The sequence below is a fragment of the Chlamydotis macqueenii genome, chromosome 5 (genome assembly GCF_036417535.1).
Source record: "Chlamydotis macqueenii isolate bChlMac1 chromosome 5, bChlMac1.mat, whole genome shotgun sequence".
Taxonomy (NCBI): domain Eukaryota; kingdom Metazoa; phylum Chordata; class Aves; order Otidiformes; family Otididae; genus Chlamydotis; species Chlamydotis macqueenii.
The window spans coordinates 25,435,392-25,579,570 of NC_141560.1; the positions used below are offsets into that span (position 1 = coordinate 25,435,392).

At 44.5% G+C, this 144,179-nt stretch overlaps 1 protein-coding gene across 2 annotated transcripts; it reads right to left on the bottom strand.

Annotated features, from left to right (window-relative positions):
• Positions 1-10,285: 10,285 nt before the first annotated feature.
• ESRRB (estrogen related receptor beta) lies at positions 10,286-112,580 on the bottom strand. 2 transcript variants are annotated; one of them, XM_086748736.1, is made up of 7 exons: positions 112,534-112,580; positions 51,992-52,401; positions 41,110-41,226; positions 23,983-24,093; positions 23,165-23,326; positions 16,956-17,225; positions 10,286-10,530 (listed from the first exon to the last, which is right to left on the bottom strand). In XM_086748736.1, the coding sequence occupies exons 2-7, from the start codon at positions 52,386-52,388 to the stop codon at positions 10,286-10,288; spliced, it is 1,302 nt and encodes a 433-aa protein (XP_086604862.1). In that variant the 5' UTR covers positions 52,389-52,401; positions 112,534-112,580. The 2 variants fall into 2 exon arrangements, with proteins under 2 accessions (XP_086604862.1, XP_086604861.1); XM_086748735.1 differs by lacking the exon at positions 112,534-112,580 and adding an exon at positions 95,863-95,913.
• Between the last annotated feature and the right edge of the window lie 31,599 nt (positions 112,581-144,179).

Genomic DNA, 144,179 nt, shown 5'->3' on the forward strand with positions numbered 1-144,179 from the left:
GGTACTTTTATGGACATATTTATTTGCAAGCAACATGCACTGGGGAAGAAGAGGTGAGCCAGAGGCCTGCTTTATGTTCACTGGGCAGCCAGGGAACAAAAAGGGGACTCCTGCCTGAAATGCCTGCAGTAGGCAATGGGTGGCAGAAGGAAGTGCAGAGCTGGTACAGCTCAGCGTGCTGGGCCGCGGGTTTATCCAGCTGTGGGCTCTCTCACAGAATTCAGAATACACTCAGGGTATGAAGCCTTTCCTCTCACAAAGTTTTACTCTGCCTACATCACAGGGTGGCAGGCTCAGGGAAATCTGCAAAATGGAGTCACATTTGCCTTTTTATCAATTAAATTTTTATGTAAGATTTTCACAGTTATGTTAATAATCTTATCATTTTTGTAAACCCCAAACATTTTGTTTGCCTGTCTGCTGAGGTTTTGTTTATCCCTTACTCATTTAGAGCTGGCAAACTACACAGATTCTAAGGTAGTTTCTTGTTCGTTTTCTCTTTTTCATTTTATTTTTCTTTTGAAAAGGCAAGGTGGCCTATTGATTCAAGAAAGTTGACACACAGAGCTCAGTGTATCTCCAGGCTTCGTTCTCTGTTTTTGACAGCTTGTTTCTCTCACAATTACATTCCTAGGCACGTTTAGATGTGTTTATAATTTATTTGTAAAATGTTGTTGTTTTCAGTGATCACTGAGTGTGAATGTGGTGGTGTTTATATGATTACTGGAACTCCGTTTGGGTTAATAACTCTTTTGCCAAGTGAACCCAGCATCACGGGAACACAGCTTTTCTAGTTCAGCATTGGCAACACCACGCGTTGCTCGGTACTGCCATGCTGCATGGCCTTGCTGGCTTGCGCAGGCAGGATTTTGAGGTTCTTTGGAGTTGCGCAGCGGAGCTTGAGGTGAGCGTGGTACTTCACTGGTTTGGCTAATTAACTAGAGCTGCCACAGAAGCTGCTGTGATCTAGTCTGACTGTGCGCTGGGTCTCAGGCCTGTACTGCATTCCTGTCTGAAAATACAAGCTTGCGAATGAATGGGAAGGATAACCTGGGCCAAATGGCTGCAACGGTGACATTTTGCAAATGCCATCCTGTAGCCTTCCGCTCGGTTTGGAGAGCATCACTTTGGTGGCATTGCATTCCTTGCAGGGCTGGAAAGCCAGGACATCTTAGCAGAGCCACAGCAATGGGAAACAATAAACGTTGTTATCTGGGGTGATGCTCCTTCCAAGTGGAAGGTATCCAGAACAGTGAGCTGGCTGCTCGCCATGAGGGCCTGAGTTTTAAGGGGACTGGAACAGTCTATCCCACATGGAGCCTGGAGCAGCTCAGTCTGTTGGCTGCCACAGGGAACTGTGTATTCACTGGTGGCCTCCCCACCCACATCGACAGTGTGCCAGAAACAGGACAGGGGGAGGGAGGCAGGAGAAAGAGAGAGACTATCACAGTAGTGAGGAAATAAAAGCATATCAAAGATCAGCCAGGGAAACAGGCTGGATTGTAGCATGTGCTGCATCAGGATAAATCACAGAGTTGCGGTGGAAAGAAGAAATGCACAGAAGCAGCAGTAGCGATTTAGGATTGTCTGCAGCTAGAAAAAGTGAGTTTGAGTTAGAAGTGCTTAAGGCAGCGGCAAGGCTTTTCAGATAGCAACCGAAAAAGCTGAGGCTGATGCCAGTGCTGTTCCCATAACCATCATTGCCTTAGGACACTGCTGAATTTTTATGATGTGATGACAAAAACAACGGGGGAAATGACAAAAACAATGGGGGAAATAAGTGATTCTCCCAGGCTTGGTTACAAAGGTTCATTAGATTGAAAAACTACCTGATGAAATTGCACTTCCTTAGACTGACTCAAAGGATCATTGATTTGTAATAGCATTAACTACTGACAAATATATAAACAAGAGTTTGGTTAATGTGTTTGAGTTTAATAATGTAAATGATAATAGAAAATTACTTGCAGCATTGACTGCTTTCAGTGTTGCAATGGAAAAGAATTTACAATGCTGGAAATGTAATTATTGAAGGTGATCATAATTTTGGCTTCAGTTAAATTGTTTTCCTTCCAAATATAACACTCTTCACTCCAAAGAGATTATTCATAACTTTTGTATTGCACTTGACTTAATTGGCATATGGTGTAAACTAACCCTCTCAAAAATATGATTTATGTGCTTTGTTTTAACTGATCTATTAAATGCAGCCTTGTTTTGTGTTGATTCTTGCCAATTTAGGCAACGGTATTTCAGTTTGCTCTGTCCTGGCTTCTCCTTATCTGATCACTGCCCTGCCTTTTATTATTCAACAATTGCAGTTACATCGGGGATGTGTGATAAAGCTTATTGAAAATGTAATGCCCGTTTCTTGAAATCAGAGAACAAAATGTATAATAATTTCATTCGTCAGAAAAATAATACACTTGATTCCGAGACTTTTTATAGAATGGTCAGTGTGCTGATTTTAAGCATGTAGAAAAGCAAGAGTTTGGTATTTCTGAATTAAGCAAGCTGGGATTTCTAAACAGAAATCAGCTTCTTATTGTGCAATAGGAAGGAATACATTAAAAAATTCTCTCATTCAGTACATCAAGGAATGCCTTAAAATCTTCTGGTTTTAGAACACTCGTGTTGCAATGAAAGGATTAGATCAGAGAAAGGCCAAGGTGCCTTTTTAGTTTCCTCTGTTGTTTCAGATGGATGAAAAAGAGAAAAAAGGTCTATTGGGGAAAAGGCCACATCCATGTAAAGGAGGAAGGATTCTGGTCTGTTATTGTTATTATTGTTAGGAAAATATGGTCTAAATAGGCTAATCTTGTTTCTAAGCTATTTGGAAGGTAAATGTGAACTCCAGCAGTGCTGCAAATGAAAGCATAACTAAGAGGTGCAATGAGTGTGTATGTTTGTGTGTGGATAGCTACAGAAAGAGAGGGCTGTATCTGTCTTTGTATCTCAGGTAGGGATTGGATTTTTGTACTTGTCTTTAAAGCATCAAGATCAAGTGGTGGAAGGCAGCCATTTGCCTTTCTCATTATCACATTTTCCTAAGTTAATTGACACAGTGTGTACCCAGTGAAGGGGTAAGGCTGGCAGCTCTACTTCCTCCCTGGAAAGAAATGACTGTGGGTGAAATGGAGAGACCTAGAAGATTGTGAAGGGTAGGGAAAAGTGAGCAGGGGACTGTTTGTTTTGTCTTCTAATACAAGATATAGGAACACGAAATAATAGTATGAGCTGATGGCATGTTTAGAACAGGCAGTGAGGATACTTCTTTGAGCACTGGTCCATGGAACTCATTGCTGCGGGGGCTGAACACTCGTTGTGGTTGAAAAATAGGACCGGAGAAATTAATGTAAGAAAAAATCATTGGGGAAGTGTTAAATGCAAAGATCTCATCTCTAGCTCAGGTAGTCCTTGATCCTTAAGTCACTGGGAGACTTAGTTATACCTCCTTGCCATGTTTTTATGTTCTTCTCTAGTCATCTGCTGCTGGCCACTTTAGCAGAGAGGGGGCACTGGCCTAAATGGGCCTGTGGTCTGAACCAATACAGCTGTTTCTGCATGTGCTGTGCCTGCTGCCGAGAGATGGCTGCAGTCAGTGTGTGACTGGTCAGATTTATGAAGGGCTCAGTGAAGCACTAAAGTCTTTAGCAAATCTGTGGTGCGTCAGTGGTAGCTGTTGTCTACCTTCTCAGTTTTTCTTACAAAAGATGCTTTGAGTCTTTGGCCAGTTCTGATCTTTCCTGTGACTTCACTCCTCCTTGTAATTATTTAGATGCTACTACTCCCAGATCTGAAGACTTTTCTAGCCTCATGCAGGCCCTATGGAAGGAAGCACACAAAGACTGGGAGCATGACGGGCCTCTCAAAGCTGATTAGCATTAATGTAGTGCAGCTCGCCGGCTGCAGTTCCTGTGGAGCAAGGCTGATGGTTTTGGCTGGCTGGCACCAGTGTTTTGGATCAGGGCTGCTCTGTTTTGCTGAACCATCCTTGTGCTTTCTAAATCCAATTCTCATTACTCACTTACTGGCCTCTGTCTCTTCCAGCCACCCCAGCACACTGCTAGGCTATTCCTCCTGCTCCCCAGGCCCAGCTGTTCTGGTTTTGCCATGGTGTCATTTCAAATTGGTTGCAGTGGGAGAGAATGTCTTTGTAAAGAAAGCCAGCCACACAGCACAACCTCTCCAGCTTTCCCTTACTGCAAGGTTGAACACTGACATTTTCTGTGCATCTGCTAATGTTTGCTTTGATTCCCTGTGTGATACCTTAGCCTGAAAGAGAAAAATCTTGTTGGTTTTCATTTTATTTTGTGTGCAGGTAGCCACAAACAACTACTGCAATCATGTTTTAAGCATTCGGAGCTTAAGAGCATATGCCAGCAGTTAAACATGCCCTTCACTTGGGGGGGAGAAATGTGTTTGGAGAACTCAGCGTTGATTAGTGAAGAAACCTCCATACCTCCCCAGCTAATCAGAGAAAATGGAATATTTTTTTTTCTAATATTTTCTGTGAAGCTTTTCTGTAAGAAGAAATTTCAGGGGTTTTTTTTCCTCAGTTTCTCCCAATGCTCAGAGTGCTAACTATAAAGCCACCTCACCCCCTTTTAAAAAAAAAAAATTCCAATGTGATTGAACACTAGTAAGGAAAGCCTCGCTAAAAAACTAGACAAAGCAGAAGAGTGCCCAGGGAATGTACGGAAGGCAGCTGCCACTTTAGAGGCAAGAGACTGAGAAAAATTGTGTCCCTTGGTTTGAAGAGACCAGTGGGGCCCAGGGTCTCCATAGTCCTCTGGCTGCCCTTGCTGATCTCCTGACACTGGCAGCTCCAGCACCACATAAACTCTTCAGCACCCCAAAACTGATGCCTTTCACAAAGCCACAGATTGACCATCCCTGTGCTTTATTTGACCCAAAGTAAAGTCAGTTTTAAAAGTCCTACTGTGGTGGCGAAATCCAAACCTTCTGTGAATGGGTACAACAGTCAGAGGGCCTAAGCACTTGATGCAGGTGGGCTATGGGGGAGATGGTGAAGTGCCAATGTGAACTTGGGAAGGGATTGTGTTGGTTCAAAGACTGAGCCTGTCACAGTCAGAGTGGTTGTGACTGTAGGGCCGGGGGTAGCTATTGTGCAGAAAAACCTTGTCATGTTTCACCTCCCTCTCCAGCTCTGTGCTTGCCTTGTTTTTTCAAATTCATTTCTAGCCCATGACCTTTCCTACTGGCCACCACTAATTTAGCCACCTCCTCCTCCTCCCAAGGTCACGCTTAGAGGCCTCTTGGCTGCCTGGTTTAGACACATCATCCCAGCGAATGCCAATGGCCCCAAGAAGGGCCTTAGCAGTGTTGGCTAAGTGAGGCATGCGGAGATGGCAGTGCTTACGCACGGTGTGATGCTGTCTGTGCTTAATAGAGTCAGGTACAATAAAAACCTGAGGTCCTTGTTTCTCACGTCTCTGCCCTGCTTACCACATTGTGTTTCATTCTGCTTTCTAAAGCAGACATGAGCTTGCCCTCCTGCACTGCCTGACCACCAGATCAATGCAAATGCCATGACTTCAGCACTTGCACCAACTTTATAAGCACTGCACAGCTGCTGTAATGCTTGCAACACTCATGATGTCACTGTTGAGTTTCAGCCAGTGGTCTATTTTATGATTAGAGATTTTGGTTTCACTGGAACAACTTCAAGGCTTTTTCATCGCTAGCTCATGTTTATTCCTTGCACCAATGAAGTGCAGAATGCGGGAAGAAAATGGGCGAGTGAAAGAACCAGTCCATGGCAGAGACTGACAACAGTGCTTGTCTAACCAATCCTCAGCAAAAAGTCAGTCTCACAAAACCTCAGAGGCTTGCTGAGATTTTTTTTTTTTCTGGATATGGAAAGACACCAAATGAGGATTTCTAAGTGAGAGGGCTGGGGCTCTCCTCCCCTTCCGCAGCATGCACAAATCGTGTTCTCCCACCCAAGCCTCTTCCGTGGGGCTATGTGCATCCTGAGGGACATAACAGAGCAGCTCCTAAGAACAATAAACATTACTCTGTCTGGGTTAGATTTTACATTTCTGTGTTTTATTTCTTGTTTTGCTTGAAATGACCTGTACCACAAGAATACAATTTATTTAACAGTTTTTTCCTTTCTTTTTTTTTTTTTTTTTTTTTAGGAGCAGATAATAGTTAAGTAGATACTGTTTATTTCACTGACTGTCTATAACTCCCTGCATCATTCTCACAGCCTCTGTCTCTCTGGCTTCTCCATATAACCCAGCCACAAGAACAACAGTGTGCCCTTTGGCCATATGATTGATTATAGCTTGTGGATACAAAGTGGAAGCTCTTTTCTCAACTCTGATTGGTAATAAAAGCTCAACAAGTTACATTCCAGGGTCTTTCTCAATCACTTTCCCCTCTAATAGCTGCTTATACGTTTCTGGCATAGCATGTTTTATTTTATATATTTGTAACAGTTTAAAAAAAAAAAAAGGATGACTTAGCTTACAAAGAGAAAAATAATGCCCCCTTAGCACGAGCAACGCTGCAAGGTTCCGATTATTGTAGGGGAGTTTCTTATCGCTTCACAGTTTTGCTGCAAGGTGTAATGCCCAAGTTTCCCCAGAAACATAATTCTGTGTGGTATTTTACTTTTTCTTTTAATTGATCCCCATGAAATTTGTTTTGCATTACAGGCCAGACATCGCTGTTCCCAGAGAAAAATGTACCCCAAAACAGAAGAGCTGGTCACTTGGGAAGAATTGCCTTTTGTAGTAGCCAATGGGTACGTGGTTTCTGTTATGCGCACATGCAAATAAGGGGCTGGAGCTGCTTTTACCATAGTGCTAGATGTGGGGTTCACGCTTGATCTCTGTCACTGATACACTTACCTCTACCACTTTGCTTTGTCATGCAGCCTATATTTGTGCCAAGGCTCAAGCTCCATCATCTTTTGCCCCATGTAGAAGGACAGCTGTATGGTGCTCTGTGACTCCTGTTACAAATAAACAGCATAACGAGCACTGACCCTGAACCCATTTCCTAGTTCATGTCTCAACCTCCACATCCCCAAATCTTTGTGTAAGAGACTGTGAACATTCAGAGACCTAAGCAGTTGCTGAAGCCCCATTTACTACTTTAAAGTTCACTGAGAGGACTACACTAAGATGTTACCCTTCTCTGCAAGTCCAGCTCATTGTGTAGCTGGACATGCTCCTCAGTTGTGGCAGCATGACAGTACCAATAATGCATTGCAGATCAGAATAACTGGAAGAGATGGGTGTGATTCCCGCACTGGCCTGAAGGGCCCAAGAGACCTAATCTGGTTCCCAATATAAGATGGTACAAGCCCTTTAAGGGTTAAATGTAGACAGGTGTTTCTGTCCCAGTTCCTGGGGAACAGTTTGCATTCCTTGCTTAAAGAGATTAATATATGCTAATTACTGTTCAGTTCCCATCCTATTTCAGAAGCAACGCAAACATTTCCAGACATATCTTTAAGCAATGGGGGATATCCAGATCTGCTCCAAGGTTATGCAACTGTAATGGAGAAAGAAGGTCCTGGAAAAAAAATGCATTTAGTATCTTTATATTGTTCTGCCAAGGCAGGAGTTGCCTCCATACCGTAGTCCTACTCTAAATAGCCAGCACTCTCTGTGGGCTGTAAGTTAACTCGGTAACTGTCCATAATCATGGTTTAGTAGATAGTTCTCCCTCCCTGTTCTGGAAAGCAGGCCTGAGTCCAAATACAACAAAGCTGGAAGAGTTATTTTGGTGTTTTGAGTTTTTTTGGTTCCGCTCCCCCCCCCCCCCCCCCCCCTAAGTGACCTTTCCAGCCAGGGCCCAACAGAGTAAGAATTGCTTCTTAGGATCTTTTAAGCCCATTTTGGGACAGCTACCTTCACGCAGCATGTCAGGACACAATGTGCCATGGCTTAGCTGGGTGGGACTCAGCAGGAAAGCAACAGTGATCAAGTTAGTCAAACTTAGAGGTGACAGTGCAACCCAGCACATTTGTGAGAACACTTATGCCACGGCCAGAAAGAGCTGCCAGGGTGCAGCACATGGCAAGCTGGCTCTATAGCGGTGGTGTGCATTTCACTTTGGTCCTTCTCAGTCACAGATGGGTACAAGGATCATAAGCACAACCAAAAGCCTCTCATTTTCTCCCCAGCTGCCCCTGGGAGGGAGCTGGGGAGAGAAGCACACATATCTGTTCAAAGCACAAGGCCATTGTGTAATTGCTACTGCTGTAGGCATGGAAGCAGTCCCAGCTCCCATGTGCCTTCTGCCCCTTTACCGATGTGCCTAAAGCAAGACTGAACTCCTTTATCAAGTGAGTACAAAATGAGCGAGATTAGCTATGACTGCGTAGTGTAGGGAAAACTCAAAGCAGATGGAACTGAACTAACTCAAGTACCAGGAGGAGGCTGGCTACAAGAGCTGAGAAGTCAGGACTAGCTAGCACCCCCAGCCTCTCAGCTAGCCTGGGTATTGTTCTGCAGCACTGATGGCCCCGCTGTGACACATTCTGCTCCAGTAGAAAACACACAGTATCTTCCTGATCACACACCTCAACCCTGGTATAGAAGGCTTCCTGATAGGGGCAAATTACTCCTCTGCCACACCACCTTTCTCCTGGGCTAGCCAGGAAGTGATGGAAGCTTGAGAGGAACAGCAGCAGTAGAGCCAGTGGTGTCTCAAATGTAGATCAGGGGCTTTTCCTCACTACTACTGCTGACCACAAAACAGGCAATACATTCAGTTTTCATCAGCTCAGGCTGGTTTAGAACTAAGTGACCTAGAAAATACAATCTCAAAGAATGTCAACAGCCAGTTTTGTCAGTCACCCACAGTCCCCTCTGACTACTGGGAATGCAGCAGTTGTGGCTTAGGCAGCAGATGTAAACCAGGGCATGGAGACAGCAGGAACTTGGTTACATGAGAGGAGTGAATAAACATTCCTCGACTTCTTCTCTTACCACCTCAAGGTCAGATATTTGCTTTCCCATCAGTGAGAGAACCTCTTACCAGGCCCAGGGATAATCTATGCTAGCTCTTTTGCTGCTGAGGGGCTAATGGGATGAGGCAGGGGAAGACAGTAGTTGGGATATCAGGGGTGTCATGCCACCCTCTAATTTATTTCCCTAGGCTGCCACAAAAAAGCAATCTCTTGGGCTCAAGAGCTGCCTCCTCCAAAAAGCAGTGCCCTTGATTCCTAACTAGCATTTGGCAATAAGCCTAAGTCTCTGTGGAGGCAAAGAGCTATCACTCTAATGAAGTCTAGGAAACCCCTAGTTTGGGGTGTGTTTATACTTGGGCAGTAACCATGCAGACAAAGCCTTGTGTTCTCTGCCACAAGGAACAAGTGGGGAATGGCACTCAGCTGAGCTGAAGAGGCAGGTTTGATACACTACGGGGTGAAAAGTGTGGAAGAATTGTAGTTAGCACCACATAGGAGAGGATGCAGAGATTATCAAGTCAAGTCAACCCAGCACTGAAGCATAACATTGGGTTCTTTTCTCTTTTTCTTGCCATCTGGGAAAGGAGACTTGCATTCTCTCAGGGACATACACTCTACCTCTTCAGGGGCCTGCGGGGATTGTACATGGGAGGGACTAGCCAGGCGTAATGACACACTGTACAAGGTCGCAGAATATCTTACACAGTTAGCAGCATCTTTCCCAGTAAGAAGTGGGGCCTGTATGTACAAGTGTTAGCTGTCGCTAGAGGAGCCTGGGAGGCAGCTGTTTTGATCAGGAGAGGTCCAGCAGCACTCTTCTCCAAAGGAGCATCAGCTCTATGCTTAGAGCCAAAAAGATGACAAAAAGAAGGACCCTGACTGCTTCCCTTTCCATCTGACCCCTCACAACACTAGCAGATAAAGTTTATTTTGACTCTATTCTTCCTCTCTTCCTGCTTCTGTCCCCACTCTCCCTCCAGCACTGACAGAGGGAGCTGGGGAGCAGGTGGCCTCGGCAGCACTGAGAGCATCACTGTTCAGAGGGGCTGAGCCCCAATGACCACCTCAACAAGTGCAAGAGCATATTCTGGTATTTCCCACAGAGAAAACAAATGAAAAAAAGAGAAACAGGTGACTGATTAAAAGAGTTTCCCCCCTCCTGTACACGAGATTCTGCAGTCACGCCGACAGATAGACATTAAATAATTCTTCCATAATAAATGATTGGAGATAAAAGCCGGCGGTGGCTGCTGCTGCTGTTTCGATTGCTCCATTGTCTGCATCTTTGTTTCTAGTTTATTCTCCGGCCACTGTCAGCTGGCGATGGGGCTGTCAGACCTTTGCCTCTAGCATTTCTAGGAAGAGTTTATGCATGGGAACCTTGCCCTGCAGTTTGATGCTGTAGAAGTGCTGCACAGCTTTGGCGGCTGTCTGCCGCAGGAGGGGCAAGGTCAGGAGCAGCTTGCCTGCTCGCCGGGGCTCCTCATTGCGCTGACTCAGCTCGTAGTCCTGCAGGGCTTCGTGGAGAAGGTCCTGGAGTTTCTGCACTGCATCCATGTCCTCTATGTGCATGGAGTCTGGGGGGGAGGGAGAAAAGACAGCAAACAGACAAGTCAGACACGAGGAAGGAAATCCTTTATGGTCCTAAAGCTAAAAACATTTTCTTTCCTTTTCTTTCTTTTCTGCTTTTTTTTTTTTTGGGAGGTGGGGGGGAGGCTTTGTTATTGTTGCTGTTTTGTTTCTCAAGGAAAAAAACCCACCGTGCTGGCAGGTGTTGGTAGCTGCTGTGAAGTTCAGCGTCAGCCCATTGAGTTGGCCCTAGCAGTGCAGGGACAGTAAGGTGGCCAGGAGTAGGTGACACATTGTGCTCTGTGTGCTGCCCATTTTGCCAGCCACCCCGAGGCTGTGCAGGGGTCACTCGGGGACCTTTGTGACTTGCACATTCACTTGCCCTCCATGCTCCTTCTGGGGAGAGTCACCCTGCAAGGGGCAGCAGCTGCTGTGCTGCCGCTTGGGAGCAATCTCATTAAGAATAATTAACACTGCTATAGCGCTTCATCTGTCTAAACTGCCTGATTGCCGTGCAGCTGCTCAGGGTGTCAGCAAGACAGAAAAGCCCCAGTAGGTCACAACCAGTGTGCCCAGGGGTGTTGCCAGCCCCACCTTTCTGCATATGCCCCTGTTTTCAGAGACTGCCAGCAGCTGCTCAGGGAGCTTCCTGCTGCAGTTAAGGAAACCCGCACCTCCTGAAGGCGGGAAAACCTCTTCCCTCAGGCTGCCAGCTAGATTTCTACAAGCTGCCAGAGGGGCTAGCAGGGGTTGTGAGGCTAGCACAGCTCCTTGGTGCCAGGTAGTGACCAGTTCTCCAGCTGGTAGTGACCCAGTCCAGGGTCAAGCTGGAGAATCCGAGTTGAATGCAGGCTGCTAAACTTGTGGTTAAGTCACAGTGACAGAGGGCAGCACCAAAGAGCAGAGAGGTTAGATTACAGAAGCTAACCAGGCACAGCATCACTGAAGGTTTTTCTCCTTTTCATCCTGCTGGAACTTGCTTATTTTTTATAACTGTGACAGAGCTGGAGACACAGTTGCCTTGTCTTCATTGTTCAGAGACTTCTTTTAATTAATACTGAACCCTTTGATAAAGATTCCTGCCACAGGACAATGAATCCAGAAGCAGCAGCAAAGGGCACGACAGCAAGCACACATGTAGTTGGACTGTCTGCCACTGCACCTGAGCTTTGCAGAGTGGCAGTGCTCTGGCTCAGCACACACACACACCACAAATGTGAGGACATGGGCTCCTCAGTGTGACAGCAGTGAAGGAGGAAAGCTGGCTGAAGTGTGAAAATCTCTCTAGAAATATGTGTCATCTCTATGGAGAGTGCCACACAAATTAGAAACTGTGAATTTCCTAAGATACATGTACAGTAAATGCTATTTATGATGCATGATCTACAAAGTAGTACAACAGTTGGGAAAATATTATGTCTAGCAAGAAAGTTGTTTAAGAAGCTGTTTAGAAGGAATGCGCTAATTAGAGGATATTAAAGGATTGTACTTCCACGAAGCCTACGGAAGAAGGATTGGTTTTGCTGCATTTGCTTTTTGTATCCAAGAGACCAAGCAAAGAAGCTCAGAGAAGGGCTGGTATGTCATCACAGTGACCTGAGCTAGCCATAGAGGTTGATTCTGAAAAGAAGGGAGGGAGAATCCTGTTGACAAGTCAGTCTGGCAACTTCTCCCAGCCAGGTAGCACCTCTGGAAAATTTGCATTCACCATCCAGGAGAAGTGAGTGGGATCTGTTTCCTGCCAAGTTGCAGAGGTCATTTTGGAGACCGGAAGTATCAAGAGCTGGAGCTTGGAGACGAATGTCCTCCAGCCTTTCTGTTTAATGTCCTTCTTGCTAGAGGAGAAGGGACCACAGCCCATCAGAGTCTGCAGATCCCAGCGGGTGCTACAAGAACCAGGCAATGAGCTATGCTTCAGGTCAAAGTAGGTGCTCTGGTTTTGGGTATTGATGCTGCTGTAGAGTAGACAGAATCCTGAAACTGCACTTCTGCCACCTGACTTCTGTAAGGTGACGAGAGGAATTGGGGAAATGAAGATAAAAACATGCCCCCCCCCCGCCCTTTGCTGAAAGAAGCTCAAAATTGGCAGCTGACTGCAAAAAATAAAATAACATTGCAGGATTAATTTCCTTGCAATCCATCAGTGAGCTGGTGTCGATGGCATTGATAAACTGTTAATTACAAAATCAATAGCTATGAATTTTTACAGCTGTCGGAGCACTGAGGTGGAGGGAGGCTGCCTGACCATGTCCCTGAGGGTCAGCTGGCCTAGAAGTCAGGCTTCATGTCAGAAGCCCTTCTCCAGTGCTGCTGGCATGGGGTACAGGGCACGTGTGAGAATGGACAAGCCTCACTGCCTCCTCACCGAATTCTTTTTTTGCAGCTTCTGGCAGGAGGAGCAGGGACCTCATAGGACCCATTAGTACAGAATTTGCTACACATCCCCTTGCTAGATGCAGACCTTGTTCACTCCATCTCAGCACTAAAATGCATTGGGAAAAAAAGGGGGAAATAAGGTTTGGCCAGTCTGGGATGTCCTTAACTGAACATGTGCTGTATGCTAACCTGGAGGGCTCTTCCCTATACAGGTTGATCAATTTGTATTCCTGAGGAAAGAGGACCTAGGAATGCCTAAGAAGGGACTGCTGGCTCTGAAGACAACAAGTCTACAGCACCCCTACTCTGTAAAAAATGGATGATCATATTGCTAGGATTTGCCTGCTGCTCTGGGCATTAAGAATTCACTTCTCAGCTCTCTAAAATGCACTTGCTAAAGACAGAGTTTGCTTGAATTATCTTTGCCCGTCCCAGCAGGTGTGTCCTTGGCGCGTTACACTGAGGACTCGGAGATCAGCCACAGCTCTGGCAAGGTTGGCCTATTGTCAGCTTCTCCTCTAGTGAAGAGCGAGTGACCTCCTGCTTCTGTTTTCATTCATTTTAATTCCTAGAAATAAAGGGTCAATATACACAGGGCTGCATGGAAGGGAGGAGAGTCCTCAGGAGCTGGGTTGCATGAGCAGTTTCGCCCAGCAGGAATACGGGAAATTCAGGAATTTATCTACATGGGAGGCAAGGCAGAAAGCAGGTCTGGGCAGCACAGGTGCTGATCTAAGAGCTCAGCTTTAAACCCTGTCTCTGACCCAAGGCAGCTGAGGCCTGGCCCAACGGCAGTCTTCACTCTTGCTATTTTAGGAATCAGCTGTTTGCATGCAAGCACTTACATGCAGGCTCGGCAAGTTTACTCCATGTCAAAAATACATTAAGAAAATAACTTGTATTAAAAGAATATGAAGGTTGAATGTGAAGGTTACATTAGAAAAGTACACTTGCCCTATTCTAGCTTCCTTAGGTGTGTGTTGTGAGAGGCTTTAGTTACATGAAAAATGAGATCTCGTGCTTTACTTTCACATGTTTCAATAGAAATAACAAAGCAGGATTTTGGCCGATTATGCTCCTACATACCTGCACTCCTAGCTGCACTAGGAGAGAACAGTGAAGTCAGAATGGCTTTTCCCATCCAGCTGAGAACGTGCTTTGTCCTGTGCCTCCTGCCCTGTACCCTGGTTTCTTTACTCCACAGCGTGGGAAGCAGAACCCCAAAGCAGCTGATGAGTGCTGGTTTTTCTGCTCTTTGCTCAGTGTTTTCCATTCCTGATGGAGACTGTCCCGTAAGGCTTACCCTGGGCTTAGTCCTGAAAGCACAGTGAGCAACATCAGCAGAGCACTTCTGCTGCACCGTGAAGAACTTGACAGCACCAAGGCCCAGGTCCTGCAGTGTCTCTGCTCATAGCATGGGCCAAATAAATGTCCTGGTGTGGCACTTACCCTGTCACCCTATCACAACCACTGCATTAGCACTTCAGCCTCTCTGAGGAGCCCTTCTCCCTGTTTAATCCTGTGACCTTCCTGGTAGGCAGAAGGCAGGTTCTTTAACAAGAGTTGATTACATTCCCAAAAGCCACTGTCCCACGATTGAAAGAGGCCAGCCTTGGCCATCTGCCCATCCTGGTTCAGTGGCAAAGTGAAGGCAGCAATTAGAGCTAAAAAAGCAATATATGAGAAATTGAAAAAGGGAACTAGATAGCAATTTATATGAATCAGAAGTTATGAAGTGTAGAAAATCGATAAGGGAAGTGAAGGACATTGGAGGAAAATCCATGGCTGGAAGGGCTAAGGACAATAAAGAAGTTTTATAAATATTTAAGAAATAGAAGAAAAATGACCATTTTTAGGAGGGCTCTTTTCACCTGGAGATGATTAAACTGTTAATAGCAGTGCAGAGGAGACGAAATTCTCAGCGGGTATTTCTGTTCTGTTTAGAAAAGAGAAGCATTATATACCTGTGTTCTATGAAGATGATGAAGACTTCTTAGTCTGTTGTTTATGCAAGAAGATGTTAGACATCCATTAGGGACAAACTTCAAATAAATCAGCAGAGCTGCATAATTCGACTTTAAAAGTTCTAAAATTGCTGGTTGAGGCCCATCTAAGGCAGATTAACGACTAACAAGTCTTGGTATTTTTGAGAAATTAAAGATGACTGGAAAAGTTCTAATAATGCATATATTTTCCTAGGTTTTATCTGATAATTTCCATGCTATCCTGAGGTGAACCAGGGCGAAATAAAGGAAAAAAAATGTGATGTTCAATTAAGACTTATAAGATGGTATTCAAAAGACGTGTAGATGCGGCACTTCGGGAAAGGGTTTAGTGGTGGACTTGGCAGTGTTAGGTTAGCAGTTGAACACAATGATCTTAAAGGTCTTTTCCAGAATAAATGATTCTGTGATTTTACTACCAGTCAACACAATACTTTGCAATAGAGGTCTTGTCAAACAAACCTGATTTCATTCTCTGATGAGATTATAAGTTTAGTTGATAAAGTTAACTGCATAGATATAATAGACTTAGGCTTTTATAAGGCACTTGGCTTAGCACCACAGCACATTCTCATTAAAAAATTAGCACTATGCAATATCAATAAAGCACACTTTCAATTGATTAGTAACTGGCTAGATGACAAATCTCAAAGTAACTATCAGTGGTGAATCATCCCCGAAGGAGGAGTTTTCTAGCAGAAATCCACAGGGATCAGTAAAAAAACAGATGCCACTCAACATTTTTATCAATGAGCTGTAAGTAATTTCTTTCTTTTTTTTTCTTTTAAATTGCTGCTGCTATGAAGTATGGATGGCAAAGAGCAATAGCATAGTGTAAAATGGTGAGGATAGGGCAGCCTCACAGCATTCTGGCCCACTTGCTTACACTTGAAGTAATATATCTATAGTCAATGAACGCAACTGTGGAACAGGAAGTTTATTGTGTCAAGCTGTCAGGTGTAAAAAGACCTGGAGCCATAGGACACAGCTGAACAAAGACCAGTATCTGGAGGCTAAACTCAGGCAAACTGGCATTAAAGATATGGTGCCTTTCCTTTTTTTTTTTTTTTTAAACTGAGAGAACGATTGATTATTAGAGTCAGCTACCATGAAACATACAGATTCCTCCTCTTTTAATCTCTTCTGCTTTACATGAGATATCTTTCTGGAAGGTAGCTTTAGCCAAACACAGATACTGGTTTCACTACTGGACTGCAAGGTGAATTCTGTGACCTGCATGATGCACATCACCAAGGAGATCCGATGTGAGACAATGAGACTCAAGGGATGTAGAGGGAGCCCTCGTCACACAGTAGCTTTAGCAGTTTCATTTTCAGAAGGGACTCCTGAGCAAATACTTGTCTGGCTTTTGTGCAACATCAGTGCAGGACACAGCACCTCCTGTCTCCCACAGCCTGCTGGATTGAGGGCTGCAGCCCTCCCCAGACTAAGATGGAAGGCACTGGGCTGAGGGCCCTGGCCTTCCTCGTCCTCTTCACAAGAAGAAACAGAACAGGCAACATCAGGCTTCTGCCAGCATGTCTTACCCTCTACCATCCAGATCCATGCTGTCTCCCAGTTAAAGGGGGATTCAGTGTCTGTGGTCACTGAACATCTCCAGGACAGAATGAGGCAGCTCCAATCCCACAGCTTTTTGTGGGATTTGAAATTGGGACAAGGGTTTCCCTGCTTGCTATAACTGACCAACACTGTGGAAGTGAATGTAGGCATGGCCCACATCCCCTTTGCTGAACTCACAGCACTGGAGTCAGCTTGCTAGTGGAGAAGGGCTCCAGAGTCTTTTTTTACTGCTGGAAACCAGCAGCCAGCCCATGCCTGCTTGGTTACACTCCCTAGTACAGGACCAGAGCATAGCTGGGGCTTCAGCAGCAGCAAACCTCTTTTCTCAGCTTAGGTCCTGCTCTGTAGACAGAGAGGAGCTTTGAGGATGTTGCAAGACAGTCTTGGGCAGTAGGCTCTGGTTTCCTCCAAGGCCAGATAACAGCCTGGGCCTTGACTCCCTAACTGTGAGGCTGGCTGGACTAGGGCCGTACCTGAGTTGGCGAGGGCCAGAGCTTTGAGTGTGACAAACTCCTCCTTTTCCACCTTGAGCTTCTTGTAGCGGCGCACCAGTTGTAGGATGGCCAGGTAGAGCTCCAGCAGCCCTGTCAGACGAGAATGCTCTTCATCCATGATGTAGTCCTCAGCATAGACGAGCTTGTCCTCATACGGCAGGGAGCGGTACACAATGCCCAGAATGAGGATTTCCATCCAGGCACTCTGGAGGAGGCTCATCTGGTCCCCAAGGGAGAGGTTAGAGAACCCTGACAGGGCAAAAGATAAGCAGAGTCAAATGGGTGTGCAGCAAAACTTTAGTTTCCCTGGGATTCACCCCAAATACTTTCCCTCATTGGCCTGCTGCTTTTGAAAAAAAAAAAAAAAAAATTTAGTAAAGTGACCCTGTCTCTATGGCAATCAGCACACATGGACCTTACCCTTCTCTTTGCTCCCATGCCCACCCACGGTCTCAAACAGGAGCTCTGATGCTCTGGCTGCATTTTTGGCAACCCAAGGTTAACGATAACCTCTTTTCAATGATCTGTTTCTTCTATAGTAGCAACTGTTTTGTACAACATCGTTCTGCTCACTGTTCCTCTGTAGTTTTGTACTGCAGCCTACTGCAGTCTGCCGCAGTTGACCAAAGAGCAGAGAAGAGCTCCAGATAGCAGAAAAGAGGGCTTCTGATGGGATAGGAGGGAATGATACAGGCTTGAATTACAAGCATACCACATTCTCTCATTTTGGGCAACATAAGAAAAGGTACTGCCACAATAGAGCCAGAGCACTGTAATGTATTCAAAAGCTGAATACATTTGGAAATGGAATCCTTTTCTAGTTGTCATCACTCCCAGAGCTACACAGCAACAGCTCTCTGCACCTCACAGCCAACAACTCTACCCAGTGTCAAAAATACCTTTATGGTGCCATACAAGTACCCAAATCGCAGTCAAACCCAGGAGCAACAGAATCAGCACCCAGCAGTGAACCAAGTCACTCTCCTCAAATACAAAAAGAGCAATCTCACCATCTGAGATAGACCCTGACAGCCCCTGAGCCCACTTGAGAAAGTGGAGAGGCTGAAACACAGAGGCACTGTCTGCCTCGAGAGGGAAAAAAAAAAGTGCATGGGAAAGAAAGCAGTGTCTGTTATGTCCCCTGCACCAGGTACCCTTGAAGGCCAGACCATGAAAGATCCTGGGAGGCGGGCACTGTGCAACAGACATTACACACAGGGACACCAAGCACACTGGGTTGGTCCCATCTAGGCAGCTCCTGCCCACCACTGACAGGCAGGGACTCTGTTTTTTTGGCAGCTCCTTGTGTCTAAAGGTTCCCAGGGCTGTGAGAGAATGGGACACTCGGGCATCCCTCAGCTCAGGGGGAGCAGGGGGTAATGTTCCACCAGCCTCCCCTGCAAGTTTTCTCCTCAGATGCTTATGAAGCCTTGGGGCTCACCAAGAGAGGCCTTTAAGCTCATTAGCTTCTGTGCAGGCGCCTCCCAGCTCCACCGGCTGTGCGCTGGGCCCAGCAGGACTCCTTTATCCCATAACCCTTTCTGCTCACAGTTCTTGGCCCTGCATCAGGGCCTAGGTAGCCAGCCACCATGATGATCATTTGATTTCTCTTGTTATCAAGCTGGCAATTAACAAAAGAGCTGATGATTGCTATATTGACTGACTGTAGGTTCTCTTTTTCTATCTGTACTATCTCAGCTGGGGAAGGGAAGGCAGAAGGGTGGGTTAGTGGTATTTATTTATCACTACGCCATGTTTTGTGTTTGTGTTGCCAGGGGAAGCAAAGGGTGATAATGGCCTGGCAGCCCTTGGACATCCAATTTCCCTTATCAGGCCACTGAATAGAAAAGAGGCCCCAGGCCACATTAATTAACAGATACCAATCAGCTGTCACATGTTGTGTGTGCAAGGTCTGAGGGGAGCAGTGGGTGGGAGGGAAGAATCAATAAACCATTGGGGAGGAGTGCCAGAGGGAACAGCTAAAGAGGAGTCCAGGCTACTGGGGAGAAGAGCTGCAAATCCAGCTCCATGACTGAGAGATTGATTCCTGTACAGCACAGCCTGTGCTCCATGTAGTCCTGCACCTGGTGAATCCCACCCTTGCTCAGGCTGTGCGTACTCCAGGAGTGCCTCGTCCTTTGCCTCACCCTTCTGCCCCTTACCTCGTGCAGCCCTCCTGACTGAGTCCAAGTGCAGGCTGATGCAGCTCAAAGGCTTGGGATCCTGTCTCCCCAGGTCTGTTGCTGCACAGGAAACTGATGAGATTAGCCCTGAGATGCGGTAATGGTGTTGTGCACAGCCACTGTCACAGTATTTAGCACCTGGAAGCTCTCCTTTGCTCACCCCTCTCCTAGCTCTCACCATGGGGAACAGCCCAGCATTTAGGCTGCTGCCTTAAGTCCAGTTTCTGGGTCAATCACGTGGCCCTTCTGCATCTTCATTCCCCATCTGGATTACAAAAGGGGTTATGCCATCACCTCACTGCAGTCTGCCAATGAAATTTGTTAAAGATAGAGAAACAGTCATGTAGTAGAGCAAGAGGATCCAGGACAGACACGGCTCTCACACTTCTGCTAGAGAATAAAGTAGAAAAATTGACTTAACCCTAGCAGCATCTCTGTTGATCATTCCTTCCCAGAGGCAGTTAGGGCAGGTGGGAATTGCACAGGAGAGACCGTGCTTTATCCTGTGCCAAGGAGAACAGAAGAGCCAGCTGCAACTGCCCTACCACCTGGGAAAGGCCCTTGCCAGAAGTGCTCCCAGATGGACAGTAACTCCAGCTCCAGCAGGCGGGTGTGAAGGAGGGAGTGCTGTGGTGCCAAGCCTGGACTTGAAACGTCTGACAGAATTGGGACCCTTTTCCTCAATGTTTACCTGTGTAGAATGCAAGGGCTGGAGGACTGTGCCTGTATCATTGTGGTCTGAACAGACACGGGAGGATCATATAACCTGGGGTCTCCCATGCTATAAAAGTTGAAATCAGGAAAGGTAAATGCTAATTTCACCTGTCCAAAATCACAGGCTTGCTATTATAGGTTTAGTCTAGTCGTGAAATTCAACTGCCTCACCATCTTACAGCTCCCAGAAATTGCTACAATCCAGCCCTCTTGCATTCCTGAGCTGTTCGATAGCACAGCATCCAGAAAGTGCCCTTAGTGATCTGTTTCTTTGCTGCTTTTCTCAGGTCTGATCCTGAAAGGTGTTGAATGCTCCACTGCCATCCCTAGGCTCCCAAAAGGGGAGCCTCTGTCTCTAGCACAGAGCTTTATGCATGTTTCCCTCCTTCCCAGGTGCAGGCTGAGAAAAGCTGCTTTATTTGCAATAGCTGATGTGACATTCAGGTTTTTTATTTTTTGTGATCTTTAAAAAATTTATTTCAGTGGATTGGCAGTGGGAGCTCCTAGAATTTAAAAAAAAAAAAGTCACATAATTTGTGGCAAGTGGAGTTCATAATCTGTTAATTTATTATCATTTCTGTCATCCTGGAGGGCCATTAGCAGAGGTAATAAAGGGAGATGTAATTATAGGATCTGAGGCCACTCCAGACACAGCTGCTGTCACTCCACTTGCCATATTTCATTCTGTGCTAGTACTATCGTCTTCAGCACAACAGCTACCCTGGGAGAGCCTTCATCATCACCCCTCAGGAGAAGTCTTGTCTCCCTGAATCAAGGCATGCAGAAAAGGTAGATGTTGTTCAAAGACAATTAGCACCAGAGGGGGAGGGTGAGTAGTGGGGAGGGGGCCTCATACAGAAGGGGACAACTCCACATCGGCCAAGCATGGCTTTTGAGCTAATGGCTAATAAGGCTATTGAGCTAATAACATTTGCTAAACACCATTAAATCATGCTTTCTTGTTATCACAGGACAGTGTCTTTAAGCTTAACTGATTTTATTTGCTAACACTGTGGGGTAGAAGTTTGTGCTGACACCTGGGATCCTGAAGGGTTGGTATGACTTTAACATCACACTGTTCTTTACTAATTCCAGTGCGAACACAAGGCAGAAATACGTGACTTTTGTTCCTTCTCCATCCCTCTCTGTCCACGAGTTCATGCACACAGGAGGCAATGTCCTGTTTTGCTCAAAACCTTGGCAGGCAGAAATACGGGGCATGGCTAATCCAGACACCTGGCAGCCTCCTGGCCCTGCCCTGCTCTGCCCCCTTGCTGCCTAACTCAGTATGTTTCATACTTGTTTCAGAACTGTAGGGTATTTTGTTCCATTTTTATGAATTGTCTTTTATTACGTTTGTTTCTCAGTACTGCTCCCTTGTGTAACAATCCCTCAGCTCTTTCCTGTGCACGTAGTCCTGTTATAAAACTGCTGCTGGTCTGAACTGCACCAGGCTGACGGCTGTTACTGTGTTGCAGGACCTTTGATAGGAAAGGAAAATACACAGAGAACATTGAGATGAAGGCAAGTATCTCCTGCCTTTCAGAAAGGAGAGGAAGAGCTCCTTTCACAGCACAGGAGTAATCTCTTCTATACTCATCTCTTCTATACTCCTGTTCTGGGATAATAATATCACCATGGCAGGCTGGAAAACTCTGTCAGAACTCAGAGCTGAGCATCCCATGCTCATCCCACAGCTGCGAGCTAGGGAACTACAGCAGGGCACCCTGTCTGAACAGAAATAGCCAAAATTAGAAGAACACACAACAGCACCTCACTAGAAAGCCATAGCAGCTAACTGCATTACATTAAAATCATTCCTGTTAACACCCCAAGTACTGGGTTAGTAGAGCAATCCAGGCTGAGTTCCCTAATCACCAGTGTAGCCCCACTTGTGATGAATCAGCTGCAGATGGATTCCAGCACTAGTGTCAGGTGTAATCCCTGCAGATACTGCAGATCTCATGTAAGAAGGGCACCACTGAGATTAACCTCTATTCAGAAACACTGTCCTGAAAAAGTTTCTCCAGACTTCATAGTTCCACCACGTAGCAGTCCGTATTCCATACAGCCCAGGAAACCACTAACTGCTGAGTCATAGGAGAAATACCCTCTCTGAAAAAAGAGAAGCAGCCACCAAAAAGCCAAAAGAGGAGCTACACAGTGAAACAAAATACATGGGAGAACTAAACTGTCTGATCACTCATGCTAAGATGCCTCACCAGAGAAGGACGAACTTAAAGACAAGAAGCAAAGCAAGAGAATACAGACCCATGCAGTGGAAGACACAGACAATGTGCAGTATGTGCTGAATCCTGTGATCCTGTGGCTGAGCCTCAGATATACTCCTGACACAAGGAAGGGGGACAGAAGGCAGGAGATAGCTGTAGTGAGCTGTTCATAGTGAGCATCTGAGGCAGTCTTTGGAAAGCAGCCATATAAACCGCAAGGACATCCCCTAAGTTCCCTGGCCAACCTTCTCCACACCCAGATCCAACCTACCATTTTTTTCTGGTAGGGGCAAGGGGGAAATAGAGAGAGGGGGCATTTTCCCTTCTTAGTCCAAATCTTTGTCCCTAGAACCCCCTTGAGGGCTACGTCTGCTCCTTCAGCCTGGGTCCATCCTACCTGCAGGTGTGAGACACTTGCTGTGTTACTCAATTGTACAGGCACTCATTGGATACAGTCAGTGAGCCTTCCGAGGCCAGTCACATTGCCAGTAAGTTGTCAGCATAGAAGTCTGGAGATTCACTGGCCATAGAGAGTATATACCTCCATCCCCTTGGGACTCATTCTGTGAAGAATCCAGTATGACAAAAGCTTTCCTGAGTCTGGGCAAGAATGCCCACTACAGACAGGGTGGGTACTTGCCTTGTCATTAGCAGTAAAGGCCAGTCACTGCTGTAACGTTTATTCATCTATAAACACAGGTCATGTTGATGCACTGCAAAATCACTGAAGTCCACTGTACCATCCCATGGGCTGTTTCCCAAGCGCTTTCTCTGTGCCACTCTATGCTAAGTACAACTAAGAAATTTATGATATAATCTCAGAGCCTTCTGCATAATCCCAGGGCACATGCACATACAGTCATCAATTTCTGCACCTACACCGTAGGCTATATTGGAGTTTGTTACCAATGAGAGCCCACCACAAGCCGTTTTCTGTGACAGTAGTTTCCACCCATCACTATATGTAAAAATCCTAGTTGGAGACACACCTGCTAAGCACAGTGATAAATAATAGCTCCCTTTGCTGTTCATGCTTACATCCTTGTAATTCCCCATTTACCTGGGATGTGCTTTGCCCAGCCAATGATCACCACCAGTTCCCTGTCTGCCAGGTCACAGAGGGTTGTCAGGGCTTTGATGTCACTCTCCGGCATGGTTGGGTCAGGCATGGCATAAATCTTCTCTGGCTCAGCCACCAGCAAGTGGGAGACGATCTTAGTCACTGCACATTTCAAAGGAGAAGCTGTTGTTGTATCTCTCACGACATAACGTGTCATAACAGCCCTTTCTAGAAGGACCTTCCTGGGATAAGACATGACTATAAGAGCCCATAGGACCTCAGAACTGGTTTTAGTCACAACAGGAGAAGACTACACTGCAGCTTCACAAGCTGTACTGATCTGTCTATGCCAAACCAGCTCTGTACAGGGATGACAAAAGTAAGAAGCTACTGTAGGTTGTCAGCCACTGTCTTGGAGAGGTTCAACAAGGGGAGGAGGAGGCATGAATAATGAGTTGATGGGATGTGGAAAAGTTTAGAGAACTATGGGTAGTACAGAAGAGGGAAATCAGCATGGGACCAGTTTTGTTAACATAGTTTGGATACAGGAAAAGATCAGAATATCACTAAATAGATTTGCATAATCTCCTAGGAAAGGTCTGGTATTTAAACTTAGGTGCAATGAATACAGCACCTGGGCTGTAACTTAGGCTAAGTAACTAATCTACCTCTGCACTATGATCATAAGAAAAAAATCCTAGTGCTGGTGACTGATACGGGAATCAGAAGTGACAACTGCTCCATTGTAACTTTTGAGAGACCAATAAAAAGAAACTTAGTGGTTGCTCAGAGGACCACAATTTAAGACCAATACGTACGTGGCTTTTTAGCTGGGGGAGGGATCTGTAAGCTTAGGTAAGTGCTACTCTCAGAATCCAGTCGCCTCTTGTATTTCTGACGGCCTCCACGGACTCGATCCAGACGCACACCTGCAAGTAAAACAAGATAAATCCTCATGATTCCTTAGTGGCACAAGGAACCTTGCCATGCAGATGCTAAAATGTGCTAAGTAAGATATTCCCCACACTCCAGGGAGCTTCCCTCTCCCAGACACTTAAGATCTCAGCTGAACCCAGCAATCCCAATAATACCAGCTAGACTGCTTCCAGCTCTAACCATGCTGCTGCGAGCTTCACTTCTATTCAAAACATTAATGAAGACAGAAATTAACCCATTCAAACTCTTGAATCACCATCAATCTGATGGGCAAATGAAAAGCTTCAGACCTCAGTGCCATCCAGATGATCTTGCTTTTAAAAAGAAAGACTTTGCATGTCAATCAAATCTGCAGTTATAAAAATAACCATTTAGATTGTTCTTAAAATGAGAAGTTAAATGTTCTGTGACCTCTCACTTTTTATATTTGAAAGAAGTGACCTATAGCAAATAGATTATAAACTATGATTTCAACAAAGATGTTTCAGCCTTGATCAAGTAAGGCAACTGTAATAAAAGTAGAACACAAATAAACAGAAACAACCTCTACTACAATCAAGGAATGATAAAGCTGAAGTAAGGAAACACTGAGGAATTTGTTGCAGCTCTTTCAAAATACAGTGAATCGAACTGCAAATAGCACGCTGAAAACAGTTCCCAGTGGCTGGGAAGCACCAGTGACGGTCACCATGAAAAAAAACCATAGCAGCATCAATAGACCAGGAACAGCAGCTGAACTGCTGTATTAGTACAAAACACAATGTTAAAAAAAAATAGTGAAAAAAGCCATAGATATTTGTCCAGTTGTCAGTTATTTCTGGCCAGTCATATGGTCTCTCGTAATCAGTTCTTGTGAACTTGGCGTAACTCGGTCTTGCTGGGAGAAACAGCTGTTGCAAAAAAAAAATTTTTTAAAAAAGTCTTTCAAGGTAAATGTAGGAGCATTCAAATAGAATAAAAATTTGAATTTACACTATACAAGCACTTCCTTAGAAACACACATGAGTTTATCTAGTCTGATCACAGGAACCAATTATGTGATACACTTACTAATCACACTGAGCCATTAATATTTTGCAATCAATCCACTCCATAAACACAAACAACTAAAAGCAAACACTCCAAAACAGTTTTGAAGTGATGCTTCTTGAACAACCTGAAAAAACCTGCAGTCTGCTGGCAAATATTCTACTCTCTAAAGAGGCACATATCTGTCACTCATGCTGTGCACTTCAATCTCTCACTTGTTTACTATGTCATGGAAAATAAAAAGCTTTTGCTGTAATGTTCACACCAGCCCCACTTGCACCACAGGAAAGTGTTACTTGCCACAACATCTACATCCTGATACTCTTCATGGCTGGGGCATCCAAACCAGTTTGACTGACAGACAGTACCAACAGCCCCACCACAGCAAGAGTAACCAACACCAATCAGGCCAACAGCACTCAGTTATACAGTCTGACAGCAAAATCTCTCTGCCAGTAGCAACACGCACATGGAGTGTAGGTGGTGATATCTGAAGCCATGGCGTGTGGGGATAAAGGCTCGTAGGCATGATGTTCTTAATGCTACATAGCTGCTTGCTTTTAAGTGTCCTGCTGCTCCCATTGAGCAGGAGAAGCAGGAATGAGCAGACCTGGAGCTCTCCAGAGCAAAAGAACGGCTGCTGCAAGTGACTGCTATGGGAGGACGGCAGATATTGAAGGTGAAGAGAAAGACATGAAGCCGAACAGGTGAACTTAAATCAAAATGGGTAGTTTCCTTCCCCTGCCCCATTTTCTGTTTCTGACTCTGTATGGAGAATTCACTGACATTCCTAAGCATAGGTACCACCTTTCTCCTCCATTACATGGTAGTGTTTCTGAGAATGTTGCCCATTGCTCCATTCCCAGCAGCAGGTAGCCTGTGGGCAAGATTCCTTCCTGGGAGCCCTAACACGTTCCAGAGAGGGATTTCAGAAAGGGCAGCCAGGGATTCCCAAACCTGAGATTTTCTAGGGAGGAACAGCACTAATAAAGCCCTGGATGAAGGAGGAAACTTTCATTTCTGACCATGATTTCCTTCCCTGTATAAATGTGCCCTGGCTTCCTAAGAAAGAAAACCTCTATCCCATGCTCTGCTGAATGAATGGCACCTACCTATAAGCCAGGAGAGGAGGGACAGACACAAATTTCAGAAACTGCCAGTAAACCAAGTGTAAAAATTAAAAGGGTCAGGAATACAGTGTTCAAAGGTTATGGAGGAACCAGAATAGGACTTCAGGCCTGAATCACAGCTTGCCAGGACCCTTGCAGAAGAAGGGTCACAGAGAAGTCCATTCCCTAATGCCAGTGGGTAGGATGTCATTGGTGTAGGGAGACACCATTTTCAGCCCAGGAGAAACCCACACACAGCCCTTCAGGATGTTTTTGCCATGCAACTTGATAGACAGTGGGGAGGGGGGAACTGGGAAGGGTAAGGGGGAAATGAAGGAAGGAGCTCATTTCCTTCTCCCAAGGAGAAGCATGCCATCCTCTAGTGTTTGGCACAGGGATGGCTACACAGGTTGTAGCAGTATTAGGGATCCTCAATCAGATTATAAGGACACAAAGGACTTAAGTGCATTAAAAAAAGATAAGAGAGATGCAGAGAGATTTACCCTCCATCCCTCCTTCCCTCACTGCGTAGATAGAGGTCTGTTTGCCCAAGGACTTTGCCTTGTTAATTTTGAACAAGTGTTTGTCCTCCTCTTGTTCCCCATCCTGTGCGACACTCCTTGAGGCAAACGTTTTCAATCAGCATTTGCAGAGCCACTATTCTGCCCTGTTGTCATTGCTCCAGCCATAGAGCTGGTGAACAGGCTGAGCCCTACGTAGCGCATCCCAGCGCCAGCTGCTGAGTGCAGCGACCTGCAGATGCTACAGCAAACAAAAGCATTTCAACCCCCGAGTCCCTGACTGTGACACTCCAGACACAAGCATCACGGCAAAATCCCTTCCCCAAAGATCTGGCAGCCTAATGGGTCATATCTAAATGGAAGGAAAGGGCATGGCCAAAAATCAGGACCTCGTACTGAGCTGTGGTATTCAGGTGGCTTGTTAATGCCTGCTGTTCTACTTTGGTTTCCTCAGTCACTGATTTTAAGATAGGCAGGCTGGTTACCATGCAGCTCTGAGAGGGACACTGAAGGACATTAAACTGGAGTGGGCAGGTGCAGTGGGGGAGCTCAGAGAAGCAGCATGAAGGAAAGCAGTGAGCAGAGAAGAAATGGAGGGGGATGTAAACTGAGATATGAATGGAAGTGAGAGAGTGTAAGGAGAAGGGAGATGAGGGGGAGAGGGCTGGAGCAAGGCTGAGTGGCACACACACTGTACAGGTGGATTTCACACCAGACATGCAGCCACCTGAGCTTTAACTGGAAGGTGCAGTGGCCACTTACAAGATGCAGCTGGTCCATACTGAGGACTCTTACACAGGATTTGGTGCTACAGCCTGACAAGAAGACAGCAGCAACAGAAAGCAGTTGCCTTCCAGCTCCTGCATAAACTCATTTCTCACATGGATCCCAACTGGCCAGATCCCAGGAGAGAAGGCACTCCTACAAAACTGTCACCACCATAGGCACTTTTGGACCCCTATTCTTGACAGTATGAGCAAGGAGGGGCTGCTAGAGCAGCAAAGAAGGGAGGGCTTACATACAGAATGTGAGATGCAACAGTACAGAGGAAAGTTTGGGAAGTATCACCTCTTGATAACCTACCCTTCTGGCACCCGCTTCCTCACAAATGAAGGCGATCTGTGCTGGAAACATCTCCTCTCCTCCCACCCCCTTGTGTTGCAAGGAAGCGCTGCTGTTCATTGAATCTTATTACATTTTGAGGGACCCTGCATAAGAGCCCTGCCACCCCATTTGACCCGGGTGTGGAGCTGAGCCCGGTGTCTGCCACAGAGACCGAGTCCCAGCTGACTGGGCGCAGCCAGGCTCTCGGCTCCCCAGCCCACCCAAGCCCCCTCTGACCCAGCAGGGAGGAGAGCCGGGCCAGGACTTGCGCAGGACTTCGCAGCTGCCTGGGGTAGGAATGTCAGTTTACTAAGTGTCCTGTGGGTGCCACTCGTGTTCCAAGTGCTCTTGCAGAGAGGTCTGTGCCAGCACCAAGCCTCTGCAGTGGGAGAGCGGATCTGCTGATCTGTTCGAGCTCCCTGCATTTCTCTGACATGCCCCTTGGAGAGAGGTCTGCCTGACAACTTTGGGATCAGATGTCCCCTTGCTGACTTGATAACATCGGGCTTTGGGGTTTTTTTCTTAATGGAAGTAAAATAATTCCAGCTTTTTTTAAAAGCTGGACCCAGGCCGAGTCTGTCGGAAGTAAAAATAGTCGAGTATGCAGAGGCGACAGCACACAGAGTCAGGTTTAGTTTCTCTTTTATTTTCTGGGGACTAAAAATACTCTTAAAAGCTCTGTTCAGCTAAGCCCTGGCCAGTGGGAAATGCAGTCTAGGCCCAATATCAGCTGTCGAGTCAAATTACTAGCCTCACCTCATTTTCCATCGGGTCCTATCACATGCTCATGAATTGATAGGAACAGAAAGATCTATCGTGCCAAAAGAGCTAACGGAGGAGCCAAGCCACAGGGTTTGCACGGTACAATATGTGTCTAGACCAAGAAGGACACAACCAAAGAGAACATAGGGCAAGTGCTGGCCAGGGAGCAATGCCCATGGGGCTGCTTCTGCTGAGCTTCCCCGATACACCACACTAGCCAGGTCCTGCACCCACCACCCACCCTTCAGCTGCAGTTTCTGCATCAACGCAGCCTGCTTGCTCTCCCAGGGTCTGAGCTGGGGTGGTGCTCTGCAGCTAACAGAGATGCCCATGTTCCCGGGAGCTGCAGTCTAAAGCACACGGATCGGCACTGCCCAAGGAAGCCGGAAGGCGTAGGCTAAGAGCAGAGAAGAAAGGAAGGGAGTAAGGTTGTGCCCAAGATGTCTCATACAGAATTTCCCTCTCCCTTTTTGCTCTATACTTGAGGAGAGACAACAGGATGAGCAAGCCAGGAGGTTTCCTATCAAGGAAACAGAGCAATGATGACCATAGAAGACAGGCTTGCCAAGATGGGAAAGAAATAAGACTATAGGGAAAGGCACCTCTGTCTAATGAATGGAGAGGCTGCAACCTGACTGGGCTCTCTGTGACAGAGATCCACAGAGGTGAGGGAGTCAGACCCACCAACACAGCTTGCCGCTGCTTTGGCTAGCCTCTTGGAGCAGCTCTGCTTGGGCCTTGCAGCCTTGACGTCTCTCCTGAAGTCCTCACTTCAGCAGTGGCTTTTCCAACACTAAGAACTAGTGCACACTTATTATTTAATTCTTAAATTAGAACAGCTGTGCCAGGCAATTCTCAGTAAAGACCCTCTCAGGGTACCCTGCAGCCCAAGGGCTGGCACAGTCTTTGAAGGTGAGTCAGGGGAAGGGATTGAAAATCTCGGCAGAGCTGAGTCACTGGTGAAGGTAGGTCACACTGATGCACATGACATAAATTACTGTAGAGCAGTGGGACATACATTAAGTCCCACCCCACTCTTGCTCACCTCAGAGGATCTTACCTCTGTTGTCTTGTCAAAACTGCCTAAAAGCTTGTAGTACAATTGCTGGGGTCTAAACATTCCTGGATGGCTGCAGCTTTTATCAGCTTCCTCTTTTCTGTGCATGTTATAAGAGCACTAAGCACAATTTCTGGTGACAGAATGCACAGTGTTTATCATAAACCTGTGTAGAGGTGATGCCTCTATGAATCCACACAGATGTACATCGATACATCCTGGACTTCATGTTTGATATAATGGAGATTTAGTTAGGTACGGCAAGAACCTCAGTAGATTAATAATTCAAAATGAATGGGAGGAACCAAACTAAACAGATTCATAATCCATTGGATATTGCAGAAGGTGTGGGGAAGGTCTTGGATGCACCAGTCTTACGGCCAGAAAACAGATAGCAAATGCCATCAGCGCAATGTGCACTTTCTGGACAGCCCATCCACAGGAAGCCTCTTCTTTGGAGAATTAGCATCGCCTTGCCAAAAGCAGCACATGTTCTTTGTCACGCCATCATCCAGCTCAGTTCCAGCCATGTCGCAAATGCTCAATTCATGCCTTGCAAAATAGTTGGGTGTGGACAATATAGACACCAAGATGCCACTCACTGCACCTGGAGATCCTGTTTCAAAGGAGAGGGGGTTGCCTGTCTGTTTTTAAACACAGGGATATTTTAGAGAAAGAAAAATATTTTTTTCTCTCTTTTTTCATTTGGATGCCTCCAATAGCGATATTTCTGGCACCGGCTGGAGGCAGAATACTCTATAAATACAAAGCCATTAAATCGCACGCAGCAGCAACCTGATCGGGGCTGCCTTTTAATTTCCTGACATGAGCTGGCCACTAACCCAATTACCCAGAGTCCCCGGAGGAGCCCTCATCCTTCCCAGGAAGCACAAAGCAAGAACCTGAGCATATTGCAAGGATGTCAGCTGAGCTTTCACTGAAATCAAATATCTTTTTGAGAACGCATGGTCTGGAAGCAGGGACAGGGGCAGGAGGAAGAGGGGAGAGGTTGCTGGAAACACTTTGCTCCATTGAGACATTCTTTCACTTGAAAACAGAAATGAAATATCCTTCATTCAGTTAGGTTGCTAAAAAGGAGCCCTGCCGTTGATTCTGGATCTTAGTGCAGGATGAAGGCAAAGTTACTAAGTGGAAGTAGTTTGAGATTGCCAGTGCCTGGAATCCCTTGTTTAGATACTAGATGACTGCATGCAACGTATAACATCCCAGAGCCAGGCCTGCTCAGGGTGACAGATTTGTTTCCTTGGGAAACATTTACAACATCAGCCACTGGCTGTGGCTGGTAAGGGAAACAGCAGAGTTAGGAGTAAACACTAGGAAAGTTCCACTGGCTATGGGGTTTCCTAATCAGTCAGGGTCTTGACAGGAAGAGCATGGATTTAAGAGACAGCCACTTCTAAAATCTGGAGGTTACAGGCTCACCATCTCTGAAGCGGGAACCATCTCCCAGCATTCGCAGAGATGCAGGCACTTAGGCAGCACACGGGTTATCAGGTTGTTGCAAGTTCCTGGGAGGCACGGTATTCCCAAAGACACCGGAGACAGGAGAGAAAGGGGAACAATTAATAGGAAGATGAGCTGAATGAACTTTGTGGCTCTCCTGTGTTCACTTCTCATTCATATTTCACTACTTGGCCCTGCAGTGTCAGTATCCACACATTCCAGCAATTACTACATCAGAAATTAGATTAGACAGATAGGAGTCCAACAGCTTAGGGGATTTGTAACAAAGAATTGGGGTACTCTGTTGAATTTTAACACGTTCTCTAGCATTTCTTCTGGAAATGCACTAGGAGCAAAGCCTGGGAAAGGAATGGTTGTACTTGGGATTGGTACACCACAGCAGATACATTTCTGGGAAGAAACAGAGTCATGGAGATAAAAGAAATCATATGGCTTTCCTGGATAATTGCCTAACCTCTCTCTTGCTCCCTTTTCTGCATCCAGATCAAGACTATCTTCCTCCACCTTCCTTCCTTGCATTTGTAGACTGTACCCTCACCACACAAGAAATAGCTGCTGGGTGACTCATAGAATCATAGAATGGTTAGGGTTGGAAGGGACCTTCAAAGGTCATCTAGTCCAACCCCCCTGCAAGGAGCAGGGACATCCCTGACTAGGTCAGGTTGCTCAGAGCCTCATCCAGCCTGGCCTTGAATGCTTCCAGAGATGGGGCCTCCACCACCTTTCTGGGCAACCTGTTCCAGTGTTCTATAACCCGCATCGTAAAAAATTTTTTCCTAATTTCTAATCTAAATCTACCCCCCTCTATTTTAAAACCATTACCTCTCGTCCTATCGCAATAGGCCCTACTAAACAGCCTTTCCCCATCTTTCTTGTAGGCCCCCTTGAGGTACTGGAAGACCGCTATCAGGTCTCCCCGGAGCCTCCTCTTCTCCAGGCTGAACAGCCCCAACTGTCTCAGCCTGTCCTCATAAGAGAGGTGCTCCAGACCTTTTATCATCTTCGTGGCCCTCCTCTGGACCTTCTCCAACTGGTCCATGTCCTTCTTGTGCTGGGGGCTCCAGAACTGGACACAGTACTCCAGGTGGGGTCTCACCAGGGCAGAGTAGAGGGGGAGAATCACCTCCCTCGACCTGCTGGCCACGCTTCTCTTGATGCAGCCCAGGATGCGGTTGGCCTTCTGGGCCGCAAGGGCGCATTGCCTGCTCATGTTGAGCTTCTCATCCACCAGCACTCCCAAGTCCTTCTCCTCAGGGCTGCTCTCAATCCATTCCCCGGCCAGCCTGTATTTGTGCCTGGGATTGCCATGACCCAGGTGCAGGACCTTGCACTTGGCCTGGTTGAACTTCATGAGGTTGGCACGGGCCCACCTCTCCAGCCTGTCAAGGTCCCTCTGGATGGCATCCCTCCCTTCCAGCGTGTCGACGGCACCACACAACTTGGTGTCGTCGGCGAACTTGCTGAGGGTGCACTGTATCCCACTGTCCATGTTGCCGACAAAGATGTTGAACAGGGCCGGGCCCAGCACGGACCCCTGAGGGACGCCACTCGTGACCGGTCTCCACATGGACATCGAGCTGTTGACCACCACTCTCTGAGTGCGGCCATCCAGCCAACTCCTTATCCACCGAGTGGTCCGTCCATCAAACCCATGTCTCTCTAGTTTAGAGAGAAGGATGTCATGCGGGACAGTGTCAAAAGCTTTGCACAAGTCCAGGTAGATGATGTCAGTTGCTCGTCCCTTGTCCACCGATGCCGTCACCCCGTCATAGAAGGCCACCAAATTGGTCAGGCACGATCTGCCCTTGGTGAAGCCATGTTGGCTGTCACCAACCACCTCCTTGCTCTCCATGTGCCTTAGCATGGTTTCCAGGAGAATCTGCTCCATGACCTTGCCAGGCACAGAGGTGAGGCTGACCGGCCTGTAGTTACCTGGGTCTTCCTTATTCCCCTTTTTAAAAATTGGGGTTATGTTCCCTCTCTTCCAGTCATCGGGGACCTCACCAGACCACCACGACTTCTCAAATATGATGGCCAGTGGCTTGGCAACTTCATCCGCCAGTTCCCTCAGGACCCACGGATGGATCCCATCAAGACCCATGGACTTGTGCACCTTCAGGTTCCTTAGATGATCCCGAACCTGCTCTTCGAGTACAATGGGCAGTTCTTCATTCTCGCAGTCCCTGCTTGCACCTTCTACAGTTTGGGCGGTGGGACAGGAACTCTTGTCGGTGAAGACTGAGGCAAAAAAGTCATTGAGAACCTCAGCCTTCTCCATGTCCTGGGTAACCAGGACACCAGTTCCCTTCTGGAGGGGGCCTACATTTACCCTGGACTTTCTTTTGTCCCCTACGTACCTATAAAAGCTCTTCCTGTTACATTTTATATCCCTGGCCAGATTCAGTTCTGCCAGGGCTTTGGCCTTTCTCACCTGATCCCTGGCCACTCGCGCAGCCTCTTTGTAGTCCTCCCAGGCTACCTGTCCCCACTTCCACCCTCTATAGGCTTCCTTTTTCACTTTCAGTTGGTCCAGGAGCAACTTGCTCATCCACGCCAGCCTCCTGGCCTTTTTGCCCGACTTGTTTTTCATCGGGATGCACCTCTGCTGAGCTTGGAGGAGGTGCTCCTTGAATATGGACCAACTTTCCTGGGCCCCTCTTCCCTCCAGGGCCGCCTCCCATGGCACTTGGCCCAGCAGGTCCCTGAAGAGGCCGAAGTCCGCCTTCCTGAAGTCTAGGGCAGAGAGCTTGCCGTGTATTTTCCTTGCTGCCCCGTGGATCTTGAACTCCACCATGTCATGGTCGCTGCAGCCAAGGCTGTCCTTCAATTTCACATCCCCCACCAGTCCCTCCCTGTTGGTGAGCACAAGGTCGAGCATGGCACCCCTCCTTGTCGGCTCCTCTATCGCCTGCAGGAGGAAGTTGTCATCCACGCATTCCAGGAACCTCCTGGACTGCCTGTGCCCTGCCATGTTGTCTCTCCAACAGATGTCAGGGTGGTTGAAGTCCCCCATGAGGACCAGGGCCTGTGACCGTGAGGCTGCTCCTATCTGCCTATAGAGCACTTCATCTGCTCTATCCTCCTGGCCAGGCGGCCTGTAACAGACCCCTACCGTGACGTCCCCTGTCCGTCCCCATCCTCTAATCTTGACCCATAAGCTCTCTGTCAGCTCCTCCTCCATCCCCAGGCGGAGCTCCACACACTCCAGCCGGTTGCTGATGTAGAGAGCGACACCCCCTCCTCATCTCCCCTTCCTGTCTTTTCTAAAAAGCCTATACCCCTCCATGTTGACGCTCCAGTCGTATGTGTCATCCCACCACGTCTCCGTGATGCCAATGAGGTCGTAGCCCTGCTCGTGTGCAAGCATCTCCAGCTCTTCCTGTTTATTCCCCATGCCGCGTGCATTGGGATAAAGACACTTCAGCTGGGCCCCCGACAAAGCCGACTTGCTGGCTGGAGCGATGGGGTGCTATTGCACCGCAGTTCAGGTTCATTTGCACTTATCTGTGATCCTTCCTCAGCTTCTGGACCCTTGGTGCTGGCACTGGCGCCATGCTGACAGCAATGGGCTGAACTGTGCTCCCCCTCCCCCAGCAACACTCCTCAGAGCCAGGAGGCTACGCCAGAATTGGGCAAAGCACCTCCTAAAGGGCATGCCTTCCTATCCTGGGAATTCCCACTCCTGCTTTTATCACAAGAAATGCATGCAGATCTGGGGGACTCCAGAAATATCTTCTGCTTTCTGAAATAAGGTGTACCTGGCCCACCACAAGACACTTCCTCAGGGCTCTTTCAGTCTTTGCCCTTTTTCTTGGAAGGTAACCAGTGACATCTGCAAGAAACTGGACAGAAGCCACTCACACATCTCAGAAAGTTACTCTTAGGCCTCAGCCATCAGCAGGATTCCGAGGAGACAATTCTCAGCACTTGCAGGGAGCATAAGACAACTGATCTTCAGCAACATAATATACATTACTCCTGTTAAGAAGGAAAACAAGACTCAACCGCTAATGGAATAACAGATAACATCTCAATGCCCGGACGAGATTTTTTAGGCAGTTCTTTTCTTTGCTGTTTGATTTGTCACTGTCTGATGTGACACATGATTGCACACACATGCACTTCATGAAAGCATTAGTGACCCAGCTTTGCTTCCTTTTCAGAACTGTTTATGCTCCATCTGGGTCTCTGCAGATGTGCCAGCACAGAACAGGGAACAACATAGCTTTAGAAACAATAAAAGTGGGAATCCATTGAATAAAAAAAATTCTGCAGAGCTTCCACAACAGTAAAGGACCAAATGCCCAGACAACAGCCAGTCTGCCCCATTTGGTATGGTATGGTTTGGTGTGTCCAATATTTTCTTTCCTCTGCTCGCCTGTCTGTCATTGCTACCCAAAGTCAAGTTCTGTAATAAGAGGCTGTGATGTCCCATTGCACCTGACCTGTTATCCCCATCCCTCTCCCCATGATCTCAGAACATTTCCCTTTCATGAACTGACTGTACTGGGTTTACGTGGCAAGGTTTTGGTAGCGGGGAGCTGCAGGACTGGCTTCTGTGAGAAGACACCAGAAGCTGCCCCTGTGTCAGACTGAGCCAACTTCAGACAGCTCCAAAATGGACCCACCACTGGCCAAAGCTGAGCCCATCAGCAACAGTGGTGGCATCTCTGTGATAACATATTTAAGAAAGGGTAAAAAAACTCTGCAAAGCAGCTGTGAAAGAGGAGTGAGAAAATGCAAGAGAAATAGCCCTGCAGATACTAAGGCCAGAGAAGGAGGGGAGGAGGTGCTCCAGTCACCATGACAGACATTCCCCTGCAGCCTGTGGAGAAGACCATGGCGAAGCAAGTTGTCCCCCTCCAGCCCATGAAGGAACACAGTAGTGCAGACATCCACCCTACAGGCCGTGGAGGACCACTGGAGCAGGTGGACATGCCCTGAAGGAAGCTGCAGCCTATAGAGAGCCCAGGCCAGAGTAGGTTTTCTGGCAGGAACTGTGGCCTGCAAGGGACCCACACTGGAGCAGTTCGTTTCTGAAGGACTGTAGCCCACGGAAAGGACCCATGCCGGAGCAGTTCTTGAAGAACTGCAGTCTATGGGAAGGACGCACATCAGAGAAGTTCGTGAAGGACTGTATCCCATGGCAGGGATCCCACACTAGAGCAGGGGAACAGTGTGAGGAGGAAAGAGCAGCAAAGTGTTATGAACCGACCACAAACCCCAGTCCCTACCCACCTGCACCGCTTGGAGGGGGAGGAGGTAGGCATCATGAGTGAGTTGAGCCTGGGAAGAAGCAGAAGTGGGAGGACCCTTTGAAGGTCCCTTCCAACCCTAACCATTCTATGATTCTATGATTCTATGATTCTATGACTGTGTTTTCAGTTTTGTTTTTATTTCTCAATATCCTATGCTCTTATTAACAGGCAATAAATGAAAGAATTTTTCCCCAAGTTGAGTTTTGCCCATGATAGTAATTGCTGAGTGATCTCCCTGTCATTATCTTGGCCCACAAGTTTTTTCATCGTATTTTTCCCCCTGTCCTGCTGAGGAAGGGGAGTGAGAGAGCAATTTGGTGGGCATCTGGTGGCCAGCCAAGGTCAACCTACCACACTAGCACAGAGAAGGACTGACATCAACTGTCCTTGTCGTGGTGCTGTTCTGCAAGGTGACACACAGGACTGTGACTTTAGAGAGACAGCAGAGGTGTAGAGGGCAAGGCTGTGAGGTCATGTTTAACCAGCCAATGTCCAAAATCAAACCTCTGAGCCCACTTACATAAGCTATGTGTCATCTGAAATTACATCTACCTCTTGAAGACAAACAAACTGCTGCAGAACAGAAAGGCCATGGATAGCTAGAGTGTGAATAGCAAGGCTATATTCTCCCCAAAACTGAAAAGGTATATTGAGGTTTTAAAAGAGACCTGCCAAACTGCTGAATTTTCTCTATGCATTGTTCTAGATAGCCAGGGAAATCTAGATCTACTTTGTAGAGCCTAGAGTTGAAGAGCTACGCTTTGGTCATTGTGGGTACAAGACAGACAGTGCTGGGAGCAAAGAGAGGCAAGGAGGTAGCCAAAGATGGATGCCTCTCCTCTGCAAGTTGCAGGGCACGCTTTGCTTCACTGGCCATCACCACTAGCCAGGCATGTATGTAGATATCATCTTCTCCATCTGGGGACAGCAGTATCACAGGTTGCTCAGGTTTCCCTGATTTTTGCAGAGCAGGAAGGCATGCACTTCTACTGGATGAAGCTGTGAAGATGCCCCATCTCCTGCTGCCTGCAGGCTGATGGAGCAAGGCCAAGAGAACAGCAGAGGGCAGGTTTTCCAGGGACAGGCCCTCTCCACAGGGGCACTGGGACTGGAGTCTGCTGGAATCCTGGACTCTAGGTTCAGCAGCTTCCTATCTGTGCCTGCTAGTGAGGGGCTAATTAATGCTCTCTGGGGGAGCACTCCAGATGGAAGGGGAAAGTGAGACACAGGCAGCCAGACAGGCCAACACTTCAGACATCTGAGCCAGTTGGGCTCTGTGAGCAGAGCTTTCCGCCTGCTGCTTTCCCCAGCGAGTCTCGCCTGCCCTGCAGCATCACGCCAGGAGAACCTGAGACAGCAAAGCTCTGGTGTCCATGCAGTTCCCTCGTTGCAATGCATTGATCGGAGCTCTCTTAAAGAAAGTGGCCTGGATATCTGAGACACCTATTGATTGCTCTATCGGCTCTCTTCCTGCCCTGATCCTCATTCACTTGGCATTGCCTGAATAACCTGCACTTCTGTGTTAGGGGCAGTCTCCCCAGATCTTAAAGGGCTATCACAGCTTTTCACCCAGCTGCAGCCTGTGTTGGGAGGAGAGAAGATGCCTGGTGACCCTCATACGCACTCCCTACTCTCTTCTGCAGCATCAAGTTGAGGATTTCAAGCATAAGGCAGAAGCTTGAAGTCACGCTTACCTGTTTTTGCCATCTTTGAATACTGGTGCCTTCTGCCTGAAAAACAGGCTCATGCCACATGCCCAGCAGGTAGGAGGTGGTATGTACATCATGTATGACAACAATAACCAGGAAGATCTTTCCTTGTTTAATAATAAAAAACCATGAAGCCCTTAATTAGGTACTAATGGAATACCATACTACTCTTCTTCAGAGGAAGGACAGTTTCTTTACCGAGAAATGGTCCTGCTAAGTTACCAGCCCAGTGCCAAGGACATCAAGAAGAAACCTGTCAAGAGAAGACCTGGTTTCTAGATCTCACCTTTAACCACAAGACCATTTTTCCCCAAATTCTTGGTAATCAAGCAGGACAAAGAACCTTGCTTAGCAACCTTCTGCCATGGATGAACCCACGGAAGAAGAGAGAGGTACACTGAACCAAAGTAGGAAGGGGAACTATTGAAAGGAAAAAAAAAAAAACAGCTCAAGCATCAAGACATATCTTGTCCTAATGAATGCTTGGAGATTGCAAAATAGGCTCTCTGAAGAAACCAAGACATCAGAGATTTTTAAAACCAGTTAAACTACTAGAAATGCACAGCTGGGAACACTGCTGCCCTGGCAGAGAAAAGGGATGGATGAGCTCACAGGATGACAGATCAGAGATGGAAAAGACCAATGAACCTTTTATAATCCAAAATCCCTTGTCAATTCTGCATTTTTGAGCAAGTCAAACAATTATGGATTTGTTCTTTCCAGAAACTCCTGGCTCTGTGGAGACCAAAGACTGTAAAACCATTTTTCTCCCTTTTTTGCTTTTAAAAATGTGTATTGATTGAATTCTGTATACTAATACTTTGTGCTTCCACCAGGCTTCACATAAAGTTAACTAATCAGTCCTCACAATCCTTTTCCAAAGCAAAGCAGTATGAGCCTTATTTCTCAACTTGGGAAATTGAGCAAAAGAAAGAGAAAAAGAAGGTGCCTGCCCAACATCACTTGACCACTCTGTGTTAGGGCACAGGAGTCCTATTTGCAGATTGCTAGTGTAGTCTCCTCTGCCCCTCTTGATATTGTCATGTGTTCTTGCATCCCTCTACTATCAATAAATCTTTATGCTGTATATTCCACAGCTCTAAATATTATGGGCAGGATCACAGATACACTAACATCAATAGCAAACCACCCTTCCCCAGTGGCTTTAATGATGCTGAATCAATCCCTATATGAATAACTAAACACAATTCAGCACAAAAGCAGCCTTAGAGCCAAATTTCAGTTTGCCATGAGTAGTATCCCATGGGGTTCAGGAGTTCAAGTACAGCACGGTGTGAGTGAACCTACATTGCTTTCCAGCCTAACTTTGGTCTGGAAGAAGTTCTCTCTTTTCACACAACTTGGAGGCTAAGCCACAAAACCCTTCACAGGACCCTGCTCCAGACTGTGTCGAATGCCAGGATTTGGAAGCAGAGGATGCCCTGGACACACAGTCAGACATGCCAGTGCTGGCTCCTGTGACTCTGCTCCCCCAGCTTCCAGCTCCGAGAGGCTCATCTGCTTGGATGCAGGGCGGCACAGACACAGCCAGCCATCGAGCCTGGACCCGCGCTGCTGCTCTGCAGAGTGACTGGAGCCACATCAGGCCTTTAAAGTTGTTTTATGGGATTCGTATGAGCAGACTAGAGCACATTACCAATCCACGCTCCCACTAAAGCCAGTGTCACCAGCATGGAGTGGTGTGTGGGCAAGGGGATATATCCCCTCCTCAAACTACCATAAGCAGAGAAGCAGGTTTCCACTGGTTGCTCTCTGACTCGAAAAGTAGATACCTCCCTCCCTGCATTGAATCAATATTGTCTGAGACTACCACCTCTACACCCAGGTCAGGGAGGGCCAGACTACATAGGTCTGCATCTCCTCCCCTTGATAACTGGTGTGCTCTATAGCAGGAAAATATTTAACCACAGAAACTACACATCCATCATAGAATAGAATAGAGTTTAACATTTAATCTACATTCTTAACAACACTGGCTACCATCAACTTGCCTCTCAAGAAATGAGAGAGCCCTAGGGCAACGCATTACACACTCAAGCGATATTGTACAATTCAACACCTGTTGCTATAATGGTATGACCTGGAAGCAAGCTGCGTGCTGGCATCTTGGCTCCAGCATACAAGACTTGTGCAGACCATAGCCAGCTGCTGTTCCTTGTGGTTAAACTGAGGGGATGATGCTCTGCCAGGTACAGCAATGCAGAGGGTTACAGGCAATGCCTCTCCTTCCTTCCCCCTCCTCCCCTTGATGCCTCTCCCAGAGGGACCCAAGGGAAACAAATCTTTAAAGTCAATCCATAAGAATGTGTTTAATTGCCACTGAATTCCCTGTGGTTCACCTTGAATGGACAAGGATCCGGGAGGAGGGTAGGGGGGAGGAAAAGCAGCACAGGAGAGAAGCTGAACACTGCTCAGAGTGCTGAACAGATCAATAGGCTGAGCACAACACAGGTTGAGCATGCAAGGCAGGGGACCCACAGCTCCCAGACAAATCTGTGCTACCCACCATCTTCAGAAAGTCTCCTGAGTGGGAATATGGGCAGACCTTCACTTTACACTGTGACATAGCTCTGCATTAACTCCATCCTTCCCTTATGAAACCCAGCCAATCCAGTAATGATCATGCAAGAGCCTCTATAAAATGACCTAAGAGGTAAGAGCAACACCCTCCAGCCTGGGATTCCATTGGGAAAGGAAATAGTCTGATGCAGCCAGTTTCCAGTTATTTGTCAAATTTGCAAGTGCTAGAATTAATATCCTAGCATGAGGGTGCTGACCAGAACCACTCTCCTCTCTGGTCACTGCAAATTCTGACCCTTTTATAAAGCCTGTAGAAAGATACCTTCGTAAAGCCAGAGAGGGCATGTGTGTAGTTAGCGTAAGAGATCTTGCAAGGCCTGGAGTCCCAGGGGCTGTTGGGACAGAGAACAATTCTCAGTCTGACTCTGTCTTACCTTCTTTTAGCATCCCCACTTTGAGGCATTTCATGAAGCGACAGGCCTGACAGGACTTGCGCCTTCGTTTCGTGATCTCACATTCATTGGTGGCTGGGCAGCTGTATTCAATATTCCCTGCAATCAAACACAGAGATGGTCACCCAGGAACCACGTTCTCCCCACTCATCCAGGGACATGCTGTAGTGCCTAGATACTCCCACCACCATCAATCTCTATATGCTCTATGTTTGCTCACTTGTTTGCACACACACATACTCTGAGACCACAGCTGGCTCACGATGGCTCTTTAAGAGCCCAGCACTAATTATTAGAACATATTTCAGGAAAAAAAAAAAAGCAGTACTGCTCTAAGTATTGGGAGAAACCTGTCCATTCAAGGGGCTGACTACAATGCTGGCCTTTCACACACAATGTGTCCTCCAGGCATGTCATCACCCCTTGTCCTGCAGCCCTTATAACCTAGCCTGTTCCCTGAAGTCCAGGGCTGAGAGCGGGAGCAGTTCAGACATCGGTAGCATTCCCCTCGCTGCCAATCTTGCTCCATGTCTGTGGGATGGATGTCACCTGTCCTTTCTTGCCTTGCTTAGGGGACAAATGAGTTCAGAAATGGCATTTCCTCCTTTGCCTCCTCCTGCCAGCTGGCATACTACAGGCAGCAGGGAAGCAGTAGTCTGGATTAAAAAAGATGGGTAAGATGTCCTGTAAAATGAACACAGGCTTTCCATGCAAATCTTTCCAGTTTCACTTTATTAGTCTTTGTGCACTTGCTTCTCATCCCTCTGTACAGAGCATCACCATTTCTTTCCTTATTCCCTTTCATTTATGATCACCTCTAAACACCTCGCAACACTGCCTCCAAGACAAAATAAGGAAAGAAGCATCCCAAATTTATTTCTAGTCACACTGTATTTTATCATAAGCCAAGAATGTAACTGAAACACGGACGTGAAGGTCTGATAGGAGGATGTAAGTAGAATTATTCTGGATATATGTAATGCAACAATTATTTAATTCTAGAAGACAATAAACAGAAACAGCTGTTTCCATCCTGCCATTCATTTTGGAGGTGATGTTTCTGAAGAGGGCTATTCAGTGTTTGCTGTGGAGCCACCTAAGCCTAACAGTGACGCATTGACGACGACAATATATGTAAATCAGGGCAAATCCGGCAGCTCCAAAAAGGATTTCTAAGCTCTAGAGCTAGTTCAGAAGAATGGAAAAGTTGGTTTAATGGTTTAGAGCAAGAAACTGAGATTCAAGAGTTCAATCAGAGCTGTAGGGAGGAGTGTAGGAAAGAGCAGAGCGAACACACAGTACACTTTGTATACCATGAGATTAGAACTAGAGCTTACAATATAGTAGCACTAAGACAAGACTTGATTTTTTTTTGTTCCTACTTCTGCAATGGATTTCTACGTTACTGTGCAAGACCCTTCCTTTCTCTAAATCCCATACATACTAATCTCTGGGGGTGGTGATTAGACCTTGGAGCTCACCAAGCTATTGGAAAGCCCACTGGGAATCTGAGTGGAAAGAGAGCACAGATTAAAAAGGAAGAAAGCAACATTTGATTTATCTCACTATGCTTGGCCCATGCTGGGTGAAACCTCAGGAGCACAGAACCCCCAAAGTCTGCAGGTGATCTGCCTGCTAGTTATAAACCTTCTACTTCTTGCCTATTCTGCCACAAGACTTGCAACTTGCCCCTGAGTTCCAGCCCAGCCATTCCATTCCTCATCATTGCTCATCTGCCCCTAAAATGCAGTTTGTCTGCAGGAGCAGAGTGTGCTGCACAAGTTGCTTCCACTCAGACTGTATTTTGTCATTGTGCAGCACCGGAATTTCAATAATCAGCAATGTATCAAGGTTCTCAGAGAGCTGGAAATTGAGATTCAGGCTTGATCTCAAGGTAATAAATAAACTCCTGCTCCAGACATAGAGCTCCGGCACATGACAGACCCATGAGTACGGAGGCCCTGACCTCATGATCAGATACTTGCTGTGCCCCACGCAGGAAGGAACACAGCAGGAACCAACCTGAGATAAAACTCAAATGCAGTCTCACTTTGGAAGGTTTTGCCTTAGTTTCAATGCTCACCTTTCTCACCAAAGCCAGGATCAAAGCTCTGGAGAGATGTAAGATTTCATGTTTTGTGGTCCCAAGGCCAAAAGTTTGCCCCCTAACACAGAGACACTACACCAAAGGCACGGAGCCCGTATAGCAGCGACAGCCCTCATCCGGCAGCTCAAGGTCCCTCTACACTGTGGCAAGCAGATCCCCCAGCCTCCCCATGCCTCCAGCCCATGGACTCCTTTACAAGCAAAGTACCGGAAGTGGTCTACAAAACCTACATCACAGCTAAATGCGATAGTATCAGAGTAGGTACTGGTTGCCATATACACACTGTACATACAGCTTGAATAAGTAGTTCTCAAGGGCACTTCTGTACTGGGATCACAACTGCCAAAGGAGCAGAGCCAGAGGAGGGTGGGCACTCGGCAAGCTCCCCTGCCTGGATGGCAAAGCAGTGGCCACCACGTAGTGCAGTAGCCACGTGGTTTGCTGGTAAGCACAGGGGAAAAAACATGCCCAGAGCTGGTGGCACATTCCTGTCAGTGTGCCTTATTGCCTTGACATTCAACGCAGGCTCATGGGCCCTTTCTACACGCTCTGCCCAGTGTAAAGGAAGAAGACAGCAGCACTTGTGTCTCACAGCCCTCTCACAGCAAATGCTAGAGGTGAGGCCCAGTGTACTCTCTACACACAGGACAACGCTGCCAAAGTAAACAGTGTTTTATATCAGGCCACAAAATGTGCTCTGTGCTGCATGGACCAAGAGCTACAGCTGGGGGCAATACCTGCCGTGACTGCAGGAAGCAGGGACATCACCAGGCAAGGCACAATCAGCATTACCCAAGCAGAACTCATCCAAGAAAAACCATCATCTCCCAAACTTTAACAAAGTTCTCTGACTTCTTTCTTTTTTTTTTTTTTTTTTTTTTGTCTCTCAATTTCTTTTATGGGTCCTGGGGCTGGCTGCCAGCACAGTAAGCCGCTCACAGCTCCCTGTAATTTCTGTAAGTGCCCTGTGATAAAGTGATGAGATTAACTCATCGAAATTCCAGCAGCCTCCCCGCGGCTGGCGGTCACTCCACCAGCCCGGCTGCTGGCGTCGGGGGCTTGGATAGAGCTTCCCCTTCGCTGCAGCAGCTCGGGGTGCTGCAAGGCCCTGAAGAAGGGTTTTAGCACACACGGGTGCACATGGACAAGTCCGTATGCAAGTACAAAATTTGAGTCAAGTCTCCACATGTTGTGAACTGTTATGTGACCCAGAAGGAAAGGGCAGAAAATGGGATAATCTAACAGACAATGCCTTGCTTTGAACTGCTGCTTATTAGAATAGATTTCCTTGACTTAGACAATATTTACATTTGATCTGAAAAAACAGCTAGGATCTCACCAATGCCATAGCACAAGATTTATCTAAAAAAAGGCTTCAAAAAATCAAGTGGTGGGCAACCAGATCAGAGTTTCAATTTGTTCTAAGCCCTCATATGTCACCTTGAAGGGCAAATCACTTCCTCTCTGTGTCCTAGTTTTCTCGTCTGCAAAATGAAACAAGCACCAAACCCTACCTTCTGGGGAGATTGTGAGTCTTGACTCATTAAGGTTTAACTGCACTTTAAAGTCTTTAGATGAGAGATGCTAAGAAATGGCCAAGGACTATTAAAGTGATAGATCATGGGGGTTTTTTTTTTATGCAGGAGAACCGCAAAATTATGCTATTTTCTATAAAATTACACCTTTGACTGTTAAACAGTTTGGAACATAATTTCCAGTGCACACATAATAGCAGCACCTGAAAATTGCACACCAGAGCTTGGTCATTCAAGAGACCCCATAGTCAGCACGCCTTTCCAGAAGGGGCCAGACTGGGAAGAGAAGAATACCTCCCCGAGGCTTGGGAGCACAGTGAAGTCCCACTCAGCTTCTACTTCAGTTATGGATGGGGAGTTGAGCTCAGAATTAGTACAGCACTCAGAGCACAAGCTGCTCCCCGCTTACTGATCCTGCCTTTCCATAAAGCCTTTCTACAAGGAAACTCAGAAAAGATGAGATAGAAGTAGCCAAGAAAGTCTTTAAAGCTGAAACATTTTCAGCTTATGCTTTCTGAACAAAACACCCCATTTCCCCTCTTCTTCTGGTTTCTTCTTCATTGCTTTTCACCATCTTTCCCTCTCCTCTCCCTTCCTTGCGTACTCTCTCCTGGTCTGCACTGCTGCACACAGACTTATCTTTTTCTTTGGGTGACTCAGAGGGCCAGATGACTGCAGCTTTTCCTGAATTTCAGGGGAAAACCCAGATTCAGACATATCTGCTATTAAGTTCCAAATTCCATTCATTCAAGTCATGTCTTTCACCCTAGTGACACCCAAGACACAGCATGCTGCAGTTGTGACTGGCGGTGTGGTGCCACTCTCTGCCAGCCCCTTGGGACCAGAGGGCCGAGAGCAGGAATTCCCAGGCACATCCATCTCACACGTGCTGCAGCTCATGCATTTGTTGGCTTTTATCCCAATTTTTGTAATAATTGTTACACTGCCCTCACATGGTTTTTTGGGTTTTGGGTTTGGTTTTTCTTTGGTTGGTTAGCTGGGGTTTTTTTTTGTTTGGTTTTTGTTCGTTTGTTTTACAAGAACTGCTTGCAAAGTACCATAGGAAGGTCCCATCAGGCAGGCATTATAATGCCTGCATGGTACAGCTATGTCCACAACAGTCTGCAAGAGAAAGCAACCTGACTTCCATAAGCCACTAGCTCTGATGACACTTTCATTTCAGCGCTTACAAGCTTTTGTCCCAAATCCTTTTTATCTCTGATTCTGAAGGTAAACAGATCATTTGGGTGCATAAGTGAAAAGGGACCTGAGAACTGTAAAAAGGCCTTCAGTGAGTGCAGTGCCATACCAGCAATTCCTTTGCCCTCAGCAGGCACCAGTCTGACCTCCTGCACCAGGACAGCGAACACTGGTAATACGGATGGAATGAATTCTCTATTACCTTCCACTTAAATTAGCCTTTTTAACTGAGGCATCAGAGCCTAAGTCCTGATGTGAGGAGAGGTACTCTGTGAAAATCAGAGGAAAATCTCTCCAATGATCTGTGTGAGGCAGGAGGGTTTATTTCTAAGCCACAGTTTTCAAAGAAAGGGATTCAAACATTGGACCTATAAATCTGTATTTAGGCACTTGAATAAGTGACCTGATTTTCGGCATGGCTGTCCTATGCTTCCAGGGACGCATCCCTGATCTAGGTGCCTGAGTATATACAAGAATCAGTAGAGGCTCCTATTTTCTGAAAGAACAAAAAAACCCCACCAACGAACCCAAAAAACTCACAAAAAATCCCCAACACCAGAAACACAAACAAAAACCTCCCCACCCTAGTACACATGTTTATCACTTGCAGGAAAATGGGACTTTGGAAAATCAGGTGAGATAAGCCCTAGTGCTTGGAATAACTAAAATTTTACTTAATGTGGCTTATACAGTAAGAAAAACAGAGACGTGAGGACCAAGCCTTCAGAACTCTTGATGCTATGAGAGGAAAAGGGAGTAGCTACAGGTGTAGCACCAGCACTGTTGGCCTTCTCAGGGTCGCACACCTGGCTCCTGCTCAATGAAAGAGGACCTGGACATTTCACACAACCTCACTCAAATCAGCCTCCTGCTTGCATGAGGACAAAGGAGATGGGCCCTGGGGCTACTACTGGCACAAAGTTTGTCTGTAGGGTTCCTGACACACAAATACTTTACTGAAGTTCCACAGAAAAGATCCTTCTGCACAGAGTTCTCTGCACAGATGCACTGAGGCAAAAAGAAAACACAAGTTTAACAGAGCTGAGTTGCACTGGAGATGGTTTTCTGAAGCCAAGTGCTAGAGCTGTGAATAGCACGCAGCACTTGGGCACTAGATCCAGGGAATACTGCATTTTCCCTGCTTATGCTTCAAAAGTTTTCAGAAAGCTCAGAACATCTGTTTTTCGGCTGTGAACTCCCACCTGAGAAGTAGCAGGCACATTTCTTTGAGGACAGAAAGACAGGACAGTGCCTGGCTGCTGTCGCCGCTACTGCAGGACACAACCTCCTTTCTGCCATCTCACAGGCCCTTCACTGATTCTGTGGAAGGCAATGCTCTTCTGCTCAGGAAAGCAAGCAAACTCTCTCAACTGCTCCTCCCTTCCCAGGAGCCACTCTAACCACTGTAAAAACAACCAGGAAGCCCTAGAAAACTACAGGTTTTGTTACAAGCCTGTTATAAACCCCTACAAGTCTTCTGAGCTGCATTATCTGCATTTTAAGCCCCTTATTGGTGAAGGGGCATCCCAGCACAGCAGTTGTATTGCTACACTCAGAGTTTAAAGCTTGCAAGACTCAAGCAGGGAATCCACAGATGCAGATACTTTGCCCAATACATAACCTGCCTATTCAGAAGATGATGGTAAATGTGTCTCTTCTGTCTGACTCTCCAATAACTGGTTCTCCCCAATATCACTCCTTGCAAATCCTGTTGTATCACTTTATGGGTATGAGTTCCAAGCACGCAATGAGATGATTCACGAAGATGAGACAGGGAAATCTTAATGCAGTTTTATTTTGCTGAGCTTCAACCATAATTTTCACTATTTGAAGATGAAAAATAGATGAAGGGTAGTCATAGTCATGAATATGTTGACTAATAAAGGGCTGTTATTAGTTAATATTCAGAACAGGCAAAACTACTCACCAGCTGTAAAGACTGATGAACAAAAGTTAATGACAATATATTTGATTGATACATAATGCTCTATCTACTGAGTAAATTATTAAAAGAAAGAACAGAGTTAGATTAAGAATTTGTATCCCATAAGGAACCTTCATTTGCCTTTGTCCTAAATCTGGATGAAAGCACTAGTTAAGATTTCCATGGAATATAAAGGTTTAATTCAGAAACATCCAAAATACATTATCTTTCATGTAACACACCCATTCTGTTACATTCAACTAATATTAGTTTCAAATCATATCTCTCTTAAGCACCAATAGCAGCACACTTTAGCATGTCCGAAACTCAGATTCTCTCCTATCTTCTCTAGACTGCACCTTCCACAAAGTCCAGTGATGCCCATGGCACATGATTTTATGGAGGACATTTGAATCATGGAGGTAAATATAGACCACTGCTAGAATATAATGAGGACCCAAAGCACAGTTCCCACAAAGCAGTACAATGATAGAGAAACAGGATTAAAATTTCATCACACAGCCTAGCTGACCAAAAATACTTCAAGTTCAGAATTTCTGACTCTGCCTCAAAGCGTGGGAAGTCCAGCCCTGGGGTTCAAAAGAACATGTTCAGAGAGAAAGGCTTGTAGCCCAGTGGCGTGTGCTGTCATCTTGTCTCAGGTTTTCGTCTTTCCATCTCAAGCATTGCCAGTGCTGCAAAGCGGAAACCGCACACAGGTTTCCAGGCCTTGGTCCTTCCCTTGGGCCATGTAACACAACATGAGAGAGGTCATAGATGTGACCCTGCCATAACCTGTGGGAGAGGTTAGGATGCATTGTGTGATCCTGGCTTAGTTCAGCAAAACCAACCACTCCAATTCAGCTTGAAGTGAATCAGTGGTTTGGATTTTCCTGACTTCTTTTTCTCTCCTATCATCAAAAATTTCCTTGGGGAAATCTGACTTGGTAAAAATTCTGCCTTTCTCTGGAAAAATCCTACTGATGGAAAACTCCCACATAGCTATACCAGTGATCTCAGAGATAACCAGCCATGTCCATGTGGCTTTCAGCCTATCTTTTCCCCTATCTTGAAAAGCAACAGCCCTCATGCTGTCCAGGACAGCCTGGCCTCACCTGGCTAATGGGGAAAGTGAGTCGCACAGCTGTCAGACTCAAAGAAGGTCTGCAGCTTGGATCTCTGTTCTTCCCACTGCTGTGGGACATGCCTCAAGACATGCAGATTTTACATGAGCAGGTTTTACATGCAGCTAAAAAAAAATAGGCAGACTGGGGTCATTTGTAGCAGGGAAGGAGGATAGTTGGAGGGGCGACTTAGCATGAAGCTCTGCTTCATGATCAGAGGTATCTAGATAGGGCTGCAGGAGTCTAACAATCCAGGAAAGATTTAGAGCCATTTTATAGCAGCATGCACACCTATTACTTAACAAAGTTACCAAACGTAGGGCTACCAGGTTAAGTACTCTCATAATAGTAATTAGTTCTTCATCTTTCAATACTCAAGTAGAGAGAAGTGAAATGGCTGGTCCAAGACCACAAAAGCCTGATGATGAATTTACCTGCCAAATCCTGGGGTTGTAGCTCCATCTCTGTGATCAAACAATTGAGTCAACACCATCCCAGATACCAGAATCACGGCAAGTCTTTTGATACTAGCAGGGAATGCAACTGTATAACATACACATCTGCGTGCTTTCTGGACACTCCAGAATATTGATGATATTAGGCAGCCTGGATGATTATTTTTCCACTTCTTCAATTAGATGATTAACACATCTACTGAACGTAACAGAGTTGCAGGATGAACACCTTTTGGAAATGACTTTGCCACTTGATCTTTCAGGTGATCCTTAAACCCTTTCCCTCTGCATACCCAGGGCTGTGCTTGGATATCACATACATTGCAGCGGAGCCCTGGGAACAGTGCATTTTCTTGCCTGAACCAAACTCTGCAGCCCTATTTACTGCCCACTGCCCTGAGCTGAGCCTTCAGCTCCACGCCTGAAATTGCTCACCCGTTGGCACGGCACACTCAGCTGTCCCAATCTTGGGAACAGAAGCATTTTGGTACCTCAGTTGCTAGCCCAAGCTGACGACAGGTTGAGAGAAATCTCTGCTTATTCCTTTCCCCCATCTGTTACACATTAACAGGCAATCAATTAGGGAACCACAGGGAGAATAGGGCTGCACTGGGGAGAGGGGGTTGGAAGGAAGCACTCTCCCTTCTTGAGATTAAGTCAGCTGACATATCAGCCAGGCTGATATAGGCTCTAGTTACTGATGCACTGCATTATTTTCTTTTGATTTTCTCTGAAAACTCTTCAAAATTCCTAGGTCTTTTTCTCTCTCTCCAGGTTAGGCCTCTCTTCTGCCCTGCCACAGAGATGCTCCAGTATTGCTCCCAGGAGGGGTTAGTTTTTCAGTCTCTTCCTGTATAAGGAAATCCTAGGCCTTTACTTCAGGGTACTACCCTGTCCCACCTTTAACATCTGAATGTCCCAAAAAGAAACATTGGGAATGAGTCCAAGCGCTGGAGGAGGGACAGAGTCAGTGCTGACAGTCAGAAGTCCAAGTAAAACTTCAGATTCAATCATAGGAGATTCAACAATGACAAATGACAGAAACCCTGCAAGGGAGCAGGCCAATGCCCTGCAGATGGCCACGCTTTCTCCATGGCATAATAAGAGGAAGAGTCAGTGGGACAATACAGAATGATTATTTCCACAGTTGGACAATACTAAGGAGAGACATCTAGAATTTAAGAAATTAAGCTAGAAATAGTGAATTCTGCAGAAACCTGGGCTGAACTGCACCCTGTACTGCTCTGTCCACTCCAGAGCTGAACATCCCCAGTGGCAGAGTGTAATCAGGCCCATTCAGTGAACAAAAATAAAATGAGTGTTCTCCCCACATGTGCATTTCTTTCATTTCACACAAGACAAGGAAGTGCCAGTGTGGTGGACTGACCCCAACCAACGGCCAAGTACACACACAGCTGCTTGCTCACTGGACATCTGTCTCCAGTCAAATCAGCACAACTGGGTAAACTCAATACACTTTCCACTGGAAGGTGAATGATCCTGTCCTTTTTCCAGTTAGAGAGTGTAGGAAATAAAGGGAGTATCTGTGTGCCCAGGCATGTTTGCTCACATGGGGCCTGCTTGTCTAAGTACACACAAGCATCTATGGATACTGGAGCTGCCCTGGACACACTCCCGCTTTCAGCTATAGTGTTGTACCTGCATGCGTGCACATCTCCAGCATACCTTGGGCAGTCAGGACACAGCTGTACACCTCCTGTGTGAATTGTACATGCAGGAGCAATACACTACACTACAAATCATCTACACATACATGTACTGAGGTTTTTAAAATCACCTGAGGAATTTCTCATCTTTAGTAAGACTGACAAAAACTGGGTATCTCTATCTCCTTCAGTGCCAATTTTTTTTTTAATTTTCAAAGAAGCTGCATCTTAATGAAAAGGGCTGGTGAAGCTTGAAAAGGAGGAACACAGGACTGACTTTCATCCAAGTGTCCTGTCCAGCCCTGTGGTGAGGTCTGTACGGAGTTCATGGCCACAAACGAAGACTGGCAAGACAGAGGGAGAACCTCTCTACTTCTGTAATGCTGGAGCTTTCACCTCAAGGTGCAGACATCTCTAAAGAGGTGCTATATCTAGGCAGGGGCATCCATTCTTCAAATGGGCCTTAAAAACACCTTTAGAGTGCAAAGCATTTCCTTTCCAGTCCTCACTCCACTAGCAACTGCCTTATCAGGGTATCTGTGCCACTAGCAGAGGCAGGAAGATCCACTAGGTCAGACACCCAGTTCTGGCAGCCAGCCAGGCTAGGAACTCAGCAAAGGTTCCTACCACCACAAAGCCTAACTTCACGTCTAGGTTGATCTGGAAGGACCACAGTTGGGCAGGAGGAGAGATGAGGCATACAAAAGGATGAAGGGTTAGGTGCATTACGTTCACCCTCCCTTGCCGCCTTTTTATGTGACATGGAAACACAGCAGTCTCAATACTGTCTGGGGCCACCTCCCCTTTTTGCTATGGAGTGAATATCTCGGTTTCCCTCCCTTCCCACCATACCTTGAATAGTCCTCTTGAAGAAGGCTTTGCACGCCTCGCAGGAAGCCACGCCGTAGTGGTACCCAGAAGCAATGTCCCCACACACCAGGCACAGCCGCTTGGGGATTGCATTGAGCATGTACTCGCACTTGGTGGGTGACTCCTCCATGATGGCGCTGGCGCAGTCATCGTAACGCTTACGGCAGGACCCACTGCCAATCCCCGTGCCATTGAACATGGGTGGCGAGTCTAGGCCATTGGGGTGGCCACCCATGGTGATGCCGTAGCCACCGCTAGCATCGGAAGAGCCGCTTGGGCTGTGGTGGCTGATGGCGTCGATGCCAGAAGATGGGCTGGAGGGCTCGGTCTTGATGAAGGACCCACAGCTGGAGGAGAGGTGCCGCTCCTCTGTGGCCATTCTGCCGAGCAGCCTGCAGGGAGAGAGCAAAGGCACTCAGCAGCCTCCTGGCCAAACCCAGCTCCAGGCTGGTCAAAAGAGAGCCCTCCTTTTCCCACCTCAGTCCAACTCTAGTTGGCTCAGGCAGTTCAATGCCCCCCCCCGCCCCCCCCAGGTACTTCTCCTTCAGGAACTCACTAAGAACAGCCTGCCTGCTTCTCACAAACTCACACTAGAATAAAGTAAAAGCTTTTCATGTAGATCACAATTTCAGGCTGTTCACAGGCTGCAGTGCTGGGAAGTGGCATCAGTGCCAATGAGGCGCAGTCTACCCAGAGCACAATCTACTCCTGGGACAGGAGAAATGAGCTTGTCTGTGGCAGGCCAGATGAAAAAGATGTTTGGTTAGTTCAGGATGCGCTGCCCTGGCTCTAAACAAAAAAAGTTCACTAGCAGACTCTGCAGGAAGGACCTGCTCAGACTGGATTTTCATTTGTGATACAGAAGTTTTCAAATAATTTCCATGTTGGATTCCTTCCCCTCTACTTCAGTACCGTCACTAAAAGGGGAGCTTAGAAACTGAAGGAAAACTGTCTGATCAAAAGCTTCCTCCAGCTTACATCTTAATTTTTCTTCTATTTACTAATATAAGGCTTCTGCATGGAGACATTTCCCTCAAATTCCCACTTATTAGAGAGGGAGTTATGCTCTTAAGTATATGGAAAGGACTGTATCTTTACCAGATTTTCAAGCTTTTCTTACTTATTGTAGTCACAGATAGTCTTACTCCTTATATAGATTTTCAGTGGTTTTTTAGAACAATACTAGTTTTTATTGTATCTTACAGCAATGAGTTCCAGGGATTACTTGTGCGGTGTACGAACAAACAGAAAAATCCCTCTTTTATTTTCCCATACTGTATTTGCAGCCTTTCAGGCTCCCTGAACATCTCCTGACTCTCCTTCTCAGGAAATGTACTTTTTGCCATGTTCTCCTCATTCAGCTCTTCATTATCTATATAATTGTTCTTCACGTAGAAGTTTTTGTAGACCTCTTATCTGCTTCATCATCCATCTCTGAACTTCCTCTAGTCTGGCTATTTCTGGTCAGTCCAGAACAGAGTTCAATGAGCCAGCTCTTCAGCAGCATGAAACTGGCACTGCTCCATCACTTCTCCAGCTGAAGGTCTGGACAGTAGTCAAGACAAAGGCATGCCATCAATTACCTACTGACGTTACCATATTTTCAATGTTATTTTCAGCCTACCTATTATATAACTCCTTACATTATTTGATTTTTTTTGCCTCTTTAAATTAAAATCCAAGCTGTTATCATTTCTTCAACAGAGAATATCAGCAAGTTACTGCAAGCCTCAGATCTTTTCCTGAGTTGATACAGTTAATTTAGAATCCATTAAGATGTACGAAAAATCAAATTAATGCCTTCTGGTGTGCAATGTTTTGTAATCGTCAACAGTGTATTTCATCTACCACTGTGCTGTCCGTGCACCCAGCTTTATCGGGATCCTCTGGAGTTCTTCAGGCTTTCTTGCAAATTTGATGTCATCTGCAGAGCCTCACTGTTCACCCACTTCCCAGATCATTAACACATTGATCCAAGATCACAACACTGATCTTTGTGGGTGATTCACGTTAATCTTTATCATGCTGAAAACTGACTTCTTCTTTTCTGGGTAGGGTATGTCTACCTTCTCTTTTCTGTCTCAGACAATTTCTAATTGATAACAGTATTAACCTGAGAGGTTAAATTTTCCATTCTGCAAGATAAATTGTCACAGGCTTTTAAGAAAACCTAAATACATACATTTTCCTGATGATATGTCCAAAGAATTCTGACTGACGGGGGATGCTTGACTTTTCTTCTTGGAAGCTCTACTGGTTTAAAGTTACCATACCACGGTCATGTGAGTAATTTCTATTTCTATTTCAGTTTCAGCCTATTTACCTGGGACTTGTGGCAAGTCCTTCTGCCAAAAGGTCAAACCTGTCAGGAGACAGGACAAAGCTTTCTGTGATACAGCAAGGCTGGGGTGCATATGTATATATATCACATCTGTGTGTCTGTTGATATGAATGAACATGTTTGATATGCAGCAACTTCACAGTCCTGCATCCTTATGATCTCATTTGACCCAAGTATCTCCTGATTTTCCCTCCTCTGTTTCATCCTCAATGTTTGACCTCATCTCCTATCTCTGGGATCAATCAGCCAAGTTTGTTACTTGGCAAGACTGTTGACCTTGAGAGTATGGGCAGGCATCTCACGTTCCTCGGCTGCTTTGCCTGGTGTTACTTGAGACAAATCCAGAGTTCGGTCCCTCTCAGAGACAGTGTGATGAGTTGATGAATGCCCATGCTTTGACCAGAGAGTCACAGTGGACAAGAGGCCATGGAGCAGTTACAGGAATGCTGCAGGTGCATTCATCTTTAATCCCGCAGGGCACCTAGACAGATTGCAGATCTCCTGGTGTAATGCCAGCTGTGTGGAGGAAGATGAAGCTTTGATAGCTGGGACCAGATCTCAGCATCTTACAGCAAAGCTGAAAGCTGCTGGGCTGGCCAGATTCTGGAACCTTCCCCTCCCTGAGAAGTGTTTGTAACAAAAGCCTGAAGATCACTGGGCACGATATGAGATTAGGGTCAAAATGGAAGGCAAAACCACCATAAGCCACTGTTCTGCCCTGAAGAATTCCACAGTAAAAGGAGCTGGAGTTCTAATATTAAACGCAGACAAAGAACACCACTACAAGAAAGTCATGACACGGAGGTAAGCTGTACTGTCAGATTAGATTCAGTCAGCAGAGTTCAAATCCCAGCTTCTGTCTCTTAAAAGGCCCAAAATTCACAGAGGAGAGATCAGTCTCCTAGGACTAACTAACTTCTCAACTCACAAGCTCAATCAAGGAGCCTTCCTCCCCACGGCAGGCAAACAGTGACTGTTTGATGGCAAATCAAGGATAGCAGCAAACCCCCTACCATCCTCACAGCTGAGGACGCTCTTGCTCCCTTCCAGTCCTCACTGGAGGACAGTGATACACAGTGAGTTCTGGCTAGATCTGAACGCATGCATTAGAGGCAAAAGTCCTTAACAGCAAAACAGATCAAAGATCATAGTTAAGGTGACTCCAGTCATTCCAGAGCTTGTATTTTTCTTTTCCAGCCTCCGGAAGAACGTGCATAGTTGATTGTTGCTGGGAAGTACACACTGAATTGAGCCTCACCAGCTCTGACTTTCTGGAAGTCTCATGGAGATCCTGTGGTGATTTTTAAACAGATTCAGAGTGTCCTCTGGCAATGAAATACAACATCTTGAACTTCAAGAAGAACAGCTAAATGTTTTTTGCAAGGAGTTCAAAGTGATGAACAGCCATTTTGCTCAGCTCTAGTTACCTTAATAGGAATGTAAAACGAGAGAGACTTGATCCAACTCTCCTCCGTGCTGGCACAGGAAACTCCGTTACTATTTCTGTGCCCATGTAACAGGCTTAGAGGTTCTAAACATTTCGTTCTTTTCACCTTTCCTCATCACAGGTCATTCCCTCTAATCCCTTTAGCATCTTTGTGGATCTTCTCTGGATTTGTTCCAATTTGCCTGGGTCTATCTTGCACCAAGGTGCCCCAAATCACCGATGCCGCAGCACTACAGGGGAGAGTCACACTGGAAAGCACACAGCCGGGCAGGCATGTGGACTGAGAGAGCAGCAGCTTTGCCAGACACCAGGTTGCACATCAGCTCACATCATTTGATAGCTACTGTCTCACTGGGACCTCCCTGAACATAAGCTGCTTTTGCCACCATGCTCTGCACAGCATGAAATTTGGAGATTCTCCTTGTTCCTAAGTAGATCCAGTATCATCTTTAAACCACACACTGCTAATTGACATTTGTTTCGCCGAAGCCCGTTAATAATGCTCATTTTTTCAGCCTACCTCTTCTTTTTTCTACTCTGATTTTTTTCTAGTATCTTTCAGTTGTGTCAACTGTAAGTTTGAGAACTATTCCTTTTATGTTTCCCTCCAGGTCACCAATGAATATTTAAAACCAAAACCACTGCCCTTTTGGACACCACCATTGCAGAAGGATAAAGAACGTCTCTAACCCTTCTGTTTACACTCTGTCAGCTAATCCGCAATTCATTTCACAGGATTTGTATCAAAACCAATGTGATCTAATTTCCCTAATAAGATCTTGCATAGCTTTGTGTCAAAAGCCCATGCATGGTCCAGACACAGTCTATCCACTGCATTCCTTTTGCCCACTAATTATCTAATTGTATCAAGAAAGGTTATTTGCTGTTCTCCTGTTTCATAGACCCACTGCTGTTTATCACTAACAATGTTGTTAGCCTTTATGTGCCCATAACTGCGCTCGGACAAGCATGCTCTGATCTCAGTGATTCAGGATGTAAATACGCAGGTTGAGATAGCGCTTTAGGTTTTTATCCATTAGTGTTATCTCCCTCAGGTAGTGATGCTGGGTTACCTTTACAAAGTTTCTCCAATTCTGCTCTAGCCTTTAATCTTTTGCTATTTCTCTGTAATGGCTGGACTGCTTATGAGTTTAATGCTTTCTTGAGAAAAAACAGCAAATAAGAGAGGGAAAGACTGCTACATGGACAGGACCAGAAAGGGACAAAAGATTAATGTTATAAAATCAAGGCTGAAATACTGCCCCCATTTTTTTTTTTCTTTTAAACTTCAAGGATTACAAGTTTGGGATCCATGCAGTTATTTATTTATTGCACATCCTTTGATGTCATTTTTTTGCAGAAATAGTCACCTGTAGCTATGTTCACCTCTTTACCTCACTTCTGGATATGAAAATTACAGGAATTTAGTACTCTCTATCTACAAGCCTTCACCTGATTCAAGAGAAAACAAGACTCACCACTCACACTTGACTAGCAAGACAGTCAGAACAATATCTGTCTTTATAACAGAAGGTAACTTTTCCCCACCAGAAGAATTCTTTATTGGCTAAAGGTATCCACAATTCAGTAACTTAATTCCACCTAAGCATCTAAGTGCTGATGCAAACCCAAGTATTTGACCCTATACCTTCTCCATGCAGCATTCCCTATTCTAAACTGGATCAAGGAAAGTTTAGAGGCAACACTGCTGAGATTCTCTAGTGGCTGATCCTTATTACATGATCTCTGGTAGGAAAGGCAAGGATAGCTCAGTGCTATACTCTAGCTTCCTGAAGGAAGGTAACGAATGGGCCATGGAATTCTGCCATGTAGGCCAGTCTCTTCACAAATATTTTCTGATAAAATCACACACTCACCAACCCAACATGCTGGAGATTTCCAACTGTAAGAGACTGAAAATGTCATTACAAAGAGTGCTGAAATAGAGCTGTAGGACTAGTATCAGCTGAAGGAAGGGGAGAAAAAAAAGAACACTCAGGCCCTCCTTGGGCAAGTCCTTCTCTATTCTGGCCACAAGGAGAAATGTAAAAGATCAAAAATGGGCTTTTTTGGGGTGGGTGGTTCACACAGCTGGATGTGAATTCCAGACAGAATCAAATCTTGATTTTTTTAAAGTCCTCTAAGATCTACCATAAAATTGAAAACTCCTGCAGGTGAGATGCTTGTACAGCTTGGAACTTCCAGGTGCCCTATGGCTGTGCTTGTGGAACCGCACTTTAGTAACAAAGTCCACGAATACAGGAGTCCTCACAGCAGATTCAAGTTTTACTGATAACATCTGACAAAAGCACACTTTGGATTGCACAGGCACTTTTAAACCAATCATGAAAGACTAAAGAAGCTTTAATCAGCAGAAACACCAATGATTTAAACAGAGATAAAACATTCAACCTCTTCCCTGATACAGTCCTGTTTTTGCTATCAGTATTTGTTAGCCCAGATGACATAAACCTGCCCTGCATGTGTAAATGAGATGTGCATATCGTGCCATGATGCCATTTGGGCAACACAGACTTTGTCTCCTTTGTGGGCCATGTGAGAGAGCTCTGCAACCCACAGCTGGCTGACAAACAATACAGATCAGCTTCTCAAACACCGCCTGCAACCCCAGTAAAACAAGCCAAATTTTGTCAGGTGGTTTTTTTTAGATACAGGAGACCAAAATAAATAATGTTTTCCAAGCGGCAGGCTAGACGTGACAGCTGCAATAACAGCCAGTGTAATTTTAGGTCACATATGCAAAGAGTTAATGTCATGGAGCCGAGATGCCCACACCTGTTGGGCGACCCGCTCTTACCATGGACAGCTCACACACAGGCTCCCACCCCACCCCACCCCTGCGAGGACACCCACCACGCTGCCAGGGAGGCGAGGGGTCAGCACGCACACTGGTTCCCCTGCTCGATATGGACTTCAAATGAAAGAGATATCACCTACAGACTCCTCATCTTTATTGACAGCTCCACACGACAGTCCAAGAATCGGAGACCTGCCAATGTGCCGCTTTACTCCGGCACAGTGTGTAACTGTGGATAACTCAGCCACACCAGCCACTCTCCAGGAAGCTGTTCTGGGCTTACTCTGTTGTACAGGAACAGATCTTGGTCCCAGGGCAAGCTACATTTCTCTCTGCGGGTAAGCAAGAGCTTGGGTAGTACGTAGGTGATGGGCATGATGATAAACATAAATTGCCAAGTTACCACTGGGTAGGCTTTAGAAGTTTTTTTTTTTGTTTAAATGACAGCATTTTGCATTGCTGTAAGGAACAAGAGGGTCAGAACCTCAGGTCAATCTAAATATTTTTCTCTAGACTGCAGATATGATTTCTAAGACTTCTGTCGTGTTTGCTAGCGGCAGCTCCCTTTGGCTTGTGTGCGTTATGCTTCTATTACACAGAATATGGCAAACCCCAGACAGCTTCTTTGCAAGGCATTTCTCCATAACGCGCCCACACAAATCCTGCATACTTGCCTTTGGAACACACATAAATGATAACTTAGCAAAAGGCCCACGAGCTTGCTCTCTAATCTAGAGTGGAAAGCACTGCATGACTTCTACTTCATAGCATGAATACCAACCTGTAGTTCCCAAACCTGGACTGCCAGGTTGTAAGAAGGTTGAACTGTCAGCATTTTATTCTAAAATAGCTACACCACCCTAATTCCCATTACAATCTTTTTCTGTTGCTTTTGGCTTTGCTGTGCATCTGGAGCTGGCTTATTTTGTAAAAATGCATCACACTTGGCCTGCCTTTCCTCCTTGCCATCAAGAGAGACACTGATTATTTTATTTGCTGTATAGTCTGATGGTGGGTCTGGGGAAGAACTTTTGAGTCAGGAGGCTGAAGAAGCTAAAATGAAAATACGTAAGGAAGCCAGCAAAGTCCCACAACTCCCCAGCTGCAAGAGCCTATCTAGAGACTGTCTCCAGGGGTCACAGTTCCCCTGGTATTACTGAAGAGAACTGGATTGTATGAGACCTGCTGAAATGTGTTGCTGGATGAGATCAGTTTGCCATGTAGAGTGGAGGAATACATTCCTTGCACAGCAGGGGAGATGAAGGCCAAAGCTGGACTCTTCTGCATGCTAAGGAGATGGAGGTAGCAAGTGTTCATATCCTGGCTCTTACACAAATAGTATTTGCTTGTCTAATGCCCAGGAGATATTTTATCCCTTTGACCCATTGCATAACCAGAGCCCAGTTACATATCAGTAGATCTTCTCTAGCCCAAGTTAGCTCACGCTGATGAAAGCTGCTGCAGCAAACTGTCTGGAGACTGCTTAATAAATCAAAAAGGCTTCTCACGGGCAGAAGACATTATGGATTTCCTCCTAGCCTTCATCTCTCTCCCCATTCTTGTAATTTCTCTTCACCCTTAGGACGACACTCTTGTTAGTAAATGGTAAGAAGTATTACACAGATGAAGAGACAATTAATCTGGAGGTGTGACATATATTATCAGTTCACTCTCTTATTAACACATCTCCTTAGAAGGTACCTTGCCCTCTGATGTACTAATTGCACTCTGTCTAAACTGAATTGCTTTAGCGCTTGAGCTAATGCTTCCTGCTTATACTTACTGTTGATAGCACAGTAAAACAAGGACCAGGACTGACTTGCTGTTCACTCTTTATCCAAATCTTAACATGACCCTGTTTCCTCCCATGTTATCATTCTGTGTTTCACATTTCCAGGCTGTCTGTACCTCTCCCCTGACTATTTCTATATCTATAAGACTGCTCACACCAGTTGGACAATTTTTCCTGCATAGAGCAAAGCTGCAACTCAATCCCTGTTGAAATGCTCAGCTAGACCTTCATTTCTTCTTGAACGTCTTTCTTTATACTCTGCCTATCTAGGGCACCTATAATCTATATCTCTCTTAGTATCTTCAGTGTCCTTCAGACACTGCGAATGAGACCCATACAACAACATATTCAGTGAAGCACACTTCAAATACTTGTACATCAGAATCTCGCTTCCACCTTTTCAGCTGAGCAAGGAAAGGAAAACTTCCAGCATTACCATTCATATCATATTTATTTTTGCATCCTAGCCTGATCCCTCATCTCACACAGACTTTTTCTTTCACTCAGTACCCTCTTGGCATTTCTAAGAGAAAATTGCCACCAGTGCAAATTCTTCAGCCGGCAGTTCCTTACATTTCAAGATATCCATTGAAGATACCCCTCCCTTCAACCTTGCCAACCATGATGAACTATGGCAGGAAAAAAAAAAAAGAGACCCAGAGGTACTGCTTAATTCCTCTAAATGTTTGAGGAAGGAGTCAGGATGGGAGATACCTACAAGTCAAGGACATCATCCTAGAAACAAATGTGAAGAGAGACTTAAGAATTAACATTGGGGACTCTAGGTTTATTCAGACAAAATCTGAACTTGTGTGTTCTCCAACCTGGATGCATTCAGGAATTCTCTGAGTTTGACCTGTTAATATTTTTTTGGAGGGTTTCTGTTTCTTACACTTCAAAATTTGCAGTTGTCTCTGTCTCTTTCTCCCACCCTTGCCAAGAAAATCTAGACAGAATAGATGGGCTTTGCCCACGTTCCACTTGTAGCTCTCAGAAAAATCTATAATTAAGCATCTCATCATTAGAAACATTACTCAAAACCAGACAGATTCTGAAAAACCGACTGAAATTAGTTTCACATAAATTACAGCATGGAAAATAACAATGGGCAATTAGTGCTTTTCAGTTTGAAATCTTTTTTATCCCTGACTCTCCAGAAAGCATTTCTAAGATGATACAGTAGCAAAGCAAGATAAGAGTGTGAGAGCAAACACTGGATCTGGCACAGGGGAGATGTCCCAGAACCACTGGAGAAGTGTGGGAGTAGGAGCGAGTTGGGCTGTTGGCGAAGATGAAGGCACAAGAGAACTGCATGGGGTCAAAGACAGACAAGAAACCTGTGCTACACAGTGAGGCTGAGATACAGCACCTGAATAAGCAGAGAAAGGGAGTACGTGACAGAGGTAACTGTAGACCAGGCTCCTCTCAAGCTAATGAACACCACAGGTTTCAGGATGATACTTAGGTGACACACAGAAACACCTAGTTTCCCTCTGCACACCTTAGACTGCTGTAACATACAGGATTATCTTTAGCTACCTATTTAAGATAACCTCCAGGTTCAGTTTTGCTGAGCCTTCAAAACCCCACCTTTGCTAGGTACTTAGCAGATCTCTTAACCACACACTGCATATATTAAGTAGCCAGTTGTAGCTGACCCAAATTCCAGCTCCAAACCCTAATAACTCTTTCTAAATCCACTGCAGTCATCCAGCTTCCAGACTGTTTGTCCCCATTTCCTTTGACTGACAAAGTAGCTTCCAGTCTACTCCAGCCCCACCCGAGGCCCCAGTGTCCTGCTTTCTTACTTGCCTGAACCATGAAGTGTAGAACATGGCCAACGAACCACTCTTCAGACAGAAAACTGTGTAACAGAACAAACACATTTTTTACCCAACACTCTGCATAAGTTGCACATTAATTTCTCTAGACTAAAAAAAAAAAAACAAACAACCCACTCCAAACAAATTCTAAAGCAAAATACTTTTAAATTACCTCAATTTTCCTCCCAAATTGGCATCACTATTTGAAAATTTAACTAAATGCGATCACAAAAAACCCACAAAAAAGATTCCTTTCTGTCATGGTGAACAGATTCTCTCCTCATCCCAGGAAGTTTTCACTTTTCCTTGCTATTATTTTGGGACATGGAAAAAAAAACAAAACAACAAACCAAGCTTGCAAGATCTTCAACCTCAGTTTCACCTCCTGTTCCCTGTCTTTACCAACCCTACTAATGGATGAGCAGAAGCCAACAGACAGACAGACACACCACAGCTGACAGGCAGTCAGGCACCCACAAAGAAGCTATAGAGCTGCTTCTACACTTTCATACAGTACCTTTCTGAGACAGGCTTAAGAGTTACATAGCTTTATTCCGTAGGGTAGCTGTGTATAGCAGGTATGCATACGTATAATAAATTTATCATGCACGTACACGCAAACTCCTTCCTCACACACACCCTCCCACATCTCTCCTTTCCTCATTATGTGGATGCACCTAGATACCATTCCAGCACTTTGCTGCAGAAGCCAAACTATGACTTCATCTTTCTATATCATCGCTGTGAGCGTTCAGACCTTTACAGCAAACATAATGCATGAAAGCAAAAACAAACAATCAAAAAACCCCTGCCTAACCAAGTGACATCATCCCCAGTCTGCACCTCGAGTCACAGCCCTGCGTCTATCAGAGCACAAGAGGAAGAAGACCTCTGATGATTTTACATATGTCTGCACTCTGTCTGATCTCATATTTAGGAACTGCTTGTTCTCTGTCCAGAGGTCTGGCACCCCTCGCAGACGCTACTAGGAGGGGGGCTGCCCTCTTCAAAGAAGGGACTCAAGAAGAAGCAAGTTTCAGCAGCCGATGGCCCAGTGTGACCCAACCCAAACCAGCCCACTCTGCCGGCATGTCCTCCCCGCTGCGCTTGTTCCCTTTGCCCTTGGAATGCTATCACTTATTATCACGCTGACTTCTCCAGATGGGGCATTTTGGCTATTGATCTGATAAATAAACAGCCTGCTCGCTCGATCAAAATGTTATTTTGCATTTCAATTACTGTTCACTAATGCAACCTTCATCCCGCCAAGAGCGCTGCTGGCAATGACACTCGACCTGGCACAGGCGTTTGCAAGCAAATTCGGCAGTGCCTGCTGCAAGCACCTAACGGGATTACCAACCTCCATTAGATGCACAGAAAGGGAAGGAGATGGGCAGACAGTACTGGGCTGAAGGGGAACAGACGTGTGCGGAACAGAAGGTGCAAGCAACCTGGACAAGGGGTAGGGATAGGCAGAAGCACAAATCCGTTTACAACACAGCTTTGCCAGATATTTTGACAGCAGGAAGTCTTGGAAGCTAAAGATGTTCCCTCCAGTGGACATCCCCGACAGCTCACAGCAGACAGACTGAGCTCTCTGTGCGTGAGCCATGCAAGAGTTCAGAGCAATGAGAAATGGAAATCAATGTCTGGTGACAAGCCAGCAGCGAGCACTGCAAACCCATCAGGGCAAACAGGGTCATACCATAAGCAGGTTCCGGAGTCCAGCTCTGCTGGGTTTCTATAGGTCCTAGAGCTGGAAGCAGGATCCTGTGTGTAAAAACCTGCAGGGAGGAAACCCTCTTAGCCCATGCCAGATTCTTCAGCACAGTGGGAAACGTGATTGCCTTTGGAGAATCTGGTGGTGATACAGAAAGAAAGGGGCATCCAGAGGTGTTGGTAAGAGATGGATCTTTGGCAGGTGTTGTTCCCTATTAATTCAGCACCCTGCTTACATCACGGAATCCTTTGCCAAATCTCCAAAATGGTTTCACTCAAACCCTGCCTACAATAAGAAACACAGCACAAGTAGCAAGCCACTGAGCGGCCACCAGCAGCGAGGTCAGGCATGACCATATGCTTATGAGACGGCTTCTAGTCCCAAGCTCTTCTTGTCACGTGATGTACTTCACCAAGTTTTGCACCAGACTCCTACTGCATGATGCAGAATGCACCTTCTCCCCTTTTCTTTTTCCTACCTAAATTCCTAAATAAAATGTAACACATATCACAAAATGACACAATCATTTACCAATACACGGTCAGTGCTTTCACCACCCCCTGGCACAGTGTGTCTGTGTTGGACTTAGTTCCCAGGTGACCACGTAATATAGTCAAGAAAATGCATTTCTTGCAATTTCCAGAGATCTTTGACAAAGATCTTTTACCAGACATGGTAAAATTTCTGCCATTTCATTACCAGACAGCATCCAGAGTGAAACTGCCAGTCACCCATGAGTTAAAAATAAACAAACCTGAGTAACACCCTGATATTACATAAATGAAATGCTAAGTATAACACACTGAATGAGATCAATGTGATGCATAAAGACAGGATCTATAACTCCACACACTCACACTTCATCTGCTCTGTGTGCCCAGCCTCTCAGTTCCCTCTGCCCTTGGCAAACTAAGCCTGTGTCCCACATCCATCTCTCTCTGGCCAGGTCTATGCTGTAGACCTTGCTCTCCCAGACCTGTCTCTGTGCCCATCCTTTCTCTTGGGAGCAGAGTTTCTGGGAGCCATTCTACACCTAGATCACATCTCTCCCCAGCCAGCTAGGGATCCATTCCTCAAACACAGCCTAAGGACCCATCTACATGTCCTAGTCACTGGCTCTGTACTTCTGAAAGTCCAATGTACTGCCCTTAAAGTGCAGCCAAAATGTCTCAAAGTCTAATTCCAGCCTCAGCACTAATCTTCCTGTAGACTTCAGCAAGTCATTGCAGCTCTCCAAGACACAGCTTTCCCAACTGAAAAGTACGGATATGGTCCTGACCGAGCTACCTCTCCAGAACATCGCAAGAATTAATTAGTAACTATGACTGAAAGAGTGAATGTGCAGATGAGTGTGCTAAACAGAAAAATGGACAGATAAGCCCTGTACTCACATGATGGCCTATGCTCAAGATTATCTGCAGAATTTGAACCTTTCTTTAGCACTACAGCTCAGAGATTTGCCTGTGTAAGTAGTGTGAGCAGTTAGCATTTTCCTGCATGCAAGCTAGCCAGAGGAATAAAACACTGGCTTCACAAATCTGCTAACCAATTCTAACCTCCTCCTACATCTGACTGTACTTTAAAACCAGTCTTCTGTGACCCAGTCTACACAATAACCTTACCTCTAAGACTGACTAATCCTACCTCCATCTCCCTAGGTGCTATTTCACACACCAACCGTCTCCTGACCACACCTCCATACAAACCATTTTTCCATTCTCCAGTTACAATTCACTACAAGTTTTTCCAATAAAAATCAATGTTGTTTAAAAATGCTATTCTGTTCCATTACAGAACTAAGTCAATTTTGGCAATATTTTGTACTGTAAGATTTCCAAAACAACTCTAAAGAAAACAAGATGTTTAATTTTGCTTTGTTCCTAGCACTTTGTTTAGCCTGTCATGTGCTGCCTCATGTGTTCTTTGACTGACCAATCGTTCATTGTTTCAAGAACAGAATGAAACAAAATACTGGAAGTTTCCTCGAAATAAACTTTATTGGAATTTCCACTCTGCTTAAAATTTCAGATTGCAGCCAGATTTGGGATGAAATAACATTTTGAAACAACAAATATTCTGAGAAACAAGATTCTAATTTTCATGAAGTTCCACTCCCTGTATCTTCCACACAGTCCTCTGCTTGTGTTTCACTCGGCAGGTCTCTCTTCTCTCTTTACATGCATTCAGAAACATGTATATTCTAATGTACACAGAACATTTTGACTCTTCATGCTACCCTGTTTAGCCAGGCAGCATACAGAGAAACATACTGGCAAACAAACTGCATCTAAATCATCTGAAAAGCTGGAACTCTACATAAAAGTTCCAGAAATTCAAGAGTGCCATGAAAGCTGTGCCATCAACTCATATAAAATGGCTACCCTATATTACACAGTACCTTTACATGGTAGGGATTAACCATGTGTCAAGGAGCATTCCACAACCAAAAATCAACCCCACTGTTTTGAAAGCTGAGTGCTCCTGAAGAAACCCCGCTCTGCTTTTCCATCTGGTGCCATTTAAGCTTTACCCCACTCCTTCTGCACCACAATGAACTCATCGCTGGCGTGTGATCAGAAGCTCTGAAACCCTGACTCCCTATCAACTTTAAAAAATTGACCTGGACATTTCATCCACGTTCATGTGAGCTTGAATGAAACTTCTTTCTCATTCTCTCATGGCAAGGAGTGCTACTTTTTAGCACCTCTGTGAGCCACAAAACCACACTTCATTTTACAAACTGCTGAGGAAAAATAGTTGGAATTGAATATAAATATCTTACCTGCTACCTGAACCCTATCCAGCATTTTGTAGCTACAGTGGAAATAAATCACAAAGAGTTGGGACAGTATCCTATCTCTTCACTGAAGTCTTGATCCAACTACTATTGAAATTAAATCGTGATTTCTATTGATCTGAACAGGAACTGGACCTCAGAATCTGAACAGTGATCTGAACACTGAACACTGCAGCTATCCCATGCCCTTCAATGGATTTCTGGAGACTTGTCTTCTAGTGTTAAACTACACCTTCTTGAAACACACTTTTATTTCAGATCTTCCTTGGAAGGAAAGCAAGATGAACAAGTCTTTCCTGTTAGAGAGCTTTCTCAGAAATCCTCACTTGCACTAATAAATACTCTGCTCCTGCCAGTTACACTGCACAGATTGATGGCCCTACCCTACCCAACCACCGCAAATCATGGGGTACAGTGAATCCGTTCACACATCTCCATCTCAGGTGACATTCACTGGCCTGAGCATCCCTTGGAAGCCACTTCGGTGCCATCTGTGATAGGCTTGTCCACCCTGTGTACTTCACTTCAGAGAAGAAATCCAGCAGCAAGAGGCTCCTTAAAAAGATTTCTCTAATAGAGATTCATTTATTTCCTTGGATTCATCCTCAGCAGACAAACAGCCCAAGCTCTAGGTGACTCTGACAACTGTCCTGCTTGCAAAATGGAGGGGCAATTTTCTCACTTCCCACCTTCCCACCCTGGAAATAGCATTATTCCCAAAACAGGATGAATTTATGGAATCCAAGTTGCAAATCAGAACAGCTACAAGCAGCGAAACCATCTCCCATGCTGCACCAACCACCTCCCCAGAGAGAATTCCATTCCACAGGGTTAACAGCAGCCACGTTGTAGGAAAATCACTGCTCATCCCAGCTACAACTGAACTGCCTGTTCTGATTTCCTGAGGTACTGGCTGCAGTGCTGCTTACCACTTGGCATTCACAGCAATTCTGGTACAAAATAGGCTGGATCAGCAAGGGAGCCACAGAGACCGGATGGCAGTGCTGGGAGAGGTTGTTCCTGACTGTGCACAAAGCTGGTGCAAACATGAACCTCAATGTCCATTTTCCTATTTTTTTGTGCATAATTTAGCTGAGGTGTTTAAGTTCCTGACAAATCTGCAAACACTTTAAAGTTCCTCTGGCCCTGCAGAACTGCTGGATATAGTTTCAGGCCACGAGTTGTTGAGAGAGTGCCTTTTGATATGCTCCTTCCAAATATTAAAAGGAAATTGAAATTTGGTACAGCAAAAACCTCACACAGCTACAACATGAGAACCCTCCAAAGTGACTCATGGCCTGAAACCCTGCTGGAGGGATACGCAACCAGTCAGACATGGGACAAAGTTGTAAATATGAATCACGTTTCCTGCAAATCTATAGTCTTTGATCAATTTGGAAGAGTGAAAGACTGAAACTGTTTCATCCAGCTTCAACCCTGAACAGTGAAAAACATATCTGTTTAGCAAGAGCACTGGCTTGCAAACCACAGACATTATTCAGGGCTTATGGACTTCCACCAATCCAGACAAAGGAATTTTGGTCACTGCTAGTTAAAAAACAGCAAGATGACACACTTTAAAAAGTCGCTCTGCATTACACCCCCCCCACTTCACATTGTGCCTGGAGAAGCAGGGGCTGAAGCAGCAGTAGAGAAGGAAGGGGAGTTATGGATTCTGGTGTATCCCATCAGAGCAGTGTTTATTCTAATCAATCAACTGAAAAAATAGCAGCTGAGAGTAATTATTAATAATCAAGTAAAATTGGATTATTTCTCTGCACTGCAGTGTGTCTGGATAGTGAGGCTGATGTAGAAATAAAGTTCATCAGAGCAAGCTACTGAAATAAAATTGCTGACCTCAGCAGCTCATCAGAGAAGGTGGAAAAAGGAACTTCAACCAAGCATCTGGTATACCAGCTGCAGAGAATGAAGGCTAACAAAAACAATTATCGGAAGGTGGCTGAGCTTGGGCATTTGAGTCAAGTCATAAATACAGCTGTATATCCAAATGACAGTAGTAAGACTTACTGCCAGAGCCTTCCATTTCTGAGGTATCTGGTTTTGTGAGTCCTCATTCCTGAAAGCACAGTCAGCTCCCTCTTCCAAAACACAATGCTTGAGAGGAACGGACTCAAATCTTCTCTGAATATGTTGTGCCCTCTCTGCAGCTCTGGTCTTGGCTGGTTTTATATTCAAGCAATAGCATGGAAACATACATCATAAAGGACTACTATACAAAACATTCTGCTATATACTCAAGTCTGGAAATCTGACGTTACTCTGCCTAAAACAACCATAATGTGGCATTGCACAGAGATGGTCATATTCTCAAACACAAATACTGAATTGCAACTACAAAACAAGCACTTTTACTGCAAAAACAATGGCTCAGTCAACTTCATTCATAAACTATATTAGTCATTTGTGTCCATGAGTGCCTTGTCTATGCAATCACATCTGCATCTTGTTAAGTATTTTGCAAACACAATTTAGGAGACTTCATTTGAAAATGTAAGTCAGACATTGTACTAATGGCCAGACTGAGCATAAACTAGTAAAGCTCCTTTGCAACAAATGGAATTGTACCAATTTACAAAATTTAGGCAGCAAGTCCTAGAACACTGTCCTCCTGGCAAGAGGAAATACTACCCAGCTACTGAAGGAGGCAGAACTTGGAGTTTTCTGACATCTGTGTGTGCAAGACCTCAGCCATGAAACGGAATTAACACAGCAAATATTTTGTGTTTAACAGCTCACTAATTACATTTTCAAATTAAATATTTACTTCTGTCTTGAGTATTTCTACAGCACCCAACAGAATCTAAGATGAGTTACTCCTCCATTTACTTTAACAATTTCTTAAATAAAAATAATCCTTTATTTAAAAGGGGCCAGGGGGAAATCTGGAGAGTTTCTTTGCCCTCCCAAAACTGTTGGGTCATACAGAATGCTACACAACCCCCAACACGTATCATACAGGAATAAGTGATCTGAAGAGTGAAGGTTACCTATAAAGCAGGCAGTGGATGTACATATCTACTCCACTAAGTCTAAAAATCCCCAGGGTAGGCTTTTACAGATCACCTGCAGCAAACACTGCTTTCATTGTCCCACTGCAAACACTGGCTGTGCTGGTCTATTTATTTCTTTCTAACTTTTTTTTTTTTTCAATTTCAGCAAGTAAGGAGGAAAGAAGGAGGGGCTTAATATTTTACTTTTGACTTGCATAAGCCATGAAAAGTTTTGATAGCGTGGATCGTCTACGAGGGCAAAAGTACACTATTACTTCTGCAATGTTAGCGTCTGCTTTAGGCACCAGCCCACAGAGCAGCACGAAGGAACAGGAAGAGGAGAAACAGTTCTGGATAAACAGCACCTCAAGTTGTCTCTGTTTGCATGGGAAGAAAGGGTTAAGACTGCTCTGAAGTTCACTTTGTTCTCCATGGTTTGTGCAAGGCCAGCAATCAATCAATCTTCTTTCTTTCCTCCTTTTTTTTCCTGGGAACCACTGCAGGAACATCATGCCCAGGATCTTGTTTAAATCCACGACTCCTCTCTGTGAAGTCAATTCTTCCCATCCTCCACCACGGCCCGCTCCAAGACACCCCCTCCCCCTCTCCCCGAAAAAGGGGCCTTCTGAGCTCGTTTTGCTAATGTATTCTCAAACCAAATTAGGGGCTCTGACTCTCGGTGAAGTTCGTGAGTTAGTTGCCGCGATGCACTGAATTAAAGATACCATCTCGGACTCAAATCAGATTAGAGCCCACACACACACATGCAAAAGCCCACTTTCTAATCAATTTTATAAAGGGCCTTCAGCAGAGATACACTAATGGTATTGAGCTAAGATCTTTAAACTAAGTCTGCAAGAAGTCCACAGAGATAAAACGCACACTGTATTAAACAGAAAGCTCTTCACCATGCCCTTCCCACCAAGAGCCCCAGGCATACTGGAAGAGCACCTCAAAATACAAACCAGCTCTCCCAAACCTGAGACGTTCCCCCCGTCCTCCTTTCTTGTCTTCCTCCTTCAGACCCTTTAAGTCCTTTCTTTCATTTGCTTCCTGTCAAGCTGCAGCATAAGGTCCCTGCACAGAGGGCAGAGGAGACAGGGCAGCTACAGAGCCCTGATATGTGTTAGGAATTAGACTTAATGAGAACATGTGAACTCTTTTAGGCCTGTCCCATGAATCTATAAGAAGTGGGCAAGGCAGACAATCAGCTGACCAGGTTCAAGTGGAGATCCTACTTCAAGACAGGTGCCCTGCGTTCACACACAAGACGCTAGGCACTGCCCTGGTGCTTGGCGCTTAGACTGGGATGCCACAACAGCCATGTCACAGCCAGTGTGTCTGAGCGCACGGTAATGGGCTCCCTTTAGAAAGCAGCAGCAGCACACACCTGGCATCTTCACATCCTTCTGCCCTAATCTCTCTTTGTCTAGCAGTGGAAGTTATCATCCATGGCAGCACGTTTCCCCCTCTGAAAGCAATGTTCTGGTTTGAAATGTGGCACCCAGGAAAAGAAGAAGAAGAAGACATAAGAAAAGAATGTTAGGTAAGATTTCCCACAGAAGGTGACTACGAAGGAGAGGCAGAAAAGAGTTTATAAAAGAAGCTGCAATTGATGATTTAATAGTCCATCTGTTGCTCAGTCACCAATAACCAGAGAATAAAGCAATCTGTGAAGACTCGGGTTTTGCAAGGTTTTCTGTGTCAGACCGGGGAACAATCTTCTGCTCTGCTTTAATATTTTCAGTAAAAGTATCTCAAAATATGCCACACACATTAGAAAGCCAAATCTCAGAACCCAATATCAGTCTTCATAACTATTTGCTTTCTAAGATGCTGTTTCTAACAAAAGGACGAGTGGACACTTGGTAAGGTAACAGAAAATCTGTCTTAACAAAAATCACTTCAAAAATTGAAATTCCTCTTCAGCTATGAGCAAATAGGCTGCTTAGATCCTCAAAAGTTCTCAGATGATCAGAATGTTCTTTATTTCTGAAACTGGTTGGCAAACTGAATTGTGACATTCTGCACATGCAGCAGACTCCCCTGCAAATCCTGACAAAATAAGTCAATTACAAAATAAATTAATCTCACCAACAACTATCTAACATACACACATAGCAACATACTAGAAGAAACCACTTGAACTTTCACAGGGCCAGCCTTCAGCAGAGGGAGCCTTCCCTTTGGTTTTCAGACAGGTAACAGTTCCTAGAGTTTGCAGGGACACAAGTGCCCTCCTGCAGCAGAGGAAACCCCAACTACACCTTTTAAGAGGCTGCAGCAACAATTTTCCAGGAACTTGAGCTCTGCTCACTGTTAGCACAGAACAGAAATGATCGTAAGAGCCTTTCCAGTGCAAAGCTGGAGTGCACAGAGACCAGGACTCCCAGCCTGCTACGCTCCGTCTTCACCTGCGTGGCTTTGTATGCGCTGCTCCCCCATATTTACTGTGTGTAATCCAAAGGCTGCATGAAACCAGCAAGTGCCCTTCTGACCACAACCATCAGTCACTCTCTCACCAGCTTTCTCTAAACAAAGTAAGGTAACCTTAGCAAGAGAACTGTGGCAGAAACAGGGTCCGACTGCCCTCCGCAGAGGCCTTGCTGAGCAACATTTCTCAGAGCTCAGATGGGCTTCACTTTCCCTGAGACAGCTTCGGCCTCACACCACTGTGGAGTTCTACAACTGTCACGTGCTGAGAATGACGCCAGTTTTCAATGCAATTAACCTTTCCAGCCTAATGAAATGGCTCTATTGGCTGCGGTGGCAGCAAGGAGCCCCCTGACTCTGGCAGGCTCCTGAGGATGGGTTATCGAGGTTGCAGAGAATTACTGCTCCACTTCTTTTTGCCGGCTGCAACTAATCAATGCCAGACCTGAAAGGAGTAGGCAATGCCAGCCACAGCATTGTACTCCAACATCATATTGATCTCTGGGAGGAGAGGGGACTTGGGTCTGCGCCCATTGATCTGCTGTGTCACAGGCAACGTTCTTCCAGGAACGTCCGCTGGGCAGCAAAAGCACACAGTCAGGAGAAAGGGGAAAACTCCTCAGATGGGCAAGTGTGAGGACTATCCCAGAGGCGATACAAAGGCAGCAAACTGACCTGAGGCTTAGGAAGAACCAGATCTGGGAAGGAGCCTCAGGCTTTCGTGCTGTTCTGTTCTCCTTAGCTGGAATAAGACAGGCACAACAGCACGCCCAGGGGTGGGTGACAATTGCTGTACCCTGAGGTCTGACACTTTTGAGTTACTTTCCTCCCTTCTAACTGTTGAGCTTTGGGAAGCAGTGGTGGTAGGGATGGGGCAGGGTGCAAATCTGGTGTTACGTGATAAGGCCCCAAACATTCACTGCCTGTGGAGGGAGGGAGAAATTGTCTCCTACATCAAGCCACCCTGCCAATACAGCCCATGGGGATTTCAGTCTTGGAGCTCTGCAGAAGTACAAATCTGACCCACATTTGCCTATGACTTTAACAGTCTGTTGGTATTTGCCCTGCAGTGCTTAATCTATCCCTCTTCCTTAATTTCAAACTTGCCATCCAAACTCAAGCACCCAAAGTTCTAGAACCTAAATTACACCCTTGAAAAATTATTAGAATGGCTTTAAAACCAGGAAATTCTGTAAACAAAAAAAAATTCTGGTTTTTTTTTCTGTTTCAGTTTTCTGGGTTACTTGCACCCTCTCAAGCCATGGTATCAAACTTCCTTCTGCAAAGTGGAGGGCAAGAAATTTGCATTAAGAAACAAAACCATAACTGGTACATCACTTCAATTAAAAAAAAAGGCCTTTTATCAAATATTGCAAGACTACAGATTCCTCCTTTCTCCGTCTTTGTTGCTTTTGTTCTTTCAGTAAAGCTTGCTTTTGCTTGCACTGTTTAGCATCGTTATTTTCACACACCTTCCTCATTCTCTTTTACAAATTGTTCCTGTATTTTCAAATGCCCAGTGTATCTTTCAAACACAGATCTGGATCAAACTTCAAAAAACACATAATCCCAGAAATATTTTCAGTGTACCTCTGTGATAAAGATATAGCCAGGACACATTGAAGACTCAGCTCCATGTCCTACATGAAACTCTAGTTACTTTTCATATACTCCTTCACTGAAAAATAAAGAAAGGGAAGGAAGAGCTACCAACCAGCTAGCCTTAGGAGCTTGGAGACGTGTTGTCCATGTGCACCTTCTACTTTCTTGCGTTGTGTGTAGACCTCATAGAGCAGCATATGCTTCCCACAGAACCTCAATATTCAAAGGCAGAGGGGCAGGAGACAGAACATGCACATGGAAAACACACTGTGAAGAAATGTAATTCTTGTTAACACTTTTAACAGCGCTGGGATACACACATTCTGCATGAACATCCAGTAATATCTACTTCACCTGGAGATGAGTCTGGAGTACTATCATACAAGATTACAATCTCTGGATGGAAATCACAGGGTTATTTTTAACTTTTGGCTATAGGAAAGAGGAGTTGAAGAAACCTACACCTCTGCATGTGAAAGAACAAAAAGTCTTCTCATATCTGGCATGTTCAGCAATGCTTCAATGCTCAAAGAGCAATTTCCCCCCCCATTATTACAGAAACCAACTGTCAGTTTTAGCTCTAGTGGGTGTTTCAGGACAGCTAGAATTGAATCCAACACAGGAAAAAAGATCTCCTACAACCCCCGCCAAAACACTTCATACACTACTTGTTGTGCTTCAGGGTCAGTGATGTGCGGGCTCATTTTCCTGGGAAATTGAGGGAAAGCTGCTGAATGGCACCCTGTCACAATAAAGGTAGGTGCTGCTGCTGGTGGTGGCAGTTCCAGACAGGCAAAGATGCAATGTTAGTGTTGAAGCCACAGCTGTGAGCCGGTGAAGGAGGGAACAAGGAAGTAAAATTTCTGGTGTGAATACCACTAAGCTTTGCTTTGGTCTGAAGAGCACCATTCAGTTGCAGGGCACATCAGAGACATGGATGGTGAACAGAGAGTATTTGAAGACTCCCAGTACAGAGATTTCCAGTGTCAGCCATCCACAGGCTACCTTCTCTGTTGCCAAGTAAAGTTTTCTTATTGGAGCTTTCATTTTAAAAAGCCTTTGGCCACTTGGGTCCTAAATTTTAGAAGTAAAGGATGATAGTAACTGCCCAGGAGATAAACCTGAATAGTAGCTTTGCCCTACTTACTGACCTGGAAAGTAATTAACCTGTCAGAATGGCCCTTCTTCAAGTTACAAAGCTCCCCAGAATAGCTGAGGCACATAGCATTCACATTGGTAGAATTCAAAGGCTTTAACTTGCCCAATCCGGGGTAAAGCAACACTGTAGATTAGGGGGAAGCCTGGCTGAGGTGAGAGGTGAAACGAACCTTCAGTGGCTCGCAAAGTCATGTGATGAAGTCCTGAGAAGCCCTGGGTTTCACCAAGGAGAGAGAGCCAACCCAGAAGAAGATGGGAACAAATAGAGATTGGGGAGGGTAGAAGAGAAATTCACTCTCTGAAGACTCCAAAATGTGGCAGAAAAGAAAAACAGAAAAATAGGTTCCAGTAACCATAAATTAAAGACGATCTGGATCAGACTGCAGCAGATCTGCCTCAAAAGGAGACTGTCAACAGGTGAGTGGGAGAAGCAAGAAAAACACTTTGTCCTTTATGACTTTGGCACAGAGTATGAATAGAGGCAGGGCACAGACAGCGTGATATATATGCTGCCAAGGTAAAAAGGTCTCTGAAATCAGTGCTTACACACATAGTGCAATACACAAGCACTGCAGTACATGGAGACCTCCTCACACAGGAGGATATTTTCCAGAACTACAAAATCTGCTTTTCTCCAATATCTGAATGTGCAAATCAAGACTGCCATGTGCAGTTTAAGTTTGTATACACACATACAGGAACATGCTTGACAAAGAGGCAATGAAGTCTTTGCCATTCAGCCAAAAAATTCATGTCAAGGTAGCACTGATGCATTTGCACAGCACATAAGCTTTTATCTTGACTACAGAAATTCAAGCTAAAGGGCTCAGAACACTGCACCCATCTTCAGGAACTCCTTTCCCACCAAAGCAAAAACCAGAGAACAATCTAATTTCTGTGATGGTGACTGAGACAGGGCAGGTTGTATTATTAAAGGCATTATTCTCATTACAAAAGCACTTGAACAGGCCGAAAGTGTTAGGCAGTATGCTATGCATTAAAGATCTGTCTTTGTCTCTAAGAACTTGCATTCCAGAGACAGACTAAAAGACAGAAAATGTTTTGATGCACAATTTACAGGCAGGGCGAGAATCAGAGACTTGAAGTGTTTGCTCAGTTCACTTAGGGAGGTTATGGAAAAGCTAGGAACTGTGCTTCGATCCTGATCCCAGCTGTCGACCACCCACCCTCCTTAAGAAACAGAAAGTGGGAGAGCAGCTTAATCACAGGAGTTACTTTGTGTGCTTCCAAGAGCAATGGATGTATTTCATTTATTGGTAGGGGCATAATACTTCAGAAAAAAAACAATCTATTTTTTACAAAAAACAATAACAAACACCACTGTTAACATCTCCAAAATCTTTTTTATTTGCTCAAAAACTTACACTATAAGCACATTTGAAGAAGTTTCACGATTTTTTTCTTCCACCATGATGTATGTTTGCTTTAATTTTGTTTCATTTAGTTTACGAGAAAGATCATTTTCTCTCAGAAATTACAGCTATACAAGGACAACTCAGTTTTGCCTCAGCACAGCAAGGAAAAAAAAAAAAAAATCAATATTTTCTAGTTAAAATTTTACCACTGCCTTGGGGGAAAGAAAAAAAAAAAGTCCTAGAGATAATCCCCACTCACTAGGAACAGGAACCAGACAGCAGAAGGAAGTCCTGGAGAGGAGAAACATCTGCTTGAGTGCCTGCAGGAGAAGGAAGGAAACAGGGAAAGGTTCCCTCTGTCAGGCCAGAAAGCATTAACTCCGCACTCTGTGAGCACCGCAGCTTGGGTTTGGGGAGTCTGTGCTGCCATCTTCAGGGATACTATAATCTTTCTGTGACCCAAAATCACAAATGAAGGGGAAAAAAAAAAAAAAAAAAAAAAAAGGAGCTGGAGAATTTCCACAAAAAGTAAGAAAGACAAAAAGGAGATAGCAGCTCCACTCTTTTCCCTCCAAGATCGCTGGTCGCCTTGTCTTGACTAGCTCATGGAGAATCATGGAAATTTAAACTGAGAAAATAAAATAAATCCTGCCTAGTCCATATGCATCCCCAGGCTGCAGTAAAGCTAACTAATCATTGCTGTTTAGTCCTGCCCAATTTCTCTCTCCTCTTCTAATCCAGAGCGGGATCAGGTGATTATTCACCGAGCCTCGACGGCAGATCCTCAGTCGATGCTAACTAACCATCTCCTTTACGAAGCAATTTCAAAGAGACAGAGTGAGAGACCCTGACCCCTTCCCACAGGGCTGAATTAAAATGAAACAGTTAATTGTGTGCCCACAGGGTTCTCTCAAAGCCCTGTTTTGCAAGAACAAATCACAGGTATTCCAAAAACTCACGTATATGTTATTCTTTCTCAGACAACACAGAGAGGTTTGAGATACTGGGGATACGTGCTGCGTAACAACAAAGGTAAATTGAAGATGACAAACCAGATTCTCCTTGTTTCTGACCTAGTGGATGTCTGCATATCGCGAATCATTCTAAAGTGCCTTTTGATGTGTGCAAGTCTCCCTTTTTTTTTTCACTATAACCCATTCCACCATTGCTCTGAATTCTTTGTCTCTCCTCTGAGTTCTTACCTTGTTACACATACCTTACATTTTTCAAATTGCTTTACAGGCCCTGACCACAGGGCCCTCATGGATCAAAGATTGCACAACAAAATACAACCCATTAATACTGTTTTTTCCAGTGGAAAATCATGTCTGTTCCTCAGCTGTTATGCTGAGACAGGACTTTCTTTGCTGGTCATAATGCTGGCTGAATGGGAACCGTACTCATCAGATCTCTATTGCTCTGTGGCCTCACTATCCCCACTCCCTCAGTAAACAAGACAGCTTCATCTTCTCAATTCATTTAAATGACAAAATAAGAAATAACATTTTTACTTAAATTAAGCACCAAGTATTTGCTCCTACATAGGTCAGTGTAATCGCTGAAGGTTACGAACATAAAACAGTGCTATTGTGTTTTATTAATATTAACAGCCTGGTTTTGTTTAAAGCTTTTGGCTTTGTATTTTATTTCACCTAGGATACAGTTATTACCTCACAAAACGGAAGAGTTCCTTTTTTATCCACTCAGGTCACTGTAAAAAACATATTAAAAAAATGATGATTTATGGTGAATAAGAAGCAACACGCAGCATCTTTCAACCACAAGGACTTCAAACTGCTACTCAAAATTGTATGCACATTAAGGGATCATTTCACTCATCCCATCTATGAAGCCTAAAGCTCTTCTGTAGTGTACAGCCAGAGTTCAAGAAGTGAAAAAATAATTGTCTGTCCTATTGAAACTATAATAGAAAACAAGGAACAATGTAAATGTCTGAGCTGAAATTTAATCAGAACATCGGTATCCACCAAATAACCAATACTGCAATGCCACGATGGGTGCCAGGGGCACAGAGACAACCCCGGTGCCAGGTTGAGGTGCCAGCTCTCAGAGCAAAGGAATTTTCATCAGCAACACCAGCACTTGCCCTGCCTTCCACATATGCTTGTTTGCCTCCTGCTCAGCTTTGCTAACCTGCAAAAACAGTCAGGACCACAATTTACCGTAAATGTGAATCAAAGGGGAAGGAGAAACTAAATGGTTTGCTCCTAAGTGTAGAGACTCTTACTAAAAACTTGATTGAACAAAGCAGAAAGCTGTTGCGTTGCTGATGGATTATTTTAAAGCCATTCCACAAAATTTAATGGACAGTCTCTTTTCACATTGTCTTGGCCCTTTCTATGATCCATCACATGCACTGAACTTGGTCCATCTGTTTTGCCCATCTTTCAAACACGCACCTGCCTTCCCCCATGCCATCCCTCACTTCAGTCAACCAACTGGCTGACACTGTCACAGCCACTGCCCGTGACACAGCCCTCCGCATGACCTACATCTACTGAAGAAGTGGCAGAAAGTAACTCACAAATGATGGGTGAGATGTGCAATGAAGGATTCACGCTCTATCTTTTCAAAATCTTTGCAAAACATAAACACACTCATAGTCTATAAAACTGGACAGATTGTTTTTCTTTTCCCCAGTGCTGGCCTGCTGCTGGTCTGGGGGAAAGAAGGCTTCTCAGCCTTCCGATCGCTGCCTTGGTGCCTTCTCTGCTGGTCTCTTTCCTTTCCCTGTGCACACCACACTCGCCAGGGCAGTCCTGGGTTTCACCGCACCTCTAACAGCGCTGCAGCCCGGGCACTAGGAAGAGACATTCCCCGTATCTTCCTGGGGTGAGCCTGCAACTCCGTGGCTTTGTGCCTCCAAACCTCTGCCACTGCTCTCAGAAGGAGATGCGGAGGCACTGGGGAGGTGTGTGTCACATTGGGCGTGTGGTCACGGCTGCAGACGTGGGTATGAGAGGCAAGCTCCAGACGTAATAGCCGTGGCTACTGCAGGCCACAGCGGAGGAGCACGGACAGAGCCAGCAGGAGACAGCTTATCCGTGCTGTGCTTTGGTCTATGCAGTAATCTCAGCCTCTCACTTTCATGAGCGCTAAATTCACACAAAAATGTTTTTTTTTAAAACCCACCACAGGCGATTAAGCTGTGATCTAGATTAATTAGCTGCCATATTTCATTTTTTAAATCAGAACTGGCCTGTGCTGACACCAGGGAAACTTATTTTCACTTGTACCTAACTGCCTCTGATTTTTCACACTGCCTAGAACTGAACTGCTGCTCCCAGCCTCGCCTACTCATGCCAGGCAGCTGCCTGCACCCATGGCTGGAAGCAGTTCTGCTGCACCCCTGGGGATGGGTGGTGGGCTGAGGGTGGGGGACCAGGGATCTCCTAATGAAAATGCTGACCCTAGTGTAACTCGCATGCCCAAAGTAGCATCACTCCAATGTTGAAAACAAAAGATTGATGAATTGTATAATGTACTTTTACCGCTGCTAATTTTTCTGAGTGCTGCTGTTTGGTGTCTTCTGGAGGCTAACAGGCCCCTTTGGCCACAAAACAATATTTACACAGGGAAAGGACACGTCTGATAGAGGTTCAGCATCACTGGACGGAAACACGGTTCACCTTCTACCACCTATTCCTGTGAAGATCTTTCACTTTGCACCTTTAAATCCCTGCAGAAAGCCAGGGATAAGCAACAACCTTGTCTAAGCAACATCATGGACCGGCTTCTCCAAAACTAATTTCTGAGGTGCCAGACTCTCCTGGCAGCGCTAAGTTGCTCCCTGTCCATTAAAATTGTAGCTTCTCCGAGCAAATGCTGTTCAGTCCGCCTCCACAAAACACCTTTCAATCTTGAAGAGACTTTAAATAAGTGTGGGCTCTATAACCCCAATCCCAAATCTACATCTCCTGCTGGAATCAGGAATTCTCTCAGGGATTTAATATGTTCATCCAGCAAGTTTACACTCCTGTTAGGCTATTTTATGTACTGCCTTTACAGAAGGAATCCTAATAGCACCCTCCTCAGGCCAAGGAGATGCTCTGAGACTCAGTTCAGCAAGAAGCACCTCCTCCAACCAAGATGGTGCTTCACAAGAGATATCCTTGCTTGCTTGAGTACAGAGGGACACACACAAGAGGTGTGTAAAGGGTGCATGCATGAGGCACAGAGGTGAGGTAGCAAATCAATTTACACCAAGAAGTAGGCGATAGACATAATTTAACTCTCAACATGTTCATTGGCATATCAAGTATTTAAATGAAATATCAATGTAAAATATTACTCAAAACCAGGGAAAACACAGAACCTTCCTTTCTTCCCCATCTCTGTGTACACCTGCTAGAGCAAGCATTGCACAAAGGTAAAGTGCCACCAGAACAGGAACTACAAAGCAATGCCATCAGCCCGTTAACTTCTCAAGCAGAAGAGGTGTTGCCATGTGCTGCTCCCTACTCTCTCCCTCCCACTCAGCAGAAAGGACTTCAGATAAAAATAAAAGTTGGAAGAAAGTGAAACCATCCCCTGCATCACGCTGCCAAGAGCCAACAAGAAGGCAACAGGAAAGCACCTTGTAATCCTGCAACACAGCACAAAGACTTGACACCACATTAACAGCTAGCAGCAGCCAGCAGAACAGGCCAGAAAAATCCTTAAATTTGTTTGCTGGTCCCCAGTTCCCTCCTTTTCCAGCTACTGACTGTGAGTTTTTTCTCCCAGGAATACACTGTAATATCTCTATCACAATGAAAAGGGCCAGCTAAGTTTTTCCTTCCACGCCAAGCCAGAGTTGCCCTAACTCACCCCAACTGACACACAGGACTCCAGACTCATCCCACCTCACAGCAATGTGTCATTTCTGCCTTCTCCGCTCCCTTGGAGCAGAAGTGCAGCACAGGCCTCCTACCAGCTGCTAATGTGCATCTTCCTTCTTTAGTTGCAGGGATGCTAAACACACTGTAATAAATCTCCTCATCCCAAGGGAACACTTCTCTCTCCTCAGGTCCCATGACATTACACACAGCAGCTCTTTCCAATGTCAAAAGATCCATTTCAAAGCTCCTCTGCCCTCTGAAACATCCTGCTGCCCTACGTCTCATCACCTCTCCCCAGTGCAGTTTGCTCCCAGCACATTTCAGGTTCCCCAGAACGGGCGCAGAAGGCAGGCTCCGCTTCCAGCCTGTGACGGGGGCCACCACAGGGCTGTCAGGTGGAAGGGACCTGTGTGTTTGCACGAGCAGGCTTCACGTACTTGCCTCCTCCTCACCTCACAAGGATCTTGCTGACAACTTTCACCTTGTAGCAGAGAGACAAAACAAGACAGCCTGCAAATCTGAAGGAAAGCCCATTTCAAGTCCAGTGGCTGTACAGTGCATACTGAATTAAAAAGCTGGGAGAGAAATAAAGCAGCAGTTTTGCAAAGTTTTAGCTGAATTTTTAAGCAAATTCTGATTCAATTTTAGCAATAGAAACCTGTGTATGTACTTGCAAAAAAAAAAAAAAAAAAAAAAAAACAAACTTTCTTTCTCCTCTGTGATCTCTCCTCCTAAAGCTGTTGTATTTAAATTCCAGATTTCTGCAGGAAGAAATGGATGCATTTTCAGTGTATGCTCAGTAAAATGAGAAAAGGGGTGAGAAAGAGCTGTTTCCTACATGCTTCAGACAGAATCCTTAGTCACATAGCAAGATGCAGCCACAGTGACTGGACTGTTGTCCTCAGCTTTTCAGTCACCGTCGCTCTGTCACAGCCTGATCTCAAGCTCCATGACACAGGTTCTATCCTTGCTTCTCTTTCCTCTGGCTCACCACCTCCAATCAAACACAGCTCCAACAGTGTCCAGTGGAAGTATACTATTTACAATCCAAAATGATCAAGATCATTCTGAACCATCAACTCCTCTTTGGATCTCTTGTCTAGAGCAGTAGAGTATTGCCTGGCACTGCTTTTTGCATTTCCTTGCAGCATTCGGTAGCATCTCAGGAACTACAGAATCAGATAGTGCTAAACTTAGATTTCCTACCCGTAGGGGAGGTTTTACTTAAGGCACAATTTGTTACATTTGCCTTTCACTTTTGCTTGATTTTATCTATCACTATTAAGATGCAATTGCTGCTCAGCTTGATGGCATTATATTGACACCTTAAAAGGAGCCTGAAACCACAGCTGGGTCTCTTTTTCCCAGCTATCTCGTTCTAGTCTTCTTTCTCCTTTGCACACACCTTCTTCCACAGGTTTCATCCTCATAAATTTGGTAAAGGACATTCTCATCTGGAGCTCTCTGGAATTCTCCACATGCTAAAATGCTTCTTTGTAGTCCTGCTTTACTCACCTCTGCTGTGTTTTTATCCCAATAATATTCTTTGCAACTTCAGCGAGTTCACACTTCACCTCCTCTCACAGCTCATTTGGCATTTTGTCCTCTGTGCGTTTTAGCAATGCATCAAACTGCTCCCCAATTACCACTATGTAGACTTCTCCAACATACTCCAAATTATTCCCAAAGGGCTGAAAGAATCATTTCATGCATTAGAAGCATGAAACCTGAACTCTGAAAGAAGCAGCCGGTGATCTGAGGCACTAGCAGCACCTGGTAGAGTTTTACGGAAGGAAAATCACTAGTTTCTGCCCTTCCCATACAAAGCCTTAGTCTTCCCCCACCCTCTCTTCAATATGATTTCTTATATTGGCTCCAAGTATATCTTCCTCTACTGTGATGTTGAGCTGAATGGCCTAATATTCATCTTGTGCCAGTTTTACACTGGTGTATCCCATCTGATTTTCACAATTATTTGTTATTTACACAAGTAAAAATGACAGCAGATTCAGATCCTAAGTCCCTTAGAAGACAGTTTTAAAAAGCAAGTTCCCAAACATGCTCAAAGCTTGTAGACAGCTTCTTCATCTTGTGGCTTCTGCTTGTCTAGTTTCCCATATAAATTCTTAATACCAGCCTCTTCCTTCAGGAATAGCGACAGCATTTCATGGTTGTTAGTTGCTCTCAGAAGATGAAGTAACCTGATATAAATTACCTATCACTGCGAGTGGAACAGAACCTGTTAGCACTGTAGTCGCTCCTAGAAGGTAGCAAGTACTGACTACATTATTACAGAAAGAAGGTTTTCTATCATGGCAGAAGCCGTTTTAATATGGCATCCTCCTCAAAGATTTTCCTCTACGGCTGTTAAAGGTATTTACCCTGGTTCAGTAGTCCATATCATGAATAGTGTCCAATCTTTATCCTAACTCTCACATTGGGGAGGTACCAAAGATACAGTGAGACCACTCAGATGTCATTTTCCTAGAAGACAACAGAGACAATGAGGATTGAAGATAGGGAGTCAAAATAATGGCAACGCTAAATGAATGGATTGTCCCCTGTTAAATCTGCATTTAATTGTTGCTTATTGCTAATCATTTACTCTGTTAAGAAAAGAACCCTGACAAACTAGTCACTGACTAAGAAAAACATAAAGAGGATATTTGAAACAAGTAAGTATTCATCATATTGTGATGTGGACAAGCTATATTCTAGACTAGATGAGAAATTCCTGTATCTCCTGATGAGACACAATAGATGCTCTTGATGAACCAATTACGAGTTCAAGACAATATACCTGTCATTCGTAACTCAGGCTACGAGAGCCCAGCAATTCAGATCCCAATGACCCAGTTACACTCCCAGCTGTCACTCACCTACCCAAGTGACCATCAAGAGACACTGCCAGGGAACCAGATAGGGATCTCTCTCTTCCACAGAGGTTTAACCTAAATGTACCTACAATTTCTATGTGTCACTTTATTAGGAAGAGACTGCCAAACTAGATGGTTTTAAGACACCATAACACGATTGGGTATACTCAAGTATGAGGAAAAAAATCTCAAGGGGCATAACGTGAGGGCATGAACTGAAACATAGCAAGGTCTGTCTGAACATAGGAAACACTTTTTCACTGTGAGGGTGACCAAGCACTTGCACAGGTTGCCCAGAGAGGTTATCTCCCATCTTGGAGATATTAAAAAACCATCTGAACATGGTCCTGTGCAACTGGCTCTAGGCAGTCCTGCCTGAGCAGGGGGTTGGACCAGATGATCTCCAGAGATCCCTTCCAACCTCAGTCATGCTGTGATTCTGTGAGAAAGCAAGAGATTGCTTCATTTAGGAAACAGTGTGCAAATACAAAAAAGATGCACTAATAAAGACAGTAATGTATTTCCCAAAGACCCCACCAAACTCATACAGGAAACACTAAGGTTTCTCTTTCCTCGTCAAGCTTCTTTACCATGAGACGTCCACAGAAGGTGGAACCGCTCTTCAGGGGATGTGGTGACAGTGTTCAAACATACATAAGATGCAGAAGGGAGTGTGCAGAGTCAGACCCCTCAGGGATGACAGAGAGCCTCCCCTGAGGCTCCACAAGGTTCATAAACATGAAAACTTTTCTCCGTTAATGCAGTAACGAGAGCACTTCCAAGATGCCCGGCAGAAACCCACGTGTACTTTTTAGAGGACAAAGGAATTTGAACGTTTCTGAAGAGCTGACCTGCGGACAGAAAGGCGGGATGGCTCCTCTCCAGGCAGAAAGGTGGGACGGCTGCTCTCCTGTCGCAGGAGCGGGTGCCCAGCGCACTGTCGGCCAAGCCCTGCAGATGGCTGCAGAGCTCTTCCAGCTCCTACCTGTGCTGGAGCCAGGGCAGGTGGAGGCACAGTCACCGGCCAGTGCCCCCCTGAAGGAAGCAAAACTATTCTCCTTTCGAAAAAAGGACGCTTCTCTCCATGCTGCCTTTATTTCTACCCAAATCTAACAGCCAGTCGCCTGCAGGCTGATTATCGCTGTCTTTAACCTCCCAAAGATCCTGTGTTTGCAAGTTTTCCCACAACGACAGCTGAAAGACAGAGATGCTGTGGCTCTCAAGCGTGACAGCAAACTCCTCTTACAGGAGGAGAATGTGTTGCTCAAGATGGTTCCCTCACTAAGGCTCTGTAGTTCTAAGCAGCTCAGATATTTGAAAAGATTTATCCATTCCTCCTCTAGTCCACGGCTGCCCTATCTTCCTCCTCCCTTCCCCAGACCTCAACCTAACTGTGCTGAGTGGCTGCCTGGTGCAGAAGAGCAGCCTACACCCCACGTCAGGCTCCATCACTGTCCTTGAAACAAGCCACCTCTGTCCACCGGCTTCCCCCAAACTCTGGCTTAAGCTCTTTTTAAAACAAAAATGAGGTCTCCGTCCCTCTGGATGCTCTCATTCCTCCGAAGCCATGTCTAGTATTTCCTCTTCTCCGCCTCCAGTATTACACAGCAGATCTATGCAGGGACCAGGTCGGGTTTTGCATCACAAAATTTTGGGTGCAAACCCTTCCTCTGTCTGAAGGGGGTCATGAGTTTTTTTCTGCCCACCTCCTATTAGTTACACACTCTGAGCGCAGGAGAGTCTGCTGTCCACACAGGCCTCCCACCACGCTAGGACAGCCACCCACCACGGGCGCGCTGACACACAGTGCAATTCGGTACCCGAGCCACATCGCCTCCCTTGAAAGTCCCAGCTGCAGCCAGGCAGCACGAACGCTCCTTTATGGTATGTATTTACCTGGTCCCTTTTCAATCTACGCATTTGAATAAAATAAATTATCTCCTCAGAGGGAATCAAGAACTTATAACAGACACCAGCCGCCCAACCTCTTTTAATCCATCCAATATTAGACTCGTTAGTCATCGGGATAACAATCCTATTTGCAAATCATCTACCTTTATCAGATAACCAGTGGGACCTAGTACAATATCTATTAGTCCAACAACATCACCACCAAGATATATAACTGCTTCTGTACAAAAACCTTTCTTCTAATCCTTCTTAAACTCAACAAGACTGATTGGCTTTTATTATTCATGAATTAATTTTTAACTCTTGGTCCAACAGGGGAATTGAATCCATATAACATTTTGCAGAGACCGAAGCAAAGTAATAGTATGTTGAAAAAGCAGAGCAGCCGAAAGCAGGTATTTTTCCTTCTTTCAACCAACAATTAAAGGGGCAGGGGTGTTTTTCCCTAAACACCTGAGGGGAAAATTCTAAGAAAAATTAGTTTATTAAACCATGTATAAATCACTGTACTGTGAGAGCTTTTTGGGTTTTGTTTCATAACTATGTTATTTTAAAAAGGCTGTGGAATTAAATTTGTTGATATTTTTTAAATAAGTCCATGTTAGAATAGGAACTGAAGAGGGGAAATTTCAACCTAGACAGTCTGTATTAGTAGAGAACTAATGATCATGGGCAGTGATTAGGGCTTACAGTTCTTTCTGCAACGACAGTCCCCTAGCTGTAAATGCTAGAAGAAAAGGAACCGCTCTGTTTTAAAATACAAAACACTTCTAAAAGAATAAAAAGAGAACGGTCAGAAACACTGTTAGTATTGAAATAAAAAACCAAAGTAACTCATCGTCAAATAACCTTCTAAGCAAGGGATTCCATAAGGGGAAGCACACTGTATTTTGTGCCTTCCAAAACTAAAATCACATTAAAAAGAAAAAAAAAAAAAAAAGAAGAAAAAAAAAGTTTTCAAAATAACCAAAAACTAAACAAAAAAGAAATTCCAAACTACTGACTTTTCTGGCTACAACACGAGCCCAGCTTTATCTGGACAACGTTATAACTGGATCTATGTTCTGCACACCATTTTTCAAATTCCTTTCTGATATTTTACTTAAAGAAAATCTCTACTCCTCTTTAAAAATCACAAATTCTGATATGCATTGATTTATAAACAGAAAATCTAACTGTATTTGTTTAGTAGCACCTAACCCTATATAACCTATAATTATAAATTTTTTAAGAGAAACATCAATGCAAATGTTACACATGGTATATTTGTACCGCATTCTATATTTATAGAACACCTTCTACGCAAGGCTATCCATATATTTTAAAAACCTTAATTAAGAAAGACTCAGAACAACCTTGTGATGAAGACAGACATACCTATCCTTATTTTGTTAATACATTTATACATGAATATATACACAGAAATATGCAACCATATGCAGAGAGGCTTGAATACGTGTACAAAGAGACACTGTATGGATAAATGCTTAAGTGAAACAGTACACTCTGCAATATCGAATGAACATGTGGTTATATATAAAATTATCTATTTCATGTATATGTGTGTTCTATTAATTTATACTATGTGCACATGTACATAAAATGAAGTGTGTACACACACATTCTGATATACATCCATCCATGCACTTACAGTTCCCTATATGCACAAAAATTGTTTCTCTCACACCTGGACTGATTCTAGCCCTCTACAGCGTGTTTCGGGCCACTACGCAACTTGTATGAATTATTCCGAAGGAGATGCGTCTGGCATCATCTATGTAAAGTAACGCATACGGACACAGCGATACACTTCTTCATTTTCAAAATTTGCTAAAAATCTATTACGGTAAAAAGAAACCACAAAAAGTAAAGTCAATGTCCTTCACAAAAGTCCAAGCACCGAAATGCAAGTTCCCGTGTCAGGATTTCCTTGGCTTTGAATGCGAGTCTCGACTGTACCAGACAGCTGTGGCCCCCTCCCTGCCCCAGTCCCTGGTCAGGCTGCATCGCAGGCTGCGCATCGACGCTTGGAAATCGCTGCTCCATGTAGTCAGGTGTATGGAGAGCCCTGAGCCAGCCAGATACCTCTGCACTACTGATGAACCTGATAACAAAAATTGCCTACTAAAGAGTGTCAGGCAATAGACACCAACATTTTTAGTTTTGTAAGAGAATGTTTTCCGTGTCTCCCGGTACCATTACAGCCTTCATCTACAAAAATTGCCAAAAAACCCTCATCGACAGAAATACAAAAACTATGAAGAAACTGAACTAAACTCTTAGAGATAAAAGTAGATGCAACATGATGTATGTCTGAAAAGGAGCTGAAGGAGGACTGAATTTACGTGTTCTAAAGAATTAAATTGCTCTTCTTCCTCTACAGCACTTTCTGAAGTCTTAAAACTAGATAGCAATCACATCCCGTACACGGTCCAGAAGCAAAGAAAAATAAAACAACAGCAACTCCTCAAAATCGCTGTATAAATCAGAGATTGTTTTAAAAAATAAAAAGCAAAGTATGAAGAAAATGCACGCATCGAAAATGCCTATCGGCTAATTCTGGTTATGTGCACTAAAAAAAAATTCTAAACCAAATCCCCGAAATCAGTAACACCCTATGTTCTCTACTGCTATGCTGCCACATCTATGAAAAACTCATCTAGGTAAATACAATTTCTTAAATCAGGAAACAAATAATATGTTTGAGAATGAACCCCATCAGATTGACTGAATAAAAACAAAAACAACACAGAAGACTTTAGAAAAATAAAATCTGTTGCAGAATACTTCTCTAGTGTCCTTATTTTCAGCTGTTGTAAATGGTGTAAATCTCAGTGAGAAATTTGGTTTGTAATCATTCATGTCAGCACATTTAAAAAAAATACTTGCGGCAACTGATGGAAAATCATATTTCTGTCTTATTTTCACCCAAGTGCTTACACATTCTTAAAATTATCATCTCCGTATGCAAAATCGTAATGGGAGAATTGAACATTTTTTTAAAGCTGTTCTTTTGACCTTTCTCTTGAGCAAAAGGACAGCGAGACAATACACTCACCAGCATTGTTCACAGTGACGGCTCCATCACCGGAGATTGAGGGCCATTATTACTAAAGGCAACTTTAAAGTGCCAGGAGAAAAAAGGGAAAAATTAAAAATAACACTTCTAAATATGCGGTATGTACAAAAAGCCTTTCAGAACAGTAGACACAGAGCAAGAAGAAATCTTCAACTAAAACCAGCTGCAGTAAAACACAGACAATCAATTCAAAACAAAAGGTGTGATAAGAAATTGTCTCCTGTTATGCAGGATACTCTGAGCTGGAGGTCTCACTTCTCTCACTCACGTTATAGGCTATTCTAATTTAACAAAAATATATGACCCTTAAAATACATGGTAAATCCAACATAATTTCCAGGAAATGGAAAAGGAAAATTGGGACTGAAGGAAGGGGTTCTCATCAAAGAACCTACTAAGAAGAAACTAGAATAGGCTTTCTTTTCCTTCCAAGCCTTCAACAGGATGCAACATTTGCAAGATGCCCTTACGGTCACGACAAAAATTGTATAAAAACAGCCATCCCTCTCTACATTTGAGCTACTCCCTCTCACATACTCAAAAATGCAAGAAAAAAAAAACCCTCTATCCAAAACAAGAAGAGTCCTATCACAGATTTTATTGCGATTTAAGTCCTATCTTGAAAACAAAAAAGAAAACAAATAAGACACAATATTCACATGAAAAAGCAAAGTAGCCCTCTTTGCTTCCTATGGACACATATGTTTTTGACTTTATGAACAGATTCTGTGTTGCTCACTAAATCCTTACAGATCAAGAATATTCTTTATAGGATGACAAAGTCATCCTAAGGGTAGCTGACAAGACTGAGATTTGCCAGGATCCCCCAAAATGAACAGGATTTCTTACATATTTATTCCTCCCCCATTCAGAAAGGGAGTGTAAGAAAATTCCAGCTCAGCGGGGACACAGAGCCATCGCAGGTTGTGTGATAACAGCTTGCCACCTGCTTTTCGCAAGTTGTCTTTGCGGAGTGCAAGGGGCACTGAATAGTAACGTTGCCTGTGGTGACAGGAATGCACTGAACAGCTCAGTATGCAAAAGCACTTACTGGTACACAGTGCTCTTCACAAAGGGCATTGCAGAATGCTTTCCAGACTGTGTCAGAAGTGCTAGGAGAGGAAATATTAGTGCGTGTGTCGCGGGATGAACATAAGCACTTGCCGTCACAATAAAAGAAGGTATAAGCAAATGCGGGTACAATGCTGCTCGTAGCAAAAAAAAAAAAAAAAAAAAAAAAAAGGGACCTGAAAGGGGAAAAAAAAAAGAAACTTAGCAGCAGTCAGACTAGAAGGAGCATTTCTTTGCAAGAACAGGAAGGGTTAACAGTATCATACAAGCTCCAGTCCAGTCAAGATAGGGTCAAACGATGTGCAGTGAAAGTTTCAAGTCCTCAATCCCCCAGAGCTTGTTTGCTAATTACATTTGCAATTACAAACATGACAAATATATTATTATACAGTGCGTTCCACCTTGAGCAGGCATGTTTCTCCTCACGGACAGTCACTGCCAGCAGCCAGACTCTGAAGCACTGGAAGAATCAAAGCGCACCGTGCTCCAGCTGCAAGGATCATTTTGTGGGCATCTCAACTGCTCTGAAGAGACAGGGCAAAGCTTTAGAAAGGCAGCATAGCAAGGTGGGAAACAAGTGCAGAGAGTAAGTTACTGCAATTTAACTCCTAAGAACTAAAACCCACTAGGTCAATAGCTATTACTAATAAATGCTAATAAAAATACTACTAAAATTATGTTCTCTTCTTGATGACAGTCACAAAGCACTTTACACATGGAAGCTACATAAAGGTGACTACATTCCCAACTCAAATGCAGCCCATACCAGACAGACAGAAAGAAATAATCATTTTCCTATTTTCAGCAAGGTCACCATAGCCAAGTACTGCTAACATCTTCTTTGTTAAGTGCCTTTGCTAAACAAACAACCATCTGATTCATAGTTTGCCGTGGAAGCTCTGATCTTTCCTCCCCCGCCCCCCCCCAGTTTCTATAGCAGCACTACCTAGGAACCTCGCTGCTGGGTACTGGCCGGATGCTAAATTTACTTGTTCACACTGTCTGAACTAAAAACTCTGTTGTCCTCCCTGGCTGTAAGTTACCGTCAGTAGCTCCATGGACTAAAGAACAGGTCTTACTGGGAAGAATTTCCCAGTCTCTGCAACCTACAGCAGAAGGGCTGACGTGCAACACGAGCTGCTGCTACGACCCCCGACTCCTAAACCGGGTAGCGCAAGTTAGAATCAGAGTAGGGGAAAGGATTTTAGCTTTTATATCCAAGCTTCATCACCATCTTTTTCTACTTTTACTATTTCTTTCCTTAATTAAATCTCTCTTAGACATTTTAGACTCTTTGGAGAAATTCTACCGTTCTCCCAATAGAACCTGTGAAGTTCATTTAGTCTCAGGTTTAAACCTTGTACCTTCTCCCTTCTTCCATTCCTGCGAGAGTTTGTGTCCTTTGAGCTCTGGAAAAATTGGTAGAGAGACCCACTGACACAACACATGAAACTTCTTGTTGAACTAAAATGGCTTGAAGAATAGAGGTGTTTTCAAATGACATGAAATTTCGAGCAGTAGTAACAGCGCAGAAACGGGGCTGGGGAGTAACAGTGGAGAAGGCTGAGAGCAGAGCAATGTTCTTTTGGAGGGGAAGAAAACGGGATGTGAAATCTCTGTCACAGCAACTTTCTCTGATGCAGCCTCTCCAAAGTCTTTCCCCTCTCAGGCTAAATGCAATATTTATTGATTACTTCAAATCAATACAATGAAAAAAAATCATATTTTTCAAATATATTGATCTTTCCATATTTCTCAATAATTGATAATGATGAGATCATCTTTACTTTTCAAGTGGAATTGGAAGAGGGGGGAAAAGTTAATACGAACACTTTAAAGGTACTAGTTTCCTCATCAGCCTTGTGCTCAATAAACTTAGTGTACCGAGACCCTGTTCTATGATGGGAACCTCGTCAGAAACCAGTAAACAGGCCATTTCCCTTACAGAAGTTTTTCAATTTATTCTGTCAATAAAACAAACAACTCCTTCCCCATTCTCCCCAATTAACAACTCCTCCCTATCCCAGACTCTCAGAGATACTCAGAGCAGACAGTTGCATTCAGCTTCTCTGACTCAGATTTCCTCCCATTCACGGAATATGGAGATTTCCAGTAACCTCTGAAATCAAGTCACATTTCCTCAGTCTGTGCATTACAGTCCGTGACAACAACTTTGTTAATTCTCTGTTGCAGGGTCTGGAATTCACTCCTCCATCGACTTAAAATTCCAATGTTATACCTTTCCGTCTCTCTGTCAAATATTATCACTTATTCCTTTCAACTTTTTCCTTCTGTTCATAAAATAATTTTCATTTTTATCAGATCAATGACTCATGTGTCTTTCTTGTACATCAGAGGAAACAGTGTAAGAGACATAGCATCTGGCAGGTTGCCCTCATTTGCCAGTGATTTTTATTTTCCCTTCACCATGGTTCCTTGGTCAGTTTCTGTCTGTCATGTAGAATATTAATTAGAAACAGAGATAGGAATTTTGTCATCCTATCAACATTTCTAGTGGCAACTATAACTAGGCAGAAAAAAATTCTCCGAGATGTGGAAGTTAATACGGAAAAGTAAAAACACCGTATTTCACTCTCCTTTGAAACAGCCTTAGGTTTGCGTATGAGCGCGATGCAACACCAATATTCGGTATGACCATACACACGTATGTGCATATACCTACACATAAATATTTATAGATGCACACATGTATTTGTGTGTGAATATAATCACATCTTTTATATGTCGGAGTGTACAGCTGTGGTGTCTGCACACGCATGCCCTTCCTGCTGTACTGCAGACAGACGTTGTCAGTACAGTGTAACTAACGTGTTCTCGCCATATGCCCTCACCTGAGGGACACACTGCAGGTACAAATCACTGTCTGTGGTAGTTCCCCAATCCGAACTCATACAAAAGCTCCTTCCTTCCTTCCTTGAAGCCTCATCACCTACCCCAGGTATAATTCTCCCAAAGGTGAGTACCAGAAGGTAGTAAGCAGTTGCAAGAGAGTGGATTCATATGCAAGAAATGAAATACATATGCTGCCTTAGGACACAGGCACAGAGGGTCAAAATTAGGAGGAAGCATTTTCTTACTCTCCCCGCAAGATCCTGCACTGAGGAAAAGCACACAACCCGCTGACCAGAACTTCCGCAGGTTCCTGGTGTGATCATGCAGATCAAAACGCGCAGGCAAAGGAAAGGAAAATTTCACTGCTTGAGGAAGACAAATCCAAAACCTGAAGAGTGAGATTAGGGACAATTAATTCCTCTGCTTAGCTTTTGTTCAGACTCTTATTGGGTCCGACTGTTACAAAAATTAAGTTCTCCTTAAACTCCAAGGTGAAAAGAGTCACCTCTTCTCTCCTTTGCCTTGGTCATTCTCTCTCTCTCAATAACTGTGAGGTGAAATACAGTTTCTAGGTAACTGTATGGATCACGTATTGAGTGACCACGTCCTCTTCTCTTCCTACATTTTACTCTTTCTCCTATTTTTTCCTATAGCTTAACAAGCAACTAAACAAGAAGAGGCAGCTTGCAATATTTTTAAATTCACTCCTAATTTAAGATTTAATTTGACAAAAATTGCTGTCAACATAATTAAAAGCAGTACTTTCTTAAAAAAGGAAAATAACTATTAAAATATTTTCAATGGTTAGCAATCAGAAGAATAAGTCAGTACAATAAGGGTAACATGCTCACACAGCTAGGTAGCGATACAGACACACATCCAATACCTATATTTACATTATACATTCACAATATAATGGTGTTACAGTGGGAGAAAAAAAAATGGCTAAAGGGATATATATTGGGCCAACTTTTATCCTCAGCTACAGGAATGCAATCTGAAATCTAACTTTAACAAAATCAGAACGTAAAGCAAATCAGTACCTGACGCACTGCACATATACCTTTAAACACACTATATTTTTAAGGCTTCTCACATCTTTTCCTTCTCTCAGTAACTTTTTTCAGACTTAGCCATACTTCCCTGCACCGTTGTACTCCTTGAACTATTTTTTTAAAAAGAGATTGAAAAATAGAGGTTGAGCTGTTTTAAATTATATCCCTCTGTCTCTCTTCCCCAACCTGAACAATATTAAAGAGAAGGTTAGCAGGCACACAGAACCAAGCCAAGCACTTCTCCAAACAGAGACCTCTCCAACAGTTTCTCATCTCAAAGAGCAGCACTCTGTCTACTTTAAAGCCATAGGGACTCAGTGGCACTTCCCCGAGGGCCACCTTCATCCATCTACTCAGCGGCCAAGGAGTTGTGAAGGTGGGTAATCTGCGCTTGACATTATCAAGAGCTGACTGAGAGCCCATGGAAAAGTAAGAGGTGAACAGTAATACAACATGCAGATCACTCCTCACTATTTTAATGCTATTCCAAACGTAGAAAAAATAAAAGGAAAAAGTTAAGAGACAATATAGTAAGTGATGAAGATCTAGCTTTTGACTGTGGCATTTTGTTCCTTTTTTTTTTTTAAATGAAGGTAAATGCACTTTCTATATTTGCCTTAATATGAAAAGACTCCTAGCAGTACATAGAATACATTTCCCTTAAGAAACTGTTTGTTTATTTTTAATTCAAAATGAAGCAGCCACAAGTGGGGAAAAGAAAATCACATGGGTTAGATTATTAATTTCTATTAACAATAGTAAGTCTCATTGTAATGAAACTGCTGGAAGCAGGGGATTAAAGGAAGAAGAAATGAGTGTCAGGACAGATGGAATATCAGGAAACAAGAGACAGGAAGACAGATAAAAGACAGCTGTAATAAGGAAAGAGGGGTAAGTATCACTGAGATGGTTTTGTTTGGTTTTAATTGTTTTAATTTTACTAAATATAATGTGTTCATAAAACAAAAGCAGTGAAACAGGCAAAATTACTTCACTCTCACCTCTGATGACACCACAGAACCTGCGTAGGTGACACACGGATTAACACGCAAACACACAAAAGGGGACCCTGCTCAGGGTGAGATTTATCGGAGAGGAGAAACGCATCTAGCGCGAATTGCCCCAGTCAGCTGGATGCCAACGCCGAGATGATTTTGCCTTGTTTCCTAACTTCCCCAACAGGATCACACCGAACTTAACGTGCTGAAGTGATGTTAAGCACGGCACGGCCAGGCACAGCCCATACAAAGCGCAGTAGCAGGTGCGGAGGCAGCAGCCAGCGCTCCCAGAGCGGGATGCCTGCGTGCCAGCGCCCCCCGCTCCGCTCCTTCCCCGGGCAGGCTATCCAAACTGTGGGAAACTAAATTTCCACCCGGCATTTCAGGTGAAAAAAAAAAAAGGGGGGACTTGTCAAATAAAAGACAGCGCTGTAGTGCATCTACTCGGTGTAATTTTATATGCGCATCTCTTTATAAACACCTAGTAATTCACCTAATAAAAATCCCAGCACAGGCAGAAAGTAAAACTGCGCAGGAAGGACTGGTCGCTGGTAGCCGCCTGCTCCTAGGAGGTGAAGCACCAGAGGGAGAAGTTACAAGGCGAGCAAGCAGCACGCCGCCCCCCCAAAGCGCTGCTCCCGGCCCCTGCCGCACCTGCCCGCGCGGAGGTGCGCGCCGCCCCGCCGCTCAGGTGCGGCTGGCACAGGCGGTGCCCCGCGGGGGCGGGAGGCCGGCGGTCCTGCGGCAGGGAGGCAGCGGGGCCGCTGCCCCGTCCCACCCGCAGCGGGATGCAGCGCCGGCCCCCGCCCGCCCCCGGCCCGCCCGGTCCCGGCACGGCGCGGCACACTCACTGGTTGTGGTAGCCGAGCGGGTCGGAGATGCACAGCTCGGAAATGTCCATCAGTCCAGTTTGAGCATTCCCGGTTGGAGAAGAAGAAAAAAAAAAAAAAAAAAGAAAGAAAGAAAGAAAGAAAAAGAAAGAAGAAAAGGAAATAAAAAACACGGGAGAACAACTAAAGTGCAGCGGGCGGGGAGCCCTGGGAAGAGGAGCCGGCCCGAGCCCGGCAGCGGGGCGGGCGGCGGGGAGGCAGCGCCGCTCCGCTCCCGCACCCGCGTGCGGACACACTGGCGGCGGCGGAAGGCGGGCGGCGCGCAGGACGCGGACACGGGGGATTTCGCCGCCCCGAGCCCCGCTGTAGCTTTAACGCCGGGAGACGGATGGAGACGGCAGGGCGGCTATTGGCTCCCGCGCGGGGGCTGGGCTTGGAGCGCGGCTGGGGGAGGCACGGCCGGGGGGGCCGCCGGACCCGGCACCGGCACCGCAGCGCGCCCGGAGGCCCCGCGCAGCGCCGGGACACGCGGCGGGGCGGGGGAGCGGGAGCCGCGTGGCCCCGACCCCGCGGGGCGCAGTGCGGGCCGCCGGGACTGCTGGCCCTGGCGCGGCGGGGCCGCCGGCGGCGCGGGTGACGCGAAATCGCAGCCCCAGCCCGGTCCCGCCACGGGAACGGCCGCAGCGGCGGCGCACGGTCCCCTTCCCTCCTACCCACTACTCTGTCTCTCGTGGGCCCCGGCTTTGGAGTTTAGGGTTAAGCAACACCTTGAACAGAAAGGTGCGCTGTGGACATCTGCTCACGCCCCGCGTGGGCATGCCGGCGGGCCCTTCCGCCCCGAGAGCGGTCCGCACGCAGAGCACAGCAGCCTGCCACTTCGTACGTGCGTGTCGCAGGCACCGTCACACGCAAACACAGGACTCCACACACACGCAGCGTGTGGACATGCACGCTGACACAGCCTGATCGCTCCACTCGGGCATCGGCTGCCCGTACACGCACAAACTCAGAAGCGCGCCCGAGTCCCATTTCAAAGCAGCGTTAATTCAGATGTCACTTCAGCGCAGCTTATGAAGCCACACTGGAATAAATTCTGGCACATGAGATCAGACATTCGGGATAACAGTGCATATTCCCAGGCACAAAAGCCATAGACACAGACCCTCAGAAACATACACAAACATCAGAACTGGCGCACGCAACGAGCCTCGTGAAAGACACATTTTCAAAGCTCTGCATGCACACTGCCTGCTGCTGGAGTCCGTGTGCTTTCACAGTTCCCGCACGCATTTCCACGCTCATACAATTCCACTGCATATTCACAGCAACGTACCAGTACCTAGCTGAAGATCCCTCTCCATGTAAGCACGCAAGCCTCTCGGGCACGTGCCTAGCACGCACAGCCCGGCACTGAAAGCCTGTCTCACACAGAGGTGCCCTCCAGGGTCTGCTTGTCCCTTGCTACTCACTCTCCACCTTCCAAACTGCGCTCCGTCACTTGTCTCTCTCCTATGCTTCCACCTCACATCTAGATGTCCAGTGCTCAAATATATAAAAATATCCTTAACAGATAAAGAAGAACCAGAGGCCTTTTCGAAAGGAAAATACACACAAACACACCTCAATAAAAGCATCATTCTCTTATGCTAGGCCAAAAAAAAAAAAAAAAAAAAAAAAAAGTAGGGCCTAAGAGGATATTTCTTAATATAAATGCCAGAATCTAATTTCAGGCAAGACTGTACAACACCAGGAGAAGCAAAGGGCAGACGTTTTCAGATGAGGAGGCCAATGCAGCATGGTTCAGATATAAACGTGGCCATAAGCACTGATTAAATTAGGCTAAAACTTTTCATACAATCAGAATCTGTAGAAACTTGAGAATATGCAAAAAAGAGGAACGGCCAAATTCACAGCCAGTGTAAACCATCCTTGCTTTATTGAAGTCTGTCAGTGCAACTTCCTCACTACCCCTTCAACCAGAGATCTTAACAGATGCCATACGGACTAATGGTATGCCCTAGCGTGTCCCTGGGCCGCGTGGGGACAAGCTGTGTCATTCTGATCGGCTGTCCTTAAGACAAGACAGCCTAAGGATGTCAAAATGGAGGGCTTTTACGGTGAAGGGTACATACGAAGACGGCACAGAAAACAGGTTAGTTTAGAAAATGGGAATCAGAGAGAAGACTCATCCACAGTTTTAAGACTACAGCAGAATCTGTCTACCTGAATGTTGCAGGTGACAATTCAGATCATACGTCTTTCCAGGAAGCAGAATCAATACAAATGGAACATACACACAATATACCTTTGTACACCCAAGTGATGTCCCAGCCCAGCAGAAACTCCAAGATGCTTTAAATGTTGAAGAGACAGAAGACAAGAGCTTTAGTAGGACATAAGCATTAGTAGGGCCTAAGATTGTAAGCAAGGAATCTCACCAACCGTATCAGGGAAGAACTGACCCAAGCAGAGGCAATAAGGACAAAACCAGCACCCAGTGTGTTTCCAACAGAAGTCTGATGTCAGACAGGGACTCAGTGATGACCTTGTTGCCCCATGAAGACTCCTGATGAAGATTCCTGATGCACAGTAGCAAGAGAGGCTGGAGGAGGCACACAGGGTCAGGGCCTGGGCAGGATACAGTTCAAGAGCAGTCAAAGTGAGTGCATTGAGCTGATTTTGACAGAAAGCAATTTTTCCCAGAAAGATGCTGTCTGTCTGGATCCTGACTGTGCAGAGGTTAGCTCTGGGGTGTGTTCTCAGTGAATGGGAGACCCGGGTGGGAATGGCCTGCTCTCCCAACAGCCGATGTTTTGATTTTGTACTTTAACTTTTATCCAGGCTGAGGTGAGGCAAGGAGGGAGCCATGTGATTGCCTGGCACAGGATCCACAAGGCCAAATTAACTGATATAAACAGGACAATGGTGGGTTTGTACACTGGAAATGGGCTGCTGCTGACAGAGGGCTGCTTGGGTAAGGTGGGTATTTACCGAGTGGTGCAGAAATATAACATTAATCTCTTCTGACCTAGTGCAAATGGACAAATGGAGCTTCCCCTGCCTTGACAGCAGCTGTGCATAGGCCTGGCTCTTCCTTTCTGAGAGTGACAGAAAGGAATAGTCTCTGCTGGCTGGGCCTGATCTGCCAACCTGAATTCCCCAAGAAAAAGGACAAGAATCCTGCAAGCTGATTTTGGAACTTCAGTAGGCTTCATCTTCTTTTACAAACCCCTCTGCACACAGCACTTGCTGAGCTCTACTCACAGCTTTAGCTAATTTGTCTTCCCCTTGAAGAATAAAGAAGGAAAAACTGATCTCAACATGGCCATCCTTACAGTACATGTGTTTTTTAAAAAAGTACCAGGACGAGGTTAGAAAGGACTCAAACAGGTTGCCCAGAGAGGTGGTGGATGCCCCATCCCTGGAAACATTCAAGGCCAGGCTGGATGAGGCTCTGAGCAACCTGATCTAGTGGGGGATGTCCCTGCTCCTTGCAGGGGGGTTGGACTAGATGACCTTTGAAGGTCCCTTCCAACCCTAACCATTCTATGATTCTATGACTCTAAGATAAAGCTGGCAGACCTGGAAGCCAAAAACTTCAGTTTGGGTAACTACAAGGCAGAACTGCACATGCAACAGCAGCACCAGCTTGCCCTGTGAGCACAGCCTTTGTTTGCCATCCCATCCGAATTCTGCCCTGGAACCACCACTCTCTCCCTGCGGCAGGGGCAGGAACAGTCCTGGCCACTTGGTCTGTTGCCTCTGAGCACAGCATACCCACAGGTGCTCTAGTAAGTGCTACCCATTGGGACGACTTTCATAAGGCAGCCTCTGGCCTTTGAGGTCACCAGTTCTGCTCACGCCTGGTCCAAATGCAGAGCAAGGACTTTCCCCTCAACGTTAGCCTTGCACAGAGCACTGTTGGAGTGCTGTAGGCTGATGGAGCTACAGGCAGTACCAGTTCTTTGAGACATGCAATCCCCCTCCCCAGAAAGGAAGCAAGAATTGCAAACACATATCTCTACTTTTGCTGGCTCTTCCAAGAGAGGACTGATAGAGACTTTCCTTGGAGACTTTATTTTCATGCTGTAATGACTACTCTGGTTTTGATAGATTAATATTTTTAATTTTTTAAAAATATTTTGTAATGGAATAATGATCAACTTTCCAGCAAGCTGACTGATTGACTGACAGAAATTTCATTTGGTCTAATGTAGGAGTAATCTGCAAATCATGCCAAACAAACTTGATTTCACTTGTAGATAAGGCTAGCTTTTTGTGAATAAGGCAAATGCAACAGAGGGAGAGATCTAGTTACTTTTGGGGGTTTGTGATTTTTTTTTTTTCATTTTATGAAGGCTCTGTTATTGTATTCTCTCAAGCAAGTCAGTGAAGTGCTATCTGCACAGGGCAAAAAACATACATAATAATTAGGAGACCTAAGCTGGGCAGAACAGACTTGTGTACACACATTCTTATCTTGTCTACTGGGGAAAGAGGAGTTCAATGACAAGAGACCTTTCTCAGCCCCTGTGTTATTTAAGGAAACAACAGTTACAAAGGGGTCATTAGAAGACAACCCTTTCACACTTTTGAGGCCAATAGCACTGCTTGGACTTCACACAAGTCACTGTGTTGTAAGGCTAGTAACCCTGGAGAGAACCTTAGGTCCCCTAAGCACACATCTCTGATTGCTTTCACCACTCCCATGTACAACCCCTTCCACAAGCAGCAGCTATCCCAGACACAGACTCTATCCATGAGAACAAAACAGCCTTCTGCTTCTGTATTTTGGGCTCTATTCTATTTTCCCTTACTGCACCCAAGTAAAACAGTTTGCTCTCCCCACCAAAGGCAAGGTCTTGTTTTCTACCAAACTCCAATATTTTTTTTTCCCCCAGAAAACCTCTTAGTTGGCCTTAGGAACAATATGCTTCCATCTAAAAGGTATCACCTCCATCACTGCTGAAGCTCAACATCTATTTAAGCAGGAAATAGTTTTCATATTGTAATTTTTAAATAACTGCCCATCTGAACATCCTTATATATGCTTCAAGCATTACCTAGTCTTTAAAGCATTTGTGTTATAATTCTCAACCTATAGATTGACAAATCATATCATAAAGAGGTTATGTGGCTTGCCCCGGATCAATCTGAGCAAATTTGCAGCAGAGCAAGAGACTGAATACAAGTGTCTTAATCCTTACTGTTTTGCTTTGAATGAGAATTTTCTGTCCCCAAAACATGACCTTTCACTAAGTTCTGTGCTTGGATACACCAGTGTTAAGAGCCTTGAGATAAGACAAACATAGTCCCTACATTGCCAATGAAAAGTCTTTAATAGTTCTTTTAATAACCCCTACTTTTGTAGAGCCAATGCTGTTTTGTGTCCTTCTATACCTGCTTTTGTCTTTGCAGTGTTAATAGCAGAACTCTATTTCCAGAGCAGAACATGCTCCTGCTGACATCTTAGATGAAAGTGTGCACACAGACACATGCACACAAAGACAAACTAGGTGAAGCCATACTAAATTTTGTAGAATTCAAAACAAGGTATCAGAGTGAGAGGCAGGCACAGAGTATTTTACGAAATGGGAAAGAATAAAGACGATGGGAAGAGAGATATTGTTTTTCAGATTTTGGAAGAGCTTATAGTAAGAAATATACAGAGAGGCAGGAGAGGAAATTATATAGTTGGGATTACGCCTTCTGCTCTCTCTTGCATCATCAGTTAGCTGGGGTATTTGATAGGAACTTCTATTCTTCCTTGCCCAGAAATACTGCAGTGTATCTGCTTTCACGTTTTGTCAATCTACTTCTTAGTTAGTCTTTGCATAGCTCTTGTTTAACTAAGCAGACAGAAACCTTCCTCAGAAAACCCCAGGTAACTCCACAGAGCAGTAGCCGGGCTATTTACTCAGCTACCAGGAGGGAACACAAAGCATCAAGGAATCTCAGAAATACCTCTGCTTAGCTGTCACCAGTCCTCCAGCACAAGGATATCACAAGCATGGCTTTCCCAGTAGTTCATCCTGTTGGATGGGACATAAAGTCAAAGAGCATCTTTTCACCTTTAGTTTTCCTACCTCAGTACACTAGCTTCATATCTTGTATTGCAAAATGCCAATGAGGGAGGTCGGGAGAACAGGGGATGCTTGTTCATTCCCCCAATTTGGGGAGATGATTTGCTGCTTCTCTCTCCAAGCCCATGCATTCTACTCACCTCAGGATCCCAGTAGTCACAGTACCAGCTTACTCACTGAACTGATCAAAAGAAATATGTCTTGTCAAGAGAAATAAGTTACTTAGTGTCATGCTGCAAGCAAAGAATTAAAACATTTGTGGCATGTGCATCGAGAATGCCAAGTGTCTCAACCCAGAAAAGGAGTTGGGCTTAAACAACCAAAATGCCTTAGAGTTACTACTGTTGGAGAGCATGCCCACCAAGAGCTAAACAGCGAAGATGGAGGGCAATTTTTCCAAGTCTGTAATGTAAACAGGACCTTAAAGATGTACAAGATAACTTACTTCCCAGAAACAGCAATGAGGTGGCTTCAGTGGCCCAGACTTTACAGTTCGAATACTATAACATGACAGAAAGCAGTGGGTAAGTGTGCAATTTCCCCTTAGCTGTGTTCTCTGAGTGGGTAATAGAGTCCTTTTGGAAAGTGACATAGGCAGTTATAAAGTAGTAAAGCAGTGAAAGGACTTTTCCATCCAGGGTATAAGGGACTAGGAGAGCAAGGATTAAAGACTTTCCTTTCCTTGCAGGAACCTTGATCTAGCTTCATCTGGGCACAGTCAATAGAAGACTATTGACTTCACCAGGTCAGCCAAGCCAAATACAGAGGAGCTCACCAACAGTGGATCTATGCAGAAGTATTTAACAGTGAGATGAACCTGCAGGTCCCAAGTGACCTTAAGAAACCTGATGCACAACAGTCTGGAAAAAGCAGAGATCACCAGATGATCAGGGCTGCTCTTCCGATCACCTTCTCCAGCCTCAGACTATTACAGTTTCTAACAGCAAGGGGCTACAGGTTTTGGCTAAAGCCAGACATGACAGAGGCTGGCTTCCTTCTGACAAGCTTTATCAGCAGCACAACTGCAATTCTTCTCTGCTCTGGTTCTCCAAATAGCTTGGTTAAGTGCACAACTTGAAGATTTTTTTTGTACTAGCTACTGAACAACAATACAGATTATTATTATTTTTTTTTCACAACTCCCTCTTGAGTTTATTTGTTACTTGAACTACATTTAGTTCACTTTCTGGACAAGAGAAAATCGGTGTGACAGATTATTTGATTAGACAGCTTTGCCAACAAACCCTATCCCAAGTTTTTTTAATATACTTTTAACTTCAGAGTTCCATCAACTGTATCCCATTCAGACACATGCAGTAAAACACATTAGGAAATCACTGCTCTGTCTACAAGTCATGAACATTTAAACACTAACCCTGCAGACCATGAGCGATCACAGTTTTGCAGTACTTTTTCAAACAAGAAATGGGAACAGAACAAGAAAAACAATCCTTGCCTGTACCACAAAACATCATTATAGAAGAGGCAGGGCAACTCAGGACCATATAAACATGTCTGCTTTAGCTACACAATGTATGCATATACAGTACCAAGAGGGCAGCCAGTCCCAAGGAGACAGATGCTGGTTACCAGAAAAAAAAGCTTTTCTATGCAAAGGAAAGGAGAAGTTTCACTAGTTCAGTCCTACTTCTGTTACGCAGCCCTGTGTACTCCAAAAGATGGCAATGCCTTTCGTGTGGAAGTACGAGTTCCTAGATGTCTTTGAAAATATGTTTTTCAGGTCTTCAAGTTTCTCAGAGATCCAGGCACAGCTGCAGTTGTGGGCAGTGGTAAAGCCTTCTCCTGAAGGACCTAAACATGTGTCACTGGATTTCAGCAAAAACACCTTCATCCTTCAAAGTCACACATTGCCAGCTTCACCATTCCTGTGAAGCAGCATTAGAAAAGATTACTTTTCAGTATCATTGTTAAGACAAACTCAAATCTCAATCCCATGTGGTCTGAGGGCGACTTTGGTGCTGCAGCTTCCTAGCAACAGGCCCCCTTGGTTTCCCCAGTGCTTACAAAGGGAATCCAGATTTGCTCTTTCACTCATCTCTTGAATACCTTTATTTTAGTGATGATCAAAGACTACCAATGCCTCTCCTCTCTGCTCCTCTGTTGAACATACCAGTCTTCCATTAAATATATAGTCAGCTGAACTCAGTAGTACTCAACTCATCTTTTCGACTTTGCCCCTCAACATTTGGCAGTATTTCATAACTCATGTGGTCAGCAACACAAAGGGTATGTTTTTATTACATAACTTCCAGAAGTTGTTGCTACCAGCTTCATCCTGGGAACCATGAAGCCTGAGGATAGCACTTCTCTATGTTAAACTCACTGCTTTTTCAGAGTACCAAGAAGTTAGACAGAAGCAGGACAGAAGGAAGATAGTAGGAAAGAAAAACTATCACTGATTCAGATACAGAGGTCTGCCAAATAGGCAGTCATGTGGCACCCAGGAGGGCCCTGTATTGCTTCTGAAGGAGAAGGTACCAGGCAAGAGTACCTTGAGAGACCACTTTTTTTTTTCCCGAGGGGCTCATTTCATGAGGAGAGTCATTAAACTGCTTGGTCAAGTAGGATGGTTAAAACAAACAAAAAATGTAGGTCATTAACCTTGATTAGCCAGCAGTAATTTGGGTTAAATCAGACCATTTGGCATTATAACCATAGGCGTGGCAGCTGTGTTCCACCCAGCTAGACTACTGCCTCTTCCAAAGGCACGATGGAGGACCATCATTGGCCTGCAGCACAACACAAGGCTGTGCTAGTACACATCACATAGGATACCTGACCAGCACTGTAAGGATGTTCAGAACATCCCTTGCATGTCCTACTGCCCAGCAAGTACATTCTGCCTGCGGAGGCAGTACTGATACTTCCAGAAATAAAGAATACTTCTGCACAGACAAACCTAGATGACACCCATCAGATGACCAATAAATATCTCCAGGGGTTGCACTAGGATACAAATCAAGAATATTTAGATTTGACTACACTTGCTATGTAAGGACCACTTTTTTTTTTTTGAGCTACTACAGCTCATATATACAAAATATAAGAGCACCAATATGAGCCCTAAATATTTGGCAAGCTGTCAAATGCCCATTAATGAGATGCTGTAGATCAGCTGAACAGACAACTGAAAGCGTGCACTCCGAACTTCTGTTCCCAAACTTTTACCTACATGCTGTGGGGCAAAGGATAAGCACTGAGATGTCTCAGTGATTAGCTCTCTCAACAGTAAAACATATCCAAAAAAGTGCAGCGTCCTAGAGTAGTGCAAGAGGTATTAAATGGTTGTGTGACATCCACGAGCATCACATGTGTCCAGTGCTGTCAAGCAAGGGTCAATGCTAGCTGCCAGTACGCAGGGAGGTGCCCTGCAGATGCTTGTCAGAATAAGGCATGGGGCAGCTTGCTAGAACCAGTGAACTGTAGCTTTGCCTGCGCTGCTATACTAGTTCACCTCAGCCAAAACTCTTGACACAATATAAATACCCCCCATGCCCCTCTCTCTAAAAGAAGAAATTGTTCCTCCAAAAATTGGAGGAGAAGCTGGGTCATCAGATGAGGGTGAAATTGGTTTAAAAGCCATTAAGAAGAAAGCAACCCAGGCATTCAGGAGCAATCACAGCTGCTTGGGCTGATCAGGAGAGACAGAAGGAATTATTTATTTATGGACATCCTGCTCTCCCTGGGCGGGTGTCTCCACTGGGGAAGCTTTAAGAGGAGTGGGGAGCAGAAGGCAGGTGCTGCTTGGAATCCTCCAGAGGTTTTACTGGCCTAGGCCTCAGGAGAGTTAAGCACAGTCTATGCTCAAAGCATTCAGGAGCGATCAACTGTCTTTCTCAAGCAGGAAAGGCCAGAAAAAGCATCACACAGGTCTCTACTGGGATGGAGCACACAGAGCCCCAGGCACCCAGATTACCACACAAACTTTGCACAGCTTACAGGCAGATCCCTTCAGAGCAATAGTGCTTGAGTACACAGCCGTTTCTCTCTTCTCGTGGTTCAGCTGCTTCCCTTTAAACACAGATCAAGTGTCTCTAGGGACTCAGCAAGCATTTAACAGATCTGCCTGATGGAAGGACCTCCAATGAGAAAACCAAGACCTAAAACTCCCAATAGACACCCTCAATTCAATCCACAGCTGATAAATCAACCCTGAAGTTACATGCAACCAGATCCTAACTGCAGAGAAAGCACGTCACTCTAGTCTGTATCCAAAGCTCAACAAAACATCCTAAACTTAAGGGGGAGGGAAGGACTAGCAGATTAAATAATAGGAAATATGTGAATTGAAAAAGTCAGCATGGAAATAGGATTTCTTGATATTATATCAATAATTCCTTTTCAAGATACAGTACTGTCTTTCCTGATGCAATTTTTTATTATTTCCCCAAATTGGAGGGTGAAGAGAAGTTATTCTCTAAAATCATGGAGTTCCCTTCAGTATTTGGGCTGACCCTTCACAACTAACTAAAAAAAGAGCTGTAGAGACAGACAGATCTGCCAACTATCCTCTTGTTCTGCCTTTGGTCAGAGGGCCACAAAAGGAAACCAGGGCGCAGAAACTATCAAACACCACAAGAATTTTTCACTGGAAGATGCTGCAGAAGAGTAGCATTATAAAACGGTCACTGGTGGGGACTGAACAGAATACGTGAGTGGTACAGCCTGCACTGTCTTAATTCATGTCTCCCTGCAATTCATTACTGACGAGATGCCAGAGATAGAGATGAAAAAGGCAGGAGCAGGTAGTGAACTACTGCTTTAGACACATCTCATTCAATATTCCTGGTTTATTCATGCTCCACTTCTGTGAGTATATCTCACACTACTCCCCAGCAACGATTTTCTTCCTCAGTTCTGGTCTCAAATCAGTACATTGCTTTGCACCGTTAAAGCTACTGCAAAACCAGTTGTGGTAGAAAAATAACTCATTAATGCATAAAGTGCTTTGGGAAGCCTTTGAAAAGGAAAGGACTGAAGAACAAGAGAGCATCATCTCCATCACGATCAGTGATCTAAGGTAGCCTGAACATCAAAAAGGCACAAAGTCTAACAGTGAGAGTGTTTCAGCAAGTCCTAACTCAGACTGCCTTCTCCCCACACATAACAAAGTGATTTCTGCTACTTGTAAATATATAAAAACAGGTTTGTTCTCCCAGTCTATGTTCCTGCAAACAAAGGGCAGTATAAAAAGGAACCATTCTGCATTCAGAGAAAGAGGTTTTATTTGTTCTCTCAAAGGAAGTTTCCTGTGCTTCCCGTTCAGAGACAGGTTACATTTTTTGCATTTGTGTGACCTTTGTTTCCCTCTCCGGGAAGAAGGTGTTTAAGCACTGATAGCTACTCAGCCCTGAGGAGGGACTGCTCCAGGGAGGGTTGCATCCCCCAGGGAGCTAGAGCACAGACAACCCAGGGCTCTCTGGGGAGCTGTTCTGCTTTGACCATTGGCTTGTAGCTTAAAAATTTCTACAGGGCCAAACCAAATACACTGCTAGTTTGTAAGTACTGGGGTTATTAATTTATGTGCTTTAACACACGTTGTTTGGGAAATTCAATTCATCCCTTAATTTGCTAAATACAGCTTTAGGTTCTAAAATCCTCCAGAGTCTGTAGTGTCCTTTGCCCCTTCATGCTCATTTGCCTTTTTTATTTCCCTTCCAACTTGCCAAAAGAAAAAAAAAGTCCATTTTGACTCTGCTCATGGCCAGTCGACCTTGCTTTCAGAGCCTGGCACACCAACTTCCCCTGCCACAGTGGTCAGGTTACAAAAACAAAAGGAGAACATTTGCTTCTTTGTGAAACACTTCCCATTGAGATTTTTCGGTCACAATAATTTCTGTAGCATGCTCTGTGCTATCACAGAGTCCCAATTTTGCAAAAATGCAAGGCTTAATCTGCACCCATTTACATGCATTTGACAGCCAGGAGGAGGCCTCCTCTCCCTGCTGAGGTATGCTCAGGCCTCTGCACAGATACCAAATGCCTCTGCACTGCTGGGCACAGGGGTGTCCCAGTGGGATCTGGTGATGCCCAGTGTTCGCCTCCTCTCCTCATAGGCTTCCTTTGCACGAGAATGTTACTGCAATATAATTCAAGGTACAACTTTAAACAGATTAACTTTAGCTGCTGCTAAAGGTACTCATTACTACTGAAACTAAACCTGTTTAGATATCTAATGAGCAAAAATGAAGCATCCTTAAACTGGCAGGAGAGCATCCACAGCTTGGATTTTCACTAGTTTAAATGGATTTTTTTTAAATCAATGCAATTTAAAGTGTACAGCTTCCTTGTGTAGAAAAGATCTCTAGACTGAGGAAACAGCAGCACTTGTAAAATAAATGACAGGATGTGCAAGGGTGCAACACCCATTAATGACTACTAGAAAGCAGCAGGGAGGAGAAGGGGCTGAGGAAATAGGGTCAGTTGCTGCACACAACTTCTTAGGAAATAACTGCATTCAAATTGACTACATACGAGCACCCAAGAAGAGGCACCCAGAAGTGACAGCCAACTAACGAAAGTTTCAGGGGCATCCCAATATTCTCGGGATGCTCCCTTGTCTGGAAAACATGAGGGAAAAAAAAACCCATGTGTGTGCACCTTCAGAGACACAGAACGTTTTCTGACACTCCTACAGCATGTGCATCACATAGAGTTGTACGTCGCTTAGTTAGCAGAGGATGCAGATTAGTTATTGTAAAATAAAAACTGCATACAGCAAGGATGCACATCCTGCAGTGCTCCTGCCCTACATCCCTACCACCCAGGGAAGCCCACAGAGCCTTGTTATCAAGAAAACCTTCCCAGAAGACCCAACAGCCTTTGAGAGAGGCTGGGGCCAGAATCCACTCCTGTCAAACAGCTCTCTGGACCAGGATGTGACTGCGGATGGTGAAACATGTTAGCTAATGAAGATTGAGTCAGGCAGGCACAGACGATCCCCTCAGCTTGTTAATCCACTTAGGGAAGGAGAAGGGAAACCTGAGCTGAATTCTTGTGCTCCCTGCAAGGAACTGTACTGTGCTGGCTTTAGCACCTAGGCAGGGCAAATCCAGCCAGAGGCAGACTGGGGAGAGCTCTGAGTGTGAGACTAGTGCTTTTGGGAGATGGGAGCAAGAGCAGAGGCAGGGAACAGCAGTCCCTGGAGAGAGAGCCAGGACCTGATTTTGTGTCTACTGGGAACTAATAAAGCAAACTGAGCTTTACTTGCCCTCTCACCAGGAGAAAGCAAGAAGGGACTGAATGTGAGCTTTTGCCTGACAGCAGGGCAGGGAGAACATGCATACCTTGCACCCTTTTCACAGGGCAAAAAGGGCTTCCCAAGGGCTTAACTCAGATTCCTGGGTTAGAAAGTCAGAGAGAGCGTTTGTGCCCCAAACACCCATCCCAGCAGTGACAGAAAGCCAGCACTGCCTCCTGCCCAGTTTAACTGGCGGCTTGCCGGGCTGAGGGGTGCCAATCCCAGGAAATGTCAGATTATCCTTAACCACCAGAGGGTGCTCCCCATCTCAAAGACAGAGTCAATGTCACAGATGCACCCAGAGAGCTCGAGGAGCCTTTATTTCCAGCAATCATGGAATCCGAGCAAGGGAAAAATTAGAAAATTAATAATAAATAATAATTAACGAATCTGATCTTGTGCCTAACCTCTGTTTCCCCATCCTTCCTGGCTGGGCAAAGTAAGGCCCTCTGTCCCATTTGTCCTCTGCGTCCTGCTCAGTCAGGTGACTTCCCTCACATTGGAGGTTAAATCACTTTTATTCTTTTCTCCTAGATCGTGGATCCAGAGCAGCAAACAAACATTTTCCGCTTGGCAGGTCTGTAAAGAGCAAGACTCTGGGTTGCCAACCCCTGAGCACGGTTAGGATCACACCCTCCAGTCACATGCAGTTTTGGCAACGCCAAGGCCTGACCTTACACCTGCACTGCCACCGTGGTGTGGGGCCCACCAGCCCTTATGTTCAGATTTGTTTTCCCTACTCTGCCCTAAGCTGGTTTTCCAGAGGGCAGAGTGCCTGCTGTGCAGAGATGCCTCAGAATGATGTTTTCCAAACATCAGTTTGGGGGCACTAACACTGCCTAGCTCTGTCAACAAGACACCTGTAGGGAAAAACTGTTCACCTTGGTAACGCAGCCCCACAGCCTCTCTTCCTTCTCCCATCGAGGGGAAGCAGAGGCGTGACTGAGGTTGCACACTCGGGAGCTCTGCACCAGGCACACGACACCTCGTGCCTTGGCTTCCTCTTTGCGTAGCCTGGAAGTAATACACTAGTTACGTCATATGCGGAGAACAGAGCAGTCAGGATTAAAACATAATGATTATATTGCACCCTGAGATTCAGAAAAGCAAAAGTTTTAAGCATGCCAACTAAGATCAGGCACTATGCAAAACAGACTAGCTCTGCTGACGTGGCTGGCATAACATCTGTTTGTCCCAGTCCCAGCTTACTTTGATAGTCCAGGTCTGCATATCCCACGGGGAAACCGGCTCTCATTGATGGCTCCCACCCAGCACACGTGCTGCATCTTGCTGTCTGACCACTACAAGAACAGACTGTTGTATTTTTTTAATTGCTCTTTCCTCTCTGCTTTGGCCAGTAGTGCCAGGCCCTGCCTGAGGGGATTTTTGTCAGAGTTCCTGCTTTTGAGTACTTTGGCATCACTTTTTGTTCTGGCCTCTTTAAACCATACAATACATTTGTTTGATGAAACTGTAAAAATTGAGCAGTTAAACCACTACACAAAAGATGCTAATTCAGTCTCTTGCACAGATTAAGATGTGTTTGATAGGTTTGGCTTACTTTATTTCCAGAGTGAATAATTATTTCAGTACATGTGGGAACCAGTGCTTTCCAAGTCATCAACGGGCCTACAGTGATACTAGTCATCCTTGAGAGAGGCATCACGCTCTACAGCCTAAATAGGCCAATAAATTCTTCCTCCAGTATTTAAGATTGGGAATGGGGAAGAGAAAAGGAAAATATAAGAGAAGAAGATTTTATGGTACATTTCTTAGACATTTGCAATAGACAATTCTACTTCCTACAAACAAAGCGTCAGGAGTATGTGTTACAGCTCCACTTCTTGCACTATTCATAACATTCTCCTTTGGAATTATAGCAAATGCCACACATGCCATGGAAAGGTTAACCAGCATTAGGTTTGGACACTGATCATCCCAGCCCCATTAACACTCAACTTCTCAACTTGATAGATTTTAATGTTACTTCATTACCATTACAGTCATTATATATTTGTTCCTAAACATGTACGGAACATAATCAGTCATCAAAAGTGTGGTTATCTAAAATGAGATATTTTGAACATTACATTTTTACATACTTTTGCTAGGAGCTTAAGCTTTGCCATTCTTCCATAACGGCAAAGAATTTTAAAATAATTTCACAGCCCTAGTGACATTCTCCTCTACTTCATATTGCTGCATGGGAAAATTACTGGAGTTTCTATTCTTTCAATTACTGCTAGTGGGTTGTAAGATCTCAAATATCCCCAATTCCTTCACTGTTAACAACCACAGCATCTGAGTACCAGTTTTGCTCATGATGGCAAATTACAGGGTCAGATCTGCCTCCCTCACTCACACAAATCTGCACCCCAGACAAGATTACAACTTGTGGAATACATAATACATAAGATGAGCAGCTTTGGACTACTTGCAATTAGCTGATCTGCAACTACATGAAACTGAAACAATCCAAATAGAGAGGTCAGGACAACACCATCTTACAGCACATAAATCTGTAAAGCATGACAGGACCCTTGAAAAAAAAGACAAGGAAAAAAAAAAAAAGTATGTTAAATAGGGCAGAGTACAAATGCAGTCAAGAATTAGGAAATGCCACAGTTGTGTTTACTTGTGAGAAATACTCTTATACCTCATGTACATATGGATTATTTTATAGCCCTTAATTACACGGTCATATTTTTTCCACAGGACCCCATCTCAGACTGCACTCAGAAGGATTGTGCCCATGTAACGAGCAGCTATTTGAGATGCTGGTTTCTATTCATTGTGCAGTGTGTGGCCCCAGGCCTTATTTACCACACATTATTCAAACCTGGCTCTAGAGATTTATTCATTTCCTTATGTGTTTTTCTATGGGCTTATCATTACACTGTCCAAGAGCTTCACCAGCCCAAGATCATTTATTTTCACACACATCTATGAGAGGAGAGGTTATTTTAATTCCTATTTTACGGGTGAATGACTGAAGAACATGTTAAAAGGTATTTGCTAATTCTGGGTGCCCAGTCTGAGACACCAACAGCCTGACTGATCTCTGTGTAGCGCTTTGGGTTCAGTGGATTCCCATTCACTTCATTTACAGCTGTAAGCACTCAGTGCTTCTGTAAAGCAGATCCTTTGGGATCAAAAAATGTCCCCTATAAAATAAAGGATGCACAATTAAACAACCAGTGGCACAACAGCTGCTTCAAACAAACCTGAAAACTATCATACAGAAATGGTCACAGAAAAAAAAGTCAACTGGCAGGTCAGAATTTCACTGCCTCAGCTATAAAAGCTTCCCTTTCTCTCCTGCAGTCCCTTGTCTCACTCAGTACACACCTGACAAATGAGGCAGGGGTCCTACAGATGGTCTCTTTCACTGTGCAACTCTGATTTACCTCAGAGCAGGTCCATCACATGCAGTGAATGAGGCAGGGGTCCTGCAGAAGAAACAGCACACAGTGACATAGCTAAAGCATGTTGTATAAGATGCGCAGTCAGGTAGACAGAAGTGCATGGAGAGGATAACTGGTCTTTCCCCAGCCTCCAGTTCTCGCATTAGCACCCTTCAGAGCACCCTCTTCATGGAGTTTTTTGTTTCCTTTGCAGCAAACAAATTCCTCCATGAAGAATCACAATGACACTTTGGTGGATTATCAGAAGGGATGAATCTATCACATGGACCACTACAACCAAGTTAATGGAGCAAATGGGCTTTAAAGGTAGCTCATCCTCCTTTGTGAAGACTAACATGAGGAGCATGAAACTGGGTGAATTTCAGACACTGATGACAACTGAGGAATAATGATTCAGAGGCTTTTCCAACCATTCAATCCAAGTCATGCCTCTTGCTCTCTCTTCTCCAGACCATCCCAACCCACTTTCTTCTCTGCACTGCCTTTGCCTTCTCACCTCATCCCTTCCCTTTGCTCTCATCTCACCCCTCCCAGCACCATTTACCCACACTCCACAGCCCCAGCTTCCTTGTTCAATAGATGCTTACAACTATTTGCTGCCTCTCCTTGCCTTTTTGCCCAGCTCCCTTTGCCCTGTCCTTCCATTACCGTTTGGTGGCCCCACTTACTGACACCACCTCTGCCCCAACACAGCCCCAGCCGTCCCTGCAGTCTGGCTCCAAAACACAAGCTGGTTTAGAGCTTTTCTGAGAAGAATCTTCTTGATTTGTTTTTAAATAGAAGGAAGGCATAATTCAAGAACATGGCATACTCACTTTTTCTTTTAAAAATATATAATTGGTGGTTTTGATAAAAATTTTCACAAAACAAGTCTGTCAGAGATAGCATTTACAGCCATGATTAAAGCTTGACAGTGGTATGAACAATTGAAATGAAATTTTACAGGAAGCACTAGTAAAAAAAGATGTGCTGAAAGTCTGTTTGTTGTACATGGCAGTGAAAATTAGGATAAAAATTAAGGAAACTGGTTAAGCAAGGAAGAGAACTGCTGCCATCTCTTTTTAAGACTCACCATGGTTTGGTACATTAGCATTTGGATGGCAGGCCTTTGAAGGAAAGGGGAGTGCTTGTACTCCTTCATAAGCTATCCTGGTAGCTTAAAGATGCTAGTGCTTATTTGATATACACACCTGCACCCATCTCAAGCTTGCATTAGCTGGACACATGATTATACATGCCTCAACATTTCCCAGTCACAGAAAATAGGGCTAGGGCCAGGTCAGGTGGTTGGTGCATCCCTCCATCACAACAGAGGATCAGCTATAGCAGCACTGACAGATGTTCTTCCAGCTTGTTCTGAAAAACTTTCAGCCCTTCTCAGTCTGTTCTAATGCTCCTGCATCATTGCTAAAACAAAGTTTGTAACATCAAACTGAACTCTCCCACATAGCAATCAAAGCCCATTTACTTTGTCAAAGACTCCTCTTATTTGAAGACACATTCCCCAGACCTTGCCTAATATCTAGATTTCCATGACAGAAATATAACCTGCCTAACAGAAACAAATTAGCACCTCAGTCCCTCTAACTTCATTCCTGGGTCTCCAAGCTTATCACTTGGAAGGCCACAGATTTTTCACAAACACCTACCACAAGGAACAAGATTGCAACTGGCAGGCTGGCTTCCAGTAGACAAGTCAAACTTCCCTTCACTTCAAGGGGACTCCAATTGATTTAATAGTAACACCTCATTGCAGCTACAAAAAAAAAAAAGTGTTAGCCCTTCACTGAGGCAAGTCTCTCAGTTGGATTCAATTTCTCAAGCTCCTTCAAAATCCTGAGCTGAAGTTTTAGGAAACTTGAGAAACCATAATCTGATAAATCAAGGCTATTATCTATTACATTCACTACTCTACTAGCTAGAGCAGCAACATTTCTTAGCTGTCTCTGATGAAGCTGAGAGCTGTGCCTTGAGAACAAACCAATCTTTTCTCATTGACAAGCAACGAAGACCTGCCAGATCTCATATGAAACGGCTCACAGGAAACTGGAAGTCCACAGGCTTGGTGCACGTGAGTATGCGAGTGTACAGAATGGCTGGAGTTTTAACTCTCTAGTTACAACTAGATATTTCTATATCATAAAGTTAAAAATGTGGGACTTAATATTATTTAGATAACACATATTTTCCTCCTGTGTTACAAATTATGAGCTCCCAGGGAAGCCAGGAGCCATTCTGTGCAGATAGGAAAGAGAGGGCCCTTCTTTACCATAGGTGTTGCGATAGGGGAAGGCGAACTGACAGCTCAAAGGCACACACAACTGCTCTGTACTGTGTGTTTACACAACTGCGTGAGAGTGTATCCCTTGTGATGTTATTCACAGGCCTTGGCCGACAGTAAATAAGACAGTGGAGCTTGATTCATGAGGGATGACAGGAAATCTATAACATGTAGGCTCTATAATCTGCTCGCTACTGCGTAGCAAAATGAAAGAACAACAGTCCAATTACCGAGTCCTTGCTGATCCCAACTACATCCTCCAGATCTTGTTCTGCTCAGAGCAGTGGGAGTCTGTTGGCACCACGGCCGTCTTCCATGCTGGGATGGCAACAGTATTTTGGAAGCATCAGACTACCTTACAGTAGATACAAGCACAGTCAAGACTGTGCCATGAACTTCAGAGGAAATTTCTGGAGACCAACAAGCTGCTGAGCTCAGTTCACCAAAGGATTGCTCATGCGGATACCAGTTGCTGCACTCCACTGCAGGCGTCCCATGTGCCAAAGGGCTGGCTGAGCCAGGGAGCAGTGATCCACCATAGCAGTCTGGTCCTACCACTTGGTTTGGTAGGGACTGTGAACACCATTCCCCTGTGATAACACAAACCAATGAGGATGCAGCTCCACAAAACTAAAATCAGGGCTATGATCCAGCAGAACACAGCAGCTGGGTTACAGATGGTGTCCAAAAAGCACCTTAAGGGGAACGAGACAAAAGCTGGAGGGAGATGTGGATTCTGAGGCCAGACAGAAGAGGGATGGCTAAGGATGTGATTCACACCAGGTGGAGAGCTGCCCATGAGAGTGCAGGAAGTCTGCGACAGAGCAGACTGCTCTCATACCACCAATACTGAGAGCACAGGGAAAGACAGAAGAAGGAAAGACAAAAGGAGACAGAAGGAGGAAAGACAAAACAGCAATGGTGGCAGTGGGAGGGAGGAGGGCTGCCAATTCCAGACAGAAGGAGAAGGAAATAATTTTACTTCCTACTGTGCCGTGTCAGAAAACCCACAGGGCTGCCCAAGGCTGGGAAGGAACAGGACAGCTCAGCTGAGGGTCCTGGCAGCTTACAGCGGACAGTAGTCTCATTTTTCTCTAATCAAACTTACACTTTTCATTCCTCGTGTCTCTGGCCCTTACCAGTTAACACCTTTCAGCTATATCTTCTGCCCCCTAAGAAAGGGGCAGGGGAAACCTCTCTCTTTCTGGCAACAGGTAAACAGGATGGCAGGATGGGGAGAGTGGAACAATTCCATTTGATCCCTTGCAAAGGTCTTCTTTGCTAAGTGCACACTCTGGGGACTGCCATCCTCTCCCTGTTTCCCCCTACAACCATCTCTGCTGCCACCCCCCCTCCCTTGTTATCTGTCAGTAAACAGTAATTAAAGATGTGGCCTGCTTGATAAAGCTCCTGCCCGCCCTCACATGGTGCTGCCCTCTCGGACGTGTCTAATTAAAATCCTGATGAGAAGATGAAGAAATCCCAGCAGCTGGGAGTCTGCTGACTCTCCCTGCACTCGGCCTCTTCATTACTGACGACGAGGCAGAGAGATATAAAGGACCCCGGGAAACGCTCCGACAGACCAATCGATACAGCCTTTTGTGGGACGTGACGGACCGCTCAGGACTGCCTTCTGAACTGTGCGGATAATGAGGATGCTGGAGCGTGGCTCACTGCATGGGGTTGATGGGGCTAGACTCTGCCACTAATCTTGCTATGCTGCTGCTCTCAGGAGTGGCACCCAGGGCCCCTGCAGCTTGGCAGCCACTCACACCGTATCGTGAACTCACACAGTTATAACAGCTGGGGCACGTGCCTGTCCCCCACCAACCCAAGCTCCAGAAATCACTGCTTGTAGTGTGAGAATACTGTCAAACCTCTAACCACTCCATCATTTCTATGCAAACACAGAGCATGTATGTGTGTACATATATGACAAAATGATTAGAACTAGCACAAACCTTCCCTAAATGAAACCAACACCAGACGTGAGGTGCACAACATTGTGTTCACGTGGACAGTTATTCATGGGAACGGTGCATTTTCACTGCTTTCCCAGGATTTTGAGCTAAGGTGAAATTCTTGTTATGCACACAATGAAACAGCAAAGCTTTACATCAGGTGCACAGCAGTATCATCATTGTGAATCACCACCATATTTAGACACATTTCACTTCATGCAAATACATCTGCTAAATGGTTTTATTCTTGTTTTTTTCTAATACAAGATCAGCTTTACAAGGAAACAAGCCCATTTTCACTGACAAACTCACATTTGTCCAAAACACAAGAGATTTCATTGCTCTTAGTTTCAAAATGAAAGAAATAGTAAAGAGATGAAGTAGATTTATACTTTTTAAAGTTTAAAAGTGTATCTCAGGCACCTGCCTCCACATTCCTTTTAACAAGCCCACAGGAGGTACAGCCACCCTGGGAACTGGGATCACGTGCGAGAATGGGAGTTGCATACATGATTGCAAATACAAGTGCCCTGTATGTGCGCGTGAAGGAAAGGCACGTTCCACGTGTGGAGTCAGTAAGAGAGTGAGCTTTTATCTGTCTTTGAGTTCACACCTCCTGTCTCACAAACCACTACTGCTCATGCAGTCAGCATCAGTCCAGCAATAGTTGGTACCCTTTTCATAGTCCCAGCTCAGTCCTTGGGACTTAGTTTATTCAACCAACCCTCAGTTGTTTTCTTTCCCACTCCCTCAATTTTAATTACTTTTCCAGACCACATGGACTTAAAAAAAAAAAAAGCTTGAAAAAATGTGTTTCCTAAAAGTCTCATAAAGTAAAAAAAAAAAAACCAAACCCCTACATTTATTATTTTCCAAATTGCCATAATCCTGCCCCACTATCCCCTTTGTCAGTCCAGGCCCAAAGGGAAACTAAATAACAAATTGTTCCTGAACTGTTTTAATACCAAGTTAAACTTGCCAAAAAACCCAAACCAGCTCAAAACATATAGTCCATAGAAAAATATAATCCATAGCAAGAAGGGATCAACCAAATGCAGAAGCAACGGACTCAATGGTAAAAGCTCTGGAGTGCCACTGGGAAAGGACTTTGAAATAGGCAAGGGAAGAACGGCAGCAGAGGGGAGGTCCTGCTGGGAAGGGTGGCAGAAGCACTGTTGCCAAGAAGTTCACAGCCTCTCTTGGCCCTGAGACCTCCCTCGGCGAGCGATGCTGTTGTGCAGAACAAGGCAGCGAGTGCTGGGTACACAGAGCTCGCTATGCAATCCCTGCCTGTCCCAGTACCTGTACTTGATGGAATGACACATTGCTGCGGCAGCTAATAAATAGAAGTAATTTGATTAGCTTTCCCTAACTAGCGATAAGATCCTGACAAACCCTTTTTAATGCGTTTCTGGAGCAGGGTGAAATTGTTTCATTTGGCGAGCAGGGCCCCACGGGAGTTGCCTCCAAGCTCCTTTAGTGAGAGGTAAAAATATGCCAATCATTAATGAGGGGAGAATTACGGAGACTTTAATGCAATCAGAAAAGAGGAGCCCTGAGGCAGCTGGGGAATAAAACCTGCCCTTAAATCAGAGGCAGGCAGCTGGAGCATGGAAATAAAGGCATACACAAGCATGTACATGCTCACACGCATACCTACCACACACACAGAGACAGTGTAGAGCTGCTGTAAATACACGGGGAGTTTTGCCTGGGCAGCAAACACCTATCTCAGCAAGCGGTATCCACCTTCCCCAAAAAGCATTTGTAAAATCACAGCAAGCTGTATCTCTTTGGCAGCCCCCTCCACCCGCCAGGAGGGGATCACTACCATCACTGTGTCTCCATGCCATCACATGTTGAAAATGACAATTCTGTGGGTGCATACATTTCAAGCTAAAACCTTTTGTGGAGGAAGCATATCAGCTACTTGAGTGTCAAGCAGTGGCAGCGAGGCAGCTTTGCCAAGCGGTGCCTCTCTCAGGGCCAGACTTGCTGCATGAACACAACATGTACAAACCCCTCCCTCTGTCCTCCAACCATGGCACATGTGCCAAAGGCAGCATCTATTGTGGATGTTGAAAGGCAACTCCATCCCCTCCCCACTCTCCCCTCAGCTACTTCAGTGAATTCCCCTTCTCAGGTGAAACAGCTCTTGCACAAGTCATATAACTTTTACCCTGAAGCAAAACAGAAGTCTTTAAGCTGCTGGCATTTCCCCTGGCACTGCGGCAGACAGGAGCTGAGGCAGACACGAGTGGCCTGGCTGGCTCCGATTTTGCAGGTGTCTGTGTTCTTTCAGAAACTCCTCTGACAGAAAGCATCCCATCTTTCTGCAGCGATGCTCTAACCCCAACAAGCACAATACAGATGGCTGTGTCAGCACTGACCATCCCAGAGAAAGTTAGCTCACAATTTAAAGAGGAAAAAAACCAGAACAGTGGTTCTCTCGTGTCTCTTCCAGATTCCCCACCTTGTTTACTTGCAAATAATGAGCAAGAGTACTGGGATATCAAACACCAGACACCTTTCGTCTGCCAGATACACAAAACATGATGTTGCAAAGGCCAGGCATGCAGTACTTCAGCCCTTTTCCCTAGTCTGGGTTACCGCTAACACAAGGGAGCAACTGAATGGCTGCTGAGAGCTCCAGGAAGGAAAGTCAGTACTTACTTCTGGCCTTAACATACACTTGAGGGGATGCGAGACAAGCATTTCTTCCTCCCAAAAGTCCTGTACTATCAGCGTCACCCCAGCCCTCTGCTAGATGGAATGGCCATCCTGCATAATGTGCACTGTAAGTCCTATACTGAGAAAGCTAAGCAGCTGCTGCTTCTTCCACCACAGAGATGTATCAACACCTCTGCCATGAAAAGGCTGTGCACCTGCACCATATTCTCACATACACTACACAGCTGTGGGACTGAGCCACTGGTGTAAGTGACTATTAGCCATTTAACCCTACAGACAAAGGAGTTACACAGTCACCAAGACAGAGTAAAAGGTGAAGGACAAGTAAAGAGGGAGAGACGTGGAGCTTGAAGCTTAGCAGGTTATTTAGGGTATGTAGTTGACACATTCTCCAACACGTATCAAGCACAGAGCTGCATGTCCCACTACTAAATGATCACAGTACACTTAGCCCCAGGCGAGGAGGGCTTCATGTCGCACAACAGCAACAGCGGTACTGGCTGCTTGAACCATGCAATGATGAGCTCCCAAAGTAGTACAGCAAAGCTCTCTCTGGCTGAAAGTTCAGAATGAAAAGTAACTCAGAGGGTAAAAAAAAAAAAAACATCCAGGGCTCTCCCAAATTCCCTCATACTCCTGTCTCTCTAAGACTGAAAGGATCAAAGCAGTCTTGCTGTTGGGCACATCACTCAGCCAGATTGCATACCTCTGAAAGTCAGAGAAATGACTTTCCAGAAACATAAACAAGTGAGAAGACCCTACCACAGAAACCATCAAGACTGCAAAAACTAGCTATCAGGAAATACAGCTTGACTACAGCACAATGCTGTCTAGCATCTAGAAATTGTATTTCTGCCCTTTTTGCATTAGAGCCAGTTTTGATCCAAAGCTCCAGCTGAATTCGGTGATTTCTTCTGGTCAAGAGCTTTAGGCTATTCCAGATAGTTTCTAGGCTCCCTCCTTGGATCCATTTCTTGTGGTGATCCAAGTTTTACTGTGGTCACCGTCCAACCTAGTTTGTGGTGGCACTCAAGCACTGCAGCTGTATGTGACTGCCTCCTCTACGCAGCAGGCGGAGGTCTGAGATGGTGTCACACTCTGTGGCTCCACAAGCAGGCCTGCCTTGCTGCAAACAACTCCTTCTCACTCTGGTTGTTATGATTAAAAATGCACATCACCCAGCGAGGCCTTGGAGTGGAACCCAGCTGGAAATTGGATCATTAATATTCCTTCTCATGCCCATTGCCACAATTTCTTACCTCTCCACAAGCAATTGCTAACAATGCAACAATTTAGGGTCTCAGACTAAAAGTGAAGAGAAGTCAAGAGTAAACCGCCCATTGTTACTCCAATTCATCCACCCTTGCCCATATCCTGGCATCTCATCAACTTTATGCCAGTGTGCTGTATATCAGATGTCTTTCAGTCCTTTAAACTGCCTGCCTCCAATTCATCTACCAAAAGATCTTTAAGATCCATAGCCTCTTAAACCATCAGGAAAGAGATTAAAGATTATACTCATTCTTGAGCAGCTGGAAACACAAGGAAAGAAAACAATTTCTTCAAAGGCTCTAGCCACTGTGTGTCTCTAACTCTTGTCCACCATACTTTCCACACAGTTAAAGTACTCTCAAAGAGCTGGAGGGATAAATGCAAATCAAGGGCAGGACATACCACATGATGGAGAATCCCACAAATGTACAAATAGAGATATTTCCATTTCTAGCAGACAGAGTTACCTACATGAGCTCATCTCAACCCTATGTGCTGTTACTGCTGCAACTCATTAACTGGTCAAGCGGCGAGAGCTGTGCAATTCCCCCATCACTACTGCAATGGTCCTTCAACAAAAAGGGTCTAAAAGCATAGAAATGGTGCAGGACACACAGTAAGTGATTGAAGTTCCCCACCATCGTAATTATATGCACTCATGGGCCTATTTGAACTTTCCTCCCTGGATGGTGTTTACATTAGACAGCAAGAAGCACAACACAACCAGTACTACAGCACTGATTATGGGAAAATAAAAACCAGAAGAAATATTTTCTCTTGGGACTGTAGCATCACCACTGTGGACTGCTTGTGCATCTTCGTATCAGGCCAAAGAAGTTTGTTCTTGCTTGTCAACTCGCTCAGATGACAATCCTTTGGCTGCAGGCAGCAGAGCTTCCAAGAGGTTGAATGTCTGGTCTAGAGGTGGAGAAACCTGCTAGACAGCAACTAGCACAAGGCAGCTGGGAAAATAGCACTGGTCGCAGGAATCAGGACAAGACCAGCTATAAATTCTGCTCCAAACACCTATTAATTCTCCAATGCCTCATTCAACTACCCCAAAAGCATCCGCTCCCAGTAAACATTTTGCCTCTTAGGTGGCTAAACTCTTTGGGAATCAAAAGATCTGTTACATATTATTGAAATGTCCATCAGCCTGAGGACTTCCTCCACGTGCCTCTCCATAACAAGTACAACACAAATAGCTCCAGAATGAAATGTTCTCTTATTGAGTGGCATAATTTAATGTTAAGCTGCTCCTGCCACAAACAAATTTGTATGTTTGGCACTTGCACTTTGATGTCACTGTTTCTTTAGTTTTATGTCAGAAATAATAATTTTCGGTGAAAAAACTTCGACAGTAAAATGTATAGCTACATTACCAGTCATCTCAGTGCAGAAACCTGAATGGTGATAGTCTCAGAGTAATGGGCTCAATGAACATACACAGCAGTAACAGCTCAAAGGAATTTGGAAAAGGAGCTGTCCTACTAGTCAGCTAGAGTAGCCAAGACCCTGCCACGTCAATTTGAGATAAGCACAAAGAAACAAAAAAGAACAACCAGGGGGTCTGGAAGTAGATGACTGGTCTTACCTACCTAAAATATGTACCCATTAAATAAAACCCCAAAACTAATAAACTTACTGTGCCACACCACAGACACTTCCCTTCAAGTAAGAGGAAGTAACCACTGTTCCCTTTAGCAGCTCCAGCAGTTGCTGGCATCTCATCCTAGTGTCTGTTCACAAGGGCAGAGCCTTGACTGCTACTGAAAGCCAACAGAACTCCAGCAATGTCAAAGCTGCGGCCAACATGAAGACAGGTAAGTGATGAAAGGTATTTTAAAGAGACAATAGATAAGAACAAAGCTCTGCCACAGGATTTGCCAGCTGCTGGCTCAGTGGAAGAAATACAACATGCAATCTCCACACAAAGACGGGTGACTTCTCGTGCATCACTGAAAGCCACAAACTTCTGGGTGTGGGCAGCTCAGTCATTCAACCTTATCTCAATGCTTGAGCATCAACTCAAGTTCCTACCTAGACTGAGAGGCAATCCCCGAGTCTTCCTCATCCACCAAGCCCCAGCCCCCCCAGCAGTCCCGGGGCCAAGTTACATGCCTTTGCAGACGGCCCTCTCTGCAAACATTACAAGTGCAGAGCAGAGGGATGCTCTTAGCAGCCTTGCCACAAATTAACATCATCCTCAAATTATTTAGAGGGGACAGACAGAAAAATCTTGAAGACTTTATCCTTTCCTGCCATTTTTTTCCCCATCTTCTTCTACCTCAATTCTGGCTGGATTCCCCCTTCCCCCTGTCCTCAGCTAGCACCGTCAAGCTCAGTCCTCCTCACCCTAGCCCCCCCTCCCCAAGGACAAGCAAAGTTATTACAATAATGAATTAGCCAGGCTGCTTACTGCTGCCAGTGGCGAAGGCAATTATCCCACTCCATGTCCCCAGCCACTGCTCAGCTCCCTCATAAAGAGAGGCTTTTGGGGCCGCTTTGTGCTTTGATTGGAAATGAAGAGATTGCTAATTAGGGAACCCCTGCTGGGATCGGGCTGGCAGGAACAATGGTGAAACGGACGGAGCACACGTCCATTTAGAGAGGTGGGGGAGAAGAGAGAAATGTGAGCTTCTCTGTAATGTAGTGCATCCTCCACTCACACCATAAACAACAGGGCGGACAATTTTATAGAGATTTTCACCTTTTAAAGCATGCTAATTTGTTTATAGGAAGCGATAATTTGGTGTGTGTTTGCATAGGTCAATGCCTGTAGTTTCTGTGTACAGTATGGATTGACGCACGTGTGCATACACAGTCGTTTCCAGAGGCATTTTCTGTGTATCTACACAGCTGACCGTGTATTTCTTGTCATTCGCTGGGCAGCACGCATCAATCCTGCATTAACCGGGAAAGATGCTTAGAAAAGCCTGTTGATGAGTATTAACACAGAATTTTAATGCCTGAATTCACAAATCACCAAAGTTGAAAATGACTTACCAAATTAGTCAGTTCACCTGAGGCTTGCCCAGCAACCGCTTCCACTGCTTTGCGCAAGTGCTCTAAATAACAAGTGGACATCCAGGAGGAGAAAATCGCACCATTAACCCTACATTTTTTTAAACTCATCCTGAAATTTCTTCTTGATTCAATTACTCTAACTGTCCATGGGGTGGGCGGGGGGGGGGGGTTGGGGAGGGTTTCACAGGAGCTAAATTCACCTTTGTCAGCTGATGAATTATGCACCAAAAAATTAGAAAAAATCTCCCTTGCAACACACAAGCACATCTGGAAAACTTCATAAAACTGCACCAACAGCCGTTGTATACATGGCACACTCTTGTTTCGGGCTCTGTCACTATTAACTCTTGCCAAAAAAAAACCCCAAACCTCCCCCAAAAGATCAACATGCATTTATAAAATATAGCCTGTCAACAAAAGCAAATGCCTCACCTTTTTGTGCAAAGCTGATAGAAAGCGGTTGGAACCTATCCTGCATTGCTCAGTTAACTAAGTAATTCCATTAGGGAAGCACACGAGTACCATGTTAAAACTGAAAGTACAGTTTTAACCACATATTTGACTTGCCATGCAGAAAATTTGCATACTGTTGATTAGTGCAATGTACTACACACTAGGTGACTTACGTAAGCTAAAGCAAATTTCAAATTTTAAGCCTGAATTTACATTTCAGAATTCCCTTGCAGATACTGAAGCATTTTAATATACAAGTGTGGTTTTCTCTGAAAAGGTTTTCAGCAAAGCACAAGTCTTAACAGAAAGTGAGCACTAAAGGGTGGAAACACAGTTGAACTGAAAATGACTTTCAAATTCACAGACTATTTCTCCCTGCTGGTTGCTCACCTCTAGTGTTTATATCCTTCAAACAGTTGTAGGTAGTTTTCATGTTCCCTTCTTAGTCATCACTTAGCCAAGCTCCACATATTTAGTTCTTTTGATCTTCCCTCATAAAAACAATCCCTCCAGCTCTGTCATCATTTTTGTTGTTCTTCTCTTACTACCTTCCAAGTTTCCTCTGCATTTTTTGCTGCTAGTGCCCAGAGCCGAAAGTCTCTTCAGAACAGTATCAAGCAAGAACACTACCTCATTGCTTCATGGTGTCCTGCCTGCATTCCACACAACATTTGGGCCAACATTTGCAATCTGCCTGTTTTGCCCCCTTGGTCTGTCATGCTACAATGTCACTTCAGATTGGACTTGCCCATCCCTACCGTTTCTCCACGCTCTCTCATTCAGTTCTCCACTGTGTTGCACTTACCTGACTGGGAATATTTCCCCTCATGTAGGTACAGTCTGAAAGTAAAACCCTCTGTTTTAAGTTGCGGATAACCCTGTAGTTACCTATTGCACGTACAAAACCTGACCACTTAAAAGCAAGAAAACATCTGCCTAACAACACCAAGGGCCAAATTGTAATGTGATGTAGAGTGGCAGAGTTCATTTGATTGCACTGCAGCTGTACTGGTTTACCCCAGCTGAGAAACTATTTCCATAAATCTGAGACTGTCCATATCACAAACAATCACATTATTCAGAGAAAGTACAACGAAGGGTATATTTCACTACAGCAGATGCAATTCTGATGTGTGAAGCCGCATTACCTTGATTTCATAATCCTAGTATTTTCTTTTTAGGGATACAGCTATAGTGAATGTAGAAGCAATTCAATATATCTACCAACTGGTTCTGGAATTCTTTCATTAAAGCACTTACAGTTGCTGTCTTGGTAGTCAAGTTCTAATTTAACAGCAGAGGAACAAAACTCATAGTAAAATTATGGATGTACAGGCCACCTGCATTTGAGACTGATGAATGGGCTTTATTACTACATCCATTCACAGGGTCTGATTTTGACTAGCTTTAATATCCTAGCAAGGGGGGATGAAAGGAGATGGCCTTCTCATGGCATTACAGCAGGCAGGTCACGAGGAGACGTCGGAAGAAATAATCAAACGTTCTACAAGAGAGAAGAAAGCTCATTCCCTCTCAGATTGACCCGCTCATGCCCCTAACAACAGGCTACTAGTTCTGGCCTCATGTGAAACTCACTTTCTTTCAAAGTGCAACTTGAAGTAACTCTGTTCTTAACATCCATTGCTTGCAAAGCAGGGAAAGTACAAACGCAGAAGCACCCAAGCCAAGATTTTTTCCCCACATTCTTCCTGGAGTAACACAACTACATTCTGCTACATACAGTACGGACAAAGCCCATATTGAGCTTCTTTCTCTGTGAGATTGTAGTATAAGGTTTTTATTTTTAAATTACCAGTGAAAGAATTGCATCTCTTCCTCCCCTCTGCAGAAGTGTAATTTTCGTTTAATTTGATACAAATAACGTGTGTTACATTCATAGAACATAAAACTACATTGTTCTTGTCTATTTGGAGTTTAGCTCTTACAAATTGGATTGTAGAAAAATGAAGTGTCGCTGCATAGACTTTTAATCCACCTCTGTTGCTGAAAGAGGAGATCCCACCTGAGCCACTTTTGTCCTGCCTCTTCCCTTGTGTTAACACGTGTTTGTACAGCTCAGATTGAGGAGCTGATCTGGGTTAAAAGTGCCAAAAGGTTAGTTTGATTCAGACTGACCACAAGCAGGATTACTCTAAGTCCAGGTGTACACAAATACCAGTACATGACATATGATCCCATCTTTACAACAGTTGTGAAAGTTGTGAAACCATTAGCAATGTCAAATGGTTTAAAAGCATTCACATCTGGGGCATTTTTCTTTGAAAACTTCTCCTTTTGTGTAGGTAAAAGAGAATAAGATTGAAAGACATAAATTACTGAACTGAAAAGCATGGTGCTGTCAAACTAATACCTGCTTGAAACAAAATCTATCCAGTGAAAGATCTGAGAAGCATAATAAATTTAATTCCAAGAATAGGCTAAGGAATGACCCGATCTAGTTGTAAGTGGGGGAAAATTCAACAGTGGAAAGTTCTTTAATCTAGCTTTAAAAGGATGTACATCAAGACTGTTCCTGGTATCCAAAACTAAACAAATTTCACTTAGCAATAAAGACATTTTCAAAACAGCAGGAACTGGCCATTGGGACAACTTGCCATGAAGCATGCTGCATAATCTATCACAATGTCTTTAAATCAATGTTGTGTGTCTCTCTAGAAGACAGTGTTGAGACGCTGCCCGGATAAGTGCAGGAGTTACTAGGTGGATTTTAATGGCCGGTGCTATGCAGTTAGGCCTAGAGCATCGGAGTGGTATGGGTCTGCCTTAAAATCTGTTTAGATTCCTTGTAGTTCTTTAAGAGTTGTAGAAAGCAAGACACATGTGTGCAAAGACAGCATCTGCTTTGGTCTGCTGAAACCACTCACTAAGGAGTGTTTGTGCTGTGTCTACTATCCAATAGTTGTTTGTTCCCAATAAGCTTCAATCAAGAGGAGTCATACATGGTTTTTATAAGGCAATTTCCTATACATTATGGTAACCTTGCTACAAAAAACTACCCATTTTTTCAGAGGACATACGCTTCATCTACCAGAATGTATAAAACATATATAAAGGCTAATGGCAAGGGCTGTGCAGTGCATGAATCATAAACAAGAGGAAAAACGGTCAGTTAAATCTGTCCATGTCTTGAATTCGGTAATCTATGGGATGGCTGGAGGCAAGGAAAATGAGATTTAAAGATCTCCTTTATTATTCTGAAATTTTATTCAAGCTTCATCAAGTAAGCTGCCAATAAGAACAAATACTATAAATTCAGTACATTTTGGTTACAAAATGAGCGATGAGAGCTGTTCGCCAATCAGGCAATCCCAGTATGTTTGCCTTACTATCCAGGTTTACCTTCACTACTACAGTGTGAAGGCAAACCCATTTTCAATATGGGTGCACTGGAAGCCTGAAGTCAGGCTGTGAACTATACTGTAACACATGCTTATAAACGGGAGAGGAAAATCCTTGTTCTTTCAGTCTCTCACATACTCTAGCTAACCAAATACTGTTCTAGTTTTAACAGATAAAACAAATTATCATTTAATTTCAAGTGAACATAGCCATGTTCCATCAGAAGAGACTCTGTCATAGTATTGGGGGAAATATTTTTCTATTCTTCTCCCTTACATGTCAATTTACTACTGTGTTGCCTGTTGAAGGCTTCTTAAAGGCACACACTGCTGTTCTCCAACCCCCTCTCTGATCTGTGTCATAGCAGGCTGTTGTTAAAACCTGATCACCTACCCTTTTTGCAACATCTCTCAAGCCTCAGCTTCTAAAAGAATGTTAGGAAGACACACTTTCCTACCACAACTTACTGTTCCTTGTCTCTCAGTAAGGAAAAATCTATATTGCCTTTTCTCTAAAGGGATCACACCAACCTTTCCATAAGGATGACCCGGGACTAATTATGTTCACTCCATCACTCATCTGAAAAGGCAAAGAACTTACAAAAAGAAAAAGAAACTGTACATCCACTGAATATTTTCTAGAGAGTTTTCTTCACTCTGAAATTAAACTCTTAAATGTTCTAGCTGAACTCAGTGAAGTGTCTTTTTTTTTTTTTAAATCACTTTCTGAAACAACTGATTGTAGGGGCAAAAATCCTTGACGATATTGTTAATTTCCAGGAAGCCCTACTCCTACTTACTCATCTGAAAAGCTACACTAGCACAGCCTGGGAAAAGAGGAGACAGGCACCATCAGAGTAATTTGCATTCTCAGTTTCAAGTACCAGACCAAAGAAGCAGTCCTTGAATCCTGGCAGATGCAGATTTCCATTGCACTGCTCCTGCAATGCACCCATGAGGGCTGCAGCAAAGCTGGCCCAGATCACAGGTGCAGGACTTGCCAGGTGGTAGCCTTTCAAAAAAGGCCTTCTCCAGGCTTGAGAAAGAATGTCCTCCTACCCGTAAAGAACTGCTACCTGTGACAGGCTTTGCACCCTGACCTACAAGACAGGTTTAAGAACAAAGGAATCACTAAACACAAAGTGTGAAACCTTCTCAATAGAAGCACAATAAAGAGTATATAGCAGTTTAAGAGGCTGATGCAAGGTTGTAGCAGGGGGGAAAAAAAAATAAAATCATAGAGCCTACTGGAGGCAAGGAGGATTTAGAGACAGGACTTACATCCCGAAAGTATTGAAGAGTGGAAACAGTGAGGAAGGAACTAGGCAACATGAGCAAGAACCAGGGAGAAAATAAATAATTTAAACTGAATAACCAGGAAAATTTATCTCATAGCAGAAGGAATTGAGCTGTGGAACTGCCACCCCAGAAGTGAACAGGGATGGAAGAGAAGCTGTGCAAGCAAAGCAAATTAAACAGAAGAAAAAGAACTGAATAATCCAGCAAGCTTTTCCCACTTGTGACTGCTGTGATTCTACAGCCTGGAATAGCTGGTAAACTTAGGAGATGTGTAGCTACTATCATGAAACATCCATAGAAAACAGAGGACCAACACCTCCTCTCAAATCAGCAGTATGTTACCGACAGAAACAGCTTTCCATGCTCAGAAAAGATTATAGGCTTTCCCCTTTAAGGGACATTTAAGCATGGGAGTATTTTTTCTTTCCTAATGATAGGAGAAGAAGTGAAGGAGGTCAGAGTCCTGTAGACCTCTCTGCACTCCCTGTGGTCTAGTTTAGGAGACTTAAAAGGATTCAGATTAACTGAGGTGGCTTCGTCGATTACACACAGAGAGGAAAATGACCCCATGTGGTAACTGTTTCCAGGACAGCTGCTCCGTTGGTGAAACACTGCTGCATTCCAGAAATAAACTCCTACAGTCAAATTAGCAGCTCGAGTCCTCTCTCCGCAGAAACGTGCCTTTACCAAAGTTGCAGCAGTTCCCAGATGACTGGGAAACCAGCAGCACAAACTCCTGCTTGGCTCTGCTTTTAAACAGAAAACGGTACAAAGAGATGTTTGTACAATATCAAATCAGTCTTTATAGTTCACATAATTGCCCCAACGTTATTGATCGGCTCAAAACAGGAAAAGAAATATTAGGAATATTTCTGGCTGGGATGGAGAGCTAACACTAGTAGCATGGTTCCCCAACACTCCAGGCCTGTCATGAATTTTTGAGGTTCAAGTGTTTATCAGGACTTCAGTACAAGAGATTTTGGGTTTGATTCCTATGCAGGTCAGCACCTACCAATGCAAAGCACTAAAGAAACACGCAAAAGATTACAATCTATGTTTGAAGCAAGGTAGGAGGCACTGTTGCCACTTGCCTGGCCTCTTTCAGCTCCCAAAGTGTAATGCAGAGCTGTCCTCTCACTACAGAGGTGAGTTCTGGACCATGAAAGTAAATTTGCTCAGAAGCCCCAAGGTGCTCATGTTTTACCGAAGACATACATTAATCGGCAAAACTACCTGAGACAGCTTCCAAGTTTACACAGGTTTACAACTGCAAGTTTACAGATGGCTGCATTGGGGAAGGCCCATGAAATCCTGGTGGGGAGGGGGAAGCCAAAAAAAACAAGCTGTCAACAGATAACAGGACACTTTTTCAGTACTCTAGGCTCACAGGGTAGGTACCATACAAGAAGCAGGCTGCTCCATACAACCGCTGAGTGCACAAATGTTTGTGATCCTTTCTCTTTCTCACACTGGATTCTCATTTTAAAAGCAAAGTATCCCGGTTCTTGTCCAAATGCCTCCTCTGTCAGGTAAAACCTGGGAAGGTGTTCCCAGAGGCTACACTGCAGAAGGAGTTGCGCTGCAGGCACATCACTCCTCCTCACTCACAGATGGGAAAGACGAAAGGAGAAGCCCATGTCGAAGTAACAAGGAACAAGTATCAGCATAGCAAAGGTCTTGCTGGGTGTTACAGTGCAGTGCCCATTTACTTCAAGAAACCTTCACCAACTGATGATACAGCAATGCAATGTTCCTCTGACTCCACACACCACCAAACCAAAACCCCATCAGGTGGCCAAACCTTCTGCAGACCTGTGCATTGCAGAGAAGAGGATGTTATGCATTGAAATAAACTCACAGCTGCTGCATAATATTGCCTTAAGCATAACTACCTGAAAGCATCCTCTAACCCATTGCCTCTTTCCCTCTGGGCCTACTTCTGCCCTGCAAATTCCACCATAAGAGCCAGCGGGAAGGAACACAGTACCAATCAGAAAGGATAAATTCAGGAAGCATCATTTCTGCTTAGCTCAGTCTGGTGGTTTAGCCTGGCTCAGCAGGTAAAATACCACACAGTCATTCACTCCCCCCTCACAGTGGGGCAGCGAGGAGAATTGGTAAAGAAGGCAAAATTCATGGGTTGAGATAAAAACATTTTAAGAGAACAACAGAGGGGGAAAAAAAAAAAAAAACAAAAACAGAGATAGGAAAAAAAGCAAAAAGGGGGGGGAACAAACAATAATGAAAATACTGAAGTACATAATTTACAGTACAACAGCTCACAGTGGATCCTGATGCCTGGCTCCCTCCTGAGCAGCAGGAATCTCCCCTCAGCACCCTCCTCACTGATATACTGAACATGATGTCCCAGGGTATGGAAAGGCCCTTTGGCCAGTTTGGGTAAACTATCCCAGCTGTTGGCTAATGAGTAACCTATCCCAGCTGTGTCCCCCAGCCACAGGTGCCACCGGCTCCAGTTCCTCTCCCAGTTCAGGTGAAGATTAGCTCTATCCTAGCTGGAACCACGACACTCAGCCTCACTCCCTGGCTGCATTCTTGTCTTCACTGCTACTTCCACAGCGGCACAGCTTATCTATCCTAGGTACTTTCACAGCTTTAGAAGCACTGCCTATAATAGTAGAAAAATATTCAGGGTAAGCAAGATCAGGTACTCCAAAGTACAGGTACTGCATGTCTGTAACAGACTATCATGTAAACAAGTAATTCAGCCATCTCCAAAGAGTGACACCACCAGCTCCAGCTGCAAGAGAAGCTGTGAGGACAGCTACACCAGGTCAAGCTAAGAAGTCACCTAGTCCCATATTCTCTGACGTCAAGCATTAAATGTGCTCAGGGAAAGACTGTAAGAAACGAGAATGTTTTCCCTGCTCTTCACCTTGCTGCACCTTTGCAGACCTCACAATCAGTATCTTGGCAGCCTGTGGTTTAGGCTATTCCCTCTAGACCGTAACATGTACTTGCCACTGATGAGTCCATATGTTCCATAAATTCCTTGATATCTTTTTGAATCTAATCATAACTTTGCCACTGAATGATGCAGAGGCCAATAAATCTCATGGTTTGAGTTATGTGAAAAAGAAGTACTTACTTTGGTTTATTTAAAGCACTGTTTTTAAAGAGAAAAGGATGACTACAGCATTGAAGAAGGCGGGAAACACACATGCAAGCATAAAGATACTGAGAACATGTAGCAGAGCTCTCTTCTTAGCTAAGAAAGTGGAGGTGCTAATTTTGCAAAGCAAAGAATCAGGCAGGTTTTACACAGGAAAATAAAGGCCTATGCTCTTTTTTGTTATCTTTTAGTTAAGTGCACAGCAAGTAAAGCCACCTGTACTCTGAACAAGCCACACTTGCAGCCATACATTACCACAAATTCCTGTCTCGGTTACCCTCATCTTTCTTCTAGCCACAGACTTCACAACTGACTCTACCCCCTGGTAGTCTCTTGTCTTGAATCAGATTGGAAGCTCTTTCAGACAGAAGCTGTCTCATGGCTATACGCAGCAGCCCCAGCAGTAGGGAATGTGTCATGATACAAACAATGAGGGGAAAGTGGAAGCAAAAGACAAAGCTGCCAGTACAACTTGTAGCCATAGTCTGAGAGCTAGTTAAAAAGAAGTGGAACAGTCACAGCATGAGATTTATTAAGTAGTAGATGATAATTTTATATTACATAATACACAATGTTGCATACTATATTAAACTCAGTATCGTGAGCCTCAAATCTTCAACTACTCATCAAGTCCCAAAATAACATAATTATATTTTATATGATACCTTGGTGGTATTTGGTGGTTATTCTTATCACTCCTTTTCTCATTTTCTTTTTTTTTTTTTAAATAAACGATAGTTGGCATTGCTTCTTAGTTGTTCCCTGAAACCGTGTGGTCAAGACACTTTTATTCTTTTAAAACAAAACTGCAATTTTTCCTCATCATTCTCTTTCACATGGTGGAGATGCAAAGTCAAATACCAAGTACACCAATAAAATTGTTGGCAACATCAAAGAGGATGAAGTATAGAAATGATATACAGAGTAATTAAATGACTAAGTTATTTATGTATCTCTCTATATAAGCTGGCCTGACTTAATAAAGAAGCATTTCACAATAGTTTTTTGGCCCTCCTGACTTTGTGCAAGATTTTGCAATACTGTCCAAATGGTCCCAGACTTTTCTGGCCTTCTTATCTGGCTATGGGAAGCTGCAGAGACCTGCCTGAGATTCTTCAAAACACAACACATTCAGAAAGAGACAGGGTGCAAAGCATGTACAACTACAAAGCAGAGAGAAAAGGAGATAGCAGCTTGCTAATCATGCTCCCTTTTTTATTTCTGTGAGTCCAAACCTTGCAGTTATCAGCAATGGTCCAGCTAAGGGTGTGAGCCAAACCCAGTTCATGAGTTGACTGCAACTGGTGCCTCAGGTGGAACAGCGTGAGGGCTTCCCCAGCCCACTGTGCTACAAGGACAACTAAGAGCCCAGAAACAGGCAGGAATATATGCACACACGCTCCCCCTCCACCAGGCCCATGGTTGCAGAAGCACCCAACAGATCCTTAAGGCTAACATTCTGTATGCTGTGCTCTTTGAACACGTTTCATGCATCAATAGGGGTGGTTGGCTGAGCAGACAGAAAGCACTGCTCCTTCAGCAGCTCCCGTAGCAGGTGGGTATTTCTCCTTCTGCCATGCTGAGGCCAGAAAGAAAAATCTGACTTCTCAGGGCAGGTTTGGAGCTTTAGTGCAAAGCAGGTGGGATGTTTCATCACCCACCCCCCATCCGCCCACACAGGTAGCTAGAAGTTAGCATTGGGCTCACAGGATTGAAAGTGCCCAACCACCCTGTTTCAACTTATAAGCGAGACCAACTGGGGGTGATTGCCAATTGGCCAGAAAGGGGAAGGTAGGGAAAAGGATGGGAGAGATGGTTACCCTGTGACATGATAGTCTGAGTCTTCACAGAATGCTACAGACCAAGACACTGCCAGCAAAGATTCAGTAAAGTAACTCACAAACTACCATTTGCAGCCAATCTCCATTAAGGTCTATAAAATAACACCACTTGCTGAGCTACCTCTCTGCACATGCACCTCTCCCTCGGAGCAGACAGACAAGCGGTAAACTCAACCCACGTCAGCAAAGGGTTTTTCTGGAATGGGTTAGCAACAGAGCAGCTCTTCCTTTGCACTGCCCTAGGTAAACAGAGGATGTTGCTGGTACAAAGTGCCTCAAAGTGGCAGGAACAGCATTATCACTTCAGTGCTGTTTCCTGAAGGATCAATAAGCCAAGACAATCAATTCTTCTGGCTAGTCCTTATTCCCCAGGAGAAGCTGTGGCTCTCATCCTGTATCATTTAACCCTTCACAAACACAGCAGTAGTGTCATTAATTCTGTTTTCCTTAAATAAACATTCCACAAGCCCAACTGCCAGAAGAGACTACAGAGCTGGAAGTAATGTAGCCAGGTGAACATGGTATTGCAGAGAGGTACGGCCCATTACTTCAGCAAAGCAATAACATGTCTATATACTGCCCTCTGAGCACATGGAGGCATGCTTGCATCCAATTTCTTTGTATGGGATAGTGGGTCCTAAAGAAACCATAGCTCTCTATCCCCGACTACTTCTCCGTGCAGGGAGTATAAGGCCCTCCTGGAGCACCAGCTGCCACTCACAGAAGGGGACTGCATAGGCAGTAGATGGCATGGACAGACATTACAGGGCGTCACAAGAGTAGAGCCTGTTCAGAGACACACAAAACTGAAGTTTAATCCTATATAGGAAAAAGGGATGAGTAGCAAGCTTACTTATACAGTGAGAGGGATGAGAAGCAAGCTCAGGAAGAACAGAAGAATCATGAGTCTTTGCAATATAAAAAAGGGAGTTAGGTCTATGGGAGGCAAAACACAGGACTGTACTCAGAGCCTGCAGTAACACAAAGTGTTTTGCTATAATCATGCAATTCTCCATAGACGATGGAGAACAGGCAAGCAGGAACTCCATTTAAGACGGGCAAAATACATCACATCAGTGAAGGGACTCACCTTAGACTGAACAGGGAGTTTGTGTCAGAGCTAGAATTAAAGAACAACAGTGAAACAAACAGCTTGGTATAAATATTGGCCATGGATACATTTAAGCTGTACATAGAAGTTTCCACGTAAAAACCCATGGGGCTTGGGATAGGGTTCTAGAATGACTTTTGGGGGATGCATTAGAGAGGATACTGATGCAAGGAATCCCTTGCTAACCTGTGTTTCACTCACAAAATCCTTGCTGTCCTCCCTGACACAAAGACAGCATTAGCCCATAGTTATAACTTGAGTGCTGCCATACTCTCAGTGCTACAGACTGTGGGTCCAGAAAGTATGACCAAGAAAATCAGATTCACATGAGCTCTTCACCAATCTACATGAGTTCACACCACCAACAGAGAAAGGTTGAAATCCCCTATATACTAGGCCACGGGGACACGATGCATCAGGGAAGAACTTCTTATTTAAAGGGAAGCAGTAGAAAGAGTTGTCAATGAGAATAACTGCAATTTCAAAAAGCCCAGGAGATCTGTGGGGAAAGAAAGGCCTGAGGATGGAGAATAAAGCAAATAAAAAGAAAACTGTTTGGCAGGCCTGGTGCCAGATGTACCCTCTCTTCTCACCCAGAAAGTCACCCTCAAGGTCCTGTGAGCTTTAGAAGGATGTTGATGAAATGCCTATGTTTTAGTATACAGCTACTGGTCATTTGCTCAGGCCTACTACAAAGATGTGATCACGGGAGGCTGGGGAAACAAGAACTTCTGGAGTACATTTCCTGCTGATCCAGCAAACACAATTACGAAGAGAAAGAGAATCCATTCTGAGAGCAGCGTGAAACTCTTGTGAGCAGGATCATTCGCATCTCACATGGCTGAGCGAAAGGAAAGGGCAGCGACTCCTTAATGAATAAAAATAGCCACTTATGCTTCCCTGTCATATATGCTGGGCATATGCTTTCCAGTATCCAAATAACAACATTTAGTTGCAAGTTTTATCCCACTGGAAAAGGTAACTTCCTCCGAAGACACAACCCTTTTTCTTTCTTTCTTTCAAGAGTCCTGAGACTTTAAAACTGTTGTTACTTTCAAGTCATCGTGTCAACTAAACTGTGTGCTTTATAAGTTTAAAGAGCCACAGTATTTCCTTCCCTGAAATTCCTACACTACTATAAAATAATTTTAAGTACTTGTTGCGTGTATGGAGGATAACTAGCTTTCTATGTAGCTTGTGGAAAAGTTGAAAAGCAATTTTTAGTTTCACAGTTCTTCATAAACTGTATATATGCCAGACAAAGCTGCACTGAGATGCAGCCACCTTCAGGGTAAACAGCAGCAGGTCATTCATAGGATTCAGCATAGCACCTGCATGGTCAAATAGAGAAGAAAGAGTGTTTTCCCTGAAAGGTCAGCAGGGGAAATCTGAGTATAAACTGCTAGGCCGTGGCCACAGCAGAATAGTGTAGGAGGGGAAAAGGCTGAGGCAAACAGAAAGGAAACTGGGATGGGAAGGAGAGGAAGACAGGAAAATACGTTATACAGTGTTCAGCTCAACCACAGAAAGCTCCTGTCTCAAAGTGATCTGCTGTGGGTACCAGCTATTTGAGGGAAATAACACAATTATTAGGTATTTCAAATGTATTTAATAAAGTACACTCTAGTACTCTCCTCAGCAGGTCCAGGCACAGAGCACAAAGAGAAATGGGCCTCAGGCATTCACATCAGGTCGCAGTTTTAAATAATTTTTAAACTAGGGCACGGTGCCAATTCTTACCTCAAGGTGCTGCACCCATATAGACATGTCAGCAAAACCACCAAGTTCAGTGTATACTGAATAACCATCCATACACATGGCTCCAGAACAGAACAACCTTTTTGTCCAAAGTTTACCACTTTTGAGTAATAAACCTGGAGTTTCATCCCAACAAGTCATCAAGATCAAATTCAGATCTAGCATGTAGAACAACACCACTGAATGTTATACTAGGAATAAGTTAAACTTCTATCTGCTTGTCTTACCAAAATCAGAAAACCTATTTGGTGCCTTGTACCAAATGTATTTAAAAAAAAAAAAAAAAAAGTCACAAAAAAAAAGCAAAGTGCAGTAATTCTTGTTGCCAGTACAAAACCCTCTTGTTTTCAAGCTATGCACCTGTGTCAGTGATTTGCAGTTTTTGACATGGGCAAACCAGTCATTTGGGATTTATATAAGACTGTTCTCTGTAAATCTTGGAGTACTTTTGAGGGCAGTCATGTATCATTTTACAGTCAGGGAAACTGAGGAACTCAGATATGTCTTGGCCGTGTGTCAGAAGATAGCAGGTTTCTGTCTTCATTCCTTTTCAGTACTCTTTACAGAACAGTACTGAAGGATCACGGCACAGTCTTGATTTTGTGCAATTCACCTGCTGCAGACAGATTTTCTAAGTCCAAGCTTGAGGCAAAAAAAAGCCTACTGCTGGCTAGTTCGCAACACATCAGGCCTTAGCAATACATAGATGCTCTGCTTGCTGCAGGCAGGCCAGCCTGCTCTTTTTCAGCAGCAGCAGGGTCTACCCAAGCACGTATAACAAACTCATCACAAAAGCAATCAGGCATTAATTTGGTCAATCATTCCTGTGACAGCGGACCCAGTTCTCCAACTAGACTATTTGACCAAAGACTCCAGCTAAACTGAAGGACGGAAAAAATGCCTCAAAAGATACCACTCTACAGAACAGAAGTAGAACAGTTAAGATACTGGCCCATCCACACTTTTTCCTTTTTTTAAGAAAAGGTTACTCAAGAGTTAAATAGAACAAAAATTAAAATGTATTAAAAAATTAAATCAGATCTTCCAGGCACTAATAATAAAAAGGCAGCCCACCCTCCAATCCTCATTTAGAAGAGTATTTATTTGGAGTTTCTATTAGGCTGCTGCATGCACTGCGTGTATCCTGCTTCACTGAAGAGGAGCCTTTTTGAAGCATCACTTGACTTTGTTTTAAATATCTCGCTACATTTTCCATTTTAGCTCTGCGAGACGATTATTTTCTCTCACCAAACTGAAGTTATACAGCAGTTGAAAACGCTGATGGCTTAACTGGTTTTCTTTCTTCCCCCCCCCCCCCCCCCCCACTCCACAGCAGCCCTGAGGGGTTTTAACTCTTTCTGCAGCACTGAAATCCTGCTTTTGGAGTTCAATGTTTAACTCGCGCTGGGAGACTCATAAATATTCGGAGTCACTCTCTCCCTCTCTGTTTGATTAGGAAATGAGCCTTTAACTCAATGTAATCCCCAAGCCATTAACAAAAAAGCCCTCAACAGCTCCACTATTAGAATTTCACTCCTAACCCACAGAGGATTGAATTAGATTAACATAACTACCCGCAATCTGAGTTTATTTTCTGTGCCAGATAGAAATGTGTCTTCAGGAAAGGAAGAGAGCTGGAGAGCAAGCATAGCATAATGAAATGTAAAAATAGAGAGATGAGAAATAGATGGACAGATGTACAGGTGAAGGTAAGGAAGATGTACAGGAAAAGAGGTAAGAGAGAGCAAGAGAGAGAGATAGCTACACAATCTTTAATAACTGGCTGCTGGCTTTGGGGGTTTTATTCAGAAGGCCCCTAAAAACACAGAATTGTTTCAAGAAAAGTATTTTTTTTTTCCTGCTGGTGTTTACTCCATATTCTCAAGGATTTACAGTGAGATACCTGAGCATACTGTACTCCAGACACCTGTGCAGCAGATTTGGCACAGGTTTTATTTATAATTCCCAGGAGATGTCATACTCAGCAATGAAAGGAGGGGCGTGAAGAAGAATCTGCATGTCAATCATCACTTTGCAGTCAAAGAAACAAATAAACTAGGATGAAACAAAAGATGTTTGTTGTTTGGGTTTTTTTAAGGAATGAAAAAAAAAATAAATCATGCAACAGCCCCGTGACAAACTGCACTGTACAGAGTAAGCCAGTCTGGAGGCTGATAGGTGCTTAGTCCACAAAACACGAAACATTACTGAAGCAGAAACTAAATAACAAAGACTTTATTCCACATAATGCATCAAAGTCTTCCCTCTGACCACAGATAACTCCCTCCCTCCAAATAAAAGTGGTCCCATAAACCATTGATTGGTATGCTACAGGACAGTAGATGCTTGATTATTTTTCCCAAATAAAAAGATATGGCAGGTTTAACAGGAAAAAAAGACTCACATGCGGTTGAAAGAGAAGGTTGAAAAAAGAAGTCCAGCAATTATGTGGACACAACTACTGAACAGTCCAAACTATTCTAGGATTATACTTGGAGGACTGCTTTGGGAACGTTTGGATTTCTGCAAAAATGTATTGTAAATGAGTTCTTGCAGTAATTTGCAAGCATAGTCATGCTGATACTTCTGTTTGTGTAGGGAAGAAGACGACTCAATTTTTATTTTTCAAGCAGTAAAATGTCTCTTGGTTTTCAATTTTCAGGGGGACCTCAGCCCAGCTATATGATGTTCTTTGTTAGTTACAGAGTCAGCAATTTTATTTCTTTAATGCCTTTCAGAAAAATCTGCTTTCCCTTTATTACACAATAACATTGCATTGTCACAGAGAGACAATAAATATAACATTAGGCCAAAACAAACAGAAAAGAGATCTAAATAATTTAAATACATTCATTTTTAAGAAAAGCAAAAAGCCTTAATAACCAAAACGAAGCTTCCTATTATGAGAACGGTCAGGCTGACAGTTTTGTTTTATTTGGGGGGAGGGGAGCTTAGTGGCAAGCGGTGTATTGTAATGATCATTTGGGACATTATTTGTGTATGTAAATTCACCATGTTTATCCATATTGTCCTAAAAGCCTTCCTTAAATCTGGAATTCTAGCTGAGAGATGGAGTATTTATATCAATGGTTAAAAACTTAGATATAATTAATTTGTAGTGAGTACTTTTTGTTCCTAGAACTTAAGTTTAAAACTTTGCGTATTATAAAATGTACATCAAAGACGCGCAAAATAAAGAACTAAAGAACGAGCCTGTTTGTCACCTTTCTACCTTCAGTCCAAGCAATTCAGCTATCATGTATTTCTTAGGACTTGGTAATTTTAACTGTGAGACAGCTCTGGTTTTATTATTCTATTTTTATTAGACACTTGTTCCTCCAAATTATTTTATATTTAGCTTTATTGTATTTGTTGTTACTTTCAAAAATGGTAAATTGTGGGGGGAAAAAAGTTTTTTGAACATATATTTCATAAGAAGTTTATACTAAAAACTTAATATACCGAAATAAAAAATTGTAAATTTTGAGTAGACATTATAAGTACAAGAAATCAAGGAAAAATTTATATACTTAAATATAAAAACTATTTTTAAAAAATATATAACCCAAACCTCTGAGACAAAAAAAAAATGAAACAAGAAAAACCTCTTTGTATTTTGACAAAAATGTTCTGCTAAAAGCAATTAATAAAAAACAATTCTGACTAATTATTGTCTTCTCTCTCTTCATATTTGTGTTAACAGAAGTACTCCAGAAATATATAATTGTTCAAACGTTCTGCATTTTGGCTGCTTTAAAGCAAACAGCTTGTTGGTGATGAGAGAGCAAGTTCCTTCTTTGATTGCCACTGCGCTGACTTTGCAAAGACTTGCACCCCTCTTTTGTCATTGAAGAGACTTCAGCTGCTTTGGGACTTTTAAAATTAAAGAAACAACAACTGCTCAATAATAAATGCATTCAGTAAAAGCAAAATTCCATTTCATCTCCCTGCTAAGGGAAGGTTTGATATGAAGCTGAGGGGTGGGGGATGTGTTGTTTTGGGTTTTTTTAGTAGAGGTGTCACTTGGTTCTTTTAAGACAGGACTGGTGAAGTTTCCAGGTTTGCCTTTACCAGCATGGGATAAATAGCACCTGTCCTTGGTAAGCCCTTAAGCAGAGTTACGTTATACATTGACCTTTTTGGAATGCCAGCAAACCTGACTATTTCTATTCTCAAAACAAAACTGTTCCACTCAAACTTTCACTTGCTTATTTCCAGAGGAAAAAGCCACTCTCAAATAGTGAAACCGCCTGATTGCTACAAAGTTCTGAACCAACTCCTCTCCTTGTGGGTCACACTGACCTTCCTTTGATAGTGTAAAAATAGAAAACAAAAAATTATTACCTTTAACCATATTGAGATGCTGCCATAATTTTTAGCCCAGATAAAAGGATTGGTGCAGAGCAACATTTTGATTAAAAAAAAAACCCAAACAAAAACCAACCCAGTAAATGCAATAAAAGGTAGAAGTTCGCTACTTACATGCTGCGGGCTGAGAGATGAAGCTGGAGGCTGGAGTAGAATTTCCCTTGCCCTCAGGTGTTTCTAATTGCTGATTAAATATCTTTCGGTTCCGCCTGCACCAGCCAACAGTCCCCTCTGCGTCTCTGCCTCTCTTTGTGACTAGGACACAGTACTCCAAGTCCCAACCTATAAATAGATCCCAGCTCTGTGATTGATATAACAGGCAGCTGACAAAAAAAAAAAAAAAAAAAAAAAAAAAAAAAGAAAGAGAAAAAAAAAAAGGAATAACCAGGTCTTAAGCAAAGCAGCAAAAGCTGGGCTTTTAACTCTGCACTGTGCCCAGGGAGGAGTCCCCCACAGTCACCCGTGGGCATCAGAAAGAGAAAGTGCAAGGCAATTACTTTCCCAGCAGCATTACAGCAACTTGAGGCATGTAAAGCAAATGAACAAAATTCAGTGCACAAAGAAGGAGAGGGAAAGCACAACTGGCAGACTGCATCCAACTCTTTTGCAATTTAGCAAAAATAAATGCCATTTTAAAAACAAGTTAAGGATTCTGACAGAATGAGAGAGGACTTCAGAGCTGAGTTCTGGAGGTTGCTTGCGTTCCTGCTGCAGAATAAACTAGGGCCAGTGGGTAGCAATTTAACAGCTCAGCAGCCTGCTTAGGGTCTCTGCCCACAAACACTATTTGATGATGCTGTTCCTGAAAACAAAACTGAGGGCATTGAGGTTCCTCCCCTATTGACTCAGCAGAAGTCACTTAGCTCTCAAGGACCTGAACCATCATTCCTGCTCATGCCCTTGACTGCCAGGAGAAAACTGACAAGTTATAGATATCAGCACACATCTTTTGCAGAGGCTGAGCTGGGAGCCCACCATCTGGGTGATGACTTGAGAGAACACATCAGGCTTCTGCCCTGGTCCCCATTAATAGACATAGGGGTAATGGTCCTGGATTTTTCCATATCTAACCTCTACAGGTTCTCCTGCTAAAGCCACAGTCAAGCAAGGCCAAAAGCTTTTCCAGGAGGCAGCTGGTTCTCCAAGCTTTCACCAGCTCCCAGGTATTCATGAATTCCAGCACAACCTTAATGGCTACACAGTTTCATAGCAATCTTGATAATTCTGTAATTCTGTAATTCTGTAGCACACAGACTCAAAGGCAAAAGGCAGCTCTTGATGAATACCAGGAGAAGGAGAACAGTAGGCAGAGAGAGGCAAAACAGCTTTCACTACACTGCTACCTTTGGCAGTATCTCCTACAACAATCCCTAGCACCATGCTCAGCTCTGCAGGCAAAGGTACTAGTGCAGACAGAGTACCAGACCCACCAGCCGCCTTTTCGACATACTGCTATAGGCTTGCTTGAGCTGAGATGGTAAAGAAATGCTGAACTCATAAAGAGCAGGATAAAATCCTCAGGCACCAAGCGCATGCTGAACTCCATGTTTCTTTGGCTCAGTGGCTAACAGTACCTGAACTACTTAAGCTAGTTTAGGCATGTCTACACTGCACTGTAGCTGCTGCTCTTGCTGGAGTAAAGAAAGTTAGTTCAACATAAGCAGCTATCCTAAAGCAAGGCAAGGACCCACCACATCATAGCCAAGGTCTCAGTTCAACTGTAGCTATAGATTATGTGGGAAGATAAAGTCACTTCCTCTTTTTTGGGGGCCAAGTCCTGCTGCATGCACAATTCACGTCTTGTCAATATGCTTTGCGTCTAAGCTGGTAGAATTTAGTCAAGAAGTTGTTTTTTTTTTTAAATGCCCTTCTTGCAGGACAGGGACCTGATGAAGCACTGGGCAAAGACTCATGACATTTAGACATTTTCCTTAGTTGAGCTACTGCCCTGTGTGAAGTCTGACTTGCCACTTTACCACTGCTGCATATCCCCCAGCTTTAAAAAAATAGAGATAACAATACTTAACACTGCACTTTAAAGCACTTTAATATCTACAGATGAAGACCTACAAATGAAGAGGGGAAAAAATAAAAGTATCTGACAAGTTGAGATCTAGTGTGGAAACATACCCTAAATTCCCTGCCAGATTCTGATCCTTCACTTTCACCTAGTTGAATCAGATCTCAGATAAAAAATTACCTGACCAAAGAAAATTTTGAATTTCTGCCCTCTCATTCAGGCTAGCTATTACAAGATGTTTTAGACTTAAATATTGAGAGCTATAAAACATTTTACACTTCCCATTGCCATTGGAAGGAATTTTAGAAGCTCGGTACCTGGAATAATCAGGCTGAGGCACAGCAGATCAAGGTCCCAAAACAGGGGCACCTAAATCCAACAGCCGCTTTTTGAAAATTCAGCTTTTACAAAGGCATAGTCACAAAGATCCTGAACATGTTACACTGTCAGATTGTTCTTTGCTGTTCTATATCACTAACATCTGAAGTTCTTCAAATACTACTCCGTCAAGCCTTGTGTTGTATAGAACAGCACCATCCCTGCCCCATTACACTGCTGTGGGCCAAACCGAAGCCCAGGGAAACTGAGTCTGAATCACAAGGACACTTTAGGCACATCTCAATCAAGTAGCTGGAAAGCTCTATTCAGTTCTCAGGTCCAGGTCCAGTGCTTATCATTGGCATCCCATATCCACAGCGGAGCAAGACCTGGGCATACATTAGTCCCTCATCCTTCTACTTTCTCCCTGGAGGATGAAGGGTTGCGGAGTTACAGCATGCCACAGTCAGTTAGTATGGATGAACCTTGAATGAAGTCAGTATTCCTACATCCTTCCTCTCTGCCTTTAGACAGCAGAATCTATGACCTTTGTTGCTCCCCACTGGGATACCTAGCAATCCAGAGAAGATCTACTTTAGGTAAAACTTCAAACACAAGTCTGCTATCCCTGCTGCCAGCACCCCTGTGCACAAACACCTCTTAATTCCAGCCTCCAG

What these genes read in the sequence shown, in the direction of transcription:
- ESRRB (XM_086748735.1), bottom strand. Translation starts at nt 95,912, where the DNA reads ATGGACATTTCCGAGCTGTGCATCTCCGACCCGCTCGGCTACCACAAC. An exon ending in CCGCTCGGCTACCACAACCA is followed by an intron (nt 52,402 to 95,862) that starts GTGAGTGTGCCG and finishes CTCTCCCTGCAG; the next exon opens with GCTGCTCGGCAGAATGGCCA. An exon ending in TCTGGCCCTCGCCAACTCAG is followed by an intron (nt 10,531 to 16,955) that starts GTACGGCCCTAG and finishes CCTCCCCCCCAG; the next exon opens with ACTCCATGCACATAGAGGAC.